Source organism: Pleurodeles waltl, chromosome 8 (assembly GCF_031143425.1).
Source record: "Pleurodeles waltl isolate 20211129_DDA chromosome 8, aPleWal1.hap1.20221129, whole genome shotgun sequence".
Taxonomy (NCBI): Eukaryota; Metazoa; Chordata; class Amphibia; order Caudata; family Salamandridae; genus Pleurodeles; species Pleurodeles waltl.
The window spans coordinates 1,375,781,813-1,375,925,991 of NC_090447.1; positions in this window are offsets into that span (position 1 = coordinate 1,375,781,813).

Genomic DNA, 144,179 nt, shown 5'->3' on the forward strand with positions numbered 1-144,179 from the left:
CTGAGGGGCTGCTGAGAGGGTGCGGTTGGTAGGGGGGTGGCGGCTGTACCTGTTGTTGGGGCGGGCACAGAGGTGTCTGCCGCCGCCAAGGAGGAGTCGCTGTCTGTGGTGTCCCCTCCTGTCCCCGTTGTGGAGCTCCCCTCACCATTTTGGCCTCCAGGCCCAGGTGGGATGTAGCTCCCTCCGTCGCCGGTGCCTCATCTCCTCTGCCAGATGATGCTAATGCACACAAGGACAGGGTGACAAAACAAAAAGGGGGGGGAGAGACAGATGATACACTTGGTCAATGCCAATAACAACACTACTGATGGTGTACACAAATCACAGGGAACAGCCTTATGCACTATTCCATGCACTACCAGTTACAATGCTAGTCACCAGCACATGGGTTACAATGCCTAACGCCATCAGCTGCACACCTGAAACAAACAGGGCCCTGACCAGTAGTAGATGCCCACTAACACTATTGGGGTTGGAGTGCTTCAGAGCCTGCCCAACAAGGGACATACCATGCCATGTTCGCTCCTGGCCTAGGGGCACCCACAGTCCACATCCCCACCCAGGTAAAACCTTAAAGCACGCAAAGTAATGAATCTGAATTTGTACTCACCCCATTGTGACTGCTGTGATGCCCTCAAGCGCCCATCCAACTCCAGATAGGTCACCGCCAGGATGCGGAACATCAGGGGGATAAGGGTATGACGGGCACCCCTTCCTCGTCGGGAGGCCAGCCCCAGCTGGGCTTCTGCCATCTTCCTTGCCCAGCGGCGCTGGTCCTCCCACCGTTTGCGGCAGTGGGTGCTCCGCCTGTCAAAGACCTCCAGGGTCCACACCTCCTTGGCGATGGCACACCAAATACCCTTTTTCTGATGGGCGCTGACCTTGCAGGAAATAGACAGCAGAAAAGGGAATTAGTTAACTGTCCGGACTGTCACACTCATGGCCCACCATATCCCTCCCATCCCCTGATGCACATACATTGACCACCATGCATGCAGCACTCTGGCCAGGATGCCTCAGCCCCCCCGCATGTGGCTTACAAACAAAGCACTCCATACATTCATGGCCCACGCATCATGCTCACAGTGTACTCACCTGTTTGTCTTTAGGACCGTAGAGTAACGTGTACTGGGGTAGGACCCCATCCACCAGTCTCTCCAACTCCTCTGTAGTGAAGGCAGGGGCCCTTTCCCCAGACACATGAGCCATTGTCGCTTCCAGACACAGGTCACAGCAGCACTTGCAGTGTAGGTCCTCTCCTATTGAAGGTCAGGTAGCAAGTAAGTGAATAGACAGAAAATGGCGGTCACGTCCACAGTGGTGCATACCGTCACGGCCAGTGTACATCGCCAATGGCTCCTGGAACCCATATGGCCCAATGATAACCACTGCAAAGTTGCGGGGTGGTTATCGACCGCCTACCGCAACATCGCACAACACCAGCAGAATTACCTCATTTCCACTTGTCCCTTGTCCCTCCTCACAGGTCAGGCAGCCGCCATTTCCTCTCAGATTCACATACTGGTTCTGTAAATGTAGAAATGCATCATTATTGCAATAGATGTGTAATTATGACCCTCTGCTCACCGTTTTCCTCCTTAGGCTCCAACCGCTGAGGTTGAATATGAGATGGTGACATCCCCCGTGTACAGACCCCTGGTGGACCTGGCGACAATGGAGGACAGACACATTATACTAACATACTGTCTTGATCGGGCCACAATCCAAGAACTGTGTGCCCCATTGGAGCCAGACCTGATGTCAGCTATCCGCCAGCCCACAGGTATCCCCCCCTCTAGTACAGGTCCTGTCAGTGCTCCATTTCCTGGCAAGTAGTTCCTTCCAAACAACAGTGGCCATGACATCAGGAATTTTCTCCAACGTGTTGACCAGAGTGTTGTCAGCTTAAACACATGCACAGCTACGTTGTATTCCCACAGGTGGAGGATTTGGCCACAGTGAAAGCTGACTTTTATGACCTGGGACATATCCCCAACATCATTGGTGACATTGATGGTGCACATGTAGCATTTGTCGTCCCCCCCCGGAGATATGAATAAGTGTTCAGGAATAGAAAAAGCTATCAATCTATGAATGTGCAGATGGTGTATTTGGCGGACTAGTACATCTCCCATGTGAATGCAAAGTATCCTGGCTCTGTGACTGACGCCTTTATCTTGAGGAATAGCAGCATCCCATATGTGATAGGCCAACTACAGAGGCACCGGGTGTGGCTAATAGGTGAGTCCAAGGTCCCTACCCAGTATATGTTGGTGTCTGGGTATGGGGTTGTCCCTAAGGGTTAGTGTATGTATAACATGTATCCCTCGATATTTGCAGGTGACTCTGGTTACCCTAACCTCTCATGGCTACTGACCCCAGTGAGGAATGCCAGTACAAGGGCAGAGGAATTTTACAATGAGGCACATGCGCGGAAAAGGAGGATCATTGAAAGAACCTATGACCTCCTGAAGGCTAGGTTCCGGTGCCTCCATCTGACAGGTGGATCCCTGTACTACTCACCCAAGAAGGTGTGCCAGATCATTGTTGCATGTTGCATTTTGCACAACCTGGCCTTGAGACCCCAGGTGCCTTTTCTGCAGGAGGATGAGCCTGGAGATGGTCTTGTGGCAGCGGTGGAGCTTGTGGACAGTGAGGAAGAGGAGGCAGAAGAAGAAGATGTGAACAACAGAAGTCATATCATACAGCAGTACACAGGTAAGACACTGTAACTTCACTTTTATTTTCAGCTTTCTGTTGGACATTGTATATGGCAGCCTGTTTTCCCTATGTCTATGGCCACTTTCTGTACCATTTGGCATCTCTATTTTCAGATCTCTGTGCCCCACTCTGGCTCAGGGTATGTTTACTGTTGCCCACTAAAGGTCATACCAATGTATATATAACTGTACATAAGACCTGCAATGTTTTCAGAATGTTGTACTAATACATATTTCAATCATTTGACAGACTCCATATTTGTATTTGTTCTAAGGGTATTTATTTAAGTGCTCATAAGTAGAGGAGGATGTGCAATGGGCTGGGGTGATGGTGGAGGAATGTCCAGTTAGAGTTAATTCTCTTGGTATCACAGGTGCATTGTCCAATGGGGCATAGGAAGGGGAGTAATGTCAGTTCAAGGTGGACAGGGTGACAGTGTGGGACAGAAGGGTGACAATCAGGAGAGTCTTATTTCCTGGCGGGGGTCTTGGCAATGTTCTCTGGTATCTGCCTGGATCGCAGGAACCATTTGCAGGGTGGTTCTCCTTCTGCAGGGGGTGGGGTGCTGGTGGCCTGTTGGTCCTGTGGCGGGGCCTCCTCCCCACTAGCGCCGGCGGAGGTGGAGGGCTGTTCTTTGGTGTGTCTAGTGTCAGGGGCCCGTTGGTGTGCCACTGCCTCCTTCATGGTGTTGGCCATGTCAGCCAGCACCCCTGCATTGGTGACCAGGATGGTGTAGATGTGTTGGAGGTCCTCCCTTATCCCGAGGTACTGGCCTTCCTGCAGCCGCTGGGTCTCCTGCAACTTGGACATTATCTGGCCCATGGTCTCCTGGGAATGGTGGTATGCTCCCAGGATGTTGGTGAGTGCCTCCTGGAGAGTGGGTTCCCTGGGCCTGTCCTCCCCCTGTTGCACAGCAGTTCTCCCAACTTCCCTGTTGTCCTGTGCCCACTGCCACTGACCCCAGGTCCCTGATTGTCCTATGTTTGTGGGGTTGCCTGGGGTCCCTGGAGTGGTGGGAACACTGCTGATTCGTGTGTCTTGGGGACAGTGGCAGGGTGCTGTGGTGATGTTTCCTGAAGGGGAGGCTCTGTGGTGGGTTGGGATTGTGGCAGGGTCACCGGCTGTCCAGAGGTTTCTGATGGGCCAGGTTGGTCATCATGATCCGGGCGTGCAGAGCTGCTGTCATCACTGTGGGCCTCCTCTGGGATGTGACTGGATGTTGCTGGCAACTCCTTTCCGGTGACGTTGAGTAGGGGTCCTGTGGGGATGCAAATGCAGTGTTATTGTATCTGCGTGTTCCATCTTGTGCATGGGTGTGTTTTCCTGTTTGTTTGTGATTGCCCTGTCAGCTTTGCCTTGTGTGTGTGATACTTTTGTGGGCTAGGTGATTCTCTCTAATGGGCATGCTGTGGTGATGGGTGTCCATGAAGGTCTGTGATGGGGGTCCATGGATTGTTGCTGCATGCAGGGCTTGGTATTGGGATGGGTGGGTTGTGATAGTGGGGTATAAGTAAGGTGGTGGAGTGATGGGGTGAGGGCAGGGGTAGGAGTTTGTGATGGCATGCAGGTAGTGTGGGGGATATAGTAACAAAGATTTGACTTACCAGACTCCAGTCCTCCTGCTACTCCTGCAAGGCCCTCAGGATGCATGATCACCAAGACTTGCTCCCCCATGTTGTTAGTTGTGGGGGAGGAAGCGGGGATCCACCGCCAGTCCTCTGTAAAGCTACATGGGGTCTTGCAACCACGGAACACATCTTCCCCCATAGGTCGTTCCACCTCTTCCTGATGTCATCCTTTGTTCTGGGGTGCTGTTCCACAGCGTTGACCCAGTCCACGATTCTCCGCCATAGCTCCATCTTCCTAGCAATGTACGTCTGCTGCACCTGTGATCCGAATAGCTGTGGCTCTACCCGGATGATTTCCTCCACCATGATCCTTAGCTCCTCCTCTGAAAACCGGTGGTTTCTTTGGGGTGCCATGGATGTGGTGTGAGTGATATGTGTGAGGATGTGTGGGGTGATGTGTGGGGTGATGTGTTGTGATGTGTGCTGTGAGGTGCGTGGATAGTGTATGTTTGATGGTGTTCTGTGGCTCAGATTGAGTGGGTGCTCCTGGTTTGTGTCTCTCTCTGATGGCAATCTTTTTTTTCCATTGAAACGGTTGTTGGTAATGTGTCTGTGTGTTGTATATTGGATTGGGTGTGTGGGTGTGGTGTGTTTATGTGTGTCAGGTGTGTGTAGCTTGAATTGTCCAATGTGGTGGTGTTTTGTTAGTCTGTGTGTATTTTGAGAGTGGCAGTGTGTACTGCCAATGGTTTACCGCGGTTGAAAGACCGCTACGGTGATTTGTGGGTCCTGATATTGTGGGCGTATTCCTGTTGGCGTAATGGTGTGGATTTTGGTACCACCAATTTATCACTGACCTTTGGTCTGGCAGACTTGTGTGGTTGTCTGCATAGTGGCGGATTTCTCTGTGTGGGTGATAATACCGTAGCGGTATACCACCACGGTCACGGTAAGTTGGCGGCTGTCAGCATGGCGATAGGTGGCATTTACTGCCAGGGTTGTAATGAGGGCCAAGGTTTTTATTTCTTTTTTATTGCATTTCCAAAATAGTATAACACAATACAAGAAACAACACCGATGCATGTGGCGAAATTTCCAAAAGCTAAGGAAGAACATATTAATAGTAAAATCGGAGAAGCAGACATAGGGGGTCATTCTGACCTTGGCGGTCTTTTCGCAAGACCGCGAGTTACCGCCGCGGTGAAGACCGCCGACCGCGGCGGTATGCCGCTGTGCGCATTCTGACCGCTGGGAGCGTTCCGCCGGAAAACCGCCAGCAGTCACACTGGCGGTCGGCGGGAAAGTGGAGACTGGTCAACCTCCACCGCCACGCCAGCAGAACACCGCCCACAGAATTACGACCCACATTTCTGTGTGGCGGTCTTCTGTTGGCGGTCTTCTGTTGGCGGTCACCTCCCCATGGCTCCTGTCACCTCCCGGAGGACCAACGCACAAGGTAAGTTGATCGTCCGTGAGGGGAGGGGGTGAGGGGGTGTTGTGTGATGTGTGCGTGCATGGGGGTGTGCGTGTGAGTGTGTAGAGGGGGTGTGTGAGTGCGTGCATGCGGGCGGGGAGTGCTGCTGTGCCTATGGGCAATGTGTGTAGTTCGGCGGGTGCGCATGTCGGCATGTATGTGTGCGGGTATGTGTCCCCGTTGTGTATGTGTGTGTGTAGGGCGTGTGTATATGTGCATGTTGGCGGTGTGTGCATGTCGGGGTGCGTGTATGTGCATGTCGGGGTGGGGGTGGGGAGGGGGTTCGTACCACCTCTGGGGAGTGGCAGGGGGGTGGAGGGTGTGGGGGGAGGACTCGGGGGGCAGTGGGGGGTGGGGGAGACCCCTATCAGTGCCAGGGAAGGAATTCCCTGGCCCCGATAGTGCCTACCGCCATGGTTCGCATGGCGGTTCCCGAACGCCAGAAACCGCGGCGGTAAGCAGGGTCATGATACCGTTGGCGGTCTTGGGTCGACCGCCGGACCGGAGTGAGCAGACTCCAGCCCGTCGGTCATGACCGCCGTGGCTGTCGGAGTGGGGAAGTGGCGGTCGGTCGCGGCGGTGACCGCCGCGGTCAGAATGCCATTTTTAATACCGCCGGTCTGTTCGCGGTCCGACCGCCGCCTCTCCGCCGACCGCCAAGGTCAGAATGAGGGCCATAGCCTGCCTGAAAACAAGTAATACCTGTAATACCTTAGCTGTACCAAATAATGTAAGCAAAAAAGGCCCCCCTAGTGTTCATACCCCATCCGCATCGGAAAACAAAGGAAAAGAAAATAATAGGCAGGGAGGAAAGAAAGAAAGGAAAGAAAGTGGGGAGTGTTCCTCCCATCTATCACAGCCAAACTGGGCAAATCAAGTGTAATTGCTTGGCAATAGAAAGGAAGAGGGTGGAGAGGAAGGGAGGAGGGGAAGAGGGACACCGAGGCGAGCAACACCAAACACTAGTCAGCTACGCAGCAGGCTGCCACTCGTGTTCGATGAAGGTTCGCAAAGGGGACCACACATTCCTTGGACAGGCATTAGGCGGCATCAACCCCCCATAGGCCGCCAAGTGCTCCTGGCAGTACACAGCTTCTCGCAGCCAGTCACGGCAGCAAGGGGCCAGCACTCTACCCCAGCACATTGCAAGTCTGCATTTTGCCAACTCGAGAAGTAACCCCACCAGTCTTCTGTTCTCAAGGGGAATCTCCTTAATATAACCCAAAAGCGCAAACACAGGAGATCTCGGTAATGTAAGCCCAACCATCTCTTCCAGGGCATTCAGCACATCCTCCCAAAAGCTCAGCAGCGCCCTACAGCCCCATGCCAAGTGCAGAAAATCCGCTCCCCGCACCGCTCATCATGGCACGAGGTTGGGTACTTATAGGTGGCTGGAAATAAAATACTGACAGAGACACTGGCACTAAAATACCCAGGCACACACCAATGCGTACACTGACACAACCAGGTACACTAATGCATACACCAACACACCCTGGGAACCATTGATGCATACAGTAACACATTCAGCCGGACACTCACACATACACTGATACACCATGTTTAGTTAGGGCTTTCACTAAATATCAAGATCTAAATCAGGTGCTAAGTGTCATAAACTAAGTAGGTGCACTTTTTTTTGTAACAAACATTTGAGTTCTCCATGACACTGACACTAATACTCATTAGTACCACGTTAACCTGCCATCAAGTTCATTAAATTGTACTCCAACTTTTTGTTCTTGCCTTGAACTTTGTCAACAAATTCCCTTGCAAAGATATGCAGAGATATTTTGAAGACCTCTCTTCGGAATGTAGTTCACAGCAAAAGATAGTCCAGTCAAGTCACTCTCAAAAAATAGATGGAATATATAGGGAATACGCTGGTGAAATCTAGGGTGCTCTGATTATAGTTATAGTCTAGTTGACCTATACTCAGCTGCTGGTATTTGTACAAGCCGGTCATTATACCAGCCACTTGTGGGAAATAGGTATGGAGAACAGCGACCTTCTAAATGTTTTTCCCACACACTCATTTTAGTTGCTTCATTTGATAGAGATCAATAGCACTGCCAATATATTTTTGGGGAATGGCGTGGACGGATACTATAACATAACATAACATAACGTGTATTTGTAAAGTGCACGTTCACCCGCAGGCCTCTTTGGGGGTTATTCCAACTTTGGAGGAGGTGGTATATCCGTCCCAAATGTGACGGATTTACCACCAGCCGTATTACGAGTTCCATAGGATATAATGGACTCGTAATACGGCTGGTGGTATATCCGTCACTTTACCGTCACTTTTGGGACGGATTACCACTTCCTCCAAAGTTGGAATAACCCCCTTTGTGCTGAATAACAGATGTTTATTGTTACCCCACTCAATGGTACTCATTTTATCGACCTCAGAACTTGGATGAAAGGCTGAGTGGACCCGCTGGGATTTTAACCTGTGACCATGAGGTCAAACACAGGCCCCTACACTGGACGCATTATTTTACTAAGCCAACTGGAACTTTAATGTTCATTTTTTTTTTTACTTTAATGTATCAACATTTTAAATCTGCTAAATGATGCTAATGTTTCATCATCAATCTCCAACAACATCAACATTTTTTGAGTATAATGTGGCTTTTTTTACTTTACTAACATCCCCTAACTCTTGCCAGATGTTTTTGTTTTTGCATTTACTGGAATAATGAGTGGCTTATCAATATCTTTTTACACCTACAGTCTCAACATTTCATTTAAAATCTAAAGATACGTACACAACTCTTCTATTAAGTGCTTTCTGTAGCTCTGTTAGCAAAAGTTTCCCAGTCTTTGGTTCCATTCAAACTATTGCTTGAAAAGGATGTATAGTTTGCTTGAGAATTGATTCAGAAACATTTCATTGTTAAGGTTCTATTGGGGTAAATACCAATTCTAAACTGTTATTTTCTTGCTCACTTTTAGAAAATAGAACTACTTCACAAGTTTGGCTTTTGTAGTGAGTGTGGTGGCAACAAATACAAACACAGTTTGGTTTCTCAGCAGAAACCGTGTTGACCTTTTCACTCTTGTGCACATTTTTCTATAGTAATATCTTTGTTCTGCTGCTGTACACCTCCAGTCACCAACTCCTCATTTTCCCTACACTCTTCTACAGGACCACAGAAACAACACTGAAGAACTTAACAAACGTTTTCCATCGCTACAAAAGTACCATGAAATAGAGCTCTATTCATCTCTCCTAAACATAAAGCTTGAGTGTTCTCATAGTAAAGTCTCTTGACTAAATTTTGCATGTTTGAGTGATGCACTTCTGACATTCTAAAGTTTTGAAAAGTGCTTCTGCACACTTTCTTCAATAGACACACCAGTGAATGCTCTTGTAAATTATTGTATTTCCCAACTTTACATGGATCTAATCCTTGCAACATTACAGTTTTCTTTTTTAGACTTCTGCATGAAAGTTCTCTAAGAAAAATTCTCAATGTTTCTATTGATTCATCATGAACACTGCAAATATTGCTACAATTGCACTTGTATACAAGGGCCTGTCTAATCCTTTCTTGGAAAATATTTAGCCATCACTTTCTTTACATTCCAAAGAACTATCTCTTCTTTTTCTACAGAACTTCCAGCTTTTAACTCCTAGCAAGGACCAGTTGTTTCAACTGCATACATTAATGTGTTCTCTTGCAAGCAGCTCTCTTCATTAAAAAATGAAGTGCTTCCATGTACCTTTAAAAATGTTACAAAAAGTACTTTTATTAATAAACGTTTTTCTTAAGATTCTTTTCTGCATACACCATACTGTTTTATCTAGTATTTTCATTCTGTTTAATACTAAGAAAAAAAATTCCTCTTCAAAGCAAACATTTTGTGAACAATAGAATCAATATGTTTTGTTTGCTTACGTACAGCACTTCTCCTACACTTCATCTTCTTTAGCTAATTTTCTAATATTCTAGTTCAACACATTTTTGTCTTACCTCCTTAAAATGTTTCTGTCTTCAAATAAAGCTCTCTGTTTTCTTGTTACATTTTGTAATTTTAATATAATGTATTTCTTTTTGTTTAATAGTTGAATTCAAACTTATTTTACTGGATTAATTCCTTTCATTTTGCAACTTTTTCAGAAACCTCTTAGTGATCTTAATAGCTATTCTTTTCTTCTTTTCCACATTCTCCTCCTATTGATCTTTTTATTCTCAGTTAGAATTTGATAGCACTGTTTCCTCTGTTTCTTTCTTCTTTGTTTCTTATCAGGCATTGTTAGTTTTCTTTTTTTAATACAAGTGGATATCTGTAAAATAAAGAATAAATTTACCACAACAAGAAATAGAATTAAATTACATACTATAAATAATTAGGTGTGTCAGCATGTTCATTCTGTTCATTGGAGTGTGTCTAGGTGCATAACTAACTGCAATGGTATTTGCTTGGTGTGCCCATGTGTGCCTTCATGGGTACTATGTTGTCTCAATAGCTATATCAGTGTGTGTTTGAGAGTGGCAATGTGTACATTAGTGGTTGGTTCCCTCTGTCACTATATGCCTTGATATCTTCCTGGATGTCTTAGTTGCTGCATCATAGTATGCCTTTGTGACAGTGGCTGCACTAGTGTTTACATGAGTATGTCAGTGTAAGCATCAGTGTGTAATTGGGTATATCTCTCTTCCTTAATTCCTTAAAGTTTCGCAGCATATCCTGGGTGTGTCAGTGCACGCATTAGTGTGTAGCTGGGTGTGTTAGAAAATCCATTAGTGTCTGCCTGGGTGTCTCGGGTTATGCATCAGTGTCTTCTGGGATGTGTGAGTGTATATCAGTTGCAATATGGGTGGGGAGGCTGGATCTATAACTGGGCTGTTGGACCTGGCTTTTTGACAGGGTCATCCCCAAACTTTTTGCCTTCCTCCTTTTCTTTTTCTGACCTCATTTTTGCTGGTTTTTAGACTCTACGCACTTTACCACTGCTAACCAGTGCTAAAGTGCATATGCTCTCTCCCTTAAAACATGGTAACCTTGAATCATACCTGATTGGACTATTAATTTACTTGTAAGTCCCTAGCAAGGTGCACTTTATGTGCATAGGGCTGGTAAATTAAATGCTACTAGTGGGCCAGCAGCACTGGTTGTGCCACCCACTTAAGTAGCCCCTTTGCATTGTCTCAGGCCTGCCATTGCAAGGCCTGTGTGTGCAGTTTCACTGCCACCTCGACTTGGCATTTAACAGTACTTGCCAAGCCTAGAACTCCCCTTTTTCTACATATAAGTCACCCTTAATGTGTGCCCAAGGTAACCCCTAGAGCAGGGTGCTGTGTAGGTAAAAGGCAGGACATGTACCTGTGTAGTTATATGTCCTGGTAGTGTAAAACTCCTAAATTCGTTTTTACACTACTGTGAGGCCTGCTCCCTTCATAGGCTAACATTGGGGCTGCCCTCATACACTGTTGAAGTGGCAGCTGCTGATCTGAAAGGAGCAGGGAGGTCATACTTAGAATCGCCAGAATGGTAATACAAAATCCTGCTGACTGGTGAAGTCGGATTTAATATTACTATTCTAGAAATGCCACTTTTAGAAAGTGAGCATTTCTTTGCACTTAAATCTTTCTGTGCCTTACAATCCACGTCTGGCTGGGCTTGGTTGACAGCTCCTGGTGCATTCACTCAGACACACCCCAAACACAGGGTACTCAGCCTCACTTGCATACATCTGCATTTGGAATGGGTCTTCCTGGGCTGGGAGGGTGGAGGGCCTGCTCTCACACAAAGGACTGCCACACCCCCTACTGGGACCCTGGCAGACAGGATTGAACTGAAAGGGGACCTGGTGCACTTCTTAGCCACTCTTTGAAGTCTCCCCCACTTCAAAGGCACATTTGGGTATAAAACAGGGCCTCTGCCCTACCTCATCAGACACTTGCTGGAGAAGAAACCTGAACCAGAAACTACATCCTGCCAAGAAGAACTGCCTGGCTGCTCAAAGGACTCACCTGTCTGCTTTTCTACAAAGGACTGCTGCCTTGCTGTTGGCCTGCTGCCTTGCTGAACTCTTGGCTGGCTGTAAAAGTGCTCTCCAAGGGCTTGGATAGAGCTTGCCTCCTGTTCCCTGAAGTCTCAGGACCAAAAAGACTTCTCTCTTCCTCTTGGAAGCTCCGTGCGCTGAACTTTTCGACGCACAGCTTGTTCCGCGGCAAGAAAAACGCCGCACACCGACGCTGATCGACGCAACGTCTTCGGGACGACCGAAACTTTGACGCACGGCCTCGCAAGGACAACGCCGCCCGACTTTCCAGGAGAAATCGACGCGACGCCTGCCGTGAGATCGAAACTTTGACGCACGGCCTCGCAAGGAAAACGCCGCCCGACTTTCCAGGAGAAATCGACGCGACGCCTGCCGTGAGATCAAAACTTTGACGCACGGCCTCGCAAGGACAACGCCGCCCGACTCCGCAGGAGAAATCGACGCGACGCCTGCCGTGAGATCGAAACTTTGACGCGCAGCCCCGCAGAACGACGCGCAGCCGGAAAACAAGCAGGAAAATCCACGCACAGACCCGGGACATCTGGTACTCCCCGCAAACCACAGTAAGAGACTGTCCGCGTGCCGGAAGACGACGCACGACTCCCCGCGTGGAAAATAACAACGCAAGTCTGTGTGTGCTGAGGAGAAATCGACGCACACACCAGTTTTCCATGTACCTCTTCTCCTGTGGCCCTCTGAGGAGATTTTCCACCAGAAACCAGGTACTTTGTGTTTGAAAGAGACTTTGTTTACTTTCTAAAGACTTAAGACACTTTGGGGGTCATTCCGACCCCGGCGGTCCTTGACCGCCGGGGCCGGGGTCGGCGGGAGCACCGCCAACAGGCTGGCGGTGCTCCTGAGGGCATTCTGACCGCGGCGGTATAGCCGCGGTCAGAACCGGAAAACCGGCGGTGTCCCGCCGGTTTTCCGCTGCCCTGAGGAATCATGGGGGATTCCGACCCCCTCACCGCCATCCTGTTCCTGGCGGTTTCGACCGTAAGAGGGCCCCACTTTACATTTCAGTGTCTGCTCAGCAGACACTGAAATTCGCGACGGGTGCTACTGCACCCGTCGCACACCTTCCACTCCGCCGGCTCCATTCGGAGCCGGCTTCATCGTGGAAGGTTGTTTCCCACTGGGCTGGCGGGCGGCCTTTTGGCGGTCGCCCGCCAGCCCAGTGGGAAACCCAGAATGACCGCCGCGGTCTTTTGACCGCGGTACGGTCTTCTGGCGGTCCCAGCCAGGCCGGCGGCTACCGCCGCCGGCCGGGGTCAGAATGACCCCCTTTATATCACTTTTCAGTGATATCTTTACAAATTCGTATTGCAACTTTGATCGTTTTGACCTGAAGATACCCAGATAAATATTATATATTTTTCTAAACACTGTGTGGTGTATTTTTGTGGTGTTATGCTATGGTGTTGTATGATTTATTGCACAAATGCTTTACACATTGCCTTCGAAGTTAAGCCTGACTGCTCGTGCCAAGCTACCGGAGGGTGAGCACAGGCTGATTTTGGATTGTGTGTGACTTACCCTGACTAGAGTGAGGGTTCTTGCTTGGACAGAGGGCAACCTGACTGCCAACCAAAAACCCCATTTCTTACATGGGCGTACGGGTTTGTAAGTGCAGATGTAACTCAATGAAAGTTAAAAAACATTTAAGTACAAAGCAGGCTATCCTATGCCCTACCTACAGCCTACCTTAGAGGTGTCTTATAAGTAGCAAAAGGAGAGTTTAAGATTTGGCAAAGGGATTTTAAATGCCAAGTCAACCTGACAGTAAAACGGCAGACAGAGGTTTTGCAGTAGTCGGCCTGAGACATGTTTAAAATGCTAATTGTCTGGATGGGTGACTAGGTAGTGTCAGTACTAGACTACATATCTTAGTGAGTGTATCAGTCCCTTCATGGGTGTGTCACCAGATGTTGAAGTATGATGATATATGACAGGCTCTTGTAGAAACTCTATTGAATTCTTAATGAATATGTAATTAGCTGTATGAATTACTTACTGGCTGTGTTAGTGAGTGTAGGAGTATGTATCTGTGTGCACAACTGGCTCTGATAGTGCTAGATACATAACTGCTTTGTGGGAGTGTGAGTAAATGTAAAAGTGTCTTTGTCACTGTCTGACTGGGTGCATGAGTGGCTCTATGCTGTTGTAAATAGGTATTTGAGTGCAGTATGAGTGGGAGACTGGATAAAAAACTGGGCTTACACCTCGGTAATTGCACATGTAACTCAATGAAACATAAAAGCACACTTAAGTACAAAGCACCCTGCATGGGCAAGTGAGTAGATGTATCAGTGCCTAAGTACATTTCCTCTTTAGAAGTGTCAGTGTTTAACTATGAGAGCAATTTACCATTTATTTTACTTGGTGTCTTAATACTTAGTGGTAACTATCCAGTACTCACTGTGCATGTCATCCTTGCACTTATTTATAGGTATTCTACATTTACTTCCATAATACTCTGTACAACTTTGTATTATTTCTTTGCTAGTCACTATTCTGTACTTTACTCATATTATATGCCCTACCTTGTTTTATCCTTTCACTGTTTTCTGCATACTACAGACTTTCATTCACTTATTACATTCACAATTTTTTCAAACACATTTTTTCTTCAAGCTACACCCTAAATCACATACCTGTGAAATATGTTTGTTGGTCTATATTTTTGTCCCTTAGGTGGTCATTATGAACTAGGCGATGTGGCGGGAAAACAATGTTTCTGCCCGCCGGCCCACAGGAATGTACATTATATGGCCGGCGGGGATCCGGGGACGCTGGTGTTCAGTGTTTTGACCGCTAGCATAAACACGGCGGTTTCGACTGCCGTGTTCATAATGAGGGCCTTAGTATCAGTTAGAATCTCCTCCCACTAAAAGTGTGAAAAACAGAGCAGAAGAATGGTACACCACTCTCATACAAGGCAACCATTAATGGCAAACGTTTCAACTTTACTTTCAAGGCTACTCAGGCAGAAAACAAATCATGAGCTTCCTTTCGTATTTGGCTTATGTCACAGTAGCTCTGAATAGTCAATATTGTTTACCCTTTCTCTGAAGAAGCACGGTTTCTTAGGAGGTATTGGATGGATTTGCAAATCTACCGCAGCCCTCAGCACGTTTCCCCTGTGCAACATTGTGGTGGATTCGCAAATCCGCTTGGGAGCCAGAAACCTATTTTTAATGATCTATTGCAAATCATTGTCATTCTTACTCTACTTGTTGTACATAAATAAATTAGTACTTATACATTTCATAATCACTGTTGAACATACTATCTTCATAAACAGTCTAGTCTTTTTACTTCCCTTCCCCCAAAGCTCCTGTAGCTCTGTTACCATGGCTACAACATTTGAAACATTCTTTGCTAGCAGTAGGTCACAAGTTTACAACATTTTGTAAGGCCTGCATGATAACCTCTAAACCACTGTAGCAGGTTTGTGAACTGAAAATATACATATCACAAACAGCTATACATTTTGGTTATTTTTGCACAGCCAATCAGACATCTATTTTCTTTTCTCTTACCATCACTTCCTACGTTTAGGCCCTACCATATGTACAGCTTCCAATCAATTTTCCTCTTTTAAATTTTAGATGCTAGCCTCCTTTTTAACTGCCTTTCCTTTGAAAACTGAATCATTCAGCTGCAGCCTTGCCTTGTGTGCTTCTTCAGCCTTCCTTCAAAATGCTCAGAGACTTGATATGGGTCATAGCTTTGTGCTTTGGGCTAGAAGGAATGCTAGAAAGTGTGGACTTGACATGGACCTGGATTTACCTAATGTGGATGTCACTTGAGTTGGCCAGAGAGGGTCAAAGTGGCATCAATTGCTCCCTTTGGTTGACAGCATTGTGGATTGTCAACATCCAGACCTCATAATTGTGCACTGTGATGGTAATGACCTTGGCACATTTACTGGGGTAGGACTAAAAATCCTAAGAAAGGATACCTTTGCTCAAATAATGCTACTTTTCCCTCACTCTGCCTTGGTGTTCTCCAACATATGCCAAAGGCAGCAATGGAAATAGTGAAACAAATTATGTCCACAGATAGACAAAGCCAAGAAACATGTGAATAAAACTGTTTCTGCATTCATCAGAGACCATAACATGGGCTCCATCTACAACAACAATTTATGTTGTCACTTCACAGACAAAGCCAAGAGGATCTTCCTTCACAACTTGAAAGATTGGATCCTGTTTTATTTGTAGTTATAAGCTACACCCATTAACACAATCTTTTCAGAGCTGCCCTTTTCACCAAATACTCTCTATTTTTCTTTTTTAATACTTTTTTATTTTCTTATTCTAATTTGCAAACCTGTTGAGAGTCCACAAAACAAATGTCCACATTCAATAGACACCACCACATTTAAAATGTGGGTCTTATGGATCATGAAAATGCAAATAAGGTCCAAAGCCTATTCCATGGATGTCACCTTTGTTTTTCAATTGTCTCACCTCACAGTAGAGGTCACTCTGGGTCAACAGCAATGTGCATCTCAGTCAGTATATGTTTGTGTGCCGTGGGAGATCCAGTAGCACTAAAGGCCAACTGAGTTTAGAATAACAGAGCATAATATAGACCTGTCTGGGGTTTTGTTTTTGAAAGCTACAGGCACTGAACCTTGGAAGGGTCCTTCCCACTTAAAACTCTGCCCTTCGGTCAAGCACAGGCGCTGTTTTTCAGGTCTGCATTCAGCAGAACTAAGGTAGGTTATGTCATGTATTGTGCTGAAAGGATGTCTTCTTGCAAAACAAACACAGGAAGCAAAACAAAGTAGAGAATAGGACTCAGAAATCAATCCAGAAAATGGATCACAACAGTAGTTTTAATACATTACTTTTTATGTGCCTCGTTCCAATTATCAGTTTCGCTGTATAGCATGAGCACTGCTATACTGATGCCTGCAATTGGACAATGAGACATATTTACCTGTAGTCATTACTTTTATCTGCATTCATAACTTTCAAAGCAGGGGCACAAATGTGGTTGGTCCAGGGAAGCCGTCAAACACAATGTTGAGCTCACTCTCAACCTCGAAATTGTATGTCTTAAAATTGTTTTAATTCAAGGAGTAATCACCTGCCCTCTGGACTGAGGCGTAGTGATTTAAAAAATGTACCTTGATTCCTCTCAGTTGCCGGCTGTGCACCACCATTTAAAGAGGCTGCCTACTCCTGTGAGATACTCCTCTCACCACGCACCAGCCTAAACAAAAGGAAACAAGCTGATGCAGAGCAGTATTGTTTAATATGGAACCAGTACTTGTTAAGCAACTGCGGAGTTGCACTATTGTATGTAAGGAAACAACCACAGCAGACAAGAACTTTCAAAAAGATTGTTTACATCACAATTAACACTACCAAAATCCTTCATGTCTATTAAATTCACTCTTCTCTTGAAACACTTGATCACAGGCTTCTTTCAGATTGGACGATTAAACAAATCTCCTACAAATTCAGTTATTTTGCTATATTTGGTCAGTGTTTACTATCTGTGATCCCTCAAACCTATACTTTATGAGCACGTTCACCTTCAATTGATTATAACAATTATCTAATTAATAACATTTCAAATAATTCATTCACAGATTTTGATCATACTCTTCCCAATAGTTCACCTTATTGCCTGATATTGACTCAGAAACTGTCCGCTCAAGTAGAGAGAGACACCTAGATACAAGATCATAATCATAATTATATTGAGGATGAGTTAAGTGCACTGGAAGAGTTGTAATTAACTGAGTCTTCTCCTTAATTAGGCCTCAAACATTCAACAATATAGAAGAACCTTCTAACGTTATATAATTGCATAATACATTACCAATAATGCTGACATCTTTGTTTATCCAAAGAGCCCTATCTAAAAAAAACAGATCAGTATTTGAATAATTAAAATATTTTTCACCTTAAAACACTTATGATAACGTCAAAATAGTGGTGGACCTGGAGGTCTTTATCATCTGCTTGTGTTCACATTTACAAAGACTTCTTAAATGTAAAATCCTTTGCCCCCTAAGCATCCGGTGAGGATATCGTTGTTCTGTGGAGTCATAAAATCGATGTTACCATGCCTTGCCTTATATTACATTATGTTATCTATTCTTCAAATACAGATGTGCTGTGAAATATATACTAAAATCCTGATTTAGTTACCACTATGTCTCACAACTGCGATAAGGTAATGTGTGTTGGAACTGGCGTACTAAATGACCACAACCAATGGAGAAAACAAAAAGTCTGAAGCTGCAACACTGTGGTAGTGAGGAAATGGCATTCAATTCAACAGGGGCTATCATTTAACATTTATACATTTTAGAAACTTGTTGCACTGTGCAGCAATACAGCATCCATAAGAAAGTTTGCATTGGTGGTTCACAAAGATTGGCCCAATTTTAAGTATTGGAGGCTGTTCATAATCTTGGGATCACATTTAATACACATCTCTCGCTTTCTTGAGATGCACGCAAATAAATTGGCTGGCGTTTGTTTTACATTACTCCATGGTCTTACAAAACTATTCCCGTTGCTACCTGCTTATGCCAAGTCATTATTTCAATGGGGTGTTATACTTAGCTGGCTCGATTAGTGTAATGCCAAAGAGTTCAGACAGCTGCTGTGAAACTATTGCTAACTAGGCCTGTAGATCCCCTGCCTCCAGGGCTCTTAGGGAATTCTATTGGGTTCCTGTGGAACAAAAGATTCTTTTTAGCAATGTCTTTAGGGCCTTGCCAGGAGAAGGGTCCAATATTGCTACATCAATATGTCCCAAAAAGCCCTTTGAGGTCTGCTTCCAACTAATCTCTTGCAGGTACCTTGGTACCAAAGATCTTGACAAGGGGGATGAGCCTTCTCTATCAAAGCTGCTCATTTGTGGAATAAGCTCCCTGCCACTGTGATGGTGCACACAGATCTGCTGAAATTCCGGAAAGCCCGAAAGGCATGGCTGTTCCCAAAACAGTATGGGGGTCATTACAACCCTGGCGGATGGTATTAAAGCGGCGGTAAGACCGCAAACAGGCCAACGGAAAAAAATGGGAATTATGACCGTGGAGGAAACCGCCAACAAAGACAGACACTTTAACACTCCGACCGCCACGGCGGTACAAACAAACAGCGCGGCGGTCACCGCCAACAGACAGGCGGAAGACAAAGTACCACCCACAGTATCACAACTTACCAATCCGCCACCTTTTCCGGGGCGGATTCACCGTGGATAAACACACAGCTGAAACAGCCATTTCAAAGGGAGGCACCTCAGGGGGAAGGGAAGGGAGGGCACCTCAGCCAGATGACTGCACCATGCCAGATCCACGAGGGGGCTCCATGCCCATTGATGTATCCTGGGGAGTGCAAAGCCACAGTCTCTCAAGTCTCTACAGTGGGTGGTTTGCCCACTGCCATATCCTGGGGAGTGCAAAGCCACAGTCTCTCAAGTCTCTACAGTGGGTGGTTTGCCCACTGTTCAATCCTGGGGAGTGCAAAGCCACAGCCTCTCAAGTCTCTACAGTGGGTGGTTTGCCCACTGCCATATCCTGGGGAGTGCAAATCCACAGTCTCTCAAGTCTCTACAGTGGGTGGTTTTCCCACTGCCATTTCCTGGGGAGTGCAAAGCCACAGTCTCTCAAGTCTCTACAATGGGTGGTTTGCCCACTGCCATATCCTGGGAAGTGCAAAGCCACAGTCTCTCAAGTCTCTATAGTGGGTGGTTTGCCCACTGTTCAATCCTGGGGAGTGCAAAGCCACAGTCTCTCAAGTGGATAACAGTCTCCACTGGTTCTGGAGGGGGACTGGTGCCCAGAGTGCTTCATCCTGTGCAGGACAGACGGAGTGGATGCTGTTCTCCACTGGTTCTGTAGGGGGACTGGTGCCACGAGTGCTTCATCCTGTGCAAGACAGAAGGAGTGGATGCTGTTCTCAACTGGTTCTGGAGGGGGACTGGTGCCCAGAGTGTTTCATCCTGGTAAGGACAGACGGAGTGGATGCTGTTCTCCACTGGTTCTGTAGGGGGACTGGTGCCCAGAGCGCTTCATCCTGTGCAGGACAGACGGAGTGGATGCTGTTCTCCACTGGTTCTGGAGGGGGACTGGTGCCCAGAGTGCTTCATCCTGTGCAGGACAGACGGAGTGGATGCTGTTCTCCACTGGTTCTGGAGGGGGACTGGTGCCCAGAGGGCTTCATCCTGGTAAGGACAGACGGAGTGGATGCTGTTCTCCACTGGTTCTGGAGGGGGACTGATGCCCAGAGTGCATCACTCTCCCCGTGACGGTCCCAGTTCCGTCACTGCCCTTCCGCACATGGGCTACCGGTGCTTGAGTTGGCGGTGCTTGCCCTGTTCAGCGGTGCTTGCCATGGCGGTCTGTGCCCTGTTAAGCCGTGCTTGGCCGGTTCAGCGGTGCTTGCCATGGTGGTCTGTGCCCTATTCAGCGGAGCTTGGCCTGTTCAGCGGTGCTTGCCATGGCAGTCTGTGCCCTGTTCAGCGGTGCTTGCCCTGTTCAGCGGTGCTTGCCATGGCGGTCTGTGACCTGTTCAGCGGTGCTTGCCCTGTTCAGCAGAGCTTGTCCTGTTCAGCGGTGCTTGCCATGGCGGTCTGTGCCCTGTTAAGCGGTGCTTGCCATGGCGGTCCTTCATTGCCCATCTGTGGCTGCCGGGGCCCTCCTGGGCACTGACTCTGACGGTGGCCTCCTGGCCAGTGATGATTGGGCTGCCCTCCTGGGCACTGACTCTGGCGGTGGCCTCCTGGCTAGTGACGATCGGGCTGACCTCCTGGGCACTGACTCTGGCGGTGGCCTCCTGGCCACTGACGATGGAGCTGGCGGTGGCCTCCTGGGCAGCGGGGATGATGGCGGTCTTCTCCACCGTGCTGCTCTTCCCAGACTTTGGCAATTTCTTCTGCCCCTTTACCACCTTGGGAGGAGTCACAGCTGAGTGGACACCCTCCCTGGGACCCTTGTGAGCGGCTTTGCCTGCTGGAGTCTTCCCCCTCTCCCGCCGGGAACTGTCCAACTTCTGGTGCTTCACAGGGGGGGGGACTGGCTGTGCTGTGGCTCCGTGTCACACTGGCTGCCCTGGTGCCCGGTGCACTCCACATCCCTTTAACAGGCACCACTGGTACCAGCGATTTTTTGGCTGAGGTGCTAGTACTGGACCTATGAATTGGAGGGGGGGTGGTGGGAAAGAAGTCAAGCTTGCTCAGGAAAAGTTTCTTAGGAACACTGGGATGGGTAGCTGGAGGGGGTCTGGGAGTGGAGGAAGAGGAGGTGGTTGTAGGAGGTGTAACTTTTGTGGCTTTGGGTGCAGGTGCATGCGCTGGAGGCTGTCATGAGGTGGATGGCTGTTGGGTGGGTGTGTGCCTGTGTTTGTGTACTTTGGGAGGGGGTGTCACAGACACACCGGGAGAGGACACAGGGGACGTGTAAATGGTAGTGGGGGTGGTGAATGCAGGTGAGTGGGGTGTGGTGGTGGGTGTGCTGGTGCGGGACCTAGTGGCTGTAGTGGTAGTGCATGCAGGTGAGAGTGTAGACGACACTGGGAGGGAGGAGGGAGACGACGAGGAGGAGGACACAGTGGAGGCAGTGGATGTTGCTGTGTCTGTATGTGTGTGTGCTTGTGTGAGTGCCTGTGGGATGTGTGGTGCTTATGTTTGCCTGAGCTTCCCTTGTGTGTTGATGTGTGGGCAGGCTGGTCTGATGGTGTGCTTGGGATAGGCTGGGGTACAGGGGATTGGGTCTGGGTGGAGGAAGTTGGAGGGGGGAGGCTAGAGACAGGGACAATGGCTGCCATCAGTGCTGAGGCCAGAGATTGCAGGGTTCGATGAAGGGCAGCCTGACCAGAATGAATGCCCTCCAGGAATGCATTTGTGTGTTGCAATTCCCATTCTACACCCTGGATGGCATTCACAATGGTAGACTCCCCAACAGTGAGTGACCTGAGGAGGTCAATGGCCTCCTCACTGAGGGCAGCAGGGGTGACAGGGACAGGGGCTGAGGTGCCTGTGGCGAAGGTGATGCCCACCCTCCTGGGTGAGCGGGGTGAAGGCTGAGGGGCTGCTGGGAGGGCGGTGCTGGTAGGGGGGGGTGGCGGCTGTACCTGTAGAAGTGGGGGGCACAGATTTTGCCACCACCACCAGGGAGCTCCCATCGGAGGACGAGTCCGTGTCACTGGTTGCTGATCCTGTCCCTGCCGTGAAGCTCCCCTCGCCCTTCGTCCCACTGGTGTATTCTGAGTCCGTGGTGTGGCCCTCCATGGCCATGTGGCATGCAGCTCCCTCGTGCTCCGGTGCCACTGTACCTCCGCCTGATGATGCTGATGTACACAAGAACAGGGAGACCACAAAAAGGGGGGGGGTACGACAGAAGAAAGACAGGTTGAGTGCATGGCTTACCGCTACCGTTGGTGGACAATACAGACACAGCAGCCCCCTGCACTACGCCGCGCTGTTGGACTCTACAGATGCAGTTCCTGGGATACGGCCTACATGGCTATGGTGGACATCAGCACACATAGATGACACAGGGGCATGTATACCTGTACTTTGCACTCTACAGAGGTGGGGTGGAGTGCCACATGGCCTGCATTACGGAGGGGCCTAGCCTACGGAAATCGCCCTGGCCTAGGGAAACCCACAGCCCTCCTCCCCCACCCAGACACCTTCACTGCGCGCAAAGTCCGCAGAATGATCTTCTACTCACCCCCTTGTGTCTGCTGTAATGCCCTCAAGCGCCCATCCAACTCCGGGTAGGCCACCGCCAGGATCCGGAACATCAGGGGGGTCATGGTTCAACGGGCACCCATCCCACGTTGGGAGGCCATCCCTAGCTGAGCCTCCGCCGTCTTCTTGCTCCAGCAGCAAATGTCCTCCCATCTTTTCTGGCAGTGGGTGCTCTGTCTCTGGTGGACCCCCAGGGTCCGGACGTCCTTGGCGATGGCACGCCAAATATCCTTCTTCTGGTGGGCGCTGACCTACATGACATTTACAGGGGAAGAAGAGAAGTCATTAGCAACTGCACCGTCGAAGTGAGTGGCCCACATCCCTCGCCTTGCCATGTGGCACATGCATTCACAGTCCTTCATGCACGCAGAACTCTGCCCCCTTCCTACTTACAACCAGCCCTCTCCACACAGGCATAGCCCATACAACATGCTCCCTGTGTACTCACCTGTTGGTCTGAAAGACCGTAGAGTAGCTTGTACTGGGGGAGGACCCCGTCCACGAGCTTCTCCAACTCCTGTGCAGTGAAGGCAGGGGCCCTTTCCCCAGACGCACAAGCCATTGTCTCTTTCAGACCGAGGTCACAGCAGCACTTGCAGTGTAGGTCCTTTCCTGTCGAAGATCAGGTATCGAGTGATTGAACAGATAGAAAATGGCGGTCACGTCCGCGGCGGTCACGTCCGCGGCGGTGCGCATCATCACCGCCGGCGCACTTCCTCATTGGCTCCTGGGACCCATAGGGTCCAATGTTAACCAATGCAGCATTGCGCCGCGGTCTTCGACCGCCTACCGCGACGGTGTACAACGCCAGCGCAGTTACCTCACATCCCATTGTCCCAGTTTAGAGGTCAGGCAGCCGCCATTTCAGGGGCCCAAATGGCTTTATTTTCAACTGCGTCACACATACCTAGGCCTGGACTCAACACACATACAGACAACTTTTGGGATTATGTTTTGTGTTCTGTGTACACTGTGGGTACCTACCTCTGAGTTGTTTGACTCTGTGGTCGCTGTTGTCCTTCCTAGGCACTGTCAGCTGGGACATGTGAGGAGAAGGCTGAATCCTCCGGTGTACCGACCGCTGGTGGACCTGTTGACAATGGAGGAGCGACATTTAATCATCACCTACAGGTTTGACCGTGCCACAATCCAGGAACTGTGTACCCAGTTGGAGCCTGACCTGATGTCAGCTATCTGCCATCCCACAGGGATCCCCCCTCAAGTGCAGGTGCTATCAGTGCTCCATTTCCTTGCAAGTGGGTCATTTCAAACAACAGTGGCCATGGCATCAGGGATGTCCCAGCCTATGTTTTCCAATGTGTTGTCCAGAGTGTTGTCTGCCCTGCTGAAACACATGAGGAGCTACATCGTTTTCCCTCAGGTGGAGGATTTGGCTACAGTTAAAGGTGGCTTCTATGCCCTTGGACATATCCCCAACATCATAGGTGCCATTGATGGGACCCATGTAGCTCTGGTCCCCCTCACAGGAGTGAACAGGTGTCCAGGAACCGGAAGAGTTATCATTCGATGAATGTACAGATGGTATGTTTGGCAGACCAGTACATCTCCGAGGTAAATGCTATGTTCCCTGGCTCAGAGCATGACGCCTACATCCTGCGGAATAGCAGCATCCCTTATGTGATGGGTCAACTCCAGAGGCACTGTGTGTGGCTATTAGGGGACTCTGGTTCAGGTGCCTCCATATGACAGGTGGTTCCCTATTCTAATCACCAAGGAAGGTGTGCCAGATCATCATTGCCTGCTGTATGCTTCACAATCTGGCTTTGTGACGCCAGGTGCCTTTTCTGCAGGAGGATGGTCCAGATGACGGTGTTGTGGCAGCTGTGGAGCCTGTGGACAGTGATGAGGAGGAAGCAGAGGAAGAAGACATTGACAACAGGGACTCAGTTATCCAGCAATATTTCCAGTGACACACAGGTGAAAACTCATTCCTGCCTACTACAAGTACTTTCACACTTCTAACTCTATCCTGTCTGTCAATTTCAACCAGTATATAGTAACTGAGTTGTACATTTCCATTACGGTTTCACAGGTGTGGTTACCAACGTGTGTCATCTGCTTACATTCCTCATGGACTTGTGATGTGTGACATAGGTATGTTGACATTACATTTTCGAACGGATTTTTTCACTGTCATTGGTAATACACATTTTCAAAATCACAGACTGACTCCAGATTGTTTTGTGGTTCAAGGGTGTTTATTGAAGTGCTAAATATTGGAGGGGGGTGGGAAAATGGTGAGGGGTGATGGTGGAAGAATGTCCATGGCAGAGTCCAGTCTATTAGTCTCACAGGTGCACTGCCCATATGGGCATAGGAAGTTGAGCTGGGGCAGTTCCAATATGGACAGGGTTACAAAGTGGGACAGTGGGATGTCAATCAGGGTGGTCTCATTTCTTGTTGGGGGTCTTGCCATCGTGCTCCGTCCTGTTCCTGGATCTCAGGGACCGCTTGCGCGGTGGTTCTCCGTATGCAGGGGGTGGGGTGCTGGTGTGATGGTCCTGTGGCGGTGCCTCCTGTACACTAGTGCCGGCGGAGGTGGTGGGCAGTTCATCGTCCATGCTAGTGTCAGGGGCCCCTTGGAGTGCAACGGTGTCCCTCCTGGTGTTAAGTATCTCCTTCAGCACCCCTACAATGGTGTCCAGGGTGGAGCTGATGGTTCTGAGTTCCTCCCTGAAGCCCAAATACTGTTCCTCCTGCAGGCGCTGGGTCTCCTGAAACTTGGCCAGGACCGTAGCCATCGTCTCCTGGGAGTGGTGGTAGGCTCCCATGATGGAGGAGAGGGCCCCGTGGAGAGTGGGTTCCCTTGGCCTGTCCGCCCCTGTCACACAGCAGCCCTCCCAGTTCCCCTGTGCTCCGGGTCCTCCGTTCCCTGGACCGTGTGCCCACTGCCACTGCCCCCAGGTCCCTGTTGTTGTTGGGGTGGTAGGTTATCCTGGGTTCCCTGTAGTTCGACACACCGCTGATTGACGTGTCCTGGGTACGGAGGAATGGGCCTGCTGGGTGGGTGCTGTGCTGGTGTTACCAGAGGGTGGAAGGTCTGTGGTGGGCTGTGCCTGTGCGAGGGGAACCCACTGTCCCGAGGCCCACGATGGTCCGGGCTGGTCATCTGGATCCAGTTGGCCAGAGCTGCTGTCATCACTGTGGGCCTCTTCTGTAGGTGGGGTAGAGATGTCTGGACCCTCCTGTCTGGTGACGTTGGGTAGTGGTCCTGCAGGGGCGTAAAAGCATGATTATTGCATGTGTGTGTGTCATGGTGTGCAATGGGTGGGTGAGCGTGTACCCCGGTGCTAGCATTCCTGTGTGGGGGCTTGTGTGATGATGGTTGGGGGGGGTGTTATGGGTATGTGCAGTGGGCATGCTTTAGTGAGGGGTGTCCATGCTTTGTTGTGTCATGCAGGGCTTGGTGTTGGAATGGGTGGTTTGTGTTATTAGTACATTAGTGAGGAGTTGGAGTTATAGGGGAGGGGGTGAGGGTGGGGGTCTGTGATAGCATGCAGGTAGGGTGGGGGATATGATAGTTAAGATTTGACTTACCAGAGTCCATTCCTCCACCGACTCCTCTGAGGCCCTCAGGATGCATAATGGTTAAGACCTGATCCTCCCATGTTGTTAGTTGTGGGGGAGGAGGTGGGGGTCCGCCGCCAGTCCGCTGTACCGCGATGTTGTGCCTGGAGACCACGGAACGCACCTTCCCCCGTAGGTCATTCCACCTCATCCTGATGTCCTCCCGATTTCTTGGGTGTTGTCCCACTGCGTTGACCCTGTCGACTATTCTTTGCCATAGCTCCATCTTCCTAGTTATGGAGATGTGCTGCACCTGTGATCCAAATAGCTGTGGCTCTACCCGTTCGATTTCCTCCACCATGACCCTGAGCTCCTCCTCCGAGAACCTGGGGTGTCTTTGCCGTGCCATGGGGTGGTGTAGGTGATGTGTGGGGTGGTGTATGTGGTGATGAGTGTGGTGATGTGTAGTGGTGTGTGGTGTTTTGTGCGTGGATGTTGTGTGGGTGATGGTGTTGTGTGCCTCTGTGTGGTGGCGTTGTCTATGCTGTGCAGTCTCCCTGGCCTGCGTCAAAAATTGTTGTCGTAGGGGTTTGTGGGTGATGTGGGTGTGTGTTTTATATAGTATTGATTGTGTGGGAGTGGTGTTTGTATGTATATCAGGTGTGTGTATTTGGAATTGTCCAATGTGGCAGTGTTTTGGAGATGTGTGTGTATTTTGAGCGCGGCGGTGTGTACCGCCAATGGAATACCGCGGTTTGAAGACCGCCGTGTGGATTCGTGGGTCGTGATAGCATGGGCGTGTTTCTGTTGGCGTGACGGTGGAGGATTTGTTTTCGCCAGTTTATCACTGACCTTTGGTGTGGCGGACTTGTGTGGGTGTCTGAATTTTGTCAGATTCCGAGATGTGGGTCATAATATCTGTGGCGGATTTCCTCGGCCGCGGTGGTGTGTTGGCGGTCTTCTGCACGGCGGTAAGCAGCTTTTACTGCCAATGTTGTAATGACCCCCTATGTCTTTACTAGTTGTTTTCCCTGAAATCTGCTTCCTCTGTCTGAATAATCGGCATCAGCACCAGGATATCAGTTTGATGACAGTGCACTCTCTAAATGCTGTATATTATTATTATTATTATTATTATTATTATTATTATTATTAAATACATATTCTGTATCATAATGATAACAATAATATTTAATAATAATAATAATAATAATAATAATAATAATAATAATAATAATAATAATAATAATAATAATAAGCACTATCTGTCAAATAAATAATGCTTAGTTTGTATTAAACAGTTATGCTGCTGTTTCAAGCTATAATTTCTCTTGGATTATTAGTACATGGCATTCCTATAACTATTTATCACTCACTATCTTTTAACCGTGAAATGATTTTTCATACATTATTTCCAGATTTTATAATGAATATGTTTATTACTTTTTCATAGCAAGGGTGTTTAGTTATTACATTTTATAAAACAGTTTCTAGGGTGCAACTAGCTTCTATTAACAGATACATTGTTTTTGTATACCGCAGTTAAATTATTTGCAAAATGCTTACTACAACATCTTCAAGTATGGGTCGAAAAGAAGTAATTATTACAGATATATCATGGTGACTTTCATGCTAAAGTATGCTGGAAATAACCATCTCTGCATGGTGTACCCTACATGTTTGCCCTATTTGTTTTACTAGATGTAGAACTCTTTGCACTTTGTCAATCAATCAATCATAGTATTTGTAAATCACGGCTTTTCACCCTGGGGGATATACAGGTGCTCAGGGTAGTTACAGAATGCAGCACACATAGAAAGAGGAAAAAAGAGGGGCAAAATAAAGATATTTCTACCCGTTGCATCACTCTTACGCCACCCCTTGGGTGGTGTAGCTTTTGATGCTTCCCCTGGTTTACAAAACCTTGTAAATCTCTGAATGCGTCAAAACCCATCAATGCTGTGTGGGAACATCCATGCAATGCCCATAGAAACGCCTCCTTGACGTAAAGTAAGCCAACGTAGTGACTTGTGCTGCGTTGCCTAACCCCATATCTACAAGGTCATGAAAAGCCATGCAGATTGGCTTTACGTGGCCTTGTAGATCTGGGTCAGCAGCTTGTGCCACTGGTGCTTCACTAAAAGTGACACACCGGCAGTGCAGGCTACTTGTAAATATGGATGTGAGTGCATGCAGAACCTGGAAGTTAAATGCTAATAGTTGACTTCAACAACTATTATGCCACCCGCTACAGTGGTAGGACAAAAAGGACTTCAGACCTACAAAAGTATCCTGACAGTAGCATTGTAAATAGTGCAATTCAACCTATCAAACTGCACCATGAAAGTAGGTTGAAAGTTTCCTTTTAAATAGTAATTATTCAACCCTAAGTAGGCCTTGCATCCCAGAAGGTTGGGTGCATAGTATTTCAAAGTAGGGCATGTAGAAGCTTAGAGTATGTACAGATTTTAGGGATGGCAATTTCCTAATTGTGATTTTCTTTGAAATGCAATTAAAAAATTGCTATCCCTACTGCATTAAACTCAGTTAATTCCATTTAGAGATTCCTAGTGGGTTGCAAATCGACCTACCTCATGAATATTAGTGAGGTAGGTCACAGTTTGAGACCCATTGGGAATATCAGCAATCACAGGGACCTCGGCCTGTTGGGGTAAGCAGACCACCGTGTCTATGATTTAAATGCAGCCAAGCTACAAGATACACTTTAAAAATTTTTTTACTTTCAAGTGTCATTGTTTAAGAGTAGGCAGTGCTAATTATTATCACCTCCTTCAAGGAGTTGGTAAAATATTAATATTTTGTTACCATAATTAGGTCACAAAGCATTCGTTCATGCCATACATCAAACAGGTCCGATTGGGCTGTTTCCGACAACGAAAATGGTTTGCACATATGACCCTTACCCTTAACATGTCCTTACGGTGACTAGTACCTAAAACCTATTTTCACTGTAGGATGGACTTCTCAATGAGAAACAATGGGAAGCAATATTAAATAATACTTTTGCTATCTCAGGCCAGTGACTAGCTAGAAATATGATTCAACAACTTTTTTTTAATATTTGCTAAAAGCCAAACACTTTGGTGAAATTAGATTTTTTGTTTATAGTGAGAAAAATTAACTTTTAGAAAGTTACCTTTCCTCTACCTAAAGATTCTGTAGGCTAATATGCATTAACGTCCAGCTGCAGCACTCTGAGTAAATGGTTCTGAATGAGGTATAAAAACCTCACACAGACAAGAACACAGACAAAGGCCTGGATGTTGGAAGGTATTTTTATTCCTCTGGCAGGATGACAATTTTGGCTATGCCCTGAAACTTAATTTATATCAAAGGGGCCTCCCCTGTCCCAAGCTGAAGTCAGATGACACCTTTGAAGGCCCCTTCTCTTGTTCCCCCAGTCAGGCAGACACCAATCCCAGGGGAAATGAGCTACCCCAGGAACTGGTGTAGAGTGACCACAGATAAGGGACTGATAATTTTAGGGGTAGAAGGGTTTTGACATTTTGGATTTTAGGAGAGAGGGGTATTGGAGAATGTTGGCAGCAGGGCAGACAGGAACTGTTTCAAAAGTGGATACTTGAAAAGTTAGACATTTTCAAGTGGGAAATGTTCAAGAGAAAAGTGGGAACTTTTGGTCCATTGGTTAGAGGGGCCAGGAGACACCCCCACCCACAAGCTAGGGAAAGACAAAAATGTGGCATTCCTATGGTACCCTCTTCAGAACACTACTGGACTGCTGTCTGTGACCTGAGAGGAGCCCTGAAGGACTGGGCATGCTTCCTTTTGTTCCAAGGACAAAGAAGTGGACTCTTAAGGTCAGAAAGCTGACCTCCTGTTTAATCTATAGGGACACAGCAGACGTGGGTCCCTTGCTCACTGTGCCATTGGATTCAAGCTAGCCTGGCTGATGAAGGGTGAAACCCCGAAACCGGTCCCAGGATGCTTGTTTCCGGTCCAGGGAGGACCTGGCTTGGCAGTTCGGGCTGGACTGTTCCCATGAGGAACAGGGTCAAGATTGATTTGCATCTGGCTGGGTCCAAACTGGGGTGGCATGGTAAAAGAAAGAACAATGGATTAATCCCAGATCTGTGACTGGAGGTGAGTGTTTGCATTGTTCAGCACTCCGTCCATCATCCTTTTGTGTTGCTAAAGTTGCTTTAAGTGGGAAGGGTATGCCCAGACGTGGGTTCCTTGCTCACTGTGCCACTGGATTCAAGCTAGCCTGGCAGATGAAGGGTGCAACCCTGAAACCGGTCCCAGGATGCTTGTTTCCAGTCCAGGGAGGACCTGGCTTGGCAGTTCGGGCTGGACTGTTCCCATGAGGGACAGGGTCAAGACTGATTTGCATATGGCTGGGTCCAAACTGGGGTGGCATGGTAAACAAAAGAACAATGGATTAAACCCAGATCTGTGACTGGGGGTGAGTGTTTGCATTGTTCAGCACTCCGTCCATCATCCTTTTGTGTTGCTAAAGTTGCTTTAAGTGGGAAGGGTATGCCCAGACGTGGGTCCCTTGCTCACTGTGCCACTGGATTCAAGCTAGCCTGGCAGATGAAGGGTGAAACCCTGAAACCGGTCCCACGATGCTTGTTTCCAGTCCAGGGAGGACCTGGCTTGGCAGTTCGGGCTGGACTGTTCCCATGAGGGACAGGGTCAAGACTGATTTGCATATGGCTGGGTCCAAACTGGGGTGGCATGGTGAACAAAAGAACAATGGATTAAACCCAGATCTGGGACTGGGGGTGAGTGTTTACATTGTACAGCCCTCCATCCATCATCCTTTTGTGTTGCTAAAGTTGCCCTAAGTGGGAAGGGTATGCTCAGACATGGGTCCCTTGCTCACTGTGCCACTGGATTCAAGCTAGCCTGGCTGATGGAGGGTGAAGCCCTGAAACCGGTCCCAGGATGCTTGTTTCCGGTGCAGGGAGGACCTGGCTTGGCAGTTCAGGCTGGACTGTTCCCATGAGAAGCAGGGTCAAGACTGATTTGCATAAGACTGGGTCCAAACTGGGGTGGCATGGTGAGCAAAAGAACAATGCATGAAACCCAGATCTTTGACTGTTTGAGTGTTTGCATTGTTCAGCACTCCATCCATCATCCTTTTGTGTTACACACATTTGGAACCTTAACTTTTTGGGAGAAATCAAATAGGGTCAAAGCAGCAATTTAAAAAAAATGTGTTGTTTGAGGAAAAGCATGCACTAGTATTTTTGTTCCTTTTTGTTCCTTTTTGTTTTTGTTTTTCAAATTGCATCTTTGTTGATTGGTGGTCTGGCTTTTGGGCTGGAGTGAGAGGGGACTAACTTTTTTAAGTGTAAATGTTTACATTTTTTGTGGTGAAGTCCTAGGGTTTATTATGCTTTGAATCAAGTTTCTTGTGTGTTTTTATATATTTCTGTTTATTTTATGCTTACTTGCTTACTATTAACTATGATGTTACTTTCCTGTTTAAGGGCCTACTCTGCCCTGCACTAGGCCTTTAGTTTATTTTTGATGTATGTTTCACATTCTCACTGCTGCTGTGTTATGTGCATTAGAAAAACTGTTAGAGGGTTGTGGATGGCTATCTATCAAATGCAAAAAGTAAGATATTTTCTTTTTTGCCTGAATGTGCCTGTTGCTGATAATATATCTGCAGCCTTTCTCTACAATACTTTTTGGGTTTTTTTCTGAGACGGGAAGGTGCTCCAATAGAACAGAGCCATTGTCTTCTTTTTCCTCCATGCCTCTTTCTTTGCCGGTCACACAGTGGTGGCCATTATGAGTAGCCAGTGTGCATATTTGTCGAAGTCTGCCTTGTGTTCTTTGCTTTGTATGCCTCTTCCTTGCAGGTCATGACGTGGTGGACATTTTGATCTCCCTGCCTCTCATAAAGTCCCAGTGGACCCTTGTGTGACACCAGCAATTATTTGATGTGTATGTTTGCTAATGTCATAGGCTGCCTTGAGGTCTTTGTTCTCCATGCCTCTGCTATGCTGGCCATGCAGCGGTGGCCATTTTGTGTAGCCAGTGTGTTTTAGTGTGTGTGTCTTGATGGCCATTTAGTCTCTGTTCTCTATGCCTCCTTCTTTGCTGGCAATGTGGAGATCACCATTTTGTGGAGCCAGTTTGTCTGTGTGTGTGCTTGGGGTCTATTTTGTCTTTGTCTTCTATGCCTCCTTCTTCAGTGGTCATGTAGGGGATGAGCTAGCTTTAATCATGTTGTGCTGTCACTGTGTGCTTCTTTCCCTTTAATCAACTTTTAAAATCAATTTCCTAGGAGCATCAACAGAAGAGGCCTGACATTTTTGTTCATTTTCTTTCTGGTATATGCATCAGTGCTTGTGGCTGATTGCAATATTGTGATGTTTTTATACATTATTTAGATTTTTTTGTGCATGCCTCCCCATGCCTTCCATAGAGTCAGTGGGCTCTGGTAGGGCACCAGCAATTTTTTATTGTGTTTATTTTTGTTTTTTGCCTGCCGTCCATAGAGTCCAAATGGACACTAGTGGGACATTTAGCAATTCATGTATATTTTCCTCCTCAACCCCTGCCTCCTATACATGATCTAACCTTTTTCTGTGTAATGTTGTCATGTGAAAAAATAGAATATGGGTTTTTGGGCATGCCATGGTTAATCATTTAGTATGTTGATGATGATGACTTCACTTAGATAGATTCATCTGATTGTCATTTTTTCACAGATTTGTTTATCGCTTGCAGGAGCTGCAGAAGATATCTCACATGGTATTGATATGGGGAAATGTTCTGGTATGAACCAGCTGTCCATGACACATATTAATTGTTTCTGCTTCATATGCCAAGTGCTAACTGGTAGTGCTAAGATGATGGCCCCAAAGATGGAAATTCCTGCCAGGATCTTGGCCAGTGGAGAGGAGAAAAAGCAATGTGCCAGCAATAGCATCAAGCCATCATCCCATTTCAGGAAACATGAAATACCTGCTGAAGCCTCCTCTGGACAATAGGAACCTGAGACATCTGTATCATTGGGACGACCCACCACCAAAAACTGAGGCCATATCTCTCAGTGCTGCAGTGACTGCAGTCATGAAAAACAGTGAATCTGAAATGGAATTGTATCAGCCCCAAAATGAACCATCACATGAAAGTGGACAACAGGAACCACAGTCAGCATCAGATCTTCCTGATGTAGGAGCAGAACAAGAGATAACAATTCTTGCTGAGGAAGATATGTTGAGAAGACTGCTCTTTCCCCATCAGCTTCGCAATCTCCAGCAAGGAAAAGTAAAATCACTTCCCTCATCTTCTCTAGACCCCTCTTCTGATGAGCTGGACATGCATTGGACCCGGCTGAAGCAGGGAGATAAGAGAAAGGAAAGATTCCAGAAATCAATGGAAGATTGCCGGTGATCATCAGTGTGGACAGTTATTGAACCTTGCTTAGAGTCATGTTGTTTCAGCAACACTGCTAGCCCCCATATTTGTGAGACCCAAGAGACCTGCAGCCGCCACCATCCCTACCACAGTCGCAGCATGCCCTATGGAAAGGCAAACAACACTAAAGCCACCTTGATTTATTACCATGTTTTCAGGCTGTTGTACAATAAGAAAGCTCTCTTCTCCAGTTTGGAACGTTTTAATGCTTGTTTTTCAAGAGAAAAACACTGCAATAGTCTTCATTTCCTAGAAGAAAGTTTGTTGTGGTATGCCAGGTAGGCAGTTTGGTACTGAAGGCCTCTGTCCCATTTGGAAAAACAACAATCATGTGGGAAGAGATAGGACATTAAAGGGTTAAAGCATAGCTGGAGGTGGTGATTAAGAACCAATAGCTGAAATGATAGAAGGAGGTGTTTAGGAGCAGGAAGTAGAGGATGCCAGTAGCATCACATAGAGCTGCCCTGTAAGCCTTTCCCATGGTATACAATCCTCACTTGCAGCAAACCCTGCATGACACAAGGCACAGTGGGATTTAGCAACTCAAACTCTGAAACACCCATGGAGCCTACCTGCTGCTGGTACCTGTAGGGTGCATGCAGTACCACAAGAAAAACAACCAACTATTAAGGAAGGCTGTGTTTGCCAATGAGTAACCATGAAAAGGCTATTTTGTACAACAGGTAATTGGCTACCGTGTTAGCTCTTGACTTCCTATCATTTTTTTTAATGGAAGGAGTGGGTTTTCTAGAATTTGTCAGGGCTTTCTGCCCAAAAAGGAAGGTTCCCTGCTGAAGTTATTTTGTTGGAGTAGCTGTAACAGTACTGTATCATGAAGTTCTCAATTTGTTGGCAATGCTAGGAAGCAGAGCGCTGTTCAGTCAATACACCTCATGACAGACTTGTGGAACTGTTGTCAACCATCAGATTACATGTGCATCACTGCACACTGGGTCTCCTCTAGGGAGTAAAGAAAGGGCTAGCTGCTAGTCACACTGTGAATGATGCTATTTTGAGTATTAGGTAGCATACAACGGTTGAGATGTTTGCCAAGGAGGAATCACATATAGCTACCAACATCTTGGAAGAGTTTAATACCAAGGTCTATGAATGACTTAAACCCAGAGGTTTCACAATTGGATTTGTTGCCACTGACAGTAGCGGAAATATAGTGAAAGCCATGGCTGAGGTTAGCTCTTTCAGAGTCCTGTGTTTAACCCTTTGCAATAATCTAATTGTGTTGAACTTTCTCAAAAAGGACCAGGTAGGTAGCAACATGACACCTGACAAAGAATATCTACTGATTTTGGTCATTCTTTCAAAGCCCGGAAGCAGTTGAGGATCCTCCTACATGTTAATAAAATCTAAGAGCCCTTGTACAGAGGGTGCCAACATGTTGGAACTCAATGTACTACATGATGGAATCTCTGTTTGAGAAGTATAAGTCTATCAATGATTATGTCATTCGAAGAAGAGGCGGTGCATCTGCCAAAGCCATGACACTGAAGGTGGCAAAATAGGCACGATTGGAGTGTCTGATACAAACGCTACTTCCTTTCAAGATTATGACATGGAAACTCAGCAAGGAAAACAGTATCATGAGCCAAGCAATCCTATTGTTGCATCTCCTACAGAATCAGTTGAAAAATATGGAACAAACATGCATCATTGTCAATGAAGAAACAGTTTCTTTGGTGGATATCCTAATCCTTCATTTGAACACTAATCAAAGGCTGCGAAAAGAGATTGTGTCCTCCAAAAATGACATCTATGCCACGATACTGGATCTACGATACAAAACAGTACTGACCACTATATTTCCTTTTACTGAAACGGATGTCTAACTTTACAACACTTGGATCATCAGTAAAGTGACTTATCTAATTTGAGACTGGGGCTGATGTTCTGAAGTGCAGCCTTCAACCTTCACTTAGGGTAGTTTTGCTGGCTCAAAGTCTCTGCAGCAACAGCCAGCAGAATCACCAGCTATTTCAAAACCCATAGTAAAAAATGCTTCTAGCTCACAGCCAACCTCTGCAATGGGCTGGAATCATTCACCTAGATGTAAGTCAAATTCAGAGGTGCAGGAACAGCAATTGGCAGCACCAATGACAATTCAGAACATGGCCCAAGACCATCTAGATGATCCAACAGAGCAAGAGGGCACAGTGGCCACAGTTCAGTGGGCTTGCAATAAAGTATCTTGCATGTCTGGTAGCCGGTGTTTCTTCAGAGCGTGTATTCAGTGCAGCTGGCATAGTTATCACAGCAGTCAGAAGAACCAGTACCAGTTGTACTAGCCATTTGCAACCACAAACATCCATTTTCAAATGTACAAATGTACAAATGCAACCAAATCACAATTTGCATTTGCAATTCAGTATTTGGAAGGGGCATTTTTTGGACGCCCCTTCCAATTGCCAAATCAATATGGTATATATCACTGTTTTTTGACTGAATTCCAACAGTAATACTTTGACATCAGATTAAAAGTGATGCCTAACTCATTCACAAAGGTAAAGGGATCTCCTGGGGACCCCTTCCCCTTTGAGAATCTTAAAAAGTAAAACTTTAAAGTTTTCTTTTTTTCTTTTTAAATACAGTCTGCATTTCAAAAAAAGATTGCTGATTGAAAAGCAATCACAGACATGGTGGTCTGCTGACTCCAGCAGCCCCAGAATCCCCGTGATGCCTTAGATTCCTAATGGGTAGCAAATTGTGACATAAATCATTAATATTCACAAGTTCATTCGATTTGTGACCTACTAAGAATCACCCTTTGGGAAAAAAAGCACTACATACATTAGGAAAACCGATTTCCTAATTGTGATTTGAAAATAATCAGAATTAGGAAATTGGCATTCCTAATGTTTCTATATCCGGCCCTATGATCCATGCCCTGACATTTTTAATAAAAACACATATGGGGGCAGGGTAGGGATACACTTTTCCCTAGCCTTTGTTTGGGGGTCCCAGACAAACCCCAGGGTTAAAATATAAAAAAAATCTGGGTTTTGCCACAAACCCTTGTGATTGCAGCAAGAATAATAGTTGCTGCCAATTTGTTTTATTTTTTTATATCACCCTGGGATTGTCCAGGACCCAGGGGCCAAATAAATGCATTATTTGGGGATGGGGTCGTGCATGGGAATCTCTCCCTAGGCACATTTCAGCCCGAGAACCCCCTCTCCTTGGGCCTGTAATTTTAATCAAAAGGGGGGGAGGGTGTGTGGGCCCCCCTTCCCAAGCCTCTAAAGGCCAAGGGAACACATCCCTGAGACCAATACATGAAAAGGAAGGGCATGTGTAGACCCCCTTCCTGAGCCGGTAAAAATCAACAGCCATAGTAAAAGGGAGGGGGATGCAGCCACCTTCCAAAAGCCTGTTAAGGCCCTGGGGATCCCATTTCACTGTGGGATCAGCTTTCTCACTGTGTCCTGGAGAGCCCACAGTAGATTCTCTGCCTATGGAGTACGAGCATCAAAGGTATATCTGCCACTATTGGCACAGGGAGGGTGGGCAGCACCCTCTTTCAAAATAAAAACAAAGGCCATGAGAATGGGTTCCCCAGGGCCTGAAGTGGCTTAGTGAGGTGGTTGGGCACCCCTCCATTAAAAAAGAGAAAGGCCCCCGTGGATTGGTTGCCTGGGCCAAAAGTTGCTCAGGGAGGGGGGCCATGTGCCCCTTCCTCTTATTAAAAAAATAAATGCCCCTGGGGATAAGGTCCCTTATGTTCACCAGGGACAATATAGGCTCGGGCAGGGGTGATGTATAACCCTTCACCTAAAAAAAAAAAAGGCCTGAGGGATGGGGTACTTGGGACCAAAGTGGCTCTTGGAGGGGAGTCTGTGACCCCCTTCCCTTTATTGAAAAGAAAGGACCCGGTGGATGAAATCTCCTGGGCCATTGTGCACTGGGAGGGGGGTTGCATAAGACACTCTGTTAAAGAAAATTAAAGGCCCTAGGGGTGGGATTCACAGGGCCATGAAGGCTTGAGGAAAGGGGGTACAACACTCCTTCCCCAATGCTTTTATAAAAAAGCGGTGTCCTGGGTGGGGAACTGTGGCAATTAAATGGTTAATAAAACAGCATTGGGAGCCACTCATTTATTATTCACTTTTGTTTCTAGAAACACCCCTTAATGCCCTGCCAGGATTTGTTTATTCATGATTTACTGTACCTCACTCCCTCACTTTGCACAGCCAATTTATCACACATATTATGTCACTCATGACGTTCTATTACATCATTGATAACATCAGTGCAACATTTGAAATGGCACCCTTGATGACTAAACTGTGCATGGTGGAAGGGCAAGTTAAAGTAAATTTAGGGCACAAGTTATGGTTACTAGAAATAACTATAACTGGTGAATTTCAGTGTTTTGTTTAATATAAAATGCTATGCTATCACTGAGATTTTCACCTAAATATAAAGTTACGTTAACCTTCAATAATCTATATTTGCTGTGCGGCTTACTTACAGAGCATATTGTAAATCATAAACTGAAAGAAAGTGGTCCAGTGTGAATGGCACAGATAGACAATCAAAGAGTAAACAGCGATTACTGTGCCTGGACTATCTGAGTGGTGAAAGCTGATTAGGACTAATTCAACCTTTGGTTCAACTGTTGACTTTGCAATTAAATTAAATTATAAAAGTCTTGGATGGCACCCAACTTCCCAAACAGGGTTTCCGGTGCTTTGGCAAAAGGTTGTGTCTAAAAATCTGCGACAACATTGTAATATCAAGATCTTCAGGATTTGAGAAAGATGTTCAGTGAGATGAACTTGTCAAAGACTCAGTTAAGGTATTCCACAATTTGGGGCCCAAGTATGAGAAGGAGCAACCTCCCATACTTGCCCATTTGACTTTAGGGACTGTACAAATGGTCAGGTTACTTGAACGAAGCAAATGGATAGGCTGGTAGAGTATCCCCAGTCTTGTAGTTACCGTTGACAAGCACCTGATCTAGCCTCAGAACATATCATAATGCTATAAAACTGAGTCAATTTTTCTAGCACGAGCAAATGAAGCTTGTGGGGAAGGCCCAACATAGATGCACAGTTCAGCAGTCGGCATAGAAGCCTGCTAGCAGATTTCTGGACTACTTGTAGATGTCTAATAGAGGCCTTGTCTGCCCTTAAATAGAGAATGTTTCTGTAGGACTAATACCTGAATAACCATCCTTTAAGTTGAAAAAGGAATCCGCTAAATATTTTTGTCAGCCATTTCTAGACCATAAAACAAGTTGTGGCTACCTTGGCCATCTGAGGCCTCATCAGCAACTTCTCATTCAGCCAAAAGCCAAGGTTTGTTATCTTGGGGGCCAGTTCAGGTAAACCACCCAAGGTTTCTGGCCAGTGGTGTGGGCCCCAGAGGAGGGGTTCCTACTCAGCGCCAATACCTCAGTCCTGTTGCCATTTAGTTTGAGTGAGTTGCTGTTCACTCAAGTGGAAATCAAACCCAGGCAGGAGTGCAAGGCCTTGGAGTTGTGGACTTGAGCAGATGACAAGCAAAAGATGATTTGTATGGCATCTGCATAGGAGAACAGGGTAAGGCCACAGCTTTCTACAAGTGGACAGACATAGATATTAAATAACATCAGACTTAGGGTTCATTCCTGAGGAACGCCAGCTGTAAGGGTGTGTGCACTGGCTGAGAAGACTTGGAAGGTGCAGTCTTTTAGAAAATAAGGCATCCAGGATCAGGTTGTCCCTTGCAGACCTAAATTCATCCCGTTACTAGAGTTGTGTGTGACACAGTATCGAAGGCTGTACTAAGATTGAGTAAAATCAGTGCATTATCAGGACGCCATCTCGGATGCTCAGTGATTCCCAAAATGGCTGATTCAGTAATGTGTCCTGCTCTGAAACCTGAATAAGAAGGATGCAAGAAATTTTGGGAATCCACAAAGATGGACAGTTGTGTATTAATGTGTTTCTCCAAAAATTTGGAGAAGATGGAAGCATTAAAATTGTTATATGAATTGACCTTTTGGAGGGAACCAGGTTAGACTTCTTTGAGAGGGGCAGTACAATGGCGTGCTGCTATGCCTACTAAATGTGTCCCTACTGTAAAGATGACTTGAGGAGCCCTACCATAAGAATTATCAGGTCTGGTTCAAATGTGTTAAACTTAGCTGGAGGGAGAGGATCTTGGGGGGAGCCAAACTTTATTGATTGAAGCATAGACAGAATAAAAGAAGAGTCTAGCATGGCCCGTGGGTTTATTTACTGACACACTTGTGCATCATCCAAGATATTTGCTTCCTCAGTAGGAGAGTGCCTCCATAAGGTGGTATTGGGAATGCTATAATCCAGCAGGGATTTTTCCGTCTGAGCAGCTGTCAAAGAGGTTGGATGTCATGTCACCTTTTTAACAAAAAAAGTGCCAGTTCCTCAAATTGTAACTGTGACAGTACGGGGGATGTAGATACGTTGCTTGACTCAGAGAGTTCCTTAACTACCCAGAAGTGTGCTTCAAAACAGTTTTGGGCTATAGAAATTGTATCTGAATAGAATGCACTGTGGAACAAGCATCTCTGCAAAGTCCGTGATAGTTTTTTAATGCCGTTTTATACTTGTGTTTTTTATCCTCATTATAGGATAGCCCCCAGGACCTCTCAAGGCTCTTATACCTCTTTTTCTCTGCACGTCGACCTTTGTTGAACCAAGGCGCAGGGGGGTGAAGTCTGGCTGAGGATCTGAGTTTGGCCGGCAGGATGACATCTCCAAAGAGTCCTGAATCCAATCGTCAACCATAGGTTGATCTAAATCTGCCATCCGTGTCCGTCTAGGCATCATGCTCCTCAGTTGCACACTGAGAGACAAGACGTCTAATTTGGACCAGTTTCTAGACACAATATGATATGAGATCAACCCGCCACTGTGGAAGGGTGAGAGAAGCCTGGATAGAGAAAGGCACAGTGAAATGGTCTGACCAAAGTATTAGCGGGGTCAGTATTTAGGTTCTTTGGCCCATATTAATACTTTTTGACGCAAAACTGCGCCAACGCAGTTTTGCGTCAAAAAAATTAGCGCCGGCTAACGCCATTCTGAAGCACCATGCGGGCGCCGTATTTATTGAATGACGTTAGCCGGCGTTAGCCGCCGGCGCTGTCTGGTGTGCGTTAAAAAAAACGACGTACACCAGGCAGCGCCGGCGTAGGGGGAAAATGGCGTATGGGCGTCCAGAAATGGTGCAAGTCAGGCTGAGGCAAAAAAATCGCCACAACCCGATTTGCGCCATTTTTTTACGACGCCCATCCCCCATTTAGCAAAGACAGGAGTCATGCCCCCTTGCCCAATGGCCATGCCCAGGGGGCTTCTGTCCCCTGAGCATGGTCATTGGGCATAGTGGCATGTAGGGGGGCACAAATCAGGCCCCCCTATGCCACAAAAAAAAAAAAAAAAAAAACTTACCTGAACTTACCTTAATGTCCCTGGGGTGGGTCCCTCCATCCTTGGGTGTCCTCCTGGGGTGGGCAAGGGTGGCAGGGGGTGTCCCTGGGGGCAGGGGAGGGCACCTCTGGGCTCATTCTGAGCCCACAGGTCCCTTAACGCTTGCCCTGACCCAGGCGCTAAAATCCGGCGCAAATGTGGATTTTTTAGTCCCGCCCACTCCCAGGTGTCATTTTTGCCCGGGAGTATAAATACGACGCATATGCATCGCAGTCATTTTTTAAGACGGGAACGCCTACCTTGCATATCTTTAACGCAAGGAAGGTGTTCACGCAAAAAAATGACGCTATCTCCATGAACTTTGGCACTAGATGCGTCTAACGCCAAAGTATAAATATGGAGTTAGTTTTGCGTCGAATTTGCGTCGGAAAAAACGATGCAAATTCAGCGTAACCGGAGTATAAATATGCCCCTTTATGTTTGAAAAGATAGGATCTAAGAGGTGACCCCACCTTATGTGTGGGTATTGAATTAATTGAATCCAAATTCGAGGCCCTAAAATCCTCTGAAATAGCCTGACTAGGGCTGCATGGGGGATAATCTAGATGAATGTTTAGATCCCCGAGCAGTAGGAAATTAGCGTACTGGAGGATGTACGGAGCCAGTACGTTTTGAATCATAGCACATCAGTTCCTAGAATATCCAGGGTAACAATAGATAAAGCCATACTGTAAAATTGTATGTAAGGCCAAGTGAAACAAACAAAGCTTTGCAGGCAGAGATTGTTAACTCCTTTACTTTGCATTTGCAGTTGCCCTTAAAACAATGGTGATGCTGCCTCCTGATTTTTCCTGCCTGTCCCTTCTAAAAATTGAATAATTTTGAGGTGATGCCACAATATCGGCAGGTAAGGAAGGATTGTGGAACCATGTTTCCATCAGAAACGCAGCATCAGACCAGCACATAGGGACACCACATACTTGGAACAGGTACCTTACTCTCATTTTACCAAACAAATATTTCAACATGTGGTGGATGAGGGGTCTGGTAAGCTGTACTTGATAATGCATTGTTTAGGGAAATCAATCTGCACCAATCAATACTTGCCTTTCACATATTGGGATATATAATTTCATATTCATTTTCCTTTTGTTAACTTAAGTCTATCATCTCTAGGTTCTTCTGAGACCAGTCAGTTTATTTACCAAGACTAAAATTATTGATCCCTGAATTCTTTTAATTTTGTTATCAACACTACAGATCTATATCATTCGGCTAAAATAATAAATCTTAAAGAACAATTGACAACAACCTGAAGGAAAAAACATTGCCGTAGTAGTCAATGGAAACAAGTCGACTCAAAGAGGTCATACCTCTGGACTTGAGATGTGTGCTTATTAAGATGAATGCAGAGTAGTATCTCAATTGGGAAAATCGAATTAAGTGACTGACTTATGGTCTGCTTTACTTTACTGCACACATCAAACCATTGTTATTGTTAAAATGATTCGTCAGGTACATGAAACTAGTTGTCTGTGATTGATGGTACAAGGTTGTTTTTCTAACCTCTAGTTGATGAGTCTCTAATTTTATTTTTGCATTCCACTGGCCATCTCGTCTATCAGAAGAATACTCCAAGGCGCTCCAGCTTTGAGGTTCAGCTCTGCAAGCATGATAAACTATGCCAGAAGAATATAGATTTTTTGAACTGTATGGGTTCCTCCTATTTTGCAATTTTAAAACTATACGTAATAAATCAATTAGATAATATGGCAGTCTGAGGGCTGAAGGACTGTTTGCTTTCCCTGTGATGCTGTCCAGTTAGCGATATTGGTCCACCGCCATTATCATTAAGAAGACTGTTCACGAAAACCTGCATGTAGGTATGGACTAATTATAGATGAGGTAGCAGACATCACTTTATCTACTTGGGAAAAGAGCCTCTCGGGAAGGAGGAATTGCTTTTTTCACAGTAAGTGCTCAAACCCCATTAGCAGCCATTAGTTACAGATGGGCCAGGGAACCTGAGTGGGTGGCTGCTGCTGATCCTCATCAACCAAGGATAGGCCAATTGTGCATGCTCACTAATATACTGTTTGCAGGGGGTTTCTGGATGAGGTAAGGTAAGTAGAGTAGTTAACAAGTAGGAACACATTGAAAGGGAGATTGCATAGCGAAATATTAATAACTTAAAAGAGGGAGGTTACAAACACAGTGGGACAATTTGTTTGCAATGGGACAGGTGCAGAGAACAGTTTCCTCCTAAAATAGACCATTCAACTTACCCAAAACCGGCATACCCCCAAAACACCCTACCCTCTATGATCCTTTTCCCCTCCCTAACCAGAACATGTGCCACCCCTCACAAAAAATAGGGCTCCAGAGTCTCTACCTGGTGCAAAAATCTGTGATGGCTTCACTTAGGGCCATATGTATGAAAACTGGAGCTTGCGAATCGCAAATAGCGATTTTTAAGAAATCGCTATTTCCGAGTCGCAATTGGCCATGTAACAAAATTGCGATCCGGAATTAGCGATTTCTTAAAAATCGCTATTTGTGGTTTGTGAGGCCCATTTACCGAATCGCAATTAGCATTCTCGCAATTTGCAAATTTTTTGCGATTCAGTAAAAAATAACAAAATGCGAGAAAGTTCGAGAATGCACACCTGGAGGAGCCTGATGTAATCACCAGCAGGAAATGAGTCATCCCAGGCAGTTTCAGGTGCCACACCCAAACCAGTATCCTGAAAGAGAGCAGCCCAGCCACACAGAGCAGCAGGAGCAGAAACACCTGAGCCAGGATGGAGACCCCAGGCCCAGCACAGGAGAAGGCAGAAAGGAAGTGCAAGCTTAAATTTAGTGAACAGGAGCTTGAGGTCCTAACTGAGGGGGTGGTGAGGAGCCATGACCGCCTGTTCGGGAAAAGTTCACTCCAGGTTCCTGAGAGTGAAAAGAGAAGATTATGGCTTGACATTCAATCCAAAATCTGCGCCATTGGAGTGGCACAACGCTCCATCGAGGAAATAAAAAAAAGGTGGTACGACCTGCGCTCCCGTGCAAAGGAGAGGGTGGCAAGGAGACTTGCGGAGGCCAGGGGTTCAGGTGGCGGACCACCAACAGAAGCACCATCCACACCATTGGAGGACCTGGTGGAATCCACACTCCTCCCTGAAGCTGTGACTGGGGTCACAGACATCGACACCTCCGGCACACGGAGTACCAGCCAAGGTAAGTGCAATGATGTTTGGGAACCCGATATGTGTATGCACAAAAGCCCCTTAGGAATTAGCATGTATTGTGAAGCAGTGTGTGAAGTAGTCCAGTCCACATCTTAGAAGCAGCACAACAATGCATTATGGGAGTGGCAGTCCACAAACTAGTACAGACAGTAGCATAACAATGTAATGAAGTATAGTGGCACCCAAGGTAACACAACACACACAACACCGTGTAGAGCAGTACCTGTACCTTTATTGCCATTTTCTGACAGATAATGTAACATACAGAACTGACATGCTGCATATTGTTGTTGCAGGTGGGCCAGGCCCAGCAGCTACACAAAGTACATGTGTAGGAGAGACGGACTGGCTCCGGCACGTAGGTACCCCCCATGGTATTCCCTTTGGAGTGAGTGTGACTACAAGGGAAAACCCCTCCCCGGCATTAGCCAGACCAGAGGCAAATCGCCCCCTACCCCTTGACCTACCCCACCGTGAACTACCCGTTCAGGTAGGCCATTCATTATCCACTTTGAGCACTCCACTTACTGCGTGTGCTCCGCCCCTGACGAATGCCCCTGACCTACCAGCACCTAGTGAGGGCAGAAACATGTTGGTCATCCATTTTTCATTTTAGACTCCAGGAGACATTACTCTCTAACAAGCCTCTTCCCCTTGTTTTTAGTCTTACCAGCATGCACCTATATTAAAACTAGCAGCAACTATTGGTGACATGCTTGGTAATTTTATTACTCACCTCATCTGGATCTAAGTAACTATCCAGTCAATTTAATTTCAGTACTCCCTCTGGTTCTTTTAACCAAGAGGTTGAGTCCGCCCAAGCAGTATCATCTTGCTTGGGTGGGGCTAGGTGGTCATATGATGAAGCATGACACTATTATGTGTGTGAGACCACCTAGTCTGTAAGGGAAATTCCCCCTTCCCCTGTAGGACAACACAGCACCCCCCTGCCTGGATATTCTCCAACAATGACTCCCCTGCTTTAGGATCCAAAGCAACCTAACCAATACTGGACACCGATAATAGACTGACCCAGTCTTACCTTCGGTTCCCTACTACCCCACACCTTCAGTGATTATATAGATTTCTTTAGGGAGGCGGTGTGGGCTAGCAACACTCCCAGTGCTCTCCTTTTGTGTATTTGTAGGAGAGATGGACACCCATCAGCCCTTGGATACCAACACCAGTGGGTCCCTCCACATGTCCACTGTCTGCCGCAGGCCCAGGGCACTACCACTGCCAGAGTACAGCGGCGACTCTGATGAGCACTTTGAAGGGTCAAGCACACCGTCAGCACCAGACAGGCGCAGCCAGATTCTCGAGGGCAGGGGTCAGCCAGCAACAGGCAGGATTGCAACAGAGTCCCAGCAACAACATCATGAGGCAGGTGAGGGTCCGTCCTTATTCGGGGGCCTTGAGGCTGCTATGTTGCAGCAGCAGCATCTGCAAAATAAGCGGATCCTCAGTTTAGACTGGAACCTGCGAGTGCACAACCGATGGGCCTGCATCGCCAACTGGACGCACTAAATGGCAATATTTTACAGCTGCGTGAGGGACAGGTGCAGGCTTCAGAGGACACCAGGGACCTAACAAGTGCTATCCGTGACCTCTGCCAGGAGCTGCGCCATGATAGGGTTAGCCGGCGCAGACAGGAACACAGATTCCGGACAATGTTTGGCAGCTACTGCAGGTCCTCCAACAGGATAGCTAATTCCACTGCACTAATCGCCCGTCGCGCAGTGGCGGCCCAAGTGGAGGCTGCACATAGCAGCAGGGACGTTGTCCAGGGACTAGTTCACATCACAAATGTGATTGAACACATAATGGGACAAAGATCTGCCACTCCCAGTGAGGTAGCCTTGGGGGACACTGAGGACAGTTCAAGCCTCAGTAGTGTTGCCGTACCAGCAGCAGACACCAGACGGCGCAGTGCCAGGCACAGTACTGCCAATGAAGGTGACAATCGAGGTGCCAGTGACTTAACTGGGCACCTGAGTGGTGTGCGTGGGAGAAAAAAGTGACTCTTGCCGCCATTACACTGCTGTTGCCACTCTGAGGGAATAGTGCGTGACTCTGTTCATTAGTTTATTTGCGTTTGTGACATCACCTGTTTCATTTATTTCTCAATCATTCATTACCTGACGTAAGGTAATAAATTTATATCACTACAGGTACAGTTGTCAGTGGATTTTTGTCATTCATACTCATGTCTGAAATGGTTGTGTGTGATGTCGGCACGCCTTTGCCTTCCCTCTGCTGCACTGGTCTTGTCTGCTGGATGTAGAGGTGGTATGGGATCGTCATCCTCATCTGATTCAGTGTCACTGATTTCTATAGGTATGCCCCTGGTTGTAGCTATATTGTGCAAGATTGCACAAGTAGCCACTATTCTACATGTGGTCTCTGGACTGTACTGCAGTGCCCCTCCACTTTTTTGGAGGCAACGGAAGTGACTCTTCAGCAGTCCAAATGTGCGCTCCACCACGTTGCGGGTTGCCCTGTGCGCTGCATTGTATCTCCGTTCTGCTGGTGTTGTGGGATTGAGGTAGGGTGTCATCATGTAGGTGCGCACTGTGTAGGCACTGTCTCCTGGAAGTGACAGAGGGTGTGATGAGTAACTGATCCTTTTGACATGGGGTTGCCATCTATGCACCAGTGTACAGAGTGACATTACCTAGTAGATATCCTTCACCAAACTCCCCAGCTAGCAGTCTTGTGTGAATGCCGCTGTGGCGAAAGATGTACGAATCATGTGTGCTCCCTGGGTACCTGGCCACGAGATCAGTTATGATATAGGAGGCATTGCATATTACCTGAATATTCATGGAATGTTGGTATTTACGGTTTCGGTACACATACTCTGTGGTTGATGGTGGACAGATTGCCACATGTGTGCCATCTATGGCACCTAGGACGTGGGGGAACTGTGCTATCTGGTAAAACTCTATTTTTGTCTGCTGTATTTCCTGTGGGGGAATCTGATGTACTGTTGGAGTTTGCTTAGCATGGCATTGATAAATGCATTGAAAATCTGGAGATGGTACTCTGTGAAACCCCTCCAGCTGCTGCTATGACCCCTTGATAGCTCCCTAAGGCAAGTAGGTGGAGGGAGCATAATACCTGCACATGGGTGGGTATGCTGTGAGTCCTTAGTGTTCTGCACTGCAGTATAGGTTGTAGCTCAGCTATCAGATCAAGTATCATGGTTGAGTTCAACCTGTACCTCTCATATACTTCCTCCTCTGTCAGGTCAAAAAGTGTAATGCGCACTCTGAAAATGCACTCCTGTCTCCTCCTCCCTCTCCTCAAACATGCCAAGATCCTCATCCTCCTCGCCATGACGTAGAGTGCAGCCATTGTGGAAAAGAGTCTGAGGCATTCTGGGCCTCTTTATATAGGTTGCACCTGGTTCCCACCTGGTTTCACTTAGTGGTATTTTGCATGTGCAAAATGCCATTCTGCGAAAAATCTATTTGCGACTTGGATTTTGCGAATCGCATTTTGCTACACCTACTTCCCACAATACAGTAGAAGCGTATGGCATGTAATGATCAATGATCACCACCATAAACAAAAACATGGCTTATGTAATTAATGCTGCACAATTTAATTGAATATAATGTGCAACATTAATGAAGACATCCTGGAGGGGCAGCATGTTTTTTGGGACAGCTTGTGCTGTGTCATCATAAATGCCAATGGCCCTGCTCTTCTTCCTCATATTTCCTCCTGAGTCCCACCCTGAGTACAACAGCAGACTGAGTTTTAAGCTACACTACACCCTCCACCTAAAACTTGCTCTCCAAATATGTTTTCCTTTGGCTATGAAGCCGGGCAGGGCAAGGGAAGGTAAGTTAAAAAGCAGGCCGTGGCTAGATATATGTTTGACTATGGACTGGTTGGGTGTCATATTCTAGTAGACTTAGGGCCACATGTGCAAAACATTGTTCTAGTCAGAAACGGGATGATTCACAATTCAGTATTGGGAAGAGGCGTTTTGAGGGTGTCCCTTCCTAATACCAAATCTGAAAGGTATGTATAAATGTTTTGTGACCAAAATGTGGTTACAAATCATTTGCAGTATACCACCAATAGAATGTTGGTGGTAACCCATTTACATATGGGAAGATGTCCCTAAGGGACTCCTACCCATTTGAGAAAGGTTTGGAAAATATTTTTTAAGAGCAGGTAGTGGTCCCAAGGACAACTGCTTACTCTTAAAAAATTAAACTTAAATTTTTCATTTTTTTCTTTTTAAAGGCTTCCTTTAAGAAAATGGGCTGAGTTAAAAAAAAAAAAAGATTGCTTTATTTGAAATCAATCACAGACATGGCAGTCTGCTGAGCTCAGCAGGCCACCATCTCTTTGATGTCTGCAATTCCTAATGGGTGGCAAATTGTGACCTACCTCATTGATATTCATGAGGTAGATCTATTTGCGACCCACTAGGAATCACAAATGACTTTCTAAAGAGTTTAATACACTTGAAATAGTGATTTCCTAATTGTGATTTGCAGATTGAAGATTTTGGACTTCCATATTTGAAAGTAAGGGGGTCATTATGTCCATGGTGGTCACCAGACCGCCAGGGTCACTGTGGCCATCGGACCGCCGCTGTTGTGGCAGTCCAACCGCCACTTTATGACTGTGGCGGAGCCGCCATGGTCCAACCTTCAACACCGCCAGGCTGCCATCAGCCTCCAGCCTGGTGGTCCCAATGGTTATAATCCACCAGGGCAGCACTGCGCTGGGGATTACGAGCCCACATCCGCCGCCCTGTCCATTGTGGTTTACACTATTACCAGCAGTGGAATACATGACCGGTGCTGCTGCACCCGCTGCATTGCCACATTGCAGCTGATTCCATTAGGAACTGGCTGCAATGTTAAGACCCTGTTCACCACAGGGCCGGCGGGAAGAAACATGCGCAGGGCCAGCAGGTGAACTCTTAATAGGGCCGGCGGCGTTCAGGCTGTCCGTGTGGCATGATGGCGGTAAGACACTGGTGGGCAGCCTCCACCGCCTGCAAATGTCATGATGATGGACTAGGTCCCAAGGAAAATAATTCTGAACAGATCAACCAGTTAGTTATCTCAAGTAACAGTAACTTGTGCCTTAAAGTAACTATAACCCGTGCCCGCCATGTACAGTGTTGTCATCAATTATGCAATGTAAGATGTTCCAGTGAAGTTATCAAAGGTGTCATGAAATGTCACAAGTGATGTAATATGGGATGCTATTATCAGTTCATGGCAATAGCGCAAATTATAGTTACTTTAGGACACAAGTTACATGAGGTGCTCCTGGCAAATCACATTTCATATTTTCTGCCTTTATTATGCATTATGGTCTTCTCTATTCTCTCTAACTTCCCCTTATCTAACCCGTGCTTTGTGGTTGGCATCAAAGTGCCTCTTGGTCCTGATATACCGCAAGGAGTTGACGGTGCTTAGAGTTTAACATTTGTGTCATTTGGATTGTAATAAATCATTTGATTTAGTACAATCCACTCCTTATTACTGTTTTCATACTGCATAAATACCTTCTACGTTGCCCTAATATAACCCTGTCTAAAAGTGGTTACGCTGAGGTTAATTTAGTGACTTTAAGGCTTGTTTTTATTACTTGAGATCAGTAGTCACCTTCACAACTAATAGCCTATTTTCTTACAAGGTAGCAGTAGTATAGTTAATAGATAAAGTACCTCTATTTGAGAAGGGCATCACCAGTCCACTGAGAAAATGGGTGGTGGCAGAAATTGCCTTACAAGGAGTCACCTTTTATATTTATATCTCTGGTAACATGCCAAAAAAATGTAGCTTTTCTTCAGAATATTAAGAATCATAAGAAAACCTTGATTGGATTTAGCTGATTGTGATTTTTCGTTGGAATGGGGAACACATGTGAGTGTTCAACTTTCTGCTGATAATTACAGAAACCTAGTGACAGGTTTATATGGCTTAGCCTTTACTCTTTAAAAAAAGTTATCCGTAATCAATAAAGTAGAAGAAAGTTTTTGGTAAGTCCATTTATTAGTAAGAAAAAGTCACTGTATTGAAGCACTGAAACTTGCATTTATCTTAGCTAGTTGAAGTTATACAGGATATACTTACTTAATTTGATATGTTTTTGCATTCTGCTACTCACACTTTAATTTCACAGGAACTGCAAAATTGTACTCTTTTAAAACATACTATAATATTGGTACAATTATGAACTCATTGGCATAGCTTGACCCTCAGTAAGTCAGTGTCTCAACTGAAAATCTAGATAAAGTGCTTTGGGAAAGAGCTGAGTTTTATGTATGATTATACTCATTGATGAATATCAATCAACTATATCCCATTTGTTGCGCTGTTAATTATGCTCAAATGAACAATTTGCTTAGACTAAGATGTTAGAAATTGTTTTATCCATAAGGGTTATTGTTTATGGAAAGCTCACCAGGAAGGTATTGTTTGTAAATCTTGCATATGTTCTTTACAGGATTTGAATCACAGATTGACCTTTAGTCCAGGTATGGGAGTTGCTAGATTGCAAATATAATTTCCTTTACATGACAAATTTAATTTACATGCTGTTTTAGAGATGGTGCATTTATTGTATGGAGCAAGTACTGTAAACACCTATTAACAACCACTTTTTTTATGTTTTAACCTTTGTTAATGCATTTTATTGTATTGTGCTCTGGAAGTATCTGCAAGCTTACATATTAAATAAAAGTTAGTGTATGAAGAGCAGCCTTAGATGTGAGTTGTGCCTTGTGTTTTCTTATTCTTTAACACATTTTATATGTCTAACGTTCTCTCTGGGTGCATCTGTTATGTTTACAATTTTAAACTGTGCTTTGCATAATGGATGTCTGCAAAGTTTACATTTATGTAACTTTAAATGTATTCTATTTCTTTTTTATTTTCTTTATTTTTTCTAATACTTTCTGAACATTTTACCATGTAAGATAGGTGTATGCAATGCTTAAATGTATATCACTTTTTACATAAAATGTTACCTGTTTTATTTATTTTGATTTTTTGATAAAAAAAACAACTTAGAAGATGTGCAGGGGCCTGCAGTGTACTACTACACTTACTCATAAATTATTGTGTGCTATGGCCACTATAATGTATAGGTTCACAAAGAGTGCAGTGAGTCAACCACTATCATGGCAGTCACATCGATATTAGCCATCACTGTCAAAGTCTTTAAGGCTTTAATGGTCTTGCTGGGTGAGGCTTGTAAGAATGGGGTTATTAGTCGTTGGGTATGAGCGCACCAGTAATGTCACAACTACAATGCTTGTCAGGAGGAACCATAAAAGTTGTTAAATTATCCTGTGCTTATCCCTCTTGTAGATGAGCACTAAATCAGTCAGAAATAAAAAAAAGCAATGTATAAAATATTTATGCCACACACAAACAATAATAAAGTGAAAATGTCACACAATACATTTTAAACCACCAGAGTACATTGAAATAAAGAAAATTAAATTATACTAGAATGATCAAAATCCCATCAGTAGAACCAGAGATATTGAATTCCTAAATTTTAGGTGCAAATGGCACAAACAAGCACCAAGGGTCACTCATGGTTATTGAGTTGCACTGAACTGGAAAGAAGTTCAGGCTGACCATGATGGAGCATGGGTTGTAAACATGGATTTTACAGGCTTTGTACTTTTCAGAGTTTATACTTTTCAAGTAAACTTGGATGTATCATTTTATCCCTTACTTCATAGAGTTTGGAAGGTCTTCAAATATAAGAAATGTCGATATTGTTAAAGATTATTTCCCCTGAGTAAGGTTATTGGTCTACTTCTAAATATGCAGATGCGTTTATGACAACATCCTCTTAGAATCAGATCCCTCAGAGTCTTTTTACTATATGAAAATACCCACCTTGCTGGGCAGATTAGGGGCAGCCCGATGACATAGCTGTGAGGGGACCTATCTATCAAAAAATCAATTGTTTTAGAGCGTGCTACTCACCCATAAGGTCTCAAGGCGGTGTGGGGTATGTCCAGTTCAGTTTAAGATCCAGGTCTTGAGGTCCTTCCTGATTTGAGGTAGTGGTGGCGACTGTCTGAGGTGGAGAGGTAAGGTGTTACAACCTTTTGCTGCCAGGTAGGTGAAAGATCTTCCTCCAGCTGAGGACTTCTTTTTGCTGGATACATTGGTGAGCGACTGCTGGGAGGAGGGGAGAGGTCTGGAAGGGGAATACCAGGTGAGGCGGTAGTTGAGGTAGCTGGATCCGATGTTGTGAAAGGCTCTGTAGGCATGAACGATGAGTTTGAAGTTGATTCTCTTCTCGACAGTGATCCAGCGGAGGTCTCTCAGGTGTCTTTTGATGTGTTCTCAGCAGGGAAGTTCAGGACGAGTCTGGCGGTGGCGTTCTAGATTTGTTGTAGCTTGCTCAGGTTCTTCTTGGAGGTTCCGGCATCAAGGGCATTGCCGTAGTCAAGGCTGCTTGTGATCAGGGCGTGTGTCATGGTTTTTGGGCAGTCGGTTGGCGTCCATCTGAAGATCTTCCATTGGAATCGGAGGGTGTGGAAGCAGGTGGATGCAACAGAGTTGACCTGTCTGGTCATGGTAAGTGCTGAGTCGAGGACGACACCGAGATTTCATGCATGATCTGTGGTGGTGGCTGTGCTGGCAAGTGTTGAGGGACACCAGGCGTCATCCTAGGCTGAGAAGGATGGTCCGAGTTTGAGGATCTCACTCTTGTTGGAGTTCAGCTTGAGGCAGCTCTCCTTCATGCAGGTGGTGACTGCTTTGAAATTCTTCTTGGCTGTTGAGGGGTTGCCCGTCAGGGAGGTGATCAGCTGGGTGTTGGCAGCATAGGAGACAATGTTTATACCATAATTCCTGACAACTGGGGCCATGTAGATGTTGAACAGCGTGGGGCTCAATGAGGATCCTTGGGGTACTCTGCAGCTGATTTCTGTAAAGTTTGACAGGTGTGGCAGGAGTCTGACTTTCTCTGTTTCTGTCACGAAGGAGAGTATCCATCGAAAGGTCTTGCCATGTCTGCCTGCTGTGTAGAGTCAGGGGCATTGAGTGAGGTGGGACACAGTATCGAAGGCGATTGAAATATCTAGAAGGATGATGGCTGCTGTTTGGCTGTGGTCGAGATGATGGAGCGGATGTCATCTGTGGGGGTGAGCAGGGCAGTCATGGTGCTGTGGTTAGTTCTGAATCCTGATTGGGAGATGTCAAGGATGTTGTTATCCTCGATGTGTTGGCGGAGCTAAATGTTGATTTATTTCTCGTCGACAGGTCTCAACCTGTTGTTTGGCAAATTCCTCTATGAAGTTGAAGAGTTCTTTTGTGTTCTGTGTGGTGATGTTGATGCAGTGCTGCAGGGCTGTTTTCCTGGTGGATCTGCTGAGGCCATGGTGGGATGTTGTGGTGGATCTGAAGGCTCTAAGTTCTTCTGGGGATTTGCTGTTCCTCCATTTCTTTCCTAACCTCCTGCAGATGTGCTTTGATTAGTGGGGTGTGGGGTGAACCAGCTGGCTTTCCTGGTGGTGTGTTCCTCTGTGGTCATTTTGAGAGGAGTTAGGGTATTTGCGCAGTCAGTGATCCATTTGTGGAGGATGCATGCTGAGGTGTTGCATCTATTGTGACGGAGGTGATCAGTTGCTAAGGGTGCTGATGAGTTTCTTCTCTGTGGTCTGGTTCCATCTCCTGTGGGGGGGGTGAGTTGTGTAAGTGTGCACTGTGGGTATCGAGATGGGGAAGAGGATGCAGTAGTTGTCAGTCCAGTGTAATAGGTTTGAGTCGTCGATGGTGACAATCCTGCTGGCAGAGAAGATGGGGTCGAGAGTGTGTCCAGTAGTGTGTTTTGGTGAGGTGACCAACTGTCTGAGCCCCATCGTGTCCAGGTTCTCCAGTAGTGATGAGGTGTTATGGGCGCTGAGATTGTTGAAGTGGAAGTTGAGGTCTCCATGGAGTATGTAGATGTTAGAGGCGAGTGCATGGGGTGCTATGATGTCATTAATGGAGTCGCTGGAAGCTGGGCATGGTCCAGGTGGTCTGTAGATGAAGGTGCCGTGGGGGGTGGTCTTTGAGGTGGTGTGCACTTGGAAGTGGAGGTGCTCCATGAGGGGGGGAAATTTCTATTTGTTGAACGGTAGTTGGAGGGTGGTCTTGTGGGCGATGGCTATGCTGCATCCTGGTTTGGAGGGTCAGTCCTTGTGGAGCAACTTGTAGTCACTGGGGATGGCAACAGTGATGTCTGGTTTGGAGATTGTGTTTGTCCATGTCTTGGTGAGGAAGGTGATGTCCAAGCTGGTGGCATCTCTCAGGTTCCACAGCTCCACAGCGTGCTTGTGCAGGAAGTGGACGTTGAGGAGGATGCACTTGAGGTTGTCTGGATGTGGTTTTGGCAGTTCTGCTGCTGGGAGGTCTGGCATTTGGCATGTAGAGAAGGTGAGGTGGCAGTGGCGGCTGGAGAAAGGTCCATGGGTGTCCCTGGGGGAAGCGTCATGACCGGTGATCCAGCATCTAGGGTTCAGGGCATGGAGGGTTCTGGCGTTGTATCGGTAGATGGTGCAAGATCCAGGGTCTGCCACGCTGGGTGCAGTCCAGGCGCAGACGGGCTTGCCTTTGGCATGCCTTCGGTGCACCTGCTGAGCAGCCGCGCAGCAACCACCATTAAGAAGGGGAGAAAAGGCGGAAGAATTGGTCAGCTGGGAGACAGGAGGGTGGGAGGTGCTACAAGGGCTAGAGGGGTAGTGCTGCAGGGGCAGCAGTGGCATGGTGCGGGGAAGTGCTACAGGAAAGTGCAATAGCGGAAAGAGAGTGAGAAAAGTGAAAATGGCAGAATACAGAAAAAAGAATGAAAAGTGAAAAGGCAGATGGACCTGATAGATGCAGATGGCCACTAGGCCACCAGGCATGAGGCACAGGCGTGTGTCTGCGGGTGGAGGTGGGCCTTGAACACGCAGAGCTGGCAGGCTTTTTCAGGAGCCAACGGCAGCAGCAGCAGAGGCAATGCAGCAGGGAGCAATATGATGCATGCCAGAAAAGGTCAGTGAAGTCACTCCTCACTGCGCAGCGGCCACCCTTAAGAAGGGGATGGAAGGGGGAGGATTTGCTCACCTGGGAGGTGGGAGGACGGGAAGCGATATGAAGGTGGGGCCCTAGGGCAGCAACAGCAGGGAGCAGGGAAGCGCTACGGGAAAGCGCACTTGCACAAAAAGCAGAATGAGTGACAAAAGTGAAAACGGCAAAATACAGAAAAAAGAATGAAAAGAGAAAAGGCAGACAGATCTGACAAATGCAGGTGGCCAATAGGCCACCAGGGATGAGGTGCCAGTGGGTGCCTGTGGGTGGAGGCAGGCCTCAAACACTGAACAAACAAGCTCTGTCAGGAGATAGAGGCAGCAGCAGCAGCAGTGGTCACACAGGAGGGGATGACAGACGCTGGCCAGAAAAGGTGAAAAAGGGCTTTTGCCTCTGGGCACATGCAAACTGTTATAGCTGGCATTAAACATTGTAGATGCATTTGATTCCCATACTTCCAAAGATATGGTAAAAAGAATTATACCTGTGGTGACCTCATTTCAACAAGTAAGTAATTTAGAAAAGGTGAGATTGTAGACTTTCAGAAGGCTTGTAGATGGCTTTTTTTGAAAACTTTGGTTTTTTTTGTCAGATAAGTTATTATAGAGTCCCACATCCATGATCACCCAAGAGGTCCGAGCTAATAGATAATAAGGTGAGCAGCTAACTGTGAGGTGCTGCCATTGATTATGTCCTGATGAGGGTTAGCCTACATACATTGAAGTAAACACCATTTTTGGTGTGTTTATATTTGTGATTTTAATGACACCACACATGTTTACATTATGATCACTCCTCTATATTGGGAAATCAAGAGGCACAACTTTGAATGAAGGATGACCATTGTTTTATAAACTGTGTCATGTTCTAAATTTGCCTTATTACTATTTTGTCTTTATTACAGGTCTGAGAACTTTAATGAAAGCACATACATCTGCAGTAGGGGTGTAAGCTGCAATATTATGTAAGCTGGAAGACATTACACATGGGAAAGGTGTAAAGATTAGGAATAGATTAGGCGTACCTTCCTTAAGCGTTGTTGAATCACCCTTGACCCATTTTAGGGCAGTAAGGGCGTGAAACATGTTGACTAATTGATTGGGGTCATCATTCCTCCAAATGTCTTTTTGTTTTTTACCTTAAGGGCTCCCAAATAATATTAAATAGAGGGTGGGAGGTCCTTAATTAATTTTAACCCATCCAGTCTAGTCTACTATTAAGTCCTTGGTTAATATATCAAGAGGCAGATGGTTTGGATCATTTCCAACCAGGTCAGCAAGAGAAATTCTTTGTGGGGTCCTTTGGGCATTGCAGTTCCTCCCCAATGGAAGCATGGCCCGATGATGAAGCATGTCACTTTGGTGGATGGGGGTCTCCTTTAACCTTAGTTTAAAACTTCACACAAGCTTTAGTGGCAAGGCTACTTTAGTGGGTTGGCACAATGAGTGCTGCATCCACTAGTAGCAATTAATTTACAGGTCTTGGGTACATGTAGAACCATCAACCAGGGACTATTATGTAAATTAAATGTACCAATCAGGTATTTGCTAAATGTACTACATTTTAGGGAGAGAGTAAAAGTACATTTACCATTGGTAAGCAGGGAAAAAGTCCAATGAGTCCTAATATTAGCAAAAACAGGTTCTGGAACAGAATTTAAAAAAAATCTGTGGAAGACCCAGCAAAAAGAGGCATGGCTTAGCTCGCAATGCAACCTCTTAGTGATCTGCTGGTGATCCTGCTTGATTTAAAAGGTAACATCAACCTGTGTTACATGTTTAAACAGCTTTGTTTGCTTTTCAAAATGTTCGAACCAGAGAGGCGCAGCAGAAGTCAAAATGCGAAAAACTAGGGCCCATATTTATGCTTTTTTAGCGCCACATATGAATCATTTTTTTTATGCTAAAGCAGCGCAAACTTACAAAATACAGTTGTATGCGTCAAAAAGCAGCGCAGATGCGGCGCTAAAAAAGTATAAATATGGGTCTAGGTTTATAAAAATGAAAAAAATACCCACCCATTTTGAGTAAACAGACTGGAAGCATTTTAAGACGCTTTAACCTTGCATCTAAATTGTCTATTTTTCTTTTCATAGTCCTCTTGGGTTTTCAAATGCTTGTACCATTAAGACTCTTCATGGGATTGCAGCGGATTTCTAGACAAGGGTACCAAATGTATCCTACGTATACATGCGTCGCACTGAATACTAAACAGAAATAAACAAAAGCTCTTCCCCTTGTTCGAAAGAACAAAAGAGTTGGCATGATAAAGTTACAGCTTCTCCAGAAGAGGATTGTCAACAAAACCTTTCTTTCATAGTTGTCAATGCCTTGATACTCGAGTTTTCAAGTTCTTAATTTTAGAACGGCACACATAAGAATAAAATGAAGTAATGCAGAGAGAACAAAGCAAGTACTCTTTGTGAAAGATAAATAAATATTTGTAGAGTGATGGAATGGCAGTGCTGCAAAAGCAGCTCTCATGTGAAAGGAATGCCTTTAGATACTTAACGTCTATCAGTTGGGAAAATAATTCTCAATGTCCAACTAACAAAGCATTACATAGAAAAATATTCATTTGAAGGTCAATATATTTGCCGATAAAATGATAAAATATTCCACATGCTTATCCGCTGCTACATAACAATAACAAGACATGTTTAATTTACAAGTAACTCAAAGCAGCTGTATATTATAAGTGCTATCTTATTTGTCAACTTTGGACAAATACTTCGTGAGCATCCAGCAAAGAAGGTTGCCCATTGTGTACAACTCCAAGTATCTTGGAAACCCAAACACAATCAATGTAGCTAGTACTACACTAAGTGGTACGTTGTTAAAGCTATAACATCTGTCCTAATACCAGTGTCTGGAAAAATGGAAAATGTACATCATTATTCCATTGCGTAACAGATCCTAGTACCTTTGCAGTGCTGCAGAGGTCTGCTTATTTTTAGGTCAAGCCTTCCAGACAGCTCTAGCTGTTGTTCTTCATTCAATGTCTTTCCTTGTCTCACCTTGTCCATCATGTGTTTGTCCCTCCCCAGGAGCATAGACACTTTACCATATCTGATTGCTTGGCTTCTGTCCATCCACTGCTCAGTTTTACAGAATTACTTGTTTCTTTTTACTTCAGCACTGTGTGTGTGAGAATGCGCATTTTTCCAGCTGCACTTTGTGTGAGAATGAACTTTTTTCCAGCTCTCTCTAGTGTACTTGTCCTAGCCTGACAAATACCCACCGCCCATGCTCTATGCTGCAGTTTGCCTCATGTTACAAGTTCTCTCTTGAGCGCTCTTCCGCCAGTCAAACTCCCTGTCTCCCCGTGCTCTGTGTTACTTTCTCTTTTGTGTGCTTCTCGCTCCACACTTGTGTTGCCCTCCCTCATGTACTACTTTTGTCCTCACCATGCCAACTCCCTATTGTTCCTCGTACCCATGCCCATCTTTTTTTCAATTTTTAATGTTGTCTTTTATTTGAAGAGAATATCTGCCTGCCCTTCTACCTTAAAAATGATTTCTTATTAATTAGTTTTCCATTTTTTAAAATTGATCGATCTGAGTCAGATGGTTACTAAAAGAATGGCTGCAGCAACATTTCATAGGCACATGTGTGTAACGATGCTGCCGCGATGCATACAAAATGACACGGCCACTGAAGCCATCCCATTGTGCATTTTTTTTTTTATTTTTTTTTACTTTGGCCATGCTGAACAAGCACAGTAGCACCAAAGGCATTGGCATTGCTAGTTCAAAGCGGAGGTCTGTCCCAGCATCTGTGAGAACAGTGGATTTGGGTGAAGGTTCCTTAGCTTCAGGAAAGCCACATGTCTCATTAACTTGTGCATTCAATGCATCTTACACCTCTCACAGAGCTGCGGAGTTGGACTCTGATGATGGTGATGACAATGATAACAAAGTCTGTTTTTACCTTTGTAACACTGGAACACGTCCTTCATTGTAAATCTCTTTGTGTGCCCAACCCTGGTGGTAGAAAGCATGAAGGGATAAATGAACAAGCACACTCTCATACTCTGAAAAGAGCAACCAAACAATTTCAGGAGGCAGATTTAAATTTTGTATGAGCTCTGTAAAATCTCTAAGATTACAATGTGACAGCATTACAAAGCATTTGGCAAGAACACCAAGGAGGCCTTACTGAAAGTCCTGCACAGCACATCTATTGTCATCGAGACTGACAAGTATGTGTCTCCTTTCCCCTTTAAAAATTGTGAAAAATGATTCAGAGAGAGTAAGCAGCGATCCACAAGGCCAGTTGCAGCGCTCAGTGAAACTTTTTAAAAAACGTTTTTTTATAAGTACAGTCCTGTTTCCTTTATAGAAAATGGGCTCAATTTTAAATGAAAGCGTTCCTTTTTTTTAACCACAAGCACAGACATGGTGACATGTTGACACTGTGGCAAATCAAAGAAGGTCGCAATTGGAGATGTAACTCATTAATATTAATGAGGTAGGTTGAATTGTGAACCACCCCAAATTTAAAATGTTGGGTACTAACCTATTGCTGTATAGGTCAGATTGCAAAACCCAACACTGCTCATAAAAATACTGGTCGCCATTAAACTGTAGATCCAACAAGCCACCTTGCTACAATGTGGCAAAACACGTGTTTGATTTTGTGGGAAGTGTACCCTGTCAATGATCACATATGCAGTGATAGATGAAATGTGAATGTGACCTCTTTGCAAGATATTTCCCATGATCAAAGTTCAGCAAATTAACCTGCTGGGATTGTAAGTAAAGCATAACAAGTTTGTGTTGTTTGATGTTGTGAATCTGTTCAGACAGTTGTTCTCTGTAGGAAATTAGAATTTTTAAGGTTCTAATTTTTATTTTTATTTTTTCGAACCTACAAAGCTTGCATTTTTTTTACTCTGGCCAGTGAGAGGCTGCTATCTAACCTCAAATTTCATAAGGTTTTGCCATACTACTCGTTGCATATGCTTTTAAAATAAGACAAGGTAACTGGGACATGGGACATTTTTGCTAGTCCAAGACCAAGGTACAACGACTGTGCATGTGGAAAGCTCAACAAATATCAAACAGGGGCACGGTGAAACTTTCCCCCACCACATTTGTGAATAAAAACATAAGTTCCCATTCATCATATAAAAATGTAAACGTATGGACAAGATTTAAATCTCCGCCTAAACGCACTTTTGCATTTTTACTAGCCACCAACATCCCCAGTAGTAAAACTGGAGAGCTGTGTAAGGCCAGTCCCACTGTGTGAACCTTATTATATAGCTGCACTTACTGTATAACGGCATATTTTGTCTTCACTTTTTTTCACAGTAAGCCATTTTCTCTGTGAAGAAAGGTCTTCCCTTACACCCCAATCACATCTTGTGTAATCCACTCCCCTTCTCATCTTGAAGGCTGATTAAAACCCCAACTATTTTTAAGATGAAAAGGGGAGAGGGAGGAGTTTGGGAATGGATAAAGCATACCTTTGTGGGTGTTCATAAACTTCCAAGGCAAACAATGACTTGTGGCAGAGCATTCTGCAGTAGCGAATACATTCACATCCACCAGGAATCATTTTGTGAATTCCTGGCAAGATTAAAAGAGGTATTTTTAGCTGTACGCTTTTGTTTATTACCTAAAATACCTTCATGAAGAGCCCCACGACTACATGGGCTACTGGGCAGGTTTGTAGCAATGCAAATAAAACAGTGTTAAAAAAGTAAATATCCACCTTTCTATAGAACAGACATACATGTGAGAGTACAAGAGGTAACTGTTGGTGTTCCATAAAATGGCAAAGCCTGGTTACTGAATGTCCAGGTATAGAACATGTAGTTGTGCCAATGGAAACCAGTTTCACTCTTACTGTACTCTGACAGTACATTTCATACTGGCTCACCCTTCTATAACATGATACATTTCAACATAAGCACTTTTTCTGTAGTTCCATCACTACTATAAATACAACTATTTTTCGACTTATAAATTCACATATAGGTATAACACAATAACTCACGTTACTAAGAGAAATTGTCAAAAGTCACAATAAAATGATTGGAATGCATAGTTCAAAGAACCTAAGCAAAAATAATGATGGCTTTGAGTTTCAAGATTGTCATAAGTCTAGTTTATGGATATGTTTGGGGTATAAATACTCTGACAAATGTATTGGTCTTTTTATTTAATTTTTACATAAAATCAATGTTTATCACATACACAAAGAATTATGACAGACAATTTGCTTCCTATAAAAGTAGAAAGTATTATAAAATCTATACTGTTTCTGTACTGGAAGCACACGCAGGAAAGAGAATATTGATACAACATCAACGAAAGATAAGGTTAAGTAAGAAAGACAAAGGGCCCAAACAGAAGCTCTTCTATTTTACATGCATCTATATACGTTTCCTCTTATTAGCTTCATAAACAAACAATGTGTTCCTAAGTAATGTAAAGTGCCGTGTTCCTATAAAAGTCCTTACCATTTAAGTAAATGCACATAGGTAACACTATTTATGCATACTGACTGGCAACTTAGTCGCAACTCTTAACTTTGTGAGGTGAGATTGGCTTGCAGAGACGTTATGGAATCCATTGCTCCTTTCGACCTTACCTACAGTTTGTTTGCACAACTAAAGGCTTGATCAATAGAGGGATAAAGGACCCTTGGACTTGTCACTGTCTTCACTAGTAAGGTGTCGACCTGTGAAAGACAGTGTATATTTTTGAGTCTTCTATTGTAAACATAACCTTCCTATTCTCTCCTGGATCTCTACCTTTCCCCTGTGCCCGTTAAGTACCTGCAAGGCAATTTGACAGTTGAACACCAGGAAGATATACCGTGATACCCTAAATGAAGATGGTAACAGGGCTTGTCTGGTAGATGAGAGGATGGCGTTAGGATCAGTCAATTATTATCAAATTTAAACAAAAATGCATGTATTAGTCTTTGAGCAAACTCACACAGGGCAATACAACATTGGCTTATTTTTCCTATACATACTATGCAAGGTAAACAGCTCAGTCATTCACTACCTGCCAAATGGACAGCCTTAAAATCCCAGTGTTGCTTCACATTAATTTTGGTGCCTGTACTTTTGTACGTGAAAGGAAGAATGTCTCGTTCTGGTCACAATTTTATTGATTAAAAAATGATTGCATTATGTTCTCAAGCAGTTCTAGAATAGTAAGAATTGTCTTTAAATAGCGGATCTGTCTTTAGAATTATTGCGACTTGTACCTTTAATCTTGTGTCTTTTCCATTGCAGGTACCTGTGATGATGGGGGCCGGAAAGACGATCTCCACAGGGGAGTTCTTTGTGAAGGTAAACTTGGGTGTTTGTTGATAAATCCAGGAATGCCGGTTGCTAAATTGCTAAGGATGGGAACCCCTTGAGATGTATTGAAGGAAAGCAAGTATCATTGAGTTGGGCGCTGTTTAAATAGGAGACCATGGACAGCGCCCAACATCATGTGTGTGGCTCTCAGTAGGAGAGCTCCACGTGTGTAGGCATGCAGCTATCCAATGTTTGCCAGTGGGAGTTTTAGGGAAAGGCGCATGAGTGCATGTCGTGGCCCGTGCGGCTTTCAATTATTTATTCGTCAGCTGGAGCTCTGTAGAAAGTCATGTGAGCATATATTGCAGCTCCTGCGTCCCTGCACCGGTTTGACAATTGACACGACTTCGTGTGTCAAAATGAAATGATGGATGATAAACATGAGTGAAACTAATTCAGAATGGCAAACTACACATGACTATTACATTTACAAATGTAACAACGTACATGACCCATACGATAGTGCTTAGGAAAGCACAAAGCCTGAACCCATAACAAAAGCACACAAGAGCCCTGGGTTAGGCAACAACTGTGCGCCATTTTTATATTCAGGTCTTCTGGCACTAGGCTTGGGCACTACATCTGTTCCAATGACTGTGTGTGGGGAGAAACTCCCCTCGCCACACAGCTCCACCATTGTGCCCGCGTCCCTCTCTCCACCCTCGCAGCTGCTATTGCGAGTTCGAGGCCCTCCTCCACCCGCAGGGCCCACCTGTGCCTCATCCCTGGTGGTCCAGTGGTGCCATAAGTATAGTCTGTCTGCCTTGTGTCATTTACTTTCTTTTTCTCTGTTTTTCTTGCAACGTTTTTTGTGCCGTCTTTTGTGCCTTTTTCCTCTATTTTATGTTTTTTTCCTCTATTTTGTGCCTTTTTCCTCTATTTTCCTATGCTAGGCTTCCTCTGTTATTTTCCTTTCACACCCCTCGCGTGCCCATTCGCGCTTCCCTCCCGCCTCTCAGCTGCTCCTCCCTCCCACCTCCCCCTCTTAATGGCGCCTGCTGTGCTATGAGGTGAGCAAACCCTGACCTGCTTTTTGGTTGGCAGAAGCTCCCCGCACCACATAGCTTCACCATTGTGCCCGTGTCCCTCTCCCCGCCCTCACAGCTGTTACTGTGAGTTCGAGTCCCTCCTCCACCCACAGGCCCCGCCTGCGCCTCATCCCTGGTGGTCCAGTGGTGCCTTAAGTATCGTCTGTCTGTTTGCCTTGTATCTTTCACTTTCTTTTTCTCTGTTTTTCTTGCCACGTTTTTTGTGCTGCTTTTGTGCCTTTTTCCTCTATTTTGTGCCTTTTTCCTCTGTTTTCCTCTGCTAGGCTTCCCCCATGGTTTTCCCCTGATGCTGCCTCCCTCGCGGCCCCACCACCTCGTTCGCCCATTCGTGCTTCCCTTCCACCTCCCAGCTGTTCCTCCCTCCACCTCCCCTCTTAATGGCAGCCGCTGCGTGGCCCCGCCCCTGCGCTATAAGCAATCCCGTCTGCGCCCGTCCATGCCTGGACCATTCCCAGCGCCAGTCCTCCTGGCCGCCAAGATCCTCCCAGCACCAGATGCCACAACAATGCCAACGCACTCCACACCCTCAACACCGGCTGCTCTACCACCTGCTTTCAGGCCTCACCAATGCTCACCCACGTACCCTTCTCCTGCTGGAGGTGCAACTTATCCACCCTCCAGGCCACCACCTCACCCACCAGAACTGGATACAACCACCTCAGGTGCATCCTTCTCAAACCCGTTCCGTCCACAATCATGCCATCGAGCTCTCGGACCTTCTTGTCTCCTCCTCCCCAGAGGTCGCATTATTAACTGAGACCTGGCAGAACCCATCCTCAGCTCCCAACATCGCCATAGCCATTCCAGATGGCTACAAGATCACCAGCAGAGACTGCACCAACAGACCGGGAGGAAGGATCGCCATCGTCCACAGGAACACCATCAGAATTTCAACCAACACAAAGACACCCTCAGCAGTGCTGAACACATGCACTCCCAAATCCACGTCGACCCAAGACCATCCTCAGGGGCACCCTCATCTACTGACCCCCCAGACCCTGACTTCAGTTTACTAACTCCATTGCCGACATCGCCAGAGCTCAAGCCCTAGCTTCCGCAGATTAAATTCTCCTTGGGGACCCGAACTTCCAACTCGAAAACACCAATAACAGCAACTCGATATCCCTGCTCGACAACCTCACCAACCTCGGTCAATCAACTTGTCACATCTCCACCCATTCTGCCGGACACACGCTCGATCCCATCTTCTCTGCCAGCAGACACATCACCTTCAGCCACACCACCGAACTCCACTGGTCCAACCACTGCTGCGTCCACTTCACCTTCAATAAACCCACTACCTCCCGCAACCGACCCCCCATCGCAGCTGGAACAAGATCACCAACGACTGGCTGATCTCCGCCCTCGCCCGAGCCCCACCAGCTGTCTCCACCGACGCCGACTCAGCTGCCCACAACCTCAGACAATGGATCGAAGACTGCACCAGCACTCTTACCTCGTTCAAAAAAAAACACTCACAACCCCACCATCAGTAAGGCCACCTGGTTTAGCACCGACCTCCGGACCTCCAAACAGGTGTGCCGCAAACTCAAGAGGAAGTGGCGCCAGGAAAATACTCCAGCCACCCACACAGCACTCAAGAACGCCCTCCGCAAGCACCACCAGCTCATCAGAGCCACCAATAGATCCTCCTTGAAGGAACGCATCGATAACAACGCATACAACAGCAAAGAGCTCTTCAACGTCATAAAGGAACTCGCCAACCACAGCTCCATCACCAAAGACATCCCACCTTCACAATATCTCTGCAACTCCCTTGCCACCTTCTTTCACCACAAGATCACCGACATCCATGACAGCTACAACAACATGACCTCACCAGCAGCCACCAACCCCTCCGACTCATCGAACCCCCAACCATAGCAACCTTCTGCTCTCCTGGACATACGTCAACATCATTCCGGCTCTCCATCATACCCTTGCCTGCAATACATCTACAACAGAGCAAGCTCCATCATTGCCCCCCAACTCTGTTTGATCATCAATTGCTCCTTCGAGACCACCACCTTCCTGGAAAACTGGAAGCACGCCGAGATCAACGCCTTACTCAAGAAACCCCAGGCAGACCCCAAGGACCTCAAAAACTACTGGCCCATCTCCCTGCTCCGGTTCCCGGCAAAGGTACTCAGGAAGATCGTCAACAGGCAACTGTCCCACCACCTGGAGGAAAACAACACTCTGGACCTGTCTCAATCCGGCTTTCGCAGCAATCACAGCCCAAAACTGTCCTCATTGCTGCAACCAACGACATCCGGACCCTCCTGGACAAAGGCAAAACAGCAGCCCTCATCCTCCTGGACCTCTCGGCTGCCTTTGACACCATCTGCTACCATACCCTGCGCACACACCTCCACGACGCAGGGATACGCAACAAGGCCCTGGACTGGATCACCTCCTTCCTCACTGACACAGAGAGTCTGCCTCCCATCATTCCTATCTGAAGCCACCAAGACCATCTGCAGCGTACAATAGGGCTCCTCCCTCAGCCTGACACTTCTCAAAGTCTACATGTCTACATGGCACCGCTCTAAAAAATCATCTGATCTCACAACCTCAACATCATCTCTTACGCCGACGACACCCAGCTGATCCTTTCCCTCACCAAGGACCCCGACACGGCTAAAACCAACTTCCATGACGGAATGAAGGCCGTAGCCAACTGAATGAAGAACAGTATACTAAAACTTAACTCAGATATGATGGAGGTCCTCATCTTCGGCCCCACCGCTTGGGACTCCTCCTGGTGGCCGCCCTCACTGGGAGCCGAACCAACGCCCACCTACCATGCCTGCAACCTGGGTTTCTTCCTTGACTCATCGCTCTCCATGACCCAGCAAGTCAACGCTGTCTCGTCCTCCTGCTTCAACACCCTTCGCATGCTCTGCAAAATCAACACCTAATTTTCTATTGTTAGAAATGCCAGGAGAAGGGTTTGTTCTTGTGCTGAGGAGCAGGAGTGAGCTTACATCATGCCAATTTTTTTCTCAAAGGTGAGAGAGAATCCTGTTCAGTGATGCACCCAATTTGAAAGGTTTTTAAAAATCTTTAAGTGCCACAAGTTCCAGTAATGCGAGTTACTCAATCCCCAATACATAAATCTCAAAGTTCTCATGTTTAACACCAATCAAGTCCCAAAATTGACTCAGAATTCTTTTCCGTTACCTATTTTAGCACTTTCCTATGTTTGACACATTTGAAGGCTATGCCTCTGACTTGTCATAACGATGGTGCCTGAGATGGGAGGCAGATTGCATACTTGGTGCAGTTTTAGAGGTGGGCAAGAGTGGCTGATACGTAGAAGGTTAGGTGAATCGCCTCCTTGTGTCATTCTTGATTGACACTTGTGATACCTGTTCCACTGTTAGAACAGCAGATGTTCCACACATAGGTGGTCATTCTGACCCTGGCGGTCTTTGACCGCCAGGGCGGAGGACCGCGGGAGCACCGCCGACAGGCCGGCGGTGCTCCAATGGGGATTCCGACCGCGGCGGTAAAGCCGCGGTCGGACCGGCACCACTGGCGGGGTCCCGCCAGTGTACCGCCGCCCCATTGAATCCTCCGCGGCGGCGCAGCTTGCTTCACCGCCGCGGGGATTCCGACCCCCCCTACCGCCATCCAGATCCCGGCGGTCCCTGGGGGCCCCTGCAGTGCCCATGCCACTGGCATGGGCATTGCAGGGGCCCCCGTAAGAGGGCCCCTACAAGTATTTCACTGTCTGCTGCGCAGACAGTGAAATACGCGACGGGTGCAACTGCACCCGTCGCACAGCTTCCACTCCGCCGGCTCGATTCCGAGCCGGCTTCATCGTGGAAGCCTCTTTCCCGCTGGGCTGGCGGGCGGTCTGAAGGCGACCGCCCGCCAGCCCAGCGGGAAAGTCAGAATTACCGCCGCGGTCTTTCGACCGCGGAACGGTAATCTGACGGCGGGACTTTGGCGGGCGGCCTCCGCCGCCCGCCAAGGTCAGAATGAGGGCCATAATCCTCTTGGGAAAAAGAACCCAAGTTGTAGGAGTTGCCAATAAACAAATGACAAACCCTGTCACAAAGGAAGCTCCTGTTAAAATAGCATCTTTTGAAATAGAGTCAGCGGTTGTGAGGTGTGATTCCAGCCCTGAAATCTTTTGGTGGTGTGACCTGTTATGTCAATTGAATTGTACCATTTATTGCACACAGGTTTGTGGAGTTTCAAACCCATGATGAATATGTTGATTTCAAATTAGCAAGCCAAGAGATGTCTGTTGGGTTGTAACCTTTGAAGATTACTGATGATTTACCTCTGAATCCTAAGGATTCGGTGAAGCCTGAAGTATGGGACTTTTCAGGAAAGGACAGATGTGTCAAAAAAGAAGTTTAGCATGTCCGTATAAATGTCAACCCAAATGCTGATTACCCTAGAAATCCCAAATACAATCTAACGCCTAAAACAATAGCTGGGATTACTCCAGGATTTGTGCTAATGATACAGCAATGTATTTTAAGAGAGATAAAAGGAAATCCATGTAACTGACAGTAAGAGGGTGTCCCATAATTAGACTCTCACATCTTTCAATGCTGACAACTACTGTCACTAAAGCTTTAAGGCAACTGAGTAGTCCTGCAGTTACAAGATCAAGGGTCGCAGTGAAATGAGCCACAAGTCTTTGTTCATCCTCATGCATTTATGTAAGCACTGAGGGAGTGCAGCCCTCCCTCTTACTGCAGAAGTACATAAAATATTTTATACTGGGTGATGTGGTGCACTCTGTGTCTCACCCGGTTGGAGCTGCTACTGCCCTTCTGCACTTGGACCACTGTCATTACCTCAGTCCTGGAGATTGGGTCTTGGTGAAGAAGCAATACCACCAACCTGGTCAGTCAACTGCTCTGCCTCCCGTAGCTCCACCAGCAAGTAGAGCCCTTGTTCCTCTGAACTCCTGACCTCTGTCAGGAGTTCGAGGCTCTCCTCCACCCTCAGGCCTCTGTCTGCGCCTCATCCCTGGTGTCTAGTGGGAGAGCTCTGCTTTCCTACTAGGCTGCCCTCTGCATCTCTCCTACTTTTTTCTGCTTTTCTCTGTGTGTGCTTTCTCTTCTGTGTCTTTCCCTTTTGTGCTCCTTTTGCCTTTCGCTTCTGCGTTACACTCTTTCCTTGCTTTTCTCTCCCCTCATTCCGCTCTCTCTAGTGCTGCATTCCCGCCGCTGCTGCCCCCACGGCCCGCTCCCTTTTTTTCATGCCGTTTTCCACCCCCACTCCTGCATCCCAGCTCTCCTCTCCTTCCCACCTTCCTACTTAATGGTGACCGCTGCACGGCTGTGTCGAAGGCGTGCCTAAAGCAAATACGTATGCACCCGTCTCTGCCTGGACCACACCCAGTGCCAGGAAACCCCTGGTTCTCACCCCCCCCACCGCTGCAACACTCGACTCCGCTTCAATGCCACCAATCTCCACGCACTCAACAACACACGCTCATCCACCTGCCATCAAGCCACCCTGCAGCTCACCCGCAGATCCTTCTCTTTGCCAGGACTGCACCTTCACCAGCCTCCATGCCAGCGACCCACCCGCCAAGTCAGGATGCAACCATGTCAGCTGTATCATACTCAACACCCGCTCTGTCCTCAAATACACCATTGAACTCTGGAACCTATTCGACTCAGCCTCTCCAGATGTCGCCTTCCTGACCAAGACCTGGATGAACCCCTCCTCAGCACCTGACATTGCCATACCTATCATGGATGGATACAAGATCACCCATAGGGATCACACCAACAGACCAAGAGAAGGCATCACCATCGTCCACAGGAATACCTTCAGAAACACGACCAGCACCGAAGACAGCCTCAGTGCTGCGGAACACCTGCACTTCCAGATTCACACCAATCCAAACACCACCCTCTGCTGGACCCTCGTTTATAGACCCCCGAACCCTGACAGCAGTTCAGCGACTCCATCTTAGACGTCATCAGCACGGAAGCCCTCGCATCCACGGACTACATACTCCTCGGGACCTGAACTTCCACCTCAAGAACATCAATGACAAAACTCCTCCACCCTGCTCGACAACCTCGCCCACCATGGACTCAAGCAGCTCATCATGACACCCACCCACTCTGCAGGTCACATGCTCGACCCCATTTTCTCCACCAGCAAACACATCTCCTTCAGCCACAACACCGAACTCCACTGGACGGACCATCGCTGCATCCACTTCTCCTTCGAGTAACTCACAACACACCATCACCCGCAGAGGATTCCCCACTGCAGATGGAAATAGGTCACTGATGACCAGCTGATCACCTCCCTCTCCCAGAACCCACCTATTGACACTACCGACACAGCAGCCTCAGGCAATGGATCGACAACTGTGCCAACACTCTCACCCCGATCAAGAAACCATCTAACAGACACACCAACAGAAAGGCCTTCTGGTTCACCGCTGACCTCCAAGAAAACATGCCGAAGACTCGAGAAAAACTGGTGCAAGAACAGACACCGGACAACCACACAGCCTTCGAGAACGCCATCCGCAGACATCACCAACTCCTCCAAACCACCAAAAGAACCGCCTTCAAAGAACTTATCAACAATGCACGCAGTTACAAAGAGCTATTCAACATCATGAAGGAACTCTCCAACCCCGGCTCCAACGTCAACGACATCCCGCCATCACAAGACCTCTGTGACTCCCTAGCCACATTCCTCTACTTCAAGGTCACAGATATCCATGACAGCTTCAATACCCAGACCCCCGTCAACCACCGACACCACAGACTCACTGCCCCCAGCCACACCAGCCTCCTGCTCTCCTGGTTCCACGTCAATAATGACAACACCATGAAAATCGTGAATATCATCCACTCCAGCTCACCATCCGACCCCTGCCCTCCCCACATCTTCAACAAAGCGAGCTCCGTCATCGCACCCCAACTCCGGAAGATCACCAACAGTTCCTTTGAGACTGCCACTTTCTCAGAGAGCTGGAAGCACACCATGATCAACGCCATCCTCAAGAAACCCTAGGCAGACCCAAAGGACCCCAAGAACTTTCAGCCCATCTCCCTGCTCCCGTTCCCAGCAAATTTCATAGAGAAAATTGTCAACAAACAAGTGACCCGGTTCCTTGAGGAGAACAACAATCTGGACCCATCCCAATCCTGATCCCGCAGCACCCACAGCACCGAATCCACCTTCATCGCCACCACCAATGATATCAGGGCCATACTTGACAACGGCGAAACCGCTTCCCTCATCCTCCTGGACCCTACGTACATGCCTCAATGATGCAGGGCTCCACGACAGAGCTCTTAACTGGATCACCTCTTGCCTCACCGGCAGAACCCTGAGTGTCCGCCTCCCTCATTCTGCTCTGAATCTGCTCTGAACCCATCAAAATCATCTGTGGCATACCCCAGGGATCGTCCCTCATCCTGACCCTCTTTAACGTCTACATGGCTCCGCTCACAAACATCATCCGATCTCACAACCTCAACATTGTCTCATACGCTGATGACACCCAGCTGATCCTCTCCCTCACCACGGACCCCGCCACCGCCAAAACCAACCTCCATGACGGAATGAAGGCCATCTCCGAATAGATGAAGAACAGCTGCTTGAAACTGAATTCTGACAAAACTGAGGTCCTGGACTCATCGCTATCAATGACTTCAACACCCTCTGCATGCTTCAGAAGATCTACAAATGGATCCCCACTGGAACCAGAAGGAAGGTCACCCAAGCCCTCGTACGCAGCAGACTGGACTACGGCAATGCCCTTTATGCAGAAACCACAGCCAAGCTCCAGAAAAGACTACCACGCATACAGAATGCCTCCGCATGCCTCATACTGGATGTCCCATGCCACAGCCACATCACAGTCCACCTACAGACCTGCACTGGCTCCTCGTCAACAAGAGAATCACGCTCAATCTCCTCAAACACACTCACAAGGCACTGCACAACACCAGACCAGAATACCTCCACAGACGGCTCTCCTTTTATACCCCGACCCAACAGCTTTGCTCCGCTGACCTTTCCCTCGCCACCATCCCACGCATTCACAGAATGACCGCCGGTGGCAGATCGTTCTCCCAAATCGCTGCCAAGACGTGGAACTCTTTTCCAACCCACCTGCAACAGACACAGGACCTACTTACCTTAAGGAGAAACCTCAAGACTTGGCTGTTCGAGCCGTAGCAGCCCCCCCCCATGCCTGAGACCCTCACGGGTGAATAGTGTGCTTTTGATAGATTGATTGAAGCACATTCAGAAAATGTGCCTGAAACCTCGCTGGAGAGGGCCCTGCCAAGTAATCCTTACAAAGGTGTTAAATGTGGAGATGGCCGCTACTGGGTGCATGCAGCTCACACCCTGAGTGTTGAGTGTGCCCTTGATGAGGTGAGGGTATCTCTCCGTAAAGTTTGGGCAATAATTGAGGAGAACTAGGAAGAAACTGAAGGGGTACAGGGAGCAGATGGGAGCCTCTAAGTTCAGTGGTAGTCAAAGAACATGCAGAAGCACACCTCAAGAGGGGAATTTGAATTGTCAGTGTCTAGATTTGAGACAGAAAGAGAGTCCCAGCCGGTGAAAGCCAGCCTAGATCATTGTGAGGGGGCCGAGCAGTGTAACTAGCTGAGTTGTAGCTGGAGACAAATGGCCAAGAAGGCAGGAGAGGAAGAAACCAAGTTTTCCTTCTGAACGTACACTGCAACTGAAGTTCATGATTTAAGATGCAGTGAAGACAAACAAGGCACATTCAAAAGATCAAAAAGAGCCCAGGTATCTTGTTGGAGATATTCAGCCCCTGAATGGACATACTTTGAGGCAAATGAAAGTGTCAGGGTGTTTTGTGATTTAGACGATAACGGTGCAGCACCAGCTGAACCTCCATTAATCTGTATTTGTTGTAGAGTATTGTTTTGAACTTGTCTTACTGCTGAATGAAGAACAGAGCTGTATTTGATCTGTTCACTGAACTGAACTTGGACATTTATTTCAACTAGAGACAATTTGATGAGCTTCGTTTAAAACAATTATGAAGATTTCCTTAGCCAAGGGCTGCAGAAGGAGCGTAAGGTTGTAATTTTAGAAGAAGATGGAGAAGGGATAGGGAAGACTCACTATAAATAAATTAATCATATATCATCATTGAATTTTTAATTCAGTTTTGCCATTTGCACAAGTAGAGAAGTACAGAGAAAATCAGTTTGCTGCAATTTCTACTCAATGTTCGTATTGTAGTGAAGTCATGGGAACTAGTAACCATAAAAGACGTATATTTAGAGTAGCTGGTGTATTCATAGATATTGTTGTAGGCATAATTGTTCTGCTTAAAGGATTGCATTCACCCATCTCTGCAAAAACAATTAAATCCAAGCCTCACCCTACCTCAGATATTCCTCTTTCCACTCTCAGGTGTTCGTGTACTTCTGACTTTAAGGCATTACATATAAATTTTTCAAGGGGAGCACTTTCTTAAAATACTTATTTTAAGGTGGTTTATGAATATATCTATATGATAGAGGATAAGGAGTGTTACGTATGTACACAGTTGCCTGTCTCAGCGGCGGAGGGGATAAACTATCAGGACATTACCCTCACATACGGTATTAGGTTTAGCCTTTTACTAGGCCTTTTAAATAAAGAAGGACATTCTAAGTATTAGTTTTCAGATTGTGTTGCGTCTTTTTTTCTGAGATTCCTTTGTTCAAACATATGAATCCACATGCCAATGCTAAGGAGACTGACACAGTTTGGGGGTGAAAACTCACCTTTTTTTCCCCATTCCACCTCGATCTTCGACTGGAAAAAACTGGCCCACCTGCCCTCACTGCTGCCACTGACCCACGGAGAAAACACAACACCCTGTTGCTGGACTCGAAGGTAGGGATGGCGCATTGCTAGAGTACATTGGATGGGTAAATAATTGTTTTAATCACTGTGACATACCTATGTTGGGTACATGATGATGTCACACTTGGATGGGGACACACTGGCACAATGCACGTATTGCACACATACACAATTGTCATTGTGGGGGGGTCATCATTCATTCATTGCAAAATGAATGATAGCACCACAATGATGATACACTCACACTGGACAACAATGTTGATGTGTGTGCAATGCAAGGGGAACTGTACGGGTAGGTTTTTGCTATCTGTTATGTATGTGAGTCAGTATGTGTATGCGTGTGTATGGATTGGCTGTTTGAGATGAAGGGGTCTTGAGTGGTGTGTGTGGTGCTGTCTGTATGTGTTTCATTGACAAGTGAGACTGATCTGTATGTGCTATGTGACACATTCAGGTGAGTGTTGTTGTATGGCAGACATTGTTGTGATGTATGTGTTTGTGCTTGTGTGTGAGTGTGTTTGTGTAGCTGAGTGTATAGTTGTGTTGGCTTTCTGGTTGTGTCATGTGTGTGTTTCAATGGTGTGTGCATGTTGTGACAGGAATGCATGTCAATCTGTGTTTTTGGCATGCTCAGGTTGTGTTGTGTTGGATTGGCAGTGGGTTATGTGTGACTCTCGTGTGTTGTGTAGTGTGTAGTACAGGTGTACACATATGGTTGAGGGACAGTGTGTGTGTCACTTACCTCTCTTCCATAGCCCCTGCCATTTTATGATATCCATTGGGTCCTGCCGTCCCCTCCCTCCATCAGCAATCCGTTGCCAGTCAATCCGCTTGCAGAGCTGTAACATCTAAATACAGCAGGTAGAACACAATTGATTTGACGATCTGTTCGGGTCTCATCGCCAAAATCTAAATCAGTCCCTAAGTCAGTCTACACCATCAGAAACCACCGGTCCAACTCCTGGCTAGCTCACAGTGGCACACCTAAAGCCCCAACCCTGCAGAGGTGAAAAGTGATTGTGGCAACCTGAACATGACACTCTGGGCCTGATTACAACTTTGGAGGACCGTGTTAATCTGTCCCAAATGTGACGGATATACCACCTACCGTATTACGAGTTCCATAGGATATAATGGACTCGTAATACGGTAGGTGGTATATCCGTCACATTTGGGACGGATTAACACCGTCCTCCAAAGTTGTAATCAGGCCCTCTGACTACTAAGGAATTTGTGGAAACAAATATCACCCTTGTGTTGTATTACTCATGCAAGCCCAGATGAAACACAAGAGAGATACAAGATATGTTTTCAATACATTGCATAGAGAGAATGAGCTGTGATAATTAGGCAGACAAAACAAAGCAAAGTAACCAGCATTATAAACATGGCAAAAATGAATAATAAACCAACCATGATGTTGGAAAGTGGATTTTGGTAAGGGCAGGTACTCCCACTAGGCCCAGTCAAGGTCTCAATAAATGAATCCTTGCTCAATCCTTGGTAGCTTGGACACACGCAGTTAGACTCAACTTTGAAGACAGGTCTATAAAGCATTATGGCCCTCATTACAACCCTGGCCGTCGGTGTTAAAGTGGTGGTAAGCCCACCAACAGGCCGGCGGTAAAAAAAAATGGAATTATGACCACGGCGGAAACCGCCAACATAGGGGGTCATTCTGACCTCGGCGGTAAAAGGCCCTTACCGCCGGTCAGAAGTCCGCCATTCTACCGCCGCGGCCGCGGTAAACCGCCACGGTCATTCTGACCACCAACTGTGAAACCGCCAAAAACCCGACATCCAAGGAAGGCCGCCTCATAAGCGGGCCGCGGAAAACTGGAGATGACCAAACCTCCACCGTCACGCCAACACAAACACGCCCATGCCATTCTGACCCACGAATCCATGCGGCGGTCTTTCAACCGCGGTATTCCATTGGCGGTACACACCGTCGCGCTCAAAATACACATGCAGCTCCAAAACACAGCCACATTGGACAATTTGAAATACACACACCTGACACACATACAAACAACACTCCCACACATCCAATCAACTATAAAACACACACCCACATCACCCACAAACCCCCACTAGTTGGAAATCGGAGAGAAGGCGATAGAGATAGAGATAGAGAGAGCGAGCACAGCAATCGAAAACCCCAACACACACAGGAACCCAACTTCATCACCCACACCACATTTACGCACACATCACCACATATCACCACGCACATCACCACAAACACCACCCCACACCTCATCCACACCATCCCATGGCACCCCAAAGACACCCCAGGTTCTCGGACCAAGAACTCAGGGTCATGGTGGAGGAAATTATAAGGGTTGGGCCCCAGCTCTTCGGCACACAGGTGCAGCACACCACTATAGCAAGGAAGGCTGAGCTATGGCAAAGGATCGTAGACAGGGTCAACGATGTGGGACAGCATCCCAGAAATCGGGAAGATATCAGAAAGCGATGGAACGACCTACGGGGGAAGGTGCGCTCGATGGTGTCGCGACACAACATCGCTGTGCAGAAGACTGGCGGCGGACCCCCACCCACTCCACCCCAATTCACAGCATGGGAGCAAGAGGTAGTAAACATCCTGCATCCTGATGGCCTCGCTGGAGTACACGGAGGAATGGACTCTGGTAAGTCGAATCTCAACTACTTCACCCCCCCCAACCACCAGCATGCCAACCCCCCCCCTCAACCCCAATCTCAACCCCCCAGCACACAACCTCCCTGCCAATGTCTCACCAGCACAACCCACCCTAAACAACACCAACCCCTGAATGCCAACACAAACCATAGACAGCCACCACCAAAGCATGACCATTGCACATACCCATACACCCCCCCCCCACCACCCTGCAGGGCCCGAACGCCAACACACCGCCACGGAGGGTCCAGATTTGTCCATCCCACCCCCAGAACAGGCCCCCAGCAAGGACAGCAGCTCTGTCGACCTAGAACCTGATGACCAGCCCGGACCATCGGGGACCTCTGGACAGTCGGTTCCCCACACACAGACACAGGCCACAGCAGACCCAACCCCCTCTGGGAACACCAGCACAGCTCCCACCCAGCGGGCCCATGCCTCTGTCTCGCGGACGCGTCAATCAGCGGTGTGTCCTCCACTACAGGGCACCCAGGCTGACCCAACACCCCAACAACAACAGGGACCTGGGGGCAGTGGTAGTGGGCACACCGTCCAGGGGACAGAGGCCCGGGGAAACAGGGCAACTGGGAGGGCTGCTGTGCGACAGGGGGGGGAGGACAGGCCCAGGGAACCCACTCTCCAAGAGGCCCTCACCAGCATCATGGGAGCATACCATCACTCCCAGGAGACGATGGCGACGGTACAGGCCAGGTTCACCGAGATCCAGGCACAGCAGGAGGAACGGTACATGGGGTTCAGCAATGAACTCAGGAACATCGCTACCGCTATGGGGACCATAGTCCAGGCCCTCAACCGGATAGAAACCACATTGTGGGACCATGTGGCACCACAAAGGGCCCCTGTCACTAGCCAGGAACAGCCTACCACCTCCGCCGGCGCTAGTGGTCAGGAGGCCCCCACAGAACGACGGCCCACCAGAACCCCACCTCCTACTGAAGAACAACCACCCCGCAAGAGGAACCTGAGATCTCACAGGAAGACAGAGTAGGATGCCAAGACCCCCGCCAGCATAAGATACCCCCTGATGTCATCCCACTGTCCCACAGTGTCACCCTGTCCAACCTTGAACTGCCCCTGCTCCATCCTTCCACAGGCATATGGAAAATGCACCTGTGAAACTGAGAACTGGGCTCTGCCATGGACATAACTCCACCCTCACCCATCACCGTTTTATCATGTACCAATATCTAGCACTAAAAATAAATCACTCATTGCACTGAAATCATTCAGGAGTCAGCCTGTATTATTTACAAATGTATAACACATTACTGATCAATAATGTTCTGTTATTTTTGTGATGACAACATACCGATGTCAATAAGCATTAGTCCATGGGCTAACCAAGCAGAAGTCACGCAGTGGGTCATACAGCACTGAAAAGGGAAGGGAAAATCAAACATCAGTTTAAAAGAACTGGGGGGAAATACACAAAGTAAAGATGCAGGGGGCTTTCAGTAAATGTTAAATGGCGTGGGTGATTCTTACTTGTGTGCTACTGAAAATACTGTTGGATAACTCTGTCCCTGTTGTCTGTGTCGTCCTCTTCGTCTTCCTCCTCTTCACTCTCCGCAGGCTCCACAGCTGCTTCAACACCACCATCTGGACCATCCTCCTGCAGGAAAGGCACCTGACGTCGCAATGCCAGATTGTGAAGCATACAGCAGGCCACGATGATCTGGCACACCTTCTTTGGTGAGTACATCAGGGATCCCCCTGTCATATGCAGGCACCTAAACCTGGCCTTCAGGAGGCCAAAGGTTCTTTCTATGATCCTCCTAGTTCGCCCATGGGCCTCATTGTACCGTTCCTCTGCCCTGGTCCGGGGATTCCTCACTGGGGTCAATAGCCAAGGCAGGTTGGGGTAACCAGAGTCACCAATTAGCCACACACGTTGTCTCTGTAGCTGTTCCATCACATAAGGGATGCTGCTATTACGCATCACATACGCGTCATGCACTGACCCAGGGAACTTGGCATTCACATGGGAGATGTACTGGTCCGCCAAACAGACCACCTGGACGTTCATAGAATGGTAACTTTTCCTGTTTCTGTACACCTGCTCATCGTCTTTTGGGGGTACTAAAGCCACATGGGTCCCATCAATGGCACCAATTATGTTGGGGATATGTCCAAGGGCATAAAAATCACCCTTCACAGTGGCCAAATCAACCTCCTCAGGGAATACAATGTAGCTCCGCATGTGTTTCGTCAGGGCAGACAACACTCTAGACAAAATTTTTGAAAACATAGGCTGAGACATTCCAGATGACATGGCCACTGTTGTCTGGAATGAGCCACTTGCCAAAAAATGGAGGACTGACAGAACCTGCACTAGAGGGGGAATTCCTGTGGGTTGGCGGATGGGGGACATCAGGGCTGGCTCCAGCTGGGCACACAGTTCATGTATAGTGGCTCGGTCAAGTCGGTTTCATAGTATGATATGGCGTTCTTCCATTGTCGACAGGTCCACCAGCGGTCGGTACACGCGAGGATTCATCCTTCTCCTCGCAAGTCCCAGCGGACGGTGCCTAGGAAGGACAACATGGAGCACAGAGTCAAGCAAATCACAGGTACTTTCACCACAGCATGCCGAGCACACGATTATCTATGTATTGAAAGGCGTGTATGTGTGGCAATGCAAGGCCTAGGCCTGTGTGACGCAGTACAAATTATGCCATGTGTGCCCTTGAAATGGCGGCTGCCTGACCTGTGAAGTGGGACAATGGGATGTGAGGTCAATGCGCTGGCATGGCACACCGTGGCGGTAGGCGGTCGAAGACCGCTATACGAAGCCGCATTGGCTAACATTGAAGCCTATGGGTTTCAGGAGCCAATGACGAGGTGCGCCGGCGGTCGCGGTACGCAACGCCGCGGTACGCACCGCCGCGGGCGTGACCGCCATTTTCTATCTGCTTAATCACTCGAGACCTGATCATCCACAGGAGAGGACCTATACTGCAAGTGCTGCTGTGACCTCGGTCTGGAAGTGACAATGGCTGCTGCGACTGGGGAAAGGGCCCCTGCCTTCACGTCTGAGGAGTTGGAGAAACTTGTGGATGGGGTCCTCCCCCAGTATGCGTTACTCTACAGTCCTCCAGACCAACAGGTAAGTACACTGGGTGCACATTGAATGGGCTATGCCTGTGTGGAGTGGGGTGGATGTAAGTTGGTGGGGTGGGGGGCGAATGAGGAGTGCAACGCACGACAGATGAGAGCATGTGCCATATGGCAAGGTTGGGGAGGGGGGGCCAATCACATCTAACATGCAGAAAATGTATGAATTTTTCCTTCCCACCCTGTACATGTCAAATAGGTCAGCGCCCATCAGAAAGTGGACATTTGGCGTGCCATCGCCAAGGAAGTCCGGGCCCTGGGGGTCCACGTCAGATGGGGCACCCACTGCCGCAAGAGGTGGGAGGACATCCGCCGCGGGACCAGGAAGACCGCCGAGTCACTGCTGGGGATGGCCTCCCAACCTAGGAGGGGTGCCAGTCGTACCCTGACCCCCCTGATGTCCCGGATCCTGGTGGTGGCCTACCCTGATTTGGATGGGCGCTTGAGGACATCACAACAGACACAAGGGGGTGAGTATCAGCACATTCTGCTATCTCTCTGCGCAGTGGAGGCGTCTGGGTGGGGGAGGAGGGTTGTGGGTGACATTAGGCCAGGGCGCTTTCTGTAGTGTAGTCCTCTCCTTTAGGCATGGCCCTGTGCTCCCGGCCCCCACCTCTGTAGGGTGACAAGTACAGCTATCGATGGTCCAGCATCACACATGTGCGCGTTTGTCGTCTCTAGACCTGTTGTCCTAGTCAGAAGTACTGAGTAGTGTACCCCGAATGCACGGCTTAGTGCATGAGGCTCCTGTGTCTGTCCTCTCCGCCAACGGTGTTGACATTGCATGCACTCAACCTGGTCTTCGTTTTTCTCCCCCCACCCTTCTTCTTCATCTTCTTGTGCATGTGTGCATTAGCATCATCAGGCGGAGGAGAATTGGCATCGGAGCACGAGGGAGCTGCAAGTCACAAGGCCCCGGTGGGCCCAGGAACAGACACAGAGGGCACCAGTGATCCGGAGGGCGAGGGGAGCACCACAACGGGGACCGGTGGTGACACCAGCGACACCAACACGTCCTCGGATGGGAGCTCCCTAGCTCACCAGCCCCGCCCTCCCAGCAGTCCCTCAGCCTACGCTCCGTGCCCGCTCGCCCAGGAAGGCGGGCGTCTCCTTCACCCCAGGCACCTCAGCCCCTGCCCCTGTCACCCCTGCTGCCCTCAGTGAGGAGGTCATTGACCTCTTTCAGACCATCATTGTTGGGCAGACTACCCTTTTGAATGCCATCCAGGGGGTAGAAAGGGAGGTGCATCGGAGCAATGCCTACCTGGAGGGCATTCATTCGGGTCAGGCTGCCCATCAACGATCGTTCAATGCTCTGGCCTCAGCACTGACGGAAGCCATTGTCCCTGTTTCCAGCCTCCCTCTTCTGACTGCCTCCACCCTGTCTCTGTCTCCTGTTCCTCAGCCTATCCCATCCACACCATCAGACCAGCCTGCACACACCTCAACACCCAAGGGCAGCTCATCCAGACACAAGCACCACAGAACCCACAAGCATTCACGCAAGCAACACCCAGATGCAGACATTCCAACAGTCACTACCACCTCTGTGTCCCCCTCCTCCTCGTCTCCCTCCTCCCTCCCTGGGACGTCTACACTCACACCTGCATGCACACCACCATCAGCCAGTGCTTCCATCACCAGCACACCCTCCAGTACAGTCCGCACACGTGCAGTCACCACCTCCACTACCATTTACACGTCCCCTGTGTCCTCTCCCACTGTGTCTGTCACCCCCTCTTCCAAGACACACAAACACAGGCAGACACCCACCCAACAGCCATCCACCTCACAACAGCCTCCAGCACAAGCACCTGCACCCAAAGACAGCACACCTGACTCTCCTACAACCACATCCTCTTCCTCCACTCCCATCACCACTTCTCCTACCCTTTACCTTGGTCCTAAAAAACTTTTCCTCGCTAATCTTAACCTCTTTCCCTCCCCTGACCCACCCCCTCCATCTGCAAAGAGTCCCAAGAGCACCTCAGCCACCACCAGCCCAGCTTCGAGTGTCACTGTGGTGCATGGGTTCTGGAGTCCACCCTTTGCCAGCAGTGACACTTCAATCAGCAGCAAGGGGACAGCCAGCCCCCCCAGGCAAGAGGACCAGGAAACTAAAGGGCCGCCGTGAGAGGACTGACACGGCTGCCCCCAAGGAGCAAAGTTCGCCCACTTCACCAGCCACAACATCTAGGGAGGCAAGGGCCCGAGAGCCCCATCTAAGGAGCGAAAGGGCAGCAGGGCGGAGAAGTCAGCCAGCAGGAGTGCGGAGCAGGAGGGGCCCACAAGCCCCATCCCGGGTGTTAGGGAGGACACCAAAGGGCCCAGGACTCCGTCACCGAAGGGTCCAGCAACAGCACGGTGCAGAAGAGCACCGCTGAACAGGGCCCCGCCGTGCAGAAGAGCACCGCTGAAGAGGGCCCCGCCGTGCAGAAGAGCACCGCTGAACAGGGCCCCGCCGTGCAGAAGAGCACCGCTGAAGAGGGCCCCGCCGTGTAGAAGAGCACCGCTGAACAGGGCCCCGCCGTGTAGAAGAGCACCGCTGAACAGGGCCCTTCCTGTCAAGCACTGCTCCGCTGGGCCCCGCCGTCTCAAGCACCGCTCCGCTGGGCCCTTCCTGTCAAGCACCACTCCGCTGGGCCCTTCCTGTCAAGCACCGCTCTGCTGGGCCCCGCCGTCTCAGGCACCGCTCCGCTGGGCCCTTCCTGTCAAGCACCGCTCTGCTGGGCCCCGCCGTCTCAAGCACCGCTCCGCTGGGCCCTTCCTGTCAAGCACCGCTCCGCTGGGCCCTTCCTGTCAAGCACTGCTCCGCTGGGCCCTTCCTGTCAAGCACCGCTCCGCTGGGCCCCGCCGTCTCAAGCACCGCTCCGCTGGGCCCCGCCGTCTCAAGCACCGCTCCGCTGGGCCCTTCCTGTCAGGCACCGCTCCGCTGGGCCCTTCCTGTCAAGCACCGCTCCGCTGGGCCCCGCCGTCTCAGGCACCGCTCCGCTGGGCCCTTCCTGTCAAGCACCGCTCCGCTGGGCACCGCCGTCTCAAGCACCGCTCCGCTGGGCCCTTCCTGTCACGCACCGCTCCGCTGGGCCCTTCCTGTCAAGCACCGCTCCGCTGGGCCCCGCCGTCTCAGGCACCGCTCCGCTGGGCCCTTCCTGTCAAGCACCGCTCCGCTGGGCCCTTCCTGTCAAGCACCGCTCCGCTGGGCCCCGCCGTCTCAGGCACCGCTCCGCTGGGCCCTTCCTGTCAAGCACCGCTCCGCTAGGCCCCGCCGTCTCAAGCACCGCTCCGCTGGGCCCTTCCTGTCAAGCACCGCTCCGCTGGGCCCTTCCTGTCAAGCACCGCTCCGCTGGGCCCTGCCGTCTCAGGCACCGCTCCGCTGGGCCCTTCCTGTCAAGCACCGCTCCGTTGGGCCCCACCGTCTCAAGCACCGCTCCGCTGGGCCCTTCCTGTCAAGCACTGCTCCGCTGGGCCCCGCCGTCTCAGGCACCGCTCCGCTGGGCCCTTCCTGTCAAGCACTGCTCCGCTGGGCCCTTCCTGTCAAGCACCGCTCCGCTGGGCCCCGCCGTCTCAGGCACCGCTCCGCTGGGCCCTTCCTGTCAAGCACCGCTCCGCTGGGCACCGCCGTCTCAAGCACCGCTCCGCTGGGCCCTTCCTGCATGCACTGTTAACGGTTCACTGTGCCCACCATGCCTCCTCCTGGACCAGTGGAGACTGTAATCCACCTGATGGACTGTGGCTTTGCACTCCCCAGGATGGAACAGTGGGCAACCCACCTACTGTATAGACTTGAGAGACTGTGGCTTTGCACTCCCCAGGATGGAACAGTGGGCAACCCACCTACTGTAGAGACTTGAGAGACTGTGGCTTTGCACTCCCCAGGATGGCACAGTAGGCATGGTGGCCCCTTCGTGGATCTGGCGTCGTGGACTCATGTGGCTGTGGTGCCCTCCCCTTCCCTTTCCCCTGAGGTGCCTGTAGTTTTTTCATCAGATGCCCCTGCAGTGTTCTCTCCAAAGGACTCAGGTCCCTGTGTGGGCTTTGCCCTTGTGTTGTTACACTTTGGCCCACGGACACTTCGATTTTCTTTTGATGTGCAGGACTAATTGCCTCGGTTATCCATTGCACTGTATATAGAATTATTTTGATATTGATTTTTTGGCTAGTTGACCAATACTTTTCAGAGCCTATTTTGTACATAAATTTTTAATCACAATTTAATTATGTCTTTGCATTTTTCAGGGGGGTTTGGGTGGTGTCACTGTGACTTGTTGCTCTGCATTGGTGTGTACATAGTTTGGGAGGGTGGGGGTCGCATATGTGTGTGCCGTAAGCTTTCCTCCTCCCCCCTCCCGTGTGTCGTAGGTGCAGTACTCACCGTTGTCGTCTGCGCCGGCGTTCGTACTCGTGGTAGATGAGCAGGTAGACGAGAGCAGGTAGGATGTTTAATTCGGGTTCCATGCTGTCCTCCTTCCTCGTGGAGTGCGTAGAGGTGAGCGTTTTCCCGTTCGTAGTCTGTTTCCGCCGTGTTTTTATCGGCGCGGCTCCCGCCCCGGAAAAGGTGGCGGATTGGTGAGTTATGATACTGTGGGCGGTACATTGTCGGCCGCCTGTCTGTTGGCGGTGACCGCCGCGCTGTTTGTCTGTACCGCCGTGGCGGGCGGAGTGTTAATGTGGCGGGCTGTGTTGGCGGTTCCCGCCAGGGTCAGAATTCCATTTTTTGGACCGCCAGCCTGTTGGCGGGTTGGCCGCCGCTTTATCACCGACCGCCAGGGTTATAATCACCCCCATAGACAGCCACTTTAACACTCCGACAGCCACAGCGGTACAAACAAACAGCGTGGCAGTCACTGCCATCATTCAGGCGGAAGACAATGTACCGCCCACACCATTATGAGAGGACAATCCGCCACCTTTTCCGGGGTGAATTCAATGCGAACAAAACACGGCAGAAACTGGACTTGGAAGGGAAAACTCTTACCTCTACACACCCCATGAGGAACCGGGACGCCATGGAGCAGGAACTCCAAATTCTACCTGTGATTGTCTTCCTGCTCCTCTACCAGGACAACGGCCGACAGCGGCGACGACCACGGTGAGTACTGCACCTACGACACAGGGGAGGGGGGAGGGAAAAGAGAGTGATACACACATGCAACACGCAACACCCCCACCCCCACCCTCACACACAACACACACACCAATACATGCTGAAACATTACATTTACACCCCCCAACGTCCCCTGGAAGAACGCAAGGACAAAAGGAAATGAGGTGAACGATTGTAATCAGGAAAAATCCATTAGTCAAAAATATATATACACTATTAACAAATATGTACACCAAGAATTCAAGTCCATGTACTGCACCTACATAGTCCGTGGACCACTGGGCCCAAAATGCAAGTCTCTCCAGTGGGTGGGTTGTCCACTGCTTTATCCTGGGGAGTGCAAAACCACAGTCTCTCAAGTCTCTCCAGTGGGTGGGTTGCCCACTGCTTTATCCTGGGAGTGCAAAGCCACAGTCTCTCAAGTCTCTCCAGTGGGTGGGTTGTCCACTGCTTTATCCTGGGGAGTGCAAAGCCACAGTCTCTCAAGGCTCTCCAGTGGGTGGTTTGCCCACTGCTTTATCCTGGGGAGTGCAAAGCCACAGTCTCTTAAGGGGATAACAGTCTCCACTGGTTCTGGAGGGGGCTTTGTGCCCAGAGTGCTTCATCCTGCCAAGGACAGAGGTAGTGGATGTCATTCTCCACTGCTTCTGGAGGGGGCTTTGTGCCCAGAGTGCGTCATCCTGCCAAGGACAGAGGTAGTGGATGTGATACTCCACTGGTTCTGGAGGGGGATTTTTGCCCAGAGTGCTTCATCCTGCCAAGGACGGAGGTAGTGGATGCCTTTGTCCACTGAAAGTGATGCTTCATGGAAGCTGCCCAGGCTCCTGGAGCTCACCACCAGCCTTGGACGACTGACTACTGGAGATGGCAGCCATGTATGCGGTGGTGCCACTGGCTCAGGATGTTCCGGGGCCGCTGGCGGTGCTTACGTGGTGTCAGTGGCGGGGGTGCTTGCGGCGGTGTCAGTCGTGGCGGTGGTTGCAGCGGGCTCTGTGGCAGCAGTGCTGGGGGCTACTTGCGGTGTTGGAGGTGCTAGCGGCGGGCTATGTGGCAGCGGTGCTGGTGGCGGGCTCTGTGGCAGCAGTGCTCGCGGCAGGCTCTGTTGCAGCGGTGCTGGTTGCGGGCTCTGTGGCAGCGGTGCTGGCGGCGGGCTCTGTGGCAGCGGTTCTGGTTGCGCGCTCTGTGACGGCGGTGCTGGTTGCGGGCTCTGTGGCGGCGGTGCTGGTTGCGGGCTCTGTGGCAGTGGTGCTGCCGGCGGTGCTGGCAACGGTGCAGGTGGCAGTGCAGGTGGCGTCTTCTGCGCTGTACAGATTGGCGTCGATGTGGAAAGAAGGTGTGACAGTGGTCCTTCAGTCGGTGCCACCATGCCCTCTCCTGACCTGCTCTTCAGTTTCTGGCCCTTCCTCACCTTTGATGATTGCGCAGCTGTCTTGCCACTATCCCCTTTCGTTTTCCCTGACACCTTGGTGGCAGGTGTTATCTGCTTCTCCCTCCGGGATGTAGGAAACTTTTTTAGCTTGGCAGGTGGCGGAATGTCCTTGTCCTGGCAGCCCTGATGGATGGTGCACACCAATAGCCCGCAGTTGCTGGCACCACTGAGCTTGGGGATGTGGTGGCTGAGGTGCTGGGTTGGGACCTGGAGAGCCTAGCCCTAGGGGATGGACGGGGGGAGGTGTAGGGAAGAGGTCAATATTACCCAGGAAAAGTTTTTAGACACACTGGGATGGGTAGATGGAGGGGGTTTGGGAGTGGAGGAAGAGGTAGTAGTTGTAGGAGGTGCACGTCTGCTGAATTTGGGTGAAGGTGCATGGGCTGGAGGCTGTTGTGAGGTGGATGGCTGTTGGGTGGGTGTGTGCCTGCTTTTGTGTACTTTGGGGGGAGAGCTCACTGACACACTGGGAGAGGACACAGGGGATGTGTGAATGGTAGTGGGGGTGGTGAGCGCACGTGAGCGGTGTGTGATGATGGGCGTGCTGGTGATGGAGGTAGTCGCTGAAGATGTAGTGCATGCAGGTGTGAGTGGAGACGAGACTGGGAGGGAGGAGGGAGACGTGGAGGAGGGGGACACAGTGGAGGCAGTGGATGTTGGTATGTCTGCATGGGTATGATGCTTATGTGAGTGCCTGTGGGATGTGTGGTGCTTATGTTTGTCTGAGCCAATTTTGTGTGTTGAGGTGAGTGCATGCTGGTCTGATGGTGTGCTTGGGATAGGCTGAGGTACAGGGTATTGGGTCTGGGTGGAGGAAGGTGGAGGGGGGAGGCTGGACACAGGGGCAATGGCTGCCATCAGTGCTGAGGCCAGAGCCTGAAATGCTCTCTGTTGAGCTGCCTGGCCGGAATGAATGCCCTCCAGGTAAGCATTTGTTTGTTTCAAATGCCTCTCAACATTCTGGATGGCATTCAGAATGGTAGACTGCCCAACAGTGAGGGATCTCAGGAGGTCAATAGTCTCCTCACTGAGGGCAGCAGGGCTGACTGAGGTGCCTGGGGCGAAGGAGAGGGCCACCCTCCTGGGTGAGCGGGCACAGGACACACACTGAGGGCTGCTGGGAGGGTGGTGCTGGTAGGGGGGTGGCGGGTGTACCTGTTGATACAGAGGGCACAGAGGGGCCTGCCACCGCAAGGGAGCTCCCATCAGAGGACGAGTCTCTGTCACTGCTGTCACCTCGTGTTCCTGCCGTGGAGCTCCTCTCGCCCGCCGTCCCACTGGTGGCTTCTGACTCTGTTTTTTCACCCTCCGGGGCCAAGTGGGATGAAGCTCCCTCCTGCTCCGGTGCTACTGCTCCTCCCCCTGATGATGCTATTGCACACAAGAACAGGGAGACCACAAAAAGGGGGGGGGAGACAGAAGAAAGACATCGTCAGTGCATGCAACACCACTACCGTTGGCGGACACTACAGACACAGCAGCCCTCTGCACTACGCCATGCACTTATTGTTCCTAGATTATTCACATGCCCATAGGGTACTAGGCCTAAGCCCGATTGCTGCACACATGGAAGTCACAGGAGCCTGGCTAGGTGTAGATGGCACTAACCACTAGTGGGTTTGGGGTTCCACTGAACCTGCCTCTCAGGGGACCTTGCCTACCAAGCTCATCCTGGCCTAAGGGAACCCACTACCCACCTCCCCCACTCAGACACCTCGTAATGCATGCAGAGTCAGATGAATGTGACTGTACTCACCCCCTTGTGGCTGCTGTGATGCCCTCAAGCGCCCATCCAACTCCAGATATGCCACCACCAGGATCCGGAACAATAGGGAGGTCATGGTGCAACGGGCACCCCTACCACTGTGGGAGGCCATCCCCAGCTGGGCCTCCGCCGTCTTCTTGCTCCAGCGGTGAATGTCCTCCCATCTTTTATGGCAGTGGGTGCTCCGTCTGTGGTGGATTCCCAGGGTCTGGACGTCCTTGGCGATGGCACGCCAAATATCCTTCTTCTGGTGGGTGCTGACCTAGAGGAATAGTACAGGGGAAAAGGAAGATCTTTACCTGTCCGGACCGTCATTCTCATTGGCCCACATTCCCACCATTGCCCTGACACACATACACTCACCGTCCGCTCATGCAGGCCTCAGTCCCCCCCATGTATCTTCCATCCACACCACTCCAAACAGGCATTGCCTATGCAGCATGCTCACAGTGTACTCACCTGTGTGTCTGGAGGACTGTACAGTTGTGTGTACTGGGGGAGGACCCCATCCTCTAATTTCTCCAACTCCTCTGAAGTGAAGGCCGGGGACCTTTCCCCAGACACATGAGCCATCGTCACTTCCAGACTGAGGTCACAGCAGCACTTGCAGTGTAGGTCCTCTCCTGTTGAAGGTCAGGTATCAAGTGAGTGAACAGACAGAAAATGGCGGTTACGTCAGCAGCGGTGCATACAGTCACCGCCGGCGTACATCGTCACTGGCTCCTCAGACCCATAGGGTCCAATGTTAACCAATGCATGATTGTTCCAATGTCTTTGACCGCCTACCGCAATGGTGCAGAACGCCAGCGCAGTTACCTCATATCCCCTTGTCCCACCTTGCAGGTCAGGCAGCCGCCATTTCAGGGGCCCACATGGCATTAATAATAACTGCATCACACCTATCTAGGCCTTGCATACACACAGTAACAGTCACATTGCGGATTAATAAATGTGTGCAAATGACATTTTGTGATATCTCAGTGTAGTCTGACTCTCTGCTCGCTGTTCTCCTCCAGAGGGCACGTCCGCTGGGGCAGGTGATGAGATTGCGGCATCCTCCGGTGTACAGACCGCTGGTGGACCTGTCGACAATGGAAGAGAGACACGTAATAGTCACCTACAGACTTGATTGTGCAAAAATCCATGAACTGTGTGCCCAGTTGGAGCCAGACCTGATGTCAGCTATCAGCCATCCCACAGGGATACCCCCTCTAGTGCAGGTCCTGTCAGTACTCCATTCCCTGGCAAGTGGGTATCTTCAAACAACAGTGGCCATTGCATGAGGGATGTCCCAGCCAATGTTCTCTAACGTGCTTTCCAGAGTGTTGCCTGCCCTGTTGAAACACATGCGCAGCTACATCGGTTTCCCTCAGGTGGAGGATTTGCCTACAGTGAAAGGTGACTTATATGCCCTGGGATGTATCCCCAACATCATAGGTGCCATTGATGGGACACATGTGGCCTTGGTACCCCCATGCAGGAGTGAACAGGTGTACAGAAACCGGAAAAGCTATCATTCGATGAATGTGCAGATGGTATGTTTGGCCAACCAGTACATCTCCCATGTGAATGCCAAATTTCCTGGGCTCACTGCATGACGCTTACATTCTGAGGAATAGCAGCATCCCTTATGTGATGGGGCAACTCCAGAGGCACCGTGTGTGGCTAATAGGTGAGGACAAGGACCCTATACAGTGTGAATATGTGTCTGGGTATGGGGTTGTCCCTGGGGGTTAGTGTGTGTCTAACAGTAGTCCCTCGAAATTTGCAGGTGACTCTGGGTACCCCTAGCTGTCATGGCTACTGACCCCAGTGAGAAATCCCAGGACAAGGGCAGAGGAACGCTACAATGAGGCACATGGGTGAACTAGGAGGGTGATGTAACAGACATCCGGCCTCCTGAATGCCAGGTTCCGGTGCCTCCATATGACAGGTGGCTCTCTCTACTACTCACCAAAGAAGTCGTGCCAGATCATCGTGGCCTGCTGTATGCTGCACAACCTGGCTTTGCGATGACAGGTGCCTTTTCTGCAGGAGGATGGTCCAGCTGGAGGTCTTGTGGCATTTGTGGAGCCTGTGGACAGTGAACAAGAGGAGGCAGAAGAAGAGGATATCGACAACAGAAACAACATTATCCAGCAATACTTCCAGTGAGACACAGGTAAGAATATGTCACTGCCTCACACATCTTATACTATTGTTTGAGCTATCAGAAGTCTGTCATTTTCACCCAGTGTATGGACCCTGACTTGTCACTTTGACTTTCCATTTAACAGATGTGGGTCCCACTTTGTGCCCTCTGCTATATTTCCTCCAGACCTACAGCTGTGTTTCATCGGTATGTGGACAATTAAATTGACATTGCTATATTCCATAGTTATTGCAATTGCACATCAGTGAAAGCACAGACTAACTCCAGATTGTTTTGGGATTGATGTGTGTTTATTTGTGTGCAAATAAGTGGAGGGGGTTGTATAATGGGCTGGGGTGATGGTGGAGGAATGTCCATGGCAGAGCCCAGTCTATTTGTTTCACAGGTGCATTGTCCAAAGGGGCATATGAAGTGGAGCAAGGGCAGTTGAAGGATGGACAGGGTGACAAAGTGGGACAGAAGGGTGACATTCAAGGGGGTCTCATTTCCTGGTGGGGGTCCTGGCAATGTTCTCTATCTTGTTCCTGGATCTCAGGGACCACTAGCGGGGTGGCTTTCCACCTGCAGGGGGTGGGGTGCTGCTGTCGTGGTCCTGTGGCCGTGCATCCTATCCACAAGCACCTGCGGAGGTGGAGGGCTGTTCATCATGCAGGTTAGTGTCAGGGGCCCCTTGTTGTGCCACAGTGTCCCTCCTGGTGTTGACAAGGTCCTTCAGCACCCCTACAATGGTGACCAGGTGGTGTTAATGGACTTCAGTTCCTCCCTGATCCCCAGATAGTGTTCCTCCTGCAGCAGCTGGGTCTCCTGAAAGTTGGCCAGTGCCGTTGCCATCGTCTCCTGGGAATGATGGTACGCTCCCATGATGTTGGAGAGGGCCTCCTGGAGAATGGGTTCCCTGGGCCTGTCCTCCCCCTGTCGCAAAGCTGTCCTCCCAGTTCCCCTGTTTTCCTGTTCCTCTGTCCTCTGAACCGTGTGCCCACTGCCACTGCCCCCAGGTCCCTGATTTTCTTGGGGTGGTGGGTTTGCCTGGGTTCCCTGTAGTGGTGGACACACTGCTTATTGACATGTCCTGGGGAAAGAGGGATGGGCCCGCTGGGTGGGTGCTGTGCTGGTGTTTCCTGAGGGGGGAGGCTATGTGCTGGCTTGTGCCAGTGTCAGGGGAACCGACTGTCACGAGGTCCCAGATGGGCCGGGCTGGTCATCTTGATCCAGTTGTGCAGAGATGCTGTCATCACTGTGGGCCTCTTCTGTTTTGGGACTATATATGTCTGGAATCTCCTGTCCGGTAACGTTGGGTAGGGGTACTGCAGGGGTGTAAAGGCATGATTATTACATCTGTGTGTGCCATCGTGTGCAATGGGTGAGTGACCATGTACTCCAGTGCTTGCATTCTTGTCTAGGTCCATGTGTGATATTTGGTTTGGGATCTGTGTGGGTATCTGTTGTGGTGCTTTGGTGATGGGTGTCCCTGCTTTAGTGTTGCATGCAGGGCTTGGGGTTGAGATGTGTGGGTTGTGATAGTGGGACATATGTGAGGTGTTGGAGTGATGGGGGTGAGGGTGGGGGTATGTGATGGCATGCAGGTAGGGTGGGGGATATAATAGTTAAGAGTTGACTTACCAGAGTCCATTCCTCCTGCTACTCCTGCGAGGCCCTCAGGATGCAGTATTGCCAAGACTTGCTCCTCCGATGTTGTTAATTGTGGGGGAGGAGGTGGGGTTCCACTGCCAGTCCTCTGTAGAGCAATCTGGTGTCTTGAGACCACAGAAGGCACCTTCCCCCATAAGTCGTTCCTCCTCTTCCTGATGTCATCCCGTGTTCTTGGATGCTGTCCCATTGCGTTGACCCTGTCGACAATTCTGCGCCATAGCTCCATCTTCCTAGTAATGGAGGTGTGCAGGTGTGCTGCACCTGTGATCAGAATAGCCGTGGCTCTACCCGGACGATTTCCTCCACCATGACCCTGAGCTCCTCCTCAGAGAACCTGGGGTGTCGTTGTGGTGCCATGATGTGGTGTGGGTGATGTGTGAGGTGGTGTGTGTTATGATGTGTGAGGGGATGTGTTGTTGTGTGTTGTTTGAGGTGCGTGGATGTTGTGTGAGTGATGATGTTGTGTGTCCGTGGATGCTAGTGTTGTTTCTGGTGGTGTCTCTCTCTGGCCTTCTTTCAGAATTTTTGGTAGTGAGGGTTTGTGCGTGATGTGGGTGTGTGTTTTATATTGGATTGTGTGTGTGGGAGTGGTGTGTGTATGTGTATCAGATGTGTGTATTTCGATTTGTCCAATGTGGTTGTGTTTTATAAATGTGTGTGTATTTTGAGCGCGGCAGTGTGTACCACCAATGGAATACCGCAGTTGAAAGACCGCCACGTGGATTCGTGGGTTGTGATAGTGTGGGCGTATTCCTGTTGGCATGACGGTGGAGGTTTTGTTTTCACCAGTTTATCACTGACGTTTGGTGTGGCCGACTTGTGTGGGTGTCTGTATGATGTCGGATTCCGAGCTGTGGGTCGTAATACCTGTAGCAGAATTCCGCCACTGCATGGGTGTGTTGGCGGTCTTCTGCACGACAGTAAGTGGCATTTACCGCCAATGTTGTAATGAGGGCCTGATTGTCTTGGTGGCGAGGTGTGCCTGGGGGTCCCTGTAGAGGTGGACACACTGTTGATTGATGTGTCCTGGGGACAGAGGTGTGGGTACGCTGGGTGGGTGCTGCAGTGGTGTTTCCTGATGGGGGAGGCTCTGCGGTGGTGTGTGACTGGGTCTGGGTAACCGGCTGTCCAGTGGTCCCTGATGGGCCAGGTTGGTCATCCAGATCCTGAAGATCAGAGTTGTTCTCATCACTGTGGGCCTCTTCAGTTGGGGGGCTGGATATTGCTGGCACCTCCTCTCTGCTGACATTGCCTGGGGTACCTGTGGGGATGTAAATGATGTGTTATGGTTTCTGTGTCTGACATTTTGGAGAACCGTGGCTTCCCCTCTTTGGTTGGATTTGCCCTGGCAGCTTTCACTTGTGTATGTTAGTGTTTGATGGGATAGTTAATTCTCTATAGTGTACATGCTTTAGTGATGAGTGCCCATGCAGGGCTGTGAGTTGTGTCCATGCATTTGTACAGCATGCATGGCTTTGTATTGAGATGAGTGAGATGTGATAGTGGGGTGTGTGGGAAGTGGTGGATTGATTGGAGTGGGAATGAGGGTGAGGGTATGTGATGGCATGCAGGTAGGGGGGTGATAATAGTAGAGAGTTGACTTACCAGAGTCCAGTCCTCCTCCGACTCTGGCCAGGCCCTCAGGATGCAGTATTGCCAAGACTTGCTCCTCCCATGCTGTGAGTTGTGGGGGAGGAGGTGGGGAGTCCACCGCCAGTCCTCTGGATTGCGAGCTGGTGTCTTGCTGCAATGGAACGTACCTTCCCCCGTAGGTCGTTTTACCTCTTTCTGATGCCATCCCTAATTTTTGGGTGCTCTCCCACGGCATTGACCCTGTCCACAATTCTCCGCCATAGCTCCATCTTCCTAGCTATAGATACCTGCTGCACATGTGCTCCAAACAGTTGTGGCTCTACCTTGACAATTTCCTCCTCCATGACCCTTAGCTCCTCCTCTGTGAAATGGGGGTGTCTTTGTGGAACCATGGGTGTTCTGTAAGGTGTGTTGGTGAGGGTGTTTTGGGTAATGTGTTGGGGTGTGTGATGTGTAGTGCTTGAGTGGTGTAGGTGTGAATGGTGTGTGGATCTAGTTGTGTCAGTGGTCTTGGTGTCAATCTCCTGCCAGTAATTGTTGTATGTAAAGGGTTATGGGTAATGTGGGTGGGTGTTTTATAGTGGTGTGGGTGTGGTGTGTGTATGGGTGTCATGTGTGTGTTGTTTGAATTGTCCAATGTGGTGTTGTTTTGTATATGGGTGTCCATTGTGAGCGCAGCGGTATGCACCGCCAATGGTTTACAGCCGTTGAATGACCGCCGTGGTGATTCGTGGGTCATAATGTGGTGGGCTAAGCTCTGTTGGCGTAACGGTGATAAGTGGGATTTACTGGGAGTCACTCGGGAATTCTGGTTGCACCTGACCGGGACAACCTCAAAAGTTGAGGCCGACCGCGATGGAGCCCTGCTTGGGTACACTGAGATTAAAGTTTACCTTCACATTTAGAGACAGATTTACATGGCTCAACCAGGCAAAAACCGCTGCAATATATTTACAAAGTGGCGCAATTCATGTTTTGAACCACTTTGCGACCCCTTGCACCACATTATGCCTGCGCCAGGCACAATGTATGCAGGGAGGGCGTTCCGGCGTTAGATGGCACGCAAAAATAGCGCATTGAAATTGACAAGATTTAATTGCACCATTTTTGGCGTCATTTTAAGCCTGCTCAAGGCAGGAGTTAAAAGGACACACCCATTATAATTAATGGGCCTACTTACACTTTGCTCCACTAGCGTCAAAATAATTGATGCTAGTGGAGCAAAGCGTCACAATAGCATCAAATGTTTTGATTCTAATGGTCTAATGTGTGCCATGGTGCGCCATGTTTACAATACGGTGCACCCATGATCCTGTTAAGTGGCAGTGGTTGCAAGAAATCTGATGCATCAGTACTGATGCGCCAGATCCTTGTAAATATGGGCCTTAGTGGTTTTCTTGAAGATTTGTTTTCGATCGGGACGAAGTTGCAAGTTGAGGCTGACCTTGCTGGAGCCCACTTAATATACGCATTGCGGAAGGCCTCGTCAAGTTTTCTATGTTCGGACATATAAACTTTTTCAGGACTATCCCCTTTGTCCGGTACCAAGTCAAAAGCTGAGTCTGACCATGATGGAGCCCACTTAATATACGCATTGCGGAAGGCCTCGGTCAAGTTTTCTATGTTCGGACATATAAACTTTTTCAGGACTATCCCCTTTGTCCGGTACCAAGTCAAAGGTTGAGTCTGACCATGATGGAGCCCTCTTCAAATACACTGCGCAGGAGGCCCCGGTCAAACATTTACCTTTGGACTAACAATATATTTTGGAGCTTTTCTTCCCCAATGTCAAATGATCATCCTCAGCAATCAGATTTCAATGCAACGTTGTTGGATTGCCCCTTGTCAAATCCTGGAGGTCTAGGGATCTGAAGCTTTTCAGCGGGATGAAACTCCAAGTCAGGCCGGGTCAACGTGGCCGGCTTGACTCTCTCCGTCGGGTCAGTCCACTCATGGAGCTTTTTTCCAAAGTTGCTCCAAACTTACCAAACTTCTGGATCTTCTTCCAGAAGTACGTTTAAGGTCCTCCAAGCACCCACAACTCACCCCAAGGTTCCAGAAGCTCTGAGTTGCTCCTTCGGGGTTGAGACTTCAACTCCCAGAATGCACTTGTTTCAAATCCTTAAATGGACACAGGTCACTAGTCAGCTCTGCTATTTTTGCAGGACTTGATGCAGGGGACTCTGGTCAGCTATTTTCTACATGTAGCATATAGGGAGTCCCTATTTGAAGTAGTAGAAGTCAAGCTAAGGCCTTTTCTTGGTGAAGCTCAAATGTGCAGCTGGTGAAGTTCCTTCTGAGTGCAGGGTCCAGGTCCAGGCTAAGGGTCCAACAGGGCAGTCCGTCTTCTTCTTTGTGTCTTGCTCCTGTATGAATCTGAGGTGGGGCTCTGCACAATCATGTACAGGCCACCATTCTCTTGAGCAACCACTTCCTGGGAAGTGTGGCAAAAATCAATCCCAGGGAGCAACATTTGTCCAAAATCCGAGATGGCAAAAATTAAATCTTAGAGTTTAGACCTGGCTGAGCCCACCCACTAGTGTGGCTAACTTTCCCTTAACACACCCCTTCCTTAACATAATCAGGGGTCACCTGGTTATCTGGGTCTACAGGAAATGGGAGAGGTTACAGTTGCTGTCCCAAATGTCCTTCACTCCTTTGAAGGCCAGTTTGGCTGCTCTCCACCTATACTGTTCTACCATCTGCTAAAGCAGAGTTCCTCCCACCAGATGCTTCATTTGTTTCAGCCCAAGCCACTTCACACCTCATCAAGGCAGCCTGGTTCAGGCTGCCAAAAACTGAATAATCAGAGAAGGGCAATACAAGGCTGGAGTTGGTAACTTTTAGTAAGAGTTCTAAACTCTTTCTAGGTACAATTTATATTAAACTCAACAGTGGCAAGTTGTTGTATTTATTATAACTTTTAATTTGATACTAAACATGCCATATCTAGCTCCTTCATATGGAAAATAAGACTTTATTATTTTAAAATAAAGTCTCTTCTTGTTAGCCCATGAAGCCTTTTCACTACAATGGGGGAAAATAAATGTGGCTATGTTTCCGTCACCATGGCTTATTAAACATCTTTTATCAAGTCCCTGCTTATATTTACACTCTACACAACCCAGAGGGCACTTAGGGCATACCTTAGGGGTAACGTATATGTACAAATAAGGTAGCTTAGGACTTTAAAAGGACTTTTAATTCCAAAGTCGAAATTGGAGTTACCTTTAACTTAAAAGCAGCCAGCAAGGCAGGCCTGCCTTAAAAATTACATTGGGAAATACAGCAGTGCACCTTTGGGTGAGCTACCTATGCTGGGGTCCCTAAACCTACATGCACTACCATATGCGAGGGACTTACTGGTAGGTTGGTACAGGCAATTATGATTAGCCTAATTTGTACACCCATTGTAAACAGAGCACAGGCCCTGGGACTGTTTAACAGTGCCCAGGGCACAATCAGAGTCAGAAAAACACCAGTATCAGTGAAAAACGGGGAAAAAATGTTAGGGGGCTTCTGCAATCGTTCCAGTTTTCCCACAACAATCTATATGGGTATTTGGTGTGAAGGTCAAAAAATGTACTGATTCTTAGGTTTCCTCAATTGTCTAACCCTATCACCACCCATTTTTCTCTACTCTGTCTATGGCCAAAAAAAAAAGTATTTGTATATATGTGTATATATATATATATATATATATATATATCCACTGAAGAAGGCAAATGTTAGAAGTAAGTTATATTCTGAGTTTACTTGTACAAAACCATAGAAATTCAGCAGTTATAGTTAGAGTTATTTTAGGTAACTATAACTCGCACCCTTTTTCTCGGCCCTCGCTTGAGGGATCAGCCCAAAACATTCAATGAGCAACAAGAATCAGAATTAGGAAATTTTGTGAAGATTCGTCAACAGTGTCAAAGATATAGGCAAGTCAAAAAACGCTTTTTATATAGAAACATGGTCCTATCTATAACTATATAGTGGTGACCACAATTAAATATGTGTTTCATTTCTGAAGTGGAGCACTATCATTAGCTGTTCTTTGACTTTTAAGACATTTTTTTTTTGGGGCTATATTCAAAGTCAAAAAGCACACAAAGAAGAATGTGTTTCGAAAGATTTAAACAAATATTACTATGTCCTTTTAAAAAAAAAGGCATATTATGGAAAGTGTCTGACTGCACTTTACATAGATGTTCTTTTTGTTAATATTTATGTGATAAAAAAGTCTATGAATTTCGTAAATGATGTAATTAACCCAAATCTGAACACTTTGTTCTATACTCAATAAAATTATTATCTGAGGCTATTTTTTAGGGGTACTGTGTTAGTCAGGCAGCAACTCTGGTGGGGGGTGGTAAAAGTTGTATTGTATTGGAATTAGCATGGCAGATTTAAGCTAAGATGCTAAATGCCAAGATTTTCTTTTTTTCCTGCGGATAGAGGAAGGAGTGTTTTAGTTATATGCAGGGCCAATGGAAGTATATGACAGGAAAAGACAAAATTACGAGGCAGGGTTGACCAATTTATGTGGCAAGAAAAGTTATGAATTTACAATGCCAATAGTTCTAATTCAAGCAAATGCAAGACCTATTACATTGCAAATGCTTGTTTAGTTTGCCTTCAGTGCCAGCCTCGAGGAAGAAACTGTGCTTCAGGACATGTGGTACATAGTTGTCTAGGTACAAAAATTTGATTTATGAGAATATACAATTGAAAAAACAACTTTTTGGAATACATTGGGCAAATCATTAGGGACCCTGTTTCATTTTCTATTTGGATTCACAAGAAGTTGGTGTTATGGGTGGATGTACCACATTCAGGGAACAAATCTAGGGGCCTAATTATGAGCTTGGTGGTTCAACTGCCCGAACCCCAATATGATGGTGGGGAGGCAGCAGTCAAGCCGATGGCCTCACCACCATCATACAAGGATGTTTCACTGGGCTGACAGGCAGAAATAAGGTGGCCGCATTGCCCTCGGCTACCTCAGGGAGCCAAGGCCAATGCTGTTGAACGCAGCACCCTCGGAATGCACACTGTCTGCCTTAGCAGACAGTGCTCATTTTGAGGGTGCTGACAATGAGGCTGTTGCACTGCCCACAACATGGTCATGGGCAGTGCAAGCACCCCCCATGACCCCAACCCTGCCTTTCTTCCAGCCTTTTAATGGTATGGAAAAGCTGGCAGAAAGGAAAGCCGTGATCAGCACAGCAGTGCTGAACTCAGTACCGCCATGGCGACCACAACTTTCACCACTGCCAACCCATCAGAAATTCTCATCCTGGTGGTGGCATTGGTCTCCTGGTGGTCCGACCACAAGCATCGTAATCAGGTGCTTGGACTGCCAGGGATGTGACTGTTGGACCACCACTGCGGGTATGGCAGTACTATGGGCCGCTGTATTTGAAATTGGGCCCTAAGTCCCCGACTGATAGTGTGACTATGCAATATAGTCAGTCCTATAGGAAGGCAAACCAGAATCATTTAGCAGATATGGAACCTCTAGGTTTCTGCATCTGGCCGTGTTCACTCGAAAAGTGCCTCATTGTTTTGATACTTCAAGAATTTCTTCCACATTGCCTAAATAACAAGAGACATATTTATCATTAAATCATGCAGCGCAGTAGGTCACCTTGAAGGATGTGCAATAGGAAAAGGGCAGGAATATACTGTATTTCACATTGTAATGTGCATTACTGACAATTCCCAACGATGGCACACAACGTGCTGCCTAGTGCCAATGCAGGAATGTTTTACCATGGTGCAAAAGTGCCTGCATTGTAAACAGGATTTTTTGTGCAGGAGAAACACCTTTCAGCACAAAAAGAATCCTTGGAGACATTTCCCTCTTTCGAAGTGTGCTGCAGAAAGCTGCACACATGGAAGGAGGAAGCAACTAGGAGAAATAAAGATATTTCTTTTTGTTACGCCTCACCTGGGAGGCATAGGTTTTTGATGAATTCCAGGTCTACCAGTAATGGTAAATGTGGGAGTGCACCAGAATCCATGGGTGGGTTTATGCCCACGCCCGTCCCATGGAATGCCTTCGCAGAGCAGAGTAACGCAATGCAGTGATTTGTGCTGTGTTATGTTACTTGAGATTTATCAAGCCAGGTAAGGCCACACAGGGTGTCCTTGCCTGGCTTTATACCAGGCTTGATAAATCTAACTTAACAGTTGTGTTACTCTTGCATCACATTGCATAATGTAAGAGTTATACAACTCTTCGATAATTATGCTCCCAACTTTGTTACTCGTCATGATTTCGAGCTTTTCACGTTTGTTTCTCTTGCAAAGATCACAAGTCACTAGAACATTTCACACTTTCAGTTTACAATTCTTTTTTGTCTTTCTCTCTTTCAAATATTTTTCCCCATAGCTTATTTCCACATTGATGAAAGAGGCACTTAAAGTGTGTTAGGTGCATATTTTACACATTGCAGAGCAGGCTTTATTCTGCCAATAATGGTAACTATATAGTGTAGTATACATTAAAGTACACAAAAAGTAATAAATGGATTGCTTAAATTAGTATCAGCCACTGGTAATTACTTAGGACTGAGTCTCAGCCCATATTGATTTTGCACACTGTGCCACTTCAATTTGGACCCAGCAATTTACAGATTCTCCCTGATCTGGAACACAAGCAACCCAGGACCTCTTTCACTCTTGTTAGAACTCATAAGCCAGGTATACCTTGGTTCCAGTGATACAGTGTGCACGTGAAACACATCTGGGTATACCCATTCCACTTAGGGTGATAGACTAAATTATACAAAAAAGTGATAAATGTAATGCTTGAATTAATATCCCCCACTGGTAATTCTGCAGGCCACATCCCAATCTATCATTATTTTGTACACCATGCTACCTCAGTTTGAACCTAGCTATAGGCAAATCAGTCTTGACCCTGCCTCAGTGGGAAAAGTCCAGTCCAAACTGCCAAGCCAGGTCCTCCTTAAACAAGAACACAAGCAACCCATGACCATTTTCAGCCTAGTTAGGGCTCATCTGCCTAGTAAAGCTTAGTTCAAGGGACACAGTGTGCAAGGTACCCAGATCTGGGAATACCGTTGCCACTTAGGACGACACACTAAAGTATCCAAAAAAATGATGAATAGAATGCTAGAATTAATCTCAGCCACTGGTAATTACTTGGGCTGCATCTCAGCTTCTCTGTATTTTGTACACTATGCTACCTCTGTTTGGGCCCAGCCATATGCAAACCAGTCTTGACCCTGCCCCAATGGAAACAGTCCAGCCCAAACTGCCGAGCCTGATTCTATGTGAAGCAGAAAACAAGCAACACAGAACATGTTTTGTCTTAGTCAGGGATCATCAGTCAGGCATAGCTTAGTTCCAGTGACAGTGTATGCAGGACCAACATCTGGACATACCTGTTCCACTTAGGGTGACACACAAAAGTATACAAAAAAGTGCTGAATTGAATGTTTGAATTAATCTCAGCATGTCGTAATTAGTTGGGCTGCATCCCAGCCTCTCATTATTTTCCACACCATGTCACCTCAATTTGGATTCAGTCTATCCTGAACTTCCAACCTCCCTAACCCAGGATACAAGTAGTCATGACTGATTTGCATATGGCTGGGCCCAAACTTAGCTGGCATGGTGTGCAAAATAACAATGGACTGAGAAGGAGACTGTAATAACACTAGTTGTTAAAATGTGTGCTCCGTCGCTGCTTCTGCTAAAGGATGCACTTAACGTTAGAAAAGGTATTGCTCTCAGATATTCATTCCTTCTGACCACTTCTGAAGGTCATTGTCCACTGTATAGGAGCTGTGTGAGATAAACGTCAGCATGTGGTGTCATTGTGTGAATGAAGTATGACAGAACGTCTCTTGAGCATAATATGCTTGTATTCAAACTATCGCTATTTGGGGGTATGACTCTCATTTTGCCAACTATTCACCATAATTTTATGAAACTATGGCCCTCATTGTGACATTGGCTGTAACAACCGTCTATCACTGTGGCGACGGCCGCCAAAAGACCGTTGCCACGGCTACCAGCCGTCCACTGTATTTTGACCACAGCTGGATATCCGCCACAAGAATGGCGGAAATCCAGCTGTGGCCATGCCGGCGGATGGCAGTAAGGTGATGCTGCTGCCACCAGGAGCACCACACCAGTAGACCATCGCCAGCCATTTTATGACCAATAATATGTCCTGGCAGTGTTCTGCTGGCTGGCGCTGCCAGTGAACACAGGTATGTCGGGTCTCTGACAGGGGAGCGGGTTGGGGGGTGTTGTGTGTGTGTGTGGGGTGCGTGAATGTTAGTGTGTGCGTGGATGCGGGTATGTTTTGCGTGCTGAATGCATGTGTACATGTGTGAAGGTGTGAGTGCTTAGATCCATACATAGGGCCTGATTACAACTTTGGAGGAGGTGTTAATCCGTCCCAAAAGTGACGGTAAAGTGACGGATATACCACCAGCCGTATTACGAGTCCATTATATCTTATGGAACTCGTAATACGGCTGGTGGTATATCCGTCACATTTGGGACGGATTAACACCTCCTCCAAAGTTGTAATCAGGCCCATAGTGTTTAGTTACATACGTGGCACCAGTAGTTAAAATATTGTCTAGATGAAACATAGCCAAAATACTATGCCCCAGGGTCGGCCTTAGCGCTGGAGGCGCCCTGTGCAACAGAGTTTGTTAGCTCCTTCCAATGACCACTTACGCCACAGATTCCCTCACTACCACGCTTAAACAGTACCCCTCAAGTCTCCATAACCACTCTCTCTCAGATGCATTTAATTTGTTTTGTAGCACGACTCACTCCAATGTAGGGTGTCAGAGCACCTTACATCTCACACACATTACACAGAGACAATCATAAGTGTGCAAATCAGTATATAAGAAATTTTACATAAGGAAGAGCACGTCAGGATGCAAGAGTCACGTCCTCCTTACTGGTAGGCAGCATAGTTTAAGAGTGCTTGGTCTGGAGAAGCACAAACTCAGAATTTAAAATGTAACACCATGGTTAAGGTTTCTCTTTGAAAATAATGGATTTATACACAATGAAACCCTTCTTGCTACATTAGGATAACATTAATAATGCTCTTTTCTATATCTTGCGAAATGCTTTGATGACAGTTAATAGTTTACTGTGCTATATCAGGATTTTAACTTCTAAACTGTAAATAACAGAAGGACCTCTCTGACAAGAGCAGTAACCCACTGCATATTTGTGTTACATGCACTTTGTGATCTGCATGGTACACTTTCTTTGCAGGAGGCATATTAACCCCGTGTGCTACCTTAAAACTTCCACTAGAGAACACTCTGAACTCTATTTGGGCAGAACAATAATCACCAGAGTTATCGTGACATTTTTATTGTTGTCTGAACATTGCAAACACGGCACCCCCTCCCAAAGTCAGCACCCGGGTCGGTGGCACCGGTCACACCGCCCTAGAGCTGGCACTACCATGCCCTAAGCAGTTGATAGTAAAACAAAATTCTGCTTTGAGACAACCTATTGAGCACTAAATAAAAGGGACATATAGTGGGTTTCAAAACAGCCTTATATGCCACAAAGTAAGGTGTTTGTTATAATTGTGACCCAAAACAGAAAGCTTTCATTAGCATTTTTTAAATATCGAAGTTTATCATGTTCCCTTTATGTCCTTATTTTTAAGACCTAAGCATTTTACTAGTGTCACTCCATTCGTGGAAGTAGTGTTTTATTATTATTTGTGCTTATACATGAAACTTAAACAAACATCAGCAGCAGCTTACATAGCTTTTAAGCATTAAGAGACCTAGGGCCAGATTTAACGATAAATGACGGTGCACATCGCTGTGTCAAATTTGGCAGCGTTGTGCACCGTCATTTTCAAAATATAGGGATGCACTGTATTTAAAAGAATATGGTGCACCCCTGTGTTTCCCCTTGTGCAGGTACTATATCTGCTGCCATGCCCCAACGCAGTCCCCATTGCACCATGGTGCAAGGATGCCTGCTTTGAGGGGGAGATTGTTTTTGTGCAGGGAGGAACTCCTTTCTGCACAAAAGCAATCTTAAATGGCGATTTGCTCTTTCTATGTGTGCTGCAAAATGCAGCACACATAGAAAGAGCAAAAAACAATAAGAGAAATGAAAGCATTTCTCCTCGTTATGCCACTCTAACACCACCTTTGGGGTGTCGTTAGATTTTGGCGCTGCCTCATGTTTACGAAAACCCATAAATTTGACGCAGAAAAATGCAATGAGTGTTGCTGTGGCACGCCCACAGCAACACCCATTGCACGCCCCTTCCACGCAAAGTGCTGCATGTGAAGGAGCTGTATTTACAAGGTGGCGTTAAGCCACAAAAAGTGGCTTAACCCAACCTTGTATATATAGTGCAGAGCATAGCGCCACTGGAGCATCACAGAAAGTGATGCTCCAGTGGCGTTAGGGGCTCTTAAATATGCCCCTAAGAGAACGTTTTTTAAAGTGTATAAATCATCTTTATAAACTACCCACTCATGCAGCAGGTCACACCCTCGTCCCCATTTTCTCAGCAGGAAACAAAATCCCCATCTCTAATACCTCCAAACACCAGTGGACTGACTGCCGGTGCGTCCATTTTGCCTTCATGAAGATCACGAACACCACCACGACTCCCGTTCCTCCCAGCAGAAGCTGGGTCAAAGTCACCAAAGCATAGCTCATCGATGCACTCAGACACTCCCTGCCCACACTGGACACCACAAACAACTCAGAATGCAACCTGCACCGCTGAATCAAAGAATGTGCTAACAGAATAGCCCCCGGTCCCCAGAAAACCCACCAGAAATCAGCACAGCAAGAAACAAAGCTAGTTCACGACAGAACTCCAAGAGTCTAAACACACCCTCAGAAGACTGGAACAAATGTAGAGAAACTGCAAAACAACTGAAGATCAAAAAGCCTACATAATCGCAGTCACTAAGCACCACCAGCTCATCAAAGCCTTCAGGAAAGCTGCCATTCAAGAACGCATCAGCACCAACGTACACAACAGTAAGGAACTTGTTATATCCTATTCTCAGGTTGAAAGCGGGAGTGTGTGAGCGCGAGTGTTTAGGTATGAGCGCGTGGATGCGAATGTTATGTGTGAGCGTGAGGGTGCGAATGTAGAATGTGAGCGTGAGGAGGATAGAGAGTGGGGCCGAGAAGGAGGGGTGACGGTTGCAGAGGGAGGCGGAGGTTGGGATGCTTTCTCTTCGAGATAACCTTTTTATTGCTGCAATAAACCAACTCGTTTGAGCTCAGGAACTGTATCCTTGTCTTTATAAACACCGGATGTTACACTGGCGACAAGAGGCTTTCCCACGCAAACTTCAGAAAGCATCCTGACTCTGAAAGACAATCTCTGAGCGCAGGTTGCGTTCTCGAGCTCCCTGTTTCCACGTCAGCCGAGTCACTTGCTGTTTTCAGGACAATTTCTACGCAGATTCAAGCGCAACTGTAACTGTAAGCTGCCTACAATTTCATTGTTTTATTCCTTTTCTTCCGCTGTTCATCTGTTTTTTTTCTCGAGCGCAGGTTGCGCTCTCGAGCTCCCTGTTTCCACGTCAACCGAGTCACTTGCTGTTGTCAGGACAATTTCCACGTAGATTCAAGTGCAATGGCCTAGCCCGTTTCCAAGGCAACCCACACGCTTTTCAGACTTAAAGACTTCTGTGTTCTGTGTCTCCTGTTTTCAGGACAATTCTCTTGAAAAATACATATGATAAGCAAATTTCAGCGTCCATTGCTCCAAAACCAAGGTAACTTCAGCGTCCACTGCTCCACGCAAGACTGATAAAATAAGTCCTTTTCAAATATTTTACTCTAGCTACTTGTATATATATATTTTTTTTTTTTCTTCTTCTCTGCACAATGCAGAATGTTGCTGCTCCTCCCTTTTTTCTCTCCACTCCCGGGGATCCTCCAACCAAGTGGAGCAAGTGGAAGAAAGTATTCGAAAGGTATGCTAGAGTTTGTGGTACTTCACTTAGTACTGAAAGGAGGACTGCTTTGTTACTCCACTGCCTAGGAACGGAAGGTCAAGAAGTATTCGATCATCTCCCAGATATTCCTGACACTGATTCTATTGCTTTAAACGAGTATGAAATTTGTATAAAAAAATTAGACTTGCATTATCTGCCGAAGGTCAGCACAATTTTGGAGAGGTACTATTTCAGTAAGAGACTTCAACGTGAAGGAGAAACAGTTGAGAATTACTTAACAGATCTGAGACGTTTAGCTTCCTCATGCAGGTTTGGCTCTACATTGGAGGAACGAATCCGTGATCAATTCATGCTAGGATGCAAAATGGATAAAGTACGTGACGAACTATGGTTGTTAGATGATCCACATCTAGATGAGGTCATCCTGCTGGCAAAAAGAATTGAACACTCTGTAAAGTGTGTTGAGGTCATGAAGAAACAAGAGTACAAGGAGGTGTCTGTAGTGGGGAAAGACAGTAGACCCAATAACTCCTTTCAAGGGTCTGTCAACAATAAAAGATGTTTTAGATGTGGTAAAGAAGGACATTTTGCTAATGACAAATCATGTCCTGCTTCTAAAGCTTTCTGCTCGTACTGCAAGAAGAAGGGTCATTTCTTTGCGGTATGCAACCAACGAAAGTTTAAGAAGTCAGTCCACTCCATTGCTAATGATCCTGATGAAACTCAGAGGGTTGGTGACTTTCAGTGTGGTCAGATTGTGTTACAAATCTCTGACTGCAAAGCTAAGGGGCCTGTAGACTATGTATTGGTGGAAGGAGCAAGGACATTAATGCTGTTCGACTCTGGTGCCAAAATAACAATAATATCCAATCAATTTTATCAGGAACATCTTGAAGGGAAGGTTCAACTTTTCAAGCCTGACATCAGACCATGCGCTTATGGCGGAGAACCCATAGAACTACATGGGTACTTCCTAGGTTTACTGGAATATGCTCAGCGATTCGCCACGGGCAAGGTGTATGTTTCAAAAAAAGGGGATAGCATAATTAGTTGGTGGCATCAAAAAGATTTGGGGGTGATGCTTGACCCCAACAGTTCTCCTTCCATTCTCCTTAAGGAACTGCCGTGTGTGAGAGAAATAAATAACACTGAAGTAAATCCAGATTTCATTTCTACTCTTCGTCAAGACTTCAGAAACTTATTTAGTGATAAGATAGGGTGCATGCAAGGTTATTCACACAAGATCAAATTGATTCCCGGATCTGTTCCTTTTTGCAGCAAGGTACGGAGTGTACCTTTTTCCATAAGGGATGATCTTCAAACTGAATTGATGAAACTAAAGGAACAAGGAATAATCGAAGAAGTAGAGGGCACAGAATGGTTGGCCCCCATTGTTATTGCAAGGAAAGCTAATGGCCAGATTAGACTTTGTGTGGATCTCCGCAAGCTCAACAAGTGTGTTGTTGTAGATAGGTATCCTCTCCCTAACATTACAGAATTGCTGTCTACAGTCTCAGGGGCTAAGGTATTTTCTACGATCGATCTCACGTCGGCTTATCACCAAGTCGAACTAGATGAATCATGTAGAAACTACACGGCCTTTATCACTCCGTATGGCACCTTCAGATTTGTACGTTTACCTTTTGGTCTGATTTCTGCCGCTTCCGTATTTCAAAGGTTGATGGAACGTGTGTTGAAAAGATTGTGAGGAGTATGTGTATATCAAGATGACATACTAGTATATGGTAAGGACTTCAAAGAACATATGACAAGACTCAGAGAGGTGCTTAAAAAATTAGCAGAGAGTGGTCTAACTATAAAGGCTGAGAAGTGCAAGTTTGGGGTGGAGGCCATTGATTATTTAGGGCACACTATTTCTGGTGGGGGTGTTTTACCCAAGAAAGAACTGGTCGACTCTATTCGGTGTTTGGCTTCTCCCACTTCGAGAGAGGAACTAGTGTGATTCCTTGGTATGACTGAATTTTACAGTAAATTTGTCTGGAATTTTGCCAGTTCATGTTTTAACATGAGAAGCTTGTTAAAAAAGGGAGCTGATTTCAAGTGGAATGATGAATGTGAGAAGGAATTTTGTAATCTCAAGGAGTCTCTTACGACAGCGCCCACACTCAAGAATTTTAATCCTAATGATCGTTCTATTTTGACGACTGATGCCAGTAATAAGGGGTTGGGAGCAGTTTTACAACAAGGTGGTTTAGATCCAGAAAACACCATTGCCTTTATTTCTAGAAGTCTTAGAGGTGCTGAGAGCAAATATTCGGTGATCGAGAGGGAGGCACTGGCGGTCTTTTGGGAGATTAAGAAGTTAAAAAAGTTTTTGTGGGGAGGTTCTTTTGTCGTGAGGACTGATCACAAACCTTTATGTCAAGTTTTTTTTTCTAAGGGGATTGATTCTGTCTCAAGCAGGATCACTAAGTGGATTGTTGGATTACAGGAGTATGATTTTGTCGTAGAATATGTTCCTTGGTCGCATAACTTATCGGCTGATGTTTTATCTAGATTAGTTTCTACAGAAAGTCGGAAGTATGAGAACAATGGTCTGGAGGGTGATGGTACAGAATGTTTTGATCGGGTGTGTGAAGTCAGTTTTGAAGTAATCCCCGAGGCCAAGTGGCGTGACGAAACTTTGGGAGATGTGGTGCTACAAGAAGTCATTAAGTTATTACAAGATAATTGGAGGAGTAAAAAACAAGGTAGTGGGGGGAGTGCAGAATTTTGGAACGTAAGAAATGAATTGGTTTGTGTTGATGGTCTGTTATTAAGAGGTACGAGGTTGGTTCCCCCTAGTAGTGTGAGGAGTCAATTAGTAAATCAGGCTCATGATAGTCACATGGGCATCTTGAAAACCAAAGAGAGGTTGCGTTCCTCCTATTGGTGGCCAGGGAGGACATTCAAGCTGAAAGGGTTGTCAGAGATTGTCTACAGTGTGCAGTGAGTGAAAAAGCTTTGAAACCTCGTGTTCAACCCATGATCACTAAGGAGACACCAAAAGGTCCGTGGCAAGATATTGCACTAGATATCTTAGGACCCATTTATAGTGGGGGCATGGCCGAATATATGATTGTGGTGATTGATATGTTTTCAAGGTGGCCTGAGGTGAATTTTACTGGAAGTATCGAAACTAACAAGGTAATTAAATTTATCAAGAAGTTAATAATTCAAGAAGGTTTACCCAATACCATTCTCACAGATAATGGTGTACAGTTGGTTTCAGGTGAAATTAATGATTTTTTGCATGGGTGTGGTATCAAGCACAAACTCTGTGCTTTGTACCATCCTGAGTGTAATGGTATGGTGGAACGTTTTAATCGGGTTCTCAAAGAAACCATCTCCATTGCTAAGGATAACCAATTGAACTGGAAGGAAGAAGTGTTAAAAAAGGTCTATGTTTATAGACATACCCCTCACACGTCTACAGGGGAGACTCCTTTTTCCCTGTTTCGAGGTAGGCGTGGTAATTCTGATTTGGAACCCACTTGGGTTAATAATTTACTTGATGGTAGAGGTAGGGTGATGGTAAATGATGAGTGGATGTCTAGGGAGTGTGCAAAGAGGGTGAAGAGTAAAGTTAATTTTGATAGGACCCATGCTGTGAAGAAAACTGTGGTTAATGTGGGTGATTGTGTTCTAATCAGAAATCCTCTGATGAAAAACAAACTCTCTGGTCCTATGAGGGTTGTGAAAATATTTACCAATGCTGTGAAAACAGAGGATAATAGAGTTTGGAATTTGAATAGAATTGTTAAATTTAGAGGAGGAGATTCCAATTCCTTGTGTAGAGATGTATTTCATAAGAAGACCGTTGGAGTCTCCACACAGAACTCAGACTCAAGAAGTCGGAAGGATGACACTGGAGAGTTGCCATGCAGATCAGATGTGAGGAGATCGAATAGATTCGTCAAACCTCCGTCACATCTTAAAGACTATGACTTGTCGTGAAGTACCTGTTTCCAAAGTTCTGTAGTTTGTTATAATTTCTTTGTATTTTAGAAAAAAAAAAACCATTTATATGCTGTTACTGTTGTTTTGTGTTAAGGAAGGGAGAAGTGTTATATCCTATTCTCAGGTTGAAAGCGGGAGGGTGTGCCGCGAGTGTTTGGGTGTGAGCGCGTGGATGCGAATGTTATGTGTGAGCGTGAGGGTGCGAATGTAGAATGTGAGCGTGAGGAGGATAGAGAGTTGGGCCGAGAAGGAGAGGTGACGGTTGCAGAGGGAGGCGGAGGTCGGGATGCTTTCTCTTCGAGATAACCTTTTTATTGCTGCAATAAACCAACTCGTTTGAGCTCAGGAACTGTATCCTTGTCTTTATAAACACCGGATGTTACAGAACTCTTCACCATAGTCAAGGAATTCATGAACCCTGGAACTGACACCTCAGACATCCCCCCCTTAAGACTTCTGAGATTACCTTGCCACCTTTATCCACTTGAAAATCCAGGGCATATAAGAAGGGTCAAAGAACCAAAGCCCTCCCCCACCGCCCACCAGCACCAACATGGACCCAACACCACACCAGAACCGGAACCATTGGGCCCCTATCTCCACAGAAGACACCCAGAAACTTATGAAGTCGATCCACTCAGGGGCACCCTCAGTCCCATGCCCACATCACATCTTCAACCTGGCCAGCACTACCATAGGACCAGAGCTCCGCCGGACTATCAACCGTTCCATCAAAATAGCCACCTTCCCATCTGACTGGAAGCATGCAGAGATCAACCTATTCCTAAGGAAACCCTCCACTGATCCAAAGGGATTTCAAGAATTACAGACCCCTCTCCCTGCTCCTCTTCCATGCCAAGGTAGCTGAAAAGTCCATCAACATACAACTCACTGTTTTTTTTAAGAAAACCAGGACCTAGATTTCTTTCAGTCTCGATTCAGGTGCGATCACAGAACCAAAACAGCCCTCCTTGCAGCTACCAACGATATCTGTGCCATACTGGAACACGGAGACATGGCCGCCCTCATTATCCTCGAACTCTCCGCCGTCTTCCACATGATCTCCCACTCCACCCTCTGCATCAGACTTCACGACACTGGCATCCGCAATAAAACACTGGAATGGATTTGTTCCTTCCTCACCGGAAGAACCCAGAGTGTCAGACTCCCGCTGTTAACCCCACGACTCCTGGTGGCCAACTGCTCTCAGAAATGCCCCCAACCCCACAGACCAAGAATGCAACGTGGGCATCATCCTGGACTCCGCGCTCTCCATGACCCGCCAAGTCAAGCCATCTCATCGTCTTGCTTCCACACCCTGCATCTACTTCAGAAGATTTTCAAGTGGATCTCCACTGAGACAAGAAGGATGGTGACCCACGTGATTGTCAGCAGCAAACTAGACTACGGAAGTGCACTCTACGCCGGCATCACAAAGAAGCTCCAAACAAGACTACATAGAATCCAGAATGCAGCAGCAAGACTCATCCTGGACATCCCCTACCACAGCCACATCTCCACCTACCTCAGAGACCTGCACTGGATCTCGGTTAACACACACATCACCTACAAGCTACTGTCACACACCTAGGGCACTGCACAACATAGGACTGGCATACCTCAACCATCGCCTGACCTTTTACACCCCACCAGACAGCTCTAATCCTCCCAAATCACCCTCACCACCATCCCCAGAATCAGAAAAAGCACAGCTGGAGGCAGATCCTTCTCTTATCTCGCAATCAAGACATGGAACACGCTCCCAGTCAACCTCAGATAGGACACCTCGCTGAAGCAGTTCAGGAAGGATCTCAAGCCCAGACTTTTCAAGTGAGCAGCACGCCCACAATAGTGCCTTGAACCCCCACGTGTGATTAGTTGCACTTTACAATTCATTGATTGATTGATTAGTAAGTTATATAATGCACCCTTCTACTTGCACCACTTAATTCTTGCTTAACATTTCAAAATACTCTGGTACTTTTGAGGAAGTACTGCCATACTTCAGAAACTTAAAAACAAATATAGAGATCAATACAAATAACGTTACCTACCTCTACATGCTATGCTAAAGTGCTTCATGTCTTACTATTGCTTAAAACATCTAAATAAGTTATACATTTCAGGCAAAACACAGTCAAAGTGTAGTCTAAACTATATGGCTGTCTTTTTATTTCAATGCATGGCACTGCTCTTTATGCCACTGCAGAGCACACCACTGTACTGTACGCCACTGCACTGAATGTCATTGCACTGTGCATCACTGCACTCTATGTCACTGCAGTGTACACCACTGGATTGTATGGCATTACACAGTATATCATTGCACCTTTCGCCATGGCACACCATGCCGCTCCACTCAGTGCCACTGTATGTCACTCTACCCGATCACACTCCACATAAAGCCAGTCTATTGTATGTCATTCTACTCTACACTACTCTACTCATACCACTGTACTCTACACCACTCCAAGCCACTGTACTCCACTCAACTTTATGCCTCTCTTCTCCACTCTACACTACTCCACTCTATGCCAAACACACACTACTCTTTTTCACTCTGCATCCCTCTACTTTCAACTGCCCTACCCTATGCCACTGTACTCTACATCATTTTATCCTACCCACTTAATTCTACCCCTCTTAACTGTATACCATTCAACTGTACACCATTCTACTCTACACAACTTCACTCTATGTCACTATACTGTACACCACTCTGCTCTATGCCACTTTACTCAACCCCACTTTACTCTACCCCACTCCACTCCACTCTATGCCATTCTACTATGCACCACTCTACTCTACGCTCCTGTCCTATACACCACTGTACTGTCCAGCTCTCTAAAAAACTCCATGCTGATCTACTCTATTTCACTTTATGCCACTTTATTTCACTCTTCTCTACTCCACTGTATGACGCTTATTGTCACTGTATGCACTGCGTTGTGTGACACGCTACTGTATTCCACTCTACTCTTTTCTGCAGCACTCTACTTTATCCTCTTCACTCTATGCTACTCTGCAGCACTCTACTTCATGCCACTGCACTCTACATTACTCTGCTCTACTCTGCACCACTTTGCTCTGCGCCACTCCATGTCACTCAACTCCACTCTACTCTAAGCCACTGTACTCCACTTTATGTCACTGCACTCTTTGCCACTCCAAACTACTCGGCTTCACTCTACTCCATGCTATTGCACCACCTTACTCTATGCCATTTTAATGTACACCACTGTACTCTTCACCACTCTACTCCACCCCAATTCACTTTACCCTATTCACTCTGCAACACGCCACTCTACCCACCTCACTCTGTGCCACTCTACTATATGCCACTCTACTCTACACCACTGTATTCTATGCCTCTCTAGTTTATGACACTCAAAGCCACTAGACTCCATACCTCCCTATTCCACTCTGCTCTACTCTGCACCATGGTACTCTATGACACTGCACTCCAAGGCACAGTACCGTACTCTGCACCACTCTACTCTACCACATCTTACTGCACATCACTCCACTGTACACCCCCCTAGCCTATGCCACTCTACTCTACCCCAGCTCACTCTATCCCAATTCACTCTACAGCACTCTACTCAACTTCCCTCTTCTCTACCCCACTTCACTATACCCCTTTTCACTCCATTCAACTCTACTCTACACTGTAATGCACGCAGTCCATGCCACTCTATTCTACAGCACTCAAAACCACTGTGATACACTATATCCTATGGCACTCTAGTTCACTGTACTGTACTCCATTCTACACTACTGAACTGTTTACCACTTTCCTCTGCACCACTCTACAATATTCCACTCTCTTCTATACCACTCTACTCTACACCACTTCACTCTACACCACTTTACTGTATGTTATTATACTCTCCCCTTCACCACTCCACTCTATGCCACTGCAGTCTGTGCCACTGTACTCTACTCAACACCACTCTATACAACTGCATTCTACAACACTGTAATTTATGCCATAAAATGTATGCTCCGTACACCACTCTACTGTACTCCACCTCACTCTACACAAACTCTACTCTATGCCACTCTACTATATGCAACTCTACCCCATTTCACTCTACAACACATCACTCTACAATACTATACTCTACCCTGCACCACTCATCTCTACACCACTAGTAGGCCACTTTACTTAACCCTGCATCACTCTACTCTACACATCTGCACTCTGTGCCACACTACTCTGTGCCACTCTACTGTACAGAACTCTACTTTACACCACTTGACTCTACCCCACTTTACTCTATGTGACTCTCCTCTACCCCACTTCACTCTAACTCACGCCACTCTACACCACTTCACTCTATACCACTCTACTCTGAGCTATTCTACTGTATGCCACTCTAATCTACCCCACTTCACTCTATGTCAGTCTACTTTTCTGCACCACTCTAGTGTATGCCACTACACTCTATGATAATGTACTCTACTCTGTGGCACTCTACTCTATGCCATTGCACTCTGTGTCACTGCACTCTAAGCCACTGCGCTCTACTCCATCAGACTTCATTCTATACCACTCTACTCTATGCCACTGTACACTACCCAACTTCACTCTATTTCTACGTCTAGTGCATATCACTCTACTCTATGTCAATGTACTCTACATCACTGTACTCTACCTTACTTCATTGTACCCTGCTGTAGTAGGCTGGCCAGGCTTATAGTGGGTACCTGATGGTACTTACACCTTGTGCCAGGTCCAGTTATCCCTTATTAGTAGATCAGTAGTGTTCTAGCAGCTTAGGCTGATAGAGGAAGCTATAGCAGAGCAGCTTAGGCTCAACTAGGAGACATGCAAAGCTCTTACTATACCACTTATATCATATAGTGCTATATCACAAGAAACACAATACTCAGAGTTACTAAAAATAAAGGGACTTTAGTTTAGTGACAATATGCCAAAAGTATCTCAGAGGATATACTCCCTTCAGAGGTAAGTAATTACTCAAAATATACACACAAACCAAAAATCAGGTAAGTAAAACACTTAGAAAAGTAGTGCAAACACTGTAGAACACAATATAATGCAACAGGAGACAATAGGCCTAGTGGTAACACAAATCATATACTCCAAAAGTGGAATTTGAACCATGAATGGACCCCAGGCCTAGTGTAGTGTGTAGAGGGTCGCTGGGAGTGTAAGAAAACAATAAGGGTGTCCAAGATACCCCACCCCAAGACCCTGAAAAGTAGGAGTAAAGTTACCCTACTACCCCAGAAAGACATTAAAGTTGAGATAGGGGATTCTGCAAAGACAGCAAGTGACTGCAAAGCACTGAAGACGGATTCCTAGATCTGAGGACCTGTAAAGGAAGGGGACCAAGTCCAAGAGTCATGCACGTATCCAGGGAGGGCAGGAGCCCACTAAACCCCGGATGAAGGTGCAAAAGGGCTTCCTCCGGGTGGAAGAAGCCAAAGATTCTGCAACAACGGAAGGTGCCAGAAACTTCTTCCTTGGTCAGAAGATGTCCCATGGCTTGCTGGAGGACGCAGAGTTGTTCCCATGCAGAAAGACCGCAAACAAGCCTTGCTAGCTGCAAGAGTTGCAGTTGAAGAGAATGGTGTCCTGCCAGGGCCCAGGAAGAACCAGGAGGTTACCCCTTGGAGGAGGAGACAGAAGGAGCGCACAGCAATAGAGGGAGCCCATGCAGAAGCAGACAGCATCCACAGAAGTACTTGAAGAGGCGTTCAAGAAATCTGAGCATGGTGGTCATCTCAGTACAACAAAAGATGGTCCCACGAAGTCGGAGGTCAATTCAGCGAGTTGAGCAATGCAGGATGGAGCGCTGGGGAGCTGGGCTGTGCTATGCACAAAGGAAGTCTTACAGAAGTGCACAGAAGCCCTAGCAGCTGCAGATCACGCAATACACAGGATTACTGTCTGGCGTGGGAAGGCAAGGACTTACTTCCACCAAATTTGGACAGAAGGACCACTGGACTGTCGGAGTTAATTGGATCCAGCTCCTGTATTCCAGGGAGCACGCTTGTCAAGATGAGAGGGGACCCAGAGGACTGGTGGTGCAGAGGTTTGGTGCCTGCTGTAGCAGGGGGAAGATTCCGTCGATCCACAGGAGATTTCTTCTTGGCTTCCAGTGCAGGGTGAAGGCAGACAGCCCTCAGAAAATGCACCACCAAGAAACAGTCGAGAAAGGATTAGGCGCTACAATGTTGCTGGTAGTCTTCTTGCTACTTTGTTGCAGTTTTGTAGGCGTCCTGGAGCAGTCAGCGGTCGATCATTGGCAGAAGTTGAAGAGAGAGATGCAGAGGAACTCTGGTGAGCTTTTGCATTCGTTCTCTGAAGAGAAACCCACAGGTGAGACCCTAAATAGCCCTCAGAGGAGGATTGGCTACCTAACCAGGTAAAAGCCTATCAGGAGGGGTCTCTGACGTCACCTGCTGGCACTGGCCACTCAGAGGCCTCTATTGTGCCCTCACACCTCTGCATTCAAGGTGGCAGTGGTCCGGGACACACTGTTGGACATCTGGGCACCACCTCTGTGGTGGTGATGGACAGGGGAGTGGTCACTCCCCTTTCCTTTGTCCAGTTTCGCACCAGAGCAGGGGCTTGGGCTCCCTGAACCGGTGTAGACTGGGTTATGCAAGGAGGGCACCACCTGTGCCCTTCAGAGCATTTCCAGAGGCTGGGGGAGTCTACTCCTCCCTAGCCCTTTACACCTATTTCCAAAGGGAGAGGGTGTAACACCCACTCTCAGTGGAAATACTTTGTTCTGCCTTCCTGGGACTGGGCTGCCCAGACCCCAGGAGGGCAGAAACCTGTCTGAGGCTTGGCAGCAGCAGTAGCTGCAGAGAAAACCCCAGAGAGCTAGTTTGGCAGTTCCCGGGTTCCATGCTGGAGCCCCGGGGATGCATGGGATTGGCACCCCAATACCAAATTTGGCTTGGGGGGACAATTCCATGATCTTAGACATGTTACAAGGCCATGTTCGGAGTTACCATTGTGAAGCTACACATAGGTATTGACCTATCTGTAGTTTACGCCTGTAATGGTGTCCTCACACTCACAAAGTCCGGGGAAATTGCCCTGAACAATGTGGGGGCACCTTGGCTAGTGCCAGGGTGCCATCACACTTAGTAACTTTGCACCTAACATTCACTAGGTGAGGGTTAGACATATAGGTGACTTATAAGTTACTTAAGGGCAGTGTAAAATGACTGTGAAATATAGTAGGCGTTTTTTCACTCAGACTGTAGTGGCAGTCCTGTGTAAGATTTGTCTGAGCTCTCTATGGGTGGCAAAAGAAATGCTGCATCCCATAGGTATCTCCTGGAACCCCAATACCCTGGATGCCTAGGTACCATATACTAGGTAATTATAAGGGTGTTCCAGTGTGCCAATCAGAATTGGTGAAAATGGTCACTAGCCTGCAGTGACAATTTTAAAAGCAGAGAGAGCATGAACACTGAGATTCTGGTTAGCAGAGTCTCAGTAATACAGTTAGGCACCACACAGGTAACTCATATAGGCCACAAACTATGAGCACTGGGGTCCTGGCTAGCAGGATCCCATTGACACAGGCAAAAAAAATGGGGGTAACATGCCAGGCAAGATGGTACTTTCCTACACAAACCCCCCAAACGAGGGACAATAAGGCTAACCTTGCCCAGATGAGTCTTCATTGTCTAAGTGGAAATATCTGGAGAGTCCATCTGCATTGGAGTAGGTACTCCCAGGTCTATGTTCCACTGTATGGTCCATTCCCTGTAGGGAGATGGATCACCTCAACAATTTAGGGTTTTCACCTTTCATTTGTTTTAGCCAAAGTAGAGGTTTGAGGTCTGTCTAAACAATAAAGTGAGTGCCAAACAGGTATGGTCTCAACTTTTTCAGTGCTCAGACCACAGCAAAGGCCTCCCTCTCTATGGCAGACCAACGCTTTTCTCTAAGGGTCATCCTCCTGCTGATGAAAGCAACAGGTTGATCCTGGTCCTCAGTATTAAGCTGTGATAGCACTGCCCCAACCCCCAATTCAGAAGCATCAGTCTGGACTATGAACTTTTTGGAGTAGCAAGGGCTTTTTAGGACAGGTGCAGAGCATATGCCTGTTTGAGCTCATCAAAAGCTTTTTGACAGCTAGCTGTCCACAATACCTTTTTAGGCATCTTTTTACTAGTGAGATCATTAAGAGGAGCTGCAATGGAGCCATCATTCTTAATGAACTTCCTATAGTACCCTATGAGACCTAAAAAGGCTCTCACCTGGATTTGAGTTGTAGGGGGAGCCCATTCTGGATCTTCCCCTGCAGTGGTGCAATCTGTTCCCCACCTACCTGGTGGCCCAGATGAACCACTTTCCCCTTCCCTATCTGGCACTTTGAAGCCTTGATAGTGAGGCCTGCCTTTTGCAGGGCCTCCAAAACTTTCCACGGGTGGACCAGGTGATCATCCCAGGTGGAGCTAAAGACAGCTATATCATCTAGATATGCTGCACTAAAAGCTTCACACCCTTGCAGGACTGTGTTCACCAACCTTTGAAAAATGGCAGGTGCATTTTTCAGACCAAAGGGCATCACAGTGAATAGATAGTGCCCTCCAATGGTTGAAAAATCAGTTTGGGGTTTAGCATCATCTGATAATTTAATTTGCCAATACCCTGCAGTTAAATCAAAAGTGATTAGATACTTGGCAGAAGCCAGTGTATCTATTAGCTCATCTGCCCTGGGTATAGGGTGAGCATCTGTCTTGGTTACTTGGTTGAGCCCTTTATAGTCAACACAAAACCTCATCTCTCTTTTGCCATCCTTACTGTGAGGTTTTGGAACAAGCACCACTGGGCTAGCCCAATGGGTTTTCTGAAGGCTCAATCACTCCCAAGTCTAACATTTTTGTAATCTCTTTTTCTATGCAGTCCCTGACATAGTCAGGCTGCGTATAAATCTTACTTTTGAGAGGTAAACTGTCTCCAGTATTGATTGTGTGCTCACACCAAGTTGTGGTACCTGGTATCAGTGAGAAGAGTTCAGAAAACTGACTTAAGAGATTTACACAGTGGTCCTTCTGCTCAGCAGTAAGGCAATCTGCAAGTACTACTCCCTCCACTAAGCCATTAACTTCAGTGGTGGAGAAGAGACCAGGCGGAGGGTCACTCCCTTCTTCCTGTCCCTCATCGGTTGCGATTAGCAAGGTGAGATCAGCCCTGTCATAGTAACATTTTAGGCGGTTGACATGGAGCACCCTAAGGGGACTCCTGGCAAGGCCCAGGTCTACCAAGTAGGTGACCTCACCCTTTTTCTCAACAATTAGATGGGGTCCACTCCATTTGTCCTGGAGTGCTCTTGGGGCCACAGGCTCCAATACCCACACCTTCTGTCCTGGGTGGTACTGGGTCAGGACAGCCTTCTGGTCATGCCATTGCTTTTGCAGCTCCTGGCTAGCCTGAAGGTTTTTACTGGCCTTTTTCATGTACTCAGCCATTCTTGATCTTAGGCCAAATACATAGTTCACAATGTCCTGTTTAGGAGCTTTTAACGGTTGTTCCCAACCCACCTTAACAAGTACAAGGGGACCTCTCACGGGGTGCCCAAAGAGGAGTTCAACGGGGCCAAAGCCTACTCCTTTTTGGGGTAACTCCCTGTAAGCAAAAAGGAGGCAAGGTAATAGGACATCCCATCTCCTTTTGAGTTTTTCAAGGAGTCCCATTATCATACCTTTCAGAGTTTTATTAAACCTCTCAACCAGACCATTTGTTTGTGGATGATAAGGAGTAGTGAACATGTATGTTACAACACACTCCTTCCACATTGCTTTGAGGTATGCAGACATAAAGTTACTACCTCTGTCTGACACCACTTCCTTAGGGAAACCCACTCTGGAAAAGATTCTCAGGAGGGCCTTTGCCACTGCAGGAGCTGTAGTCGTCCTTAAGGGGATTGCTTCAGGATACCTAGTGGCATGGTCCACTACCACAAGGATAAACCTATTGCCTGAAGCTGTTGGAGGGTCAAGGGGGTCAACTATGTCAACCCCTACCCTTTCAAAGGGCACACCCAACCGCAGGAAGTGGAATTAAGGGGGCCTGTGGTGTGCCACCAGTCTTGTCACTGGCTTGGCAGGTCACACAAGAGCGACAAAACTCTTTAGTGTCCTCTGACGTATGAGGCCAGTGAAACAGGGGAAGAAGCCTGTCCCAAGTTTTACTCTGGCCCAAATGCCCAGCCAAAGGAATGTCATGTGCCAAGGTAAGAAGAAACTCCCTGTACTGCAAAGGGATGACCAGTCTCCTGGCAGCTCCAGGTTTAGGGTCCCTTGACTCAGTATGCAGGAGGTTGTCTTCCCAATACACCTTACGGCTATCACTGACATCCCCATTCTGGTGTTTGACAGCTTGCTGTCTCAAATCCTCTAGTGTGGGACAGGTCTACTGTGCAACACTCAGCTCTTCCCTAGCAGGCCCCCCTGCACAGAAAAAGCTCAGCAGTGTCTGCTGTCAGCCCCTCTGGTGTAGGTTCTGCACAGGGAGAGGATTCCTCTTCCTCAAAAGGGGAATCTTCTGGTGAGGGAGGGGTAGTGGGCAAGGATTTACCCTTCCTATCCCTAGCTTTTGGGAGCACTTGGTCCATTGTTCCAGGATCCAAGTTTCCCTGTCCTTATTGCTTCTTGGCCTGAGCCCTTGTCAAAGCAAAAATATGCACAGGAATGTTCATCATTGTTGCATGAGCCTCCACCTCCACTTCAGCCCAAGCTGATGTCTCCAAATCATTGCCTAGTAAGCAATCTACAGGTAATTCAGTGGCTACCACAACTGTCTTTGGACCAGTAAACCCCCCAGTTGAGATTCGCAACAGCCATGGGGTGGCTAAGTGTGCTATTGTGAGGATCAGTCACTTGGTACTGCTGACCAAGTAGGTGTTGTTCAGGGTGAACCAGTTTCTCTATAACCATAGTTACACTGGCTCCTGTATCCCTGTGGGCCTCAACCTCAACACCATTAATTAGGGGTAGTTGCTTGTACTTACCCATATTAAGGGGGCAAGCAACCAAGGTGGCAAAGTCAATGCCACCATCAGGGACTAAAACAGCCTCTGTGGTCTCCCTAACAAGACCAACCCCAAGTACACTGCCAATAGTGAGCCCAGCTACACCCTTGGATTGGCTATTTGTAGTAGACTTCCCACTACCACTGCTATTACTAGCAGCACTAGAGGTTGAAGTTGGGGTTGTTGTAGTGGGAGCCTTGGTGATTTTCTTTGGACAAGTGGCATCACTTGCCCAATGGCCTTTTACTTTACATAAGTAAAACCATGGCTTTTTCTGATTGTGAGAAGAGGATTTGGACCCACCACCCCCAGTCGATTTTTGTGGGCCTGATGAAGACTCAGAATGTTTTTTATGTTTGTCCCTACCCTTGTCAAAAGACTTACCATCCTTCTTCTTGCCATCCTTGTCACCCCCTGTATCAACTTTTCTGTTCACTCTTGTTCTGACCCATTAGTCTGCCTTTTTTCCAAATTCTTGGGGAGAGGTCAGATCTGAGTCTACCAAGTACTGGTGCAACAAATCAGACACACACGTGTTTAAAATATGCTCTCTCAGGATTAGATTATATAGGCTTCCATAATCAGTCACCTTACTGCCGTGTAACCGACCCTTCAAGGCCTTCACTGAGCAGTCTACAAAGTCTGTCCAGTCTTCAAAGAACTCTTTTCTGGTGTCTCCGAACTTAATCCTGTATTGTTTAGTGGTTAAGCCAAATCCATCCAAGATTGCATCCTCCAAAACTTTGTAATTGTTAGCATCACTTTCTCTGACAGTAAGAAGCCTATCCCTACCCTTACCAGTGAAAGATAGCCACAAGATAGCAGCCCACTGCCTTTGAGGGACCAACTGTACCATACAGGCCCTCTCAAGTGCAGCAAACCACTTGTTAATGTCATCCCCCTCCTTGTAAGGGGGGACTATCTTATGCAGGTTTCTGGAATCTTGCTCTCTAACAGGATTGCTATCACAAACACTGCTGCTGCCACCATGGGGAACTAACCCCAACCTCTGCCTTTCCCTTTCCACAACCAGAGATTCCCTGTCTAAGGCCAGCTGCTGCGTTTTAAGCTTCAGCCTGGCCTCTTCCAACCTCAGCTTTCTGATTTCCCTTTCCATTAATTTATCCTCAGGGTTGGAGGCTAGGGAATTGTGAGATACAGAAGAAATGTGGGAATTGGCAGAGTTGGACCTGTCCCTAACTGGCTGGACTCTAGTAACCTGGCCTTTAAGAGTGAAAGGTGCCCTACTAGTGTGTGACCCCCTCCCACTACCAGTGTCACTAGATGGCCTGTTAGGTGACAGGTCCTTGGAAGAATCCTCCTCAGCATCTTCAGGGGACTCCTCTGAGTCTGGCTGGGTACCCCCCTCCTCTACCTCCTGATCCTGGGATGGGCCAGACTGGGTCTGGTCACTTTCTAGGAGAAAGCTAAGGAGAAGATCTTTTGTAGGATTCTTACCAATTGCTAAACCTCTTTCAATGCAGAGAGCCCTCAAACTTTTAAAGTTTAGATTCCCATATGTTGCCTGGACAACTGTGGGAGTAAGTTCTACTGCGGACATGATAGAAAAGATTTAGGACAGAGAGAGAAAAAAAGTTTAGAAACCTTTTAAAGAAAAAGAGAAAAAACTTTTGAAAACTTTTGAAAACTTTTAAAAGTTTTCAGAAAATGTTCAGAAACTTTTTAGAAAGTTTTAGAGAAGAAAAGTTAAACTGTTTAGGTTACAGTGTATATTCTGAAGTAATTGGTATATGTTTTTCTTTTGAAAAGCAGAAATGCCAAAGTTGTAAAGCAGTTACAATTACTTATCCCACCGTTACAACACCAATGTAGGAGGCTGGCCTGGCTTATAGTGGGTACCTGATGGTACCTACACCTTGTGCCAGGTCCAGTTATCCCTTATTAGTAGATCAGTAGTGTTCTAGCAGCTTAGGCTGATAGAGGTAGCTATAGCAGAGTAGCTTAGGCTGAACTAGGAGACATGCAAAGCTCCTAATATACCACTTTTATCATATAGTACTATATCACAAGAAACACAATACTCAGAGTTACTAAAAATAAAGGGACTTTAGTTTAGTGACAGTATGCCAAAAGTATCTCAGAGGATATACTCCCTTAGGAGGTAAGTAATATACACAAAATATACACACAAACCAAAAATCAGGTAAATAAAACACTTAGGAAGTAGTGCAAACACTGTAGAACACAATAGAATACAACAGGAGACAATAGGCCTAGGGGCAACACAAACCATATACTCCAAAAGTGGAATGCGAACCATGAATGGACCCCAGGCCTAGTGTAGTCTGTAGAGGGTCGCTGGGAGTATAAGAAAACACTAAGGGTGTCCAAGATACCCTACCCCAAGACCATGAAAAGTAGGAGTAAAGTTACCCTACTACCACAGAAAGACAGTAAAGTCGAGATAGGGGATTTTGCAAAGACAAGAACTGACTGCAAAGCACTGAAGACGGATCCCTGGACCTGAGGACCTATAAAGGAAGGGGGCCAAGTCCAAAAGTCATACAAGTGTCCAGGGGGCGGGCAGGAGCCCACTAAACCCTGGATGAAGGTGCAAAAGAGATGCCTCTGGGTGGAAGATGCCAAAGATTCTGCAACAACGGATAGAGCCAGGAACTTCTTGTTTGGTCAGAAGATGTCCCACAGTGTGCTGGAGGATACAGACGTGTTTCCATGCAGAAAGACTGCAATCAAGCCTTGCTAGCTGCAAGAGTCATGGTTGAAGATAATGGGTCCTGCCAGGGCCCAGGAAAGACCAGGAAGCTGTCCCTTGGAGGAGGAGACAGAGGGGGTGCTCAGCAACTGAGAGAGCCCATGCAGAAGCAGGCTGCACTCGCAGAAGCACTTGAACTGGCATTCAAGGAATCTGAGCATGGCAGTCATCCCAGCACAACAAAAGAGGGTCCCATGAAGTCAGAGGTCAACTCGATGAGTTGAGCAATGCAGGACAGAGTGCTGGGGACCTGGGCTGTGCTGTGCATGAAGGAAGTCTTGTAAAAACGCACAGAAGCCCTAGCAGCTGCAGATCACGCAGTACACAGGATTACTGTCTGACATGGGGAGGCAAGGACTTACCTCCACCAAATTTGGACAGAAGGACCACTTGACTGTAAGTGTCACTTGCATCTAGCTCCTGTGTTCCAGGGACCATGCTCGTGAAGATGAGAGGGGACCCAGAGGACCGGTGATGCAGAAGTTTGGTGCCTGTGGTAGCAGGGGGAAGATTCCGTCGACCCACGGGAGACTTCTTCTTGGCTTTCATTGCAGGGTGAAGGCAGACAGCCCTCAGAGCATGCACCACCAGGAAACAGTCAAGAAAGCCGGCAGGATTAGGCGCTACAATGTTGCTTGTAGTCTTCTTGCTACTTTGTTGCAGTTTTGCAGGAGTCCTGGAGCAGTCAGCGGTCGATCCTCAGCAGAAGTTGAAGAGAGAGAGATGTAGAGGAAATCTGGTGAGCTCTTGCATTCATTATCTGAAGAGAAACCCACAGGAGAGACCCTAAATAGCCCTCAGAGGAGGATCGGCTACCTAACGAGGTAAGACCCTATCAGGAGGGGTCTCTGACATCATCTGCTGGCACTGGCCACTCAGAGGCCTCCATTGTGTCCTCACACCTCTGCATTCAAGATGGCAGAGGTCTGGGACACACTGGATGAGCTCTGGGCACCACCCCTGGGGTGGTGATGGACAGGGGAGTGGTCACTCCCCTTTCCTTTGGCCAGAGCAGGGGCTGGGGCTCCCTGAACCGGTGTAGACTGGCTTATGCAAGGAGGGCACCATCTGTGCCCATCAAAGCATTTCCAGAGGCTGGGGAGGCTACTCCTCCCCAGCCCTTAACACCTATTTCCAAAGGGAGCGGGTGTAACACCCTCTCTCAGAGGAAATCTTTTGTTCTGCCTTCCTGGGACTGGGCTGCCCAGACCCCAGGAGGGCAGAAACCTGTCTGAGGGTTGGCAGCAGCGGTAGCTGCAGAGAAAACCCAATCGAGCTAGTTTGGCAGTACCCGGGATCCATGCTGGAGCCCCGGGGATGCATGGGATTGCCACCCCAATAACAGATTTGGCTTGGGGGGACAATTTCATGATCTTAGACATGTTACAAGGCCATGTTCGGAGTTACCATTGTGAAGCTACACATAGGTATTGACCTATATGTAGTTCACGCGTGTAATGCTGTCCTCACACTCACAATTCCGGGGAAATTGCCCTGAACAATGTGGGGGAACCTTGGCTAGTGCCAGGGTGCCCTCACACTTAGTAACTTTGCACCTAACCTTCACTAGGTGAGGGTTAGACATATAGGTGACTTATAAGTTACTTAAGTGCAGTGTAAAATGGCTGTGAAATAACATGGATGTTATTATTTCTCTCAGCCTGCAGTGGCAGTCCTGTGTAAGATTTGTCTGAGCTCCCTATGGGTGGCAAAAGAAATGCTGCAGCCCATAGGGATCTCCTGGAACCCCAATACCCTGGGTACCTAGGTACCATCTACTAGGGAATTATAAGCGTGTTCCAGTGTGCCGATCAGAATTGGTGAAAATGGTCACTAGCCTGCAGTGACAATTTTAAAAGCAGAGAGAGCATAAACACTGAGATTCTGGTTAGCAGAGTCTCAGTGATACAGTTAGGCACCCCACAGGGAACACATATAGGCCACAAACTATGAGCACTGGGGTCCTGGCTAGCAGGATCCCAGTGACACAGGCAAAAACAAACAGACACAAAAGTAAAAATGGGGGTAACATGTCAGGCAAGATGGTACTTTCCTACACCTGCTTTACTCTATCCCACTTCACAAACCACCCTACTCTGCTCTGCACCACTATACTCTATGCTAGTGCACTCTATGGTACTGTGTTCTACTCTGCACCACTTTACTCTATGCCACAGCACTCTTTGCCACTGTACTCAATGCCACTCGAATGTACGCCTCTTAAAGCCACTCTACTCCACCCCAATGTACACCACTGTCTTTCATCCTACATTACTCCACTCTATGCCACTCCACACCACCGTACACCATGCCATTCCACTGTACACCACTCCCCCAGAAATTCTCGAGAAAGAACCATGTTAATATTGAAATGTAAAAAAAAATGAAATAATTAATATCAAAATAAACATTATATGATTGCTAACCAATTTTTCCAATCAAAAAAGATTTACTGAAAAAAAACCAAAGGTTGAAGTTAAATAGTTAGGAAAACTTAATTTATTATTTCTATACAAAACCTACTTAAGCTTCACAAAGCTTAAAGATTAAAAATTTATAGCTATAACTTACAGTTATAATTTCTACACCAAACATACATTTCTCCATCTCACGCACCTTCGTATACAGTGTTGTGAACTCGCAAGGCAGACTAAATCAACTATAACACGGCTCTCTACCATGCAGAGTTCTCATGAAAAATGTTATTTGAGTGGCATGAGGGTTATTATGAATGCTAAGATGTAAATGCTATATGTGATGTATTATGAAATGGTATAAGCAGTAACCACTGGGTAGTTATGGTTAGGTCGGCATTCCATACAAAAAACGTTTTTTGGTTTGCTTATAAGTCTGAGGCCTTTTGACTAACATTCACAAAACATTCTCAAGAAACAGTCTTCTCCACCTCAGCTCCTTTCTGGAAAGTTTTGAGGTGATCTGTCAAGGACAGGCTGAGAAAGAAGAAATTGTTCCAAAACGTGCTTTCCTCATTCATTTTCAATAGGAATATTGACCAGCTATACTGTAAAAATTCCTTAATGGAATTACACCAAATTTGGTAGAAAGCTAGATTATGATCCAGAAAGTGTGTTTTCTGGTATAAACCCTTTCAGTAGCTCTTGAAAAATTGAGGCTCTAAAACTTTGCATATTTCACGACATGGAGGATCTGCTGAGCCAACAAATGTTAAGATAAGATCTGTTACATAAACAAAGATGTGGCGGCAGACATTTTAGGACTAAGGACTCTGTGCCCTGGCCTGAAAATAAGGCAAAAAAACATAAAGGAGGTTCATGGTAAGATAACCCAAGGCCTGGTGGAGGGGGCAAAAGTGATTTTTCAAAAAACTATTAACAAAAACTTGTGGTGGATCGACAAATCTGCAGTATTTTTTTAATGAAAGAGTGCAGGCTTTAAAAAAACAACTCTACCAGTATGGGCCATGACACAGACAGTGGAGTATTCACCTTTATAGGGAAAGGTGGTGTGGACCACCCTCCCCAAGCCTCCGTGAGGCTCAGGGACCCATACCCTGAGACAGATATGTAAATAATGGGAGGGAGCACCCCACTCCCCAAGCCAATATCTGACCCGTGGACCCCATCTGCCAGGGCCAAAGTATAAATTAAGGGGAGGTGGTGCACGGCTCACCCCCGTTCCAATATTGGCCCTGGTGGCTGCATCTTAAAATTAAAGGGGAGGGGTGTGCATTGCCCCAACTCTGCGCCATTGCATGGCTCATTGGACCCCAGGGCCGGCTCCATAGAGGTGTCCCAGGGGCCCCAACTCCTGGGAGTATGTTTCTTCCATGACTGTGAGAATGTGGGTAGGTAACTGGTATGTATTACCATACAGCAAGAGCAAAAATCTACTCTTGCTGGTTGGGAGAACATAAGTGCAGGCAGGGAAATTTAGACGTGCTCCTGTCTGGTGAGAGCAAAACAAATTGCATTGAAGGGGTAGGAACAATGATGGATCCTACTGAACCCGGGATGGATGCAGGCAGGGGCCCTGGTGGGGCTGTAGGGTCTTGAGGCTTCCCACAACCCCATCCTTAAATATACTGCAGTGTGCCCTGGAGGCCCCACACTAATTTATTTTTTTAAAAGGGGCTGGTTCCTCTCATAGCAGAGAGGCAGTGAGGATGTAGGGACCCTGGGGCATCCCCTTTTGCCCTCAGCAAAAATATTGGTGTGTGAGCACCCCAGTTTATTTAAAAAATACATTTAAAAAACATGTTGCTTTCTCCTGTGTGGTCCTCAACAAAAATTTGAATCTGGGGTCCCGGGTGGACACTAGGATGTCCAAAAAATAAATATGAAGTCACATGCTTGTTATTCATTCCTTCAGAATGGACCATCCCATAATGACCTGTAAGAGCTTCTTATTTTCATTTTTCAGATCCCGGTGGTGCCCCTACAAGGGGCAGGGGCACAACCAAGCATTTATTCTAATGTTGTGGGGGCTGCAGGTACCACAGAAGCCCCCATAGTAACATACAAAAAAAAGGAACGTCTTCTGGGTCATTAAATCAATGCTCCCAGGGGAGCTTATCATATATTTTTTTAAAACACTCTAAGCTGGAGCTGTATGTTCTTCAGTTGAATTGCAGGCCCCCTTTGTGGTTGATTCTATGGTAGATTGAAAAATGTTAAAAAGAGACTCAATGACATTGATTTTGTTTAAAAAACAAATCTTAAACTCTTTTTACGAGAGTTATGTTAATCAAGCTTTGCACTATGTGAATTACTCAAATATACACAATTAAAATTATTGGTGCTTTTTTGACAAAGACAGTAGTTGTGCTCCCTATATTTTGATAAGTGGACTCTGTCATTAAGTCAATATGTTAACTTTTTATATTTTTGTGTTCTGACTGTTTGTCAAAGTCAGTATGCTTGCTTTCACTTAAAATGACACCCTTCTTATTGTAACTTAACGTGGTCACCTGTGCGTGCCAGGTAACAGCCCTATGCCCAATCTCCTAACTCCCCATCAGTTGAGGGTTGGGTGCAGGCCCTGGGGCAAACTCCATGCTGAGCACAGTTACAGGCCGTGCCCTGTGGCTAACCTCACAGTACATACAGCCACATACAGCCATACTCCCAGGCCAGAGTGTCCCCCAAACTGAGACAGCATCTGTTGCGCCCGAGGCAGATCTCTGTGTACATCCTCCAAGAATATCAACAGATCATCCGCATAGAGAGCTATTCGATGCCTCTCTCCACCTGCCATTATTCCTGGGCCACTCACTCCAGCTCTCGCCGCGGCCGCCAATGGTTCCATTGCCAAGGCAAATAGCGACAGCGACAGGGGGCATCCCTGTTTGGTTCCTCGCTCAACCGTGTAACTTCTAGATATTGTCTGCCCTGTGTATACTCAAGTTGTAGGCTTGTAATACAACAATCTTACCCAGGTGATATATTTGGGCTCTAGTTCGAGCCGGGACATCACAGTGTAAAGGAACTCCCATTCTAGACTGTCAAAGGCTTTTTCTATGTCTGCCGCTACGACCCCAGGGGTTGTGTCTGCAGGGCTCTGATCTCTCATGACTGCCAGTAATCTACGAACATTGTCCGCTGTGTTTCGCCCAGGAATAAATCCCACCTGATCTTGGTGTATTAGTGTTGTCATATATGGAAGGAGCCTAGTGGCCAATATCTTACTGAGGATCTTATAGGCAAGGTTCAACATGGATAATGGTCTTTATGCCCCAGTTTCCATTGGGTTTTTACCTGTTTTTAACAGGGGGATTATTATTGCTTCTTGCGCTGTTGTTGGTAACTCACCCTGCTCTTTAGCAGTCCTATATATATTCTCCAGTCTTGGTATGAGTAAGTCTACGTAGGTGGCATAAAATTCAACAGGTAGTCCGTCTGTCCCCGGTGTCTCTCTCCGTGCGCTTGTGTAAGGTAATTTCTGTAATCAAAGCATCGGAGACGCTCTGTGCAGTCTACCACTGCTGCCCTGACCTCCAAAATAGAGCCGGGTCTATTTTTCTTGGCCTCTCTTAGCTTATCCTCTGCCAGCTCAGTATCCCTGAGAAGAGTCCTGTGCACTCCCACTGCTCCCGCTATGCACCTCCCCCTCATCACCACCTTAAAAGCGTCCCATTCAGTCAGGGGCTATTAGTAGAGGCCTCATTGTCCTCAAAGAACTGAGTGATATGCTGACGCAGTTCTCCTTGGAAGAGTGCATCCTCCAATATTTCTAGGTTCAGTTTCCAAGTGGGGATGCGAGGGGGGGAGAGCCCCACTGCAGTGATAACAGGAGGGAGTTATGGTCGGAGAGAGTGCGGGCTAAGTATTCTGCATTGTATATATGCAGTTAGACATCTGGCGTGCAGAAGAACGCATCTAATCTGACATGCAACTCATGCAAGTGGGAAAAAAATGAGTAGTCTCTATCCTCTGGATGTAGTCTACGCCAGACATCGACCAGCCCCTAGTTCTTTTGCCAGGACGAAAATTGTCGTGCTACCCTCATCAAAGGGGAATCCTTTAGTGTTGGTGTGAACAGTCCATAGTGGGGTCCCCCACACAGTTGAAGTCGCCCCCCCAGTACCAAGGGGCATTGTAGATACGGGGCTAATAGACCTGATAGGCGTGTGAAAAATTTGCCCTGGTCTGAGTTGGGTGCATAGACAATAACCAACGCTAGCTCTCTGCCCTCTAATCGTCCCCGAATTGCCACAAATCGGCGCCTTGGGTCTATGAGGCTATCTAACATCTGGAATGGGACCCGCCTCGTATTCATGTTAGTGTTCCCCTCGCGAATGCTGAATATGAAGTGTAATCTGCTTGTCCTCTCCATCGCTTTTGAAGCGCTTTCCCTTCAGCTTGAGTGAGGTGCGTTTCTTGGAGCATTTCTATCTGAATCCCCCTCTGCTGTAAGTAAGAAAAGATCTTATATCTCTTGGCCATCGTGTGCATGCCCCTTATATTCCACGTGAGAAATTTATATGGATCTAACACTGCCATATCAGAGTTTCTCTCCCCCAACTGCTTATGACCCAATCTGTGCCACCAATCATTTCACATGTCTCTACGATCTCACAGTCCAGCTCTGGTTCCCCCGTGACTTCCCTTTGTAGCTCACCTATCCCCATTAACAGATCCCAACAAGTAACATCCCAACCCCCCATCCCCAGGACAAAAGTTTGAACGTCTCTCATCCAAACTTAAAAAGTGATTCAACCAGTCTATTGAAATGGGGGGTGCTCCTAGTTCGTGCAAGGAGTGTATCACCATGCCACCCCCCACTCTCGGAATGAAAGATTCTCAGGGGTTTTGTGGACCCAGTCTTCTTTTAATTGATGCAGCTCTCCGCCGAGAGGGCCAGCCAGTGTTTCTGAGTTGTCTGTCGTGGTTGTACCAGTCGCAATGGATTTACATATCCGATCTTTTTTTTCCTGTGTGAGTCCAGCAATGAGTCCCTCAGATGATACAGTCCGAAGTGCCCGGTGTCACGTCTGGGCCTGTCTTGTCTGATGTGTGTGATAGTTCTGATTCTTGTTCTGACTCTGATTGTTCCAGTTCTTCCTGCATCCGTGCATAGGGTCCAAGGTCGGACCCGCTTAGTGAAGCAGCCGCTTCCATCGGCTTTTTGTCTTTCCTTCTGTATCTCAATGGGGAGGGGCTACCCACTCTACGGACCTTACTGTGCCTGCTTTTCCTTTGTCGTTATGTGTGTGGGCTCACTGTCATATGAATACTTTCCACTGGTGTTTGTATATCGATTCACTGCCAAACTTCTTATGCTGTGTTAAAAAACTGTATGCCGTCCTTAGCCACCACTCTCAGTTTTGCCAGGAACATCATCCTATATTGGATCCCCGATTGGCGCAGATTTTGTTCAGCGTCTCTGAAAGAGGCTCTTTGTTTCTGCACATCTCTGGAGAAATCGGGGAAGATACAAATCATGTGATTGTCCAGTGTGCTGTCTCCTTTTTTCCTACTTTGACTGAGCAAGTAGTCTCTGTCCCTGTAGTGGAGTAGTCTAGCTATTATTGGCCTTGGGGGGCCCCAGGTGGAGGGGGACGAGCTGGGACCCTATGTGCTCTTTTAGTCGCAAAAAAGGGAGTTAATCCATCTCCAGCTACCTCCTCTTTCATCCACCGTTTGAGGAACTCCACCAGGCTTTTTTCCATGCATTCAGGCAGTCCAATCAAGCAGATATTATTTTGCCGTGATCTGTTTTCCGTGTCTTCTGCTCGCAGTTCCAAGTCTCAAATTTGCTTCTCCATTTGATGCACCATCTTGGCTGTGTCTTTAATTTCTGGCCGAAGTTCTTCCATCTGTCTATCCGCAGTGGATACCTTTTCAGCCAAACGGTGGTGGTCGTCCCTGAGTACAGTGAGGTCCGTGGGTAATGCATCAATTTTCCCTTCTAGTGCCACACAGGAGGCTGTTTTGGCCTGCAGTGCATCCTGGAGGGTGGGGTCTCCTTGTTTCTCCCCAGGGGAGGTGTTTTGGATGCCTCCCTGGTCGGTCATCTCCCCCGTGATTGATCCTCTTTTTTGTTCCGCTTCTTTTTTGCGGCCAGTTTTCCCTATCTTCTGCAACATCCACCTTGTTCTCTCCAGGTGTCTTCGCCCCTTCTCTCCTGGCACCTCTCGTAAATTAGGCTGGGCAGGGTCTCAGAAGGAACTGTCTCACCCCTTCAGATCGCGCCAGTTAGTATAAAATCCGAGGGGAGGGCCTCAGATCCACTCCCCGGGGTTCTGCCCTGTCCCGGGGAGCAGATGTGGTACTCACAGTTTCAAGGGGCTCCAATGATTCTCTCTGTCGGATCTGTCGGGGTCCCCCCCCTACCCTCAGGCAGTTTTACCGATGCAAGGGGAGAGGGCGCCCGCTGTCCTCTGTTTTTGAATCGCGTTCGTTGGGGCCTCCATGCCAAATGGGGCCGCTTCGGTATCGCCAGGGCCTGGGACAAACCACGATCTTTATCTTGCCTTCTTCGGATAAAATCTGGCTCCCTCTGGGGCCCCGACACCTCACGGCTGTCCCCGCCGAACCTATCCGGGCTGCAGCTCTGCTCAGGGCTTCCCCTGGTCTCCTGACTTCAGCTCCGGGGGTGCCAGCCGCGTCCTCCTGATGGCGGTCGCCATCTTGTATTTTCTCCTAGCTGCGTGTCGCCCTGTCTTTTAGCCTCTGACCCCGTGCTTCAGGCAGGCTGGACGCCTTCCAACTGGCCCATAGCTTCCCTGCACCTTCAGCCTCACATTTGGCTGGGTTAGGGGTCCTCCGAACTGCAGGATGTGCCGAGATGGGGCATTAAAGACTGGAGCCTCACGAGCATCGTGTCCATGCCAGGTTGATGCCCACCTGCATTCACTATCTGGGACTGTAATTATGACTCCATGAAACTGATTGCATTTTTTACCAAGGAAAACATTTCTTGCATGGTTTTATGACTCTCAGAGAAATGCATAAAAGCCAGCTTCAATCCGATGTATAACGTGAGACAGTACTCAGACCCCGGATTTGTAACTATTCTCCCGGTCGTAATGTTTAATTAAATGCACCATTCCTATTTTGACAGGCACTTCTTGTATTTTGTTTTTTATGGTAAAGTGTCATTCGAGCAACATTTTGGTGAGCCAGCTAGGAGCTGATTGGTTCTTTGAGCCCGACTGCGATCCAAGGAAGGGGACACTGTGCAGACGGATCACATTTGCTCAACCATAGAGTTGAGCATACGCTGCAATTGATTGGAAGTTCTGCTGAGTCCGCAGAGTGGAGGTCCATCCTGGAGCCCCCATCAGAAGGGTAAGAGACTACATCAGAGCCTTAATCCTAGCATTGTGGCGTGTGGCAAACTAGAAAAAATTATACCCGCATAGTTCATGAAATTCACCTTTGTTGATCATCAGCGTCAGGTAGGGTGAATATAGTTTGTGTTTTTTTAATTGTTATTTTTGGGTTGTCGATTGCTTGGACAGCTGGGCATGACACAGATATTATGCATAAGGCCCTGGGTGTGACATAGGTTCAAAACCCCTGTTGTGAAAGGTGTCTTTCACTTGCACCACGGAGAGGGGCGCGGATGGTACGCATAGGCTCTGGGTATGATGAAGGGCCCACACTTCGATCTTACTAGGCTAAATAGGTTTTCTCAGTGCTACCAGTTTCTTAACACAACACTGCTAGCATCTGAAAGAAATGAGAGGTGTGTTTTCTTGAATGCTGGGCATTACACAAATGGTACACAGAACCCCTGGGTGTGACATAAGATGAAATTCTGACATTAAGTAACTAGAATGATTGGTATCCAGGAGATTAGGCATACATTTTTTCTTTTCGAGAAGGGCCTGTGGTTATTGAAGGTTACCCCTCCTTTCTCCACATAAGCTGTTGTGATTTTCACCCTGAACTTATACCTACAAGATTGTCAGGGTCCCCTAGTCCGACACATTTCGCACAGCTTCCCTTAGTCACAGGATATTGTGCGCTAGAAGTGGACTAAGGTATTGCTAACAGCTGTTCCCTTCATTTATTTTGTGTGCCTTGTCAGCTTTTCTATGTACCAGTTGGAAAGGTGTTGTTTTGATATTGTGATGCTGGTGAATTAATATGACTGTGTCTTGTCTTGAATGTTGTGTCTGTGAGTGACCATATGTACAGTATCAGAAAATGTATGTGGTTGTGTTTTGCCTTAAGTACTGTGTTTGTTGACAACCTAAAGCATTGTGAAGGTATTGCTGATTCTTACAAATTGTTAGTTGATGCCAAAGTAAAGGTTGCTTTTTTATGCCAAATTCCAAATTGTTTTGAGCTAGCAATTGCACTTTTTCCTAGGTTGGGGTTCTTCATATGCATTGATGTTTGTGTTTCTTAAATGTTTATTTGATGCATCTGTGAATAACATTGAGCTCATTAGATCTACTAACCCCAATGTATATATTTCTTACTACCAGATTACATCTAGTAATCTCAGTGTACATATTTCCCAGCCATCAAAATGAAAGACTTAAAATTCTCTAAAAAACAGAAAACTAGACGTATGTAACTTAAACTCCCCTAAAAAACATAAAAGCAAGAATTAACTAACTGCTAAAAACTACCCACATTTATCATTAATATGCCACTAAAACATATGCAGAAACAATTCCTCACAAAAAGCTAAGAAATCTGACAAGTTCTGCCAGGAATGGCACGCCCACACCAAGGCACACATGTTTCCATAGCCAAAAGGGGAACCCTTTGACCCCAACATAAGTAAACACAAAAGAACACACAGGACAGAAGGACAAAAGGAAACAATTATTAGAATTATGGGCCGTTTTAGAGGAGGATCGGGTCGATAACATCAACTCGCAATCAATAAGTAAGGTGCGTGCACCTCCTCGCCATATTCAGGAATTCAGGTGCTCACCCTAATGTCTGTTATCCCCTGTTAGGATACACCAATCTGCCAGGGTCCCCTACCAAACAACCATCTGTTAGGTTGAGGCATGGTAGATCAACAGGCCCAGACACTCCCTGCACCACCCCAGTCCAGTGCTAGGGCTCCCCGGAGTTCGACCTCCCCTGTTCATCGCATTCAGCCCACACAATCCCAGCAGCAAAGATAGCACTCACGTCTGTTGGTTACGGGGAGCGCACCTGAGTAACAGGGAGATTAATAGCAGTCTGAACAATGAGACAACTAGCAAGGGTGAGGGACGGGGTCCCAGCCATGTGGGATCCAGTGACAAGGGTGCCACAGGATATGCCAAGGTATCCAAGGAATCCAATTGTGGCGAAGTGTGGCACAATGGTTAGAGCAGCAGACCCTGAAGCAGAGATCTGGCTCAAGAGCCGGGTTCAAGTCCCGCTTCAGCAGGTCTTGGGCTCAATTCCCTCGGACCAGATAATTCTTGCCTCAGTGCCTAATCAAATTAATGGGTCCAACTCTGGGCAATAGCTTGCTTAATCTCCACAATGGCCCCAACAGTGCGTGGATGCCTGGCTTCACCTGGGGGGTGCCCAGGAGTGAGCACCTCACAGGGAAAAGCCAGGAGGGGTTCCATAGCTGTATGAGTACAGCATCTTGAGACCTTAATGGGTGAGTAGTGCGCTATACAAGTGCAAAGTTTACAGTTTACAATTTTTTTTACAGGAAACCATGGAGAGCAAACTAGAGCGCACGTCCCAATTTAGTAGTACATCGCTTAGCTCCAAGCAATGGAGGCAATATAGATGGGAGTTGGAGGAAAGGCTTGAAATAAGAAGGGAAGAGAGAGCTCGCACTCTGGAAGCCCGAGTGAGTAGAGTCAGTCAGTAGAGAGGGTTCACAAGGACAACCAGTTGTCCTAGGCCATTCCCATAATTCGGACAAACTTTGATGAGTTCCTTGGCATGCTCCAGACTCTGCATGTGACAAGTATCCTCCACCTGAGGAGAACAGGGTTAGGTACAGAGCTCCAGTCACGAGTGAATCCGAAGTAGAGACAGAAGAAAAGTTTGCGACAGGGGTCTGTGCCTAAAAAGTGTGCCAACAAAGGAGAGGGGCTGACCGAAACATTAGGGACAAAGGCAGCCTGGTGCAAACCCAGCGTAGGCACTGGAGGGCTAAGATGGCCCCTTTGTGTGTTCACGAGGGGAGCAGCATTGACAACGACATCCTCTGCTCCGCCCAAACATGCAGGACAGGTAAAATAATCCCAAGACATATAGACTCTCATTACACCCCTGGCGGTCGGTGTTAAAGCGGCGGTAATACCGCCAATAGGCCGGCAGTAATAAAAATGGAATCACGACCACGGAGGAAACTGCCAACACATACAGCCACTTTAACACTCCCACCGCCACGGCCATAGCAGCAAACACCACGGCGGTCACCACCAACAGACAGGCGGAAGACAGTGTGCCACCCACGCCATTGCAACACACCCATCCGCCAGCTTTTCCGGGGCGGTACCAATGCCATCAAAAGCATGGCGGAAACAGTACTTGGAAGGGAAACCACTCACCTCTCGACACTGAAAGAAGAACCAGGACGCCATTGAGCCCGAGCTGCAGGTCCTATCTCAGAGATAGGCAGCAACACCACAATTCTCCCTGGAGATTGGCCCCAATAAAGCACACATGGCCAGAGGAAGGCGTGCATTCCCAAAAACACCATAAAGTTAGATACCACATGTAGTTAGGAACACATAGACAATCAGAAGACAGCACAAGCATATAAACACATACTTGTTGGCCTACATTGTGTCCACGTCAGGTCAAGTCCCACATGTGCTCACAATCTAGAAGTGTATTTATGACTCGATGGCAACTGTTTGCATTATTTACCAAGAAAAGAATGCCTTTTATGTTTTTATAGCATACACAGAAAAGGGAAAAAAAAACTGTTTCAATCCAATGTGCAACAAGAGACAGTCCTCAGACCCCAGTTCTGTAACTGCTCTCCTGGCCGTAATGTTTAATTAAATGAACTGTCCCTGTTTAGTCAGATGTCTCTTGTCTTGTTTTTTAATGTAAATGCTCATTCGAGCAACAACTCTGCTAGAGCAGACTGCAGTAACCAGTAAAATCCAACTCTATTATTGTAGGTCTCCCGTACAAAGACAAAAACCTATAACATCAGTCTCATATTCTAATGGCTTCAATTGTCTGCAACAGCAGATTACAAGTCTCATGTTTCCATAGAAGGCATTTAAAGCAGGGCAGCAAGTAAAGTTGTTGAACTGCATTGAGTGAGTGGGAAAAAGTAGAGAAGCTCCATCCACTAAAATGTGGCACTGTTTTGCTGTTTTCCTGTGCTTTAACACTTTAGGCAGTCGTGCACCAATGCAGACACCCTTGCATCATAGTGAGATGTGTCTGCACTGCCTAATTCATACTTTTTGTATTGGAAGTAGTCCTTTCCAGTACAAAAACTATGGTTTAAGGCTTTTTACAATTTTTATGTGTGCTGTATAATGCAGCACACAGGCAAAATGGAAAAATGAGGACAAACAAAAACATTTCTCCTTGTTTACCTGGTTTGGACAACTAAGGGGGGGTATGGTGTCTGGAAGAAAAGGGCCGTCTATGACGTGTTTTGCAGCAGTGGCTTGCCCACCGGTATGCAGTTGGTTGCCAATGGGGGTTGTCTGTCCATGAAAGAATTGGCAACGGGGAAAGCCCGGCACAGAAGGGGTTTAACCAGCTAACGGGGGGCTTGCATTTCTATGGGCAGTGTGTTTTCCGTAAGGGGCTGTGCACAGTGTTTGGGTGTTTGGAAGGAATGGGCTGCCCATAAAGTGTTGCAGACAAGGTTATTGACCGTGCACAGCAGGTGCTTGTCCACTCATGTGTGATGGCTGCAGATGGGCGGTTGGCTTCTGCGAAGAGCTCAGCAGGGGGAGAAGGCTGTGTGCAGAGGGAGCTTCGTTGTTTCGAAGAAGTGGGCTGTCTGCAAGGATTTCATTTCAGGGCGAAGACCATGCACAGCAGGGGCTTGACAACCTTTGGGTGGTTGATTACTCACAGGGTTAAGCTATTTGCAAAGGGTTTGGAACAGAGGGAAGACCTTTGTGTACAGGGTGTTTGGCCACCTAAGGGGGGCTTGGCTGTCTGTAGGGAGTAGGCTGTCCATGAGGGTATGTGAAGAGAACCAGGCTACTGTTATACTTGCAGGTTAAATGCAAATAGATATAGTAAGAGATTTGGACTTTAATGTCTACACTAAGATGTTATAGTGAACAATAAAAGTATAAGAATATTCTGCTCAATGATGATAGCCTGTCGTTATATACCCTTAAAGCCCACCATTGCACAATATACCAGCCATAAAACATCATGCGTTCAACCCCCGATGGGAGGTTAATCTCATGCCACCCACATCTTTCAGCTATGTCGGAGTGGGGTTGGACGCAATGGGCAGAGAAGAAAAACACAAATAGTTCAAATTATTTATCCTATTTTATGCTTCAAAAATATTTGTACTTTCTTGCTCACATTTAAGGTTTAAGCTACGTATGCGTTAAATTAAATAGACATGAATTAAACAAGAAATGACTAGGCTTTGACATTTTGCTGTGGTCAAATAAAGCATTTTAACTAATGAAAAAACACAATATTTTAAAATGCAGTAGCAAACTTACACTCCAGCATGTCAAGTAAATGAATAAAATATGTACTCTCACCATTAACATAAACCAAACATGCACATGTGAAGCAGACAGTGTTCTCTGGGGGTAATTTCAAAACTATTGCTCATGGCCATTGAAGAAAACATTTCAGAATTAGAATAACAGAAGTGTTCACATTACAAGGTTCTATGCAACTACAGTAATGAAACATGAAATGTGTATTTGTTCAACGTTTATTTTACAAAATCGTTAAATATAAGTATTTGGAAGACTGGGTTATTTATGCACGATTCGAATAAAAAAACATGAACTTTGATTTCGTATTAAACTTCTTAAAACTTTGAAACCTGGAAATTTTAAAATAAAACAATCTATAAAAGAAATGTTACAAACATGCCTTTTCCAAAACTGTAGACTTGTTATTGATGCGGATGGACCTACAAAACGATAAATGATGTTATTTGTTCTTGACATGGGAGCAAGGTGAAGCCATTTTTGTGAGACGAGGAAGAACATTTCCCCGAGGAGCTGTACAAAACCAACCACAGAGAAGGATACCGAGCCTCCAGTCCAGCTGCTGACCTTGAAGAGTATATGTATTGAACGGATGAACAACTAAGAACTAAAAACCTGGAGGACATAAAAACGTTAAATACGGCATAAGTTTTCAACCTATAAGGCTATCTGTAACAGCCCTTTTTAAGTACCACAGACTGACGAGAATAAAAGCAACAGTCGGCAGGGACATCTTAAAGATTTTGGGGGACTTGGGCAGGGGCGTAACACAAGCTCCCGTAGCCCCTGCGGTGCGTGGGCCTCAAAGCTCTAGGGGCCCCTGCAGCACAGCACCTGGCCTTAGAGAGTCCGGAGGGGGGCCTCCTCCAAGTTCTGTGCAGTGCGGGGGGCTTCCAGTTTCGTTACGCCACTGGTCCTGGGCCAAAAGTATATTGGGCGTCCGTGTTCCGAACAGCTTTGAATTTATGATACAATTTCAGCTGTTTCATGCCCTCTTTGGCAAGTTGACTGACTGTCCAAATTCTAAATGTGTTTACATCTCATGTTCAAAGAAGGTGGCCTGTGTAGCAGCAGCATGCAAATAATCTCTGTAACAATAATCTCTGTAACACCCTCCCATTTCTCATATGTGGGGGTCCTGTTTTGATCTAAAGAAACTTTCTTTATGGATGTTGCTGAGAGGTAAACACAATGACCGACATTTAAGAAAAATGATGCACAACCGTGCGTCAAAAAAATTAATGCCGGTTAACGACATTTCCTTGTGCCATCCGTGCACCGTATTTAGAAAACGATGCACCATGGCGCTAAGGTAAGGATAGCATAAAAAAAAAATATGCCAACCTTTGCGACACATCATAAGGAAAAACTACACTTATGCTGCAAAAGTGGCCTTAGCATGATTAGTAGCACCTTTTTTGATGCTAATCATGATAGCAACATATTTTGCAGCATTATTGTAAAAAAAAAAAAAGCCAGTGAGAAAGCAAAAATTACAGGGACCCAAGATGGAGAATGCAGGACAGGTGACACCCCCCAGAGACCCCAATCAGCTCAATACAAGCCAAGGTGGACCAGTAAAATCCCAGGAGAAGGAAAAAAGCAAGAGGAATTGTCCTGTCATTGAGGAGGAGAATGACATTTTGGTGAGAGAGTTGAAGGAGCACCAACACCAGCTCTTTGTCACCTCCGAATTGCCAATAGGTAGGAAGGAGGCCATATTGCAGTCAATTGTCAACAAAGTCAACAGTATGGCAGAGGTGAAGAGGAATGTCACTGATTGTAAGAAGCGCTGGCGCTATTGCAAGTGCAGAACTAAAGAGAAATTGGCCAAGAACCGAGAGGCAGACCTGCTGACTGGAGGTGGAAGTCCAACACCCCAGGAGGACCAGGATGAGCTGGAGGAGATAGCAGTCATCCCGGAGGAACTGGTTACTGGAGTCGCAGACCAGCGTAAACTTCCAAGACCTACTACAAATGCAGGGTAAGTTGCAGTGGGGGGAATCATGAAACTAGCAAATGGCAGAAGGGATACACACATAGGACACACTGAATGCATGCAGAACAGTTGCATTGGGACACGATAATGCCCAAACACTTCTAATGCGCTCACACTTTACCCCCTATACGCACAGACCATTACCGAACCCTCACATCAATCTCAACACTGTTTCAATTGAACCACCTGCCCATGTGTAACACTCATTGGGCTACATGTACAACGCTTGTTGCACAGGGAAGGGCAACAAGAACTGTGAGATGCCTTCATGCACCATTGGGAACGGCCATAAAAGTGATCAGACACAACATATTGGGATATCTGTGATCATAATCTGTGCTGTTGTACAAGTAGCTTCCATATCACCAAGTAGCAAGGTTGTCTGTTTACTGGGAATGGTTGGTGTTGTGCACAAAGGGGCACCTTCATGCAGAACATCAGCTACAAGTGGTCTCACTAGGAGCCCATATTTACAAGGCCTCGCTGCTTCATTAGCATCATATCGAATGATGCCAATGTGAACTCAAGCCACCCATTCCCCTTGTGCATGCATAGATACACTTTGTACATCCTTGCACCACAATATGCCTGTGCCATACATGATGTATGCAAGGAAACATTTCTTACGCAGGGAGGAAAGAACACATGGGGCAGACGTTCCATAAAGATTGCACTGGGCTGTCTGTAAACCTAGTTTGTGAGACCTGCCAAAGGCATACATGAAAGTGACGCAAGCATTCTAAGTAATGGATCTCCATGTGCTTTGCTGCATTAGTGACATCCTATGGTGACAATGCAGTAAAACACTACAATAGTGACAAAACTCATAAGGATGCTTGGGAAATGTCCACCATGGTGACCAGTAATGTAAATAAGTTGCTTCCATGGTGTTGTTGGCTGGGGCAAGGGGGTTTCTAGGAAAATGGTGGACTGGGATCAATGTACCAAATACACAGAAAGTTTGCCCTATGTGTGATGCACAGTGCAACACACAATGAACAACTACAATCTTTGGAAATGCAAACTTGTCAAACAACCACTTTTTACTTCCACACTATCCTTGAGTTCCTTGACTACACTAAACCAAATATAGATGTGCAACATTTGTAAAGGCATCAGAAGCTGGATGGGTCACACATGTTGCATTGGAAGATCCCAAATATACACATGGAATCCCTGTTACATGCAGTGTCAGGTGCGATAGGGGTACATGAGATTTAGGACAGCATAAGGTATTCAGGTGCCTTTCCTTTGCATGGTAATTATGAGCTACTACTATCTACCACTGGATTGTAAGGTAAAAAAATATGCATTGATAGAGGGCTAAGATGTCTGTGTCTTGATATTTTGGCACATATGTACCCATTTATGAAGAAATATGCAGTGCCGCAGCTCAGCGTGCTGTGCTGCATCATTTCAAATGTGCAGGGATGTGTAGTTGTCACAGATAGGCAATGCATCCCTTTACTAACCTTGTTTGTGTCAAAACATATGACGGACAATACCAACTTTGTCACACAAACTGCATGGTGTAGGGGTGTACCTCTTGCCGTACCTAAGGCACATGTGCAGGAAGCTACACATTTGCAAATTCAAATAACAGGAATGCTGTCTGCCACTTACAATGATTGATGATGATTTCAACACACATTGAAAGTAGTCCACAATAGGATTACAACAATGTCAGTACCAGTACTATGATTAGATTGCCACCCCTGATGTGGTGTCGTAACATGATGCATCCACACATCAGCAAGCCTCAAAATGTGTAAGGTTCTAATGCCACCTCATGTGTTGTCAGAGTAATGGAAGTGGGTGGGCCATCCAAAATGTCCTGGAGTCCATGCAGTGGCTTCTGGCCTCCCTCAATGAAAACATGGCTGCCTACCACCGCAATGTAGCTGCTGTGTTGTAAAACCAGCAGTTCCTCCTTGCTGCAGTGATGTCTTTTACTTTCCCACAAATGGCAGCTGCCGGGACCTTTGCTTCCACATCTTTATCCCCTGATGTGTGTGTACTCCCCTCAACTTCAACAACACCACCACAGGGGGGACCACACACATTGGAGGATGAAGTTATGGAAGGAACTGCAGTCACTAGAAAAAACACCTGGTAGCTATATTCTGTGCCACATGGACAGTATCTCTTTAGAATTTGTATCCTATGCTCCAGAAAGATATGTCGTAAAGTATTCGCTTGAATACTTTACAACTTATCAAGGTCGGCGCCCTCTCAGAGTTTACTATATTTTGGTATCTGTCCATCAGACATTACATATCTTTCTGGAACATAGGATAAGAATTATTTTCAGGACATATTTTTTACGAGGTTCTGAAAATGACAAACTTTGCCTTGAGAAAGTCCCATGGACGAAACGCGTGTCGGCTGTAATTTCTGTTGAATTATGTTCTCATCGGAAATGTTTGGAAACAAACCCTATTAAATCTTCTTTATGGACCACATTACCGTGTTCGAAGTTTCTGTTTGAATACATGAAGGACTGACCCTTATCGACTTTTTGGAGTGCCATGGTACATTGGTATTACACACTAACCTCTGCTAACCTAATCTATAATCATTTATCTTGATTTATCCCTACAGCTATTTATCCTAATCTAAACTTATATGTGTAATGTCACATAATAAACATTGGTGGCCCACCCCCTTAAGAGAAAATAGACGAGTAGGACAACATGAACTAAAGCTAAATATATACTAACTAACATATTTCCTAAACATATATATATATACATACCCCACAAAACCCCCAAAACAAAAAAGATTCTTAAATTCCATCCCCAACTATACTCACTATGTCCTACAACTAACATACTCCATGCTACCTAACCTATGCCTACCCACCTAAAACCCACTAAAACTATTTACAATGGACACTAGGGGAAGGTAAGGTACTGAGAAGAGGACACTGTCCACACTTAGAGCTTCTTCAGCTTTTTCTTAATGTATTTCAACAGTTTGTAGTTGTATGCATTCTCCTCTTCCAGTTTGGCCAACCTTGCTTTCACCTCCGCCATGTCCTTGCGCATAACTGCTTCAAAGGTGGAGCCAGTGTCAGCTTGTGGTGGCTCTGGCTGTTGCTGGGACGCTGGTGTTGTATGGGCTGTGGACGTGGAGGGAGTAGGACCTGCTGAGCCACCCCTGGCCCTCTGAGTTGAGGTCCCACTCTTCTTGGCAATTGTTGCAGGCTGTTTTGCTGGTCCCCCATGTCGAAATGCCTGCCACAGCCCTGATGTCTTCTCCGTTCCATACCTTTTGGCCACCCTGCGTTACCCTCTCTGGACCACGCACGTGTGTCTGTATCATTCTGCCCACTTTTCAAAGGCAAGCTTCTGTGCTGGAGTCATTGTGGCCGCTAAAACATGAGGAGAACATGTCATCAAAAACTCCGTTGGGTAGAGGAAGAACAAGCATGCAATGGAAACAGCATCTTCATATGACACATGTTGTCTACCAGACATCTTAAAGCAATGTCAAGACCTAGACCTATACCAATCTGCCTCCCAAGGATCTACAGTATATTGTTCATGTCCCAGCAATAACAGCTATCCAATGATGCACACAATCAGTGCACAAGCTTGATCCAGGTACACACTCACCATGCACATCTCATACACACAAGCTGTGACCATGCTCGCTCACAATCATCATGATGGGTAGATTATGTAGGTTTCCTTTGCATACATCATGTTTGCTACAATCCGTAGACATGTCCCACATCCACCTGGAGAAAACCTGAAATATTTATGTGTACTCAATTGACTGTTGGCCTTGTCAAAAAGCTCCTTGCACCGCCGGTGCCTTACTTCATTTCTGAAGAGTAGTGAAGCACCGGTGGTGCAAGTGTCTCATTGATAAGCACTTTGGAAACCTCAACACATGTGCATAAATTGTACCATGTCCAGAGTAAATTTGTGCAACTTGTGGCACACAGTGCAGTAACGTGCTGTGACTACTATGTTGGCAACATTCATACATTTCTGAAAGCCACTACCTCTGCCACATATCTTGACTGACATCACTGTGTTTGTGGGAATAAGTACTTTTTTCAAAGACTCACAAATCCATTGCAGCACACGTTAGCACCTGTGCATCATTCAATTCATCCCACATCCTGAACAGACCATCAACATGATGTTGATGAACAAGGATAGATGATGGTGTCTTAATTGACACACATGCCATTTGAACATGCCTTTGCACACATCATACTCTCTCACACACAACCCTTGATCTACACATGTGATAACCAAGGAAACACTTACTGGCTGCATCGGAGTCTTCAAAATGGGAAATCTCGCCAATAGTGTAGGGTGGAGGCCTGCCAGCAAGATATGACAGGAAGACATATCTGTGTGAATGTTGAAACAAGAAAAGCATGGACAACTGTTACACGTTCCACTTATTTAGCTGACTGACCTAGTCAACTTAGTTTTAGGAATGACCAACTGGCATCTATAACATAGTCAGACAGACATAGTTAGCCCACAGAAACATTTACATATATGGAATTCACCCATACATAC